The 144,179-nt window shown below is 40.7% G+C and overlaps 1 protein-coding gene across 1 annotated transcript; it reads right to left on the bottom strand.

The window, feature by feature from the left end:
• Positions 1-1,037: 1,037 nt before the first annotated feature.
• tmtops.2 (multiple tissue opsin, gene 2) lies at positions 1,038-73,961 on the bottom strand. Its single transcript, XM_002933372.5, has 4 exons — positions 72,949-73,961; positions 68,398-68,726; positions 37,398-37,631; positions 1,038-2,276 (listed from the first exon to the last, which is right to left on the bottom strand). Exons 1-4 carry the CDS (start codon positions 73,352-73,354, stop codon positions 2,034-2,036), a joined length of 1,212 nt encoding a protein of 403 aa, XP_002933418.2. The 5' UTR covers positions 73,355-73,961; the 3' UTR covers positions 1,038-2,033.
• Positions 73,962-144,179: the final 70,218 nt, after the last annotated feature.

Genomic DNA, 144,179 nt, shown 5'->3' on the forward strand with positions numbered 1-144,179 from the left:
GCAACTCAAAGTCTACGGTCCTGAAATTTAACGTTATTATCTGTATACTGATGCTGTGGCAGCCATTGTGTCATTGTCTGGTCATTTGAATTCCCCTCATCATTCTACTCGTCATGAATGGTGGCACGGTGTTACTCTGTAACCTTGCACTGTAGTTCATGTTTAGTGAGAGCTTTGCTAATGTACAAATATAACAAAGCGATCTTTATACAGAGGCAACCATATACCAGTTGCATGCCCTTATACATTTTGTATTTAACTTGAATATACAATGCTCTGTATAAACACGTGACTGGCTTTGCATGGAAGTGAATATATTGCCTTTGTATTCCACAGATATTTCACAGTCCTCACAGAGCACTCCCAAAAATCAAATTTGTATAAGACATTCACACTGTTCTACTTACAGCTGATGGTAAAGATATGATTGAATCTGAGGATGTCTTGCTCTTTTGCCATTTGTACCCACTAAGGAGGAGCCAGCGCTACACATTAGAACTGCTTTCAGCTAACCTATTGTTTCTCCTACTCCCAAGTAACTGGAGGAGTCCCAAGCCGGACTTGGATTTCTTACTATTGAGTGCTATTCTGATACCTACTGGGAGCTGCTATCTTTCTCCCTTCCCATTGTTCTGCTGATTGGCTGCGGGGGGGGGGTGGATGTTCTTTATGCTTCATGCACCAAATTAATAAAGAAATGTGATTTGATCTAAGTATCTGTGATTCCAGGTGACCGGCCCAGCAGTTCCTATTATGGGGCTGATGTATTATCATAACAAGTGTTAAGACTGCTGAGCTTCACTGATCACTAATACCCTATAGGAAATGAATGCGTCCAACTGTACAACGCAGCTGAACACATTCTGATGAATGGGCACAAATCAGCTTTTATAAAAGTGGTGCTGAGAACTTTCTTAACATTCAGGACCGTCACATAAAAATCCTAGAAATCTGAATCCCCGGTTTGATCTTCCTTTGTTCTGACCCTAATTTTTCTTTTTAATCTTTATAAATATCACTCAGTGTTGCATTAAGCATTCTGTTTAAAACAAATATACATTTATTTCTGATCTTGAAGTCACACTCTCGTCACACAGTTACCCTCTTTTATTATAATTGCATTCATGTCTTACAAAAGCTTTAATAGGATTCTGTCACATTAGCAGGCTCACATTTCATAGATTATTAATTCAACACATCCATTTTCTTTGCCTCAGCTAATCCTCCTTCTGTCTTTCATTGTCATTATTAAATTAGCCCCAGGAATTCCTAGCAGCAGTGCAGTAAATCAGAAAACAGAAAACGGGCAATAAATCCAGCTTTGTCCCATGGGCTTTAATCCTGAGAGCGTATCTAGAATCCCTGCCATAAAGCATGATTGGGCTTGTGATGTTTGCCAGAAAGGAAGCAGCTACAGTCACATGCGTACCAGAAAATGGCTTCCCACATGCAAGTGCAAAAAGCGCTGGTAATGTTTCCAGCTTTTTTATCCAGTGTTTTTCAGCAACAGTAAACATCTTGGGCTCTGATGACAATTTCCCTTAAACTGCATGGATATCAGACTCTGCCCTGTACACACACTTGTACACATTTTAAAAATGCACATAAAAATACAGAAGAATCTCTCTTTCACTGAGAAACAAATACAGATACATATTTAGAACAGTTTGATGATCCTTCTCTCCTCATGTCGCAATAAAAATAACCGTCATGTCCAGACACTTTAGTCCTGACTCCAACTTCAGTTCTGATGCCCAAAGGAGAGCAGGACCTCACTGGAGTTCTTTGCCCACCATAGTGAGCACTGGAGGAGATGTGGGTGGTTCTAACGTTTAACATTTCCTGCAACGGCAATACTTGTCAGGTAAATGCTGCAGAAGTGTCCTGAGAATAGACAGGTCTGTCTGTCCTACAATCTATATTGCACAATTGCAACTGGATGGGTTGGAATATTTCATTAATATCATCATTCAGGGAACAAACCCACCGTCCTCTCCTATTTAGTAGGAATGAGTCACATGACAGCAATTTTATTAGATGACATAATTAGCAACCAGAGTCTTGAAGGGCTTTGTGTCGCCATTGTGAGTTTTACTGTCGGCTTCATATTTCACTACCGAGCTGGAGGGTGGGTTGGAGGCAGCATTGACCGTGAAGTTAGCATCCGGCAGCTTGCGGGCAGTTAACATAATCTTGGTAGTTTTGGATGAGCCTTTGTTGCTGGAGACTTGAGGGTGTTTGTTGCAGTGAATCAAAGCAGTGAAGCATCTGTAGAACTTAAGGAGAGAGAAAACAATATGTAAGAACTGTAGCACAGATATAGGCAGTTCCATGCTTACATTTCCTACTGCAGGGAACTGTGGGTAAGCGCTGATTGTGCTTACACATCCAGGCTGATGGTTTAATGATAGAGATTATACAATTATTACCTGTCACTGCAATTCTTTCCCCATGGAGCTTCACATTTATCTTAATTAACTTTAAGTGTGAAGTAAATATTGATTTTCTAAGACTGTTTGTAACTCTTCCCGATTTTTTTTTCTGTTTTGCAGTTTTCTAACCCTAACTATAAATAGGCTCATTTATGAGTGACATCAATAAGTGCAACATTTACATCAATTTCAGTTCCAGACTGAGGGTCTGTGCAAGAGCAAATAAAGGCCCTACAACCCTGGGATTTAAATTCTAGTAAATTAATACTAAGGGGCACGCTCTTGTGCACCTTAGAGCTCTTGCACTTGCTCCCCCCTGGGGCCTTAAATCATTTTGACCAATTTTAAATGTGTAAAACAGTAAGGGGCCAATTCACTAAAGGTCGTTGACACAACGCATAGTTTAATGTGTTAAAAACTGTTCATTAATTAACGAATCATCAAAATAAATCCGCATGCATTATTAGTCATATTGCATGCGCAAAAATCTAAATGATCGCAAAGCGTTATGTCAATCGCATTGCGATAATTATCTAATAGGAATAATACTAACACATAATTCACAGACATATTTTAAGAGTGATGCATCCTTGAGTTTTCAGGGAACCTGTCATTTTCAGAACGGTAGTTTTCAGAAAGTAACGGTAACGTGCAGAATAGTGTGCGCTAATATTGTGTGCTTTAAAATAATGCATAAATATATCGTATGCTTAAAAATATGTCATCGCCAGATAAATAATGACAATAACATTGCTTCCTAATTCAGACAAGTCCTAGTGAATCAATGGTTAATTCTCAAAATAAGTGATATCAACACCTCATCATCTGTCTTCAAACATTTCATGGTTAGAAAATATTTAAAAATAACAGTGTTTCAGTGTACTCAAGCCACCTTCACCAGGATTCCCTTACATACATGTAGATAATATAGCCTTATACCTGCTGGACTGGCATTACTATTGTACAGTAAATATACTGATAGTACAGAATACTGCCTCTGTGTGTAATATTATATTCTAATGTGGAGCAAATAGATTAGTACATTAGTAGCTTTTATACACTTTCTAGCTGCATTATTTAATATACACACTGCCAAAGTGGCATGGATTACCCCATAAATGTTAATGTGCCTATTGGTTCCATTATGCATATATCAATCAATATTTTTAACCTGGTTGAACCTCTCTGCCATTAATTGGGAACGTGCTGTTATAGTTTTTTGTTTTTGTTTTTAAAGCTTTTAATGACATTTCCCACATATACATTCTCATACTAGTCACCTATCTGTATTCTGTTTCACTTATAGAAAGAAGAGAAAAGAGCAAATCAGAATTCAAGGCTGTCATACAACAGCAATGCTACATCCATCATCTCTTTTTAGGATTTTCAGCATAATGGCTATTGAGAGACCAAAGGGTTCATTTACTGGGAAATTGAAAATAAGATTTTCCACAATTTAGTTCCAAACTCCAGAGGTGTAAAATATGTTTGTTAGTAAATTAGTAAATTAATAAGGGGTTGATCAAGACAAGTGTAAAGCTGGCCATACATTGAAAGATCCGTTTGTTTGGCAAGGTCACCAAACAAGTGGATCCTCCCCTATTATGTCCACCTTGAGGTAGGAGATATTGGACTGATCCGATTGGACTGAAGGGGCTGAATCAGCAGCTAAAAGCTACCCCTGTATATCCACCTTTACTTATTGGATTCCCTTGTGGGCTGCACCTTGTGCTTCATGCACCATAATAGGCATAAAGAGCAAATTTGTTCACAGCACAAGTATAGGAAAATACGCTGTTTATGGCCTTTTGAATGGTACAATTCTGCTGCCGTTTTACCACCTAGCATGGCACACACTGACAGCAATCTGAGCTTTAATGATAGATGATCATTGGTTTTGACTCAAATCTTGTGAGATTCAGGTATTTATTCTGACCATAAAGCAATACAGTACCACTGTTTTGCTGAGGGAAAGGAAATAGCATCATTTATAGGAACTAGAAAACACACTTTCCTATGCAAGCACAAATCCATACTATGATACAGGTATAGGACCTGCTATCCAGAATGCTCAGGACCTGGGGTTTTCCGGATAAGGGATCTTTCTGTCATTTGGGTCTCCATACTTTGTCTACTAAAAATTAATTTGAACATTACTGAAACCCAATAGGATTGTTTTGTCTCCAATAAATATCAAGTTTTATTACTACAGAGAAAAAGGTAATCATTTTTAAAAATTAAAATTATTAGATTAAAATGGAGTTTATGAAAAAATGTCCATTCCATAATTTGGAGCTTCCTAGATAAAGGGTTTAATGGATAACAGGGCCTATACCTGTGTTATGACAAATATAACCTATACTACTTTATACTGCATTATATATTGCTTTTATGTATGTATGTATATTTTTATTTATAAAGCGCTACTTATGTACGCAGCACTGTACAGTAGAATACATTAATACAAACAGGGTATTAATAAGATAATAGATAAATACAAAGTATAACAATAAATACAAATAAATACAAGATACAGTTACAGTTGCAATAAGTTAAGAGTCAAAGACACAAGCGGATGGAGGTCCCTGCCCCGTAGAGCTTACAATCTATATGGGAGGGTAACTTACAGACACAAATAGGCAAATATAAGTGCTGTAGGTCACAGTTGGTGACAGTACAATATAAGTGCTTTTAGGCACAAATTTAGGCAATTGATTTTGATGACATTATCCTGTATAATCAGAAGCAAATATATCTCCAAATATATATGGCTAGAAATGCTATACAGTATTTTACTAAACTTACTGTAGCGCAGACATTCAGCAGCTCTACAACAGTAATAATCCATCCCTTCAATGTTGTTTATAAATAAGCATATACATACATACTGGATCTATCCGTCTTCTGATTCTGTTAGGCCAACTTTTAGTGTCAGTGACACTGCACATGCTCAGTGGGCTCTGGGCAGTTGTTGAGAAGCTGAGCTTAGGGGGTGTCAAAGATCATCAAGAAGAAAATTAGGTTTGCCTGTCATAGCTGCAGCTATGGGGCATCTTTGAAGGCACAGGTGTTCAATGCTAAAGGTCTATGGTCGCCTTGGGCTGGTACAGAAGCCTAAAACAAGTTGGGGCTGATTTATAAACACTGGGCAAATTTGCATGAGGGCAGTAACCCATAGCAACCAATCAGTGATAAGTAATTTTTAGCCAGCTGCAGGTAGAACAATAAAAGCAAACAATGGATTGGTTAATACTGCCCAGGTGCTGATTTGCCCTGTGTTCATAAATAAGCTTGACCGTGTACCTTTTCTGTGCTAATTGCTTATTTTTTTTTATTTTCCTATATACATTTTCTGTACAGAATGTATTATTCAATATTATTTTTATTATTTAGCCCTCATATTCTTATGTTGCATTTTTTTGTCAGAAACAGTTGTGCCTGTGCCAGATTAGCAAGAGAGTATTTGCAAATTGGCTAAGATGGATCAGTGATCCAGTAGTCAAAATTGCTGCTTTCAGAACCAATAGATATGATGAATGGGCTATTGGAACTGGCTTATATGTGTCTGGCTGGTTTGCAAATGAAATGTGACATGGCTAGAGCTAGGGTATGCTATGTGAGCACTGACCATTTAGCTGAGTTATTTGGTTATTGGGAGCTATTGGAAGTTTAAGTGCTTAGCAGTACCAAAGGCTTGGCTGCACAGTAGCTAAAATCTATGCAAGTCCAGTGGAGCCTGGCATCTCTGTTTATATAAATCACTGAGAAGCTTTACAGTCATTGCCCTCCAGGCACCTGTCAATAGATTATATGAAAAGTGCAGGAATAAGTACATATAGTACACCTACAGTATACTGAATAACATGCAGCCATTTCAATTTAACCCATGTAGCAGAATCACCTTAGAACCCAGCCTGCAGTCTTGCACTTACCATCCAAACACATTTGGAACATCGTGTATTGAAAACAGGTAGCTTATTAGAACATACAGTAGAAACCCACTTTTACCAACATGGAAATTACATTTTCCCAGATATGAAGTTGTTCCTTTGCATATATCAGTAGTAGGTCATTGTCAGAATGGGTTAGGCACTCCTTATGGTCCAAGGGGTGTTAGTGCTCAGTGGCAGCAAAGAGCCGTAGCATCCCATTAAAGTAAAGCTATACCTAAAAAAGGAATAGTTACCAAACATTATTTATACCATAATAAGCTACACATATGAATATGTGTCACTAATTAATCACTAAATTATAAAGTCCTTCACATATGAGTTATTTTATGTGATGTATTTTATAGGAACCTGTAATGTTTAGAAGTTTCCCCTCTAAGGAAATTAATAACCGTTGTGGAAAACAATCTGACGGCAAATTAATGCACGGGAAGTGATTCAGAAAAGCTTTTTTTCCAGCTTGTTAAATGAGAGCTGATTGGTATTTTTTACCAATCATTAATCATTGTTAACACTCAATAAATATTAAATCCACCCCCCTGGTTTCTGACTTTAAATCCCCTTTTACTTTGTGTGAAATTGTCATTGTCCCTTGCCTGCAGCCAGCATTATTTTACAGAGAATCCATGTCGATCAATCTGAGATCAGCAAATCTCTGACACTATTTATTCTCTTTCCATTACTGCCAAGCAATCAGAAACATCTAAAATGAATCAGTGGAATCAGAACCATCTCAGTTTCCTTCATGAGTTTCACACACGCAAATAATTCCCTGTATAACTGTTACACTTTTATATCTATATTGCCTTTTTCCAACTGTTCTCAAGCAGAACACAGTTACATTTATGACTTTCTCAGATGAGCCCTGGAAAAGACAGAGCAGAGGATCAGAGGAGCTGGACTGTAATGCCTAGCACACTCTGTATTTAACAGAATGATGGCCACCAGTGGTTCTTGAACCAAAGGGTTTATTAACAGGGAGCAGCAGGTACTTCCCAGTATATTCTATATTTAGGTACAGTGGCATATACACACTGAGTTCTGTGTGGGTTTACTCATACAATGAATGTATTGTCTCCCAATGTCCCAGCTGCCTGAAGGGTGCTCCAAGGGATTACACACAGGATTCCAGGAGACACTACCCACATGGGTACCTACATTTCCTAAGGACTACATGGGGAAACATTAAAAGGGTTATGTAATAAAAGGCACAACGTTTGCCCAGGAGCAGTAAACCATAGCAGCCAATCAGCAGCTATAATTTTCTGGTCACCTGTTTAAAATCACATGTTTATCGGCTATGGGTTTCTGCTCCTGGTCAAACTTAGTGCCTTTTATTACATATAGGGGTAAATCCCCTGCTAAAGTCCTTATCGTGGCTTCCTATTAAACAAAGAATATCTTACAAACTCCTTCTCTTAACCTTCAAAGCCCTCCATTCCTCTGCTCCTCACTACATCTCGTCCCTTGTGTCTCCGTACGTTCCTGGCCGACTCCTTCGTTCCTCGCAGAGCAACCGTTTGGTTGCGCCCCCACTATTACTGCTGTCTCCCCCCTTAAACCTTTCTGCCTTGCTGCCCCTTACATTTGGAATGCCCTCCCTGATTTCCTCCAGAGAGAATCCTCCCTCAGTCTTTTTAAAACTGAACTTAAAGACTACCTTTTGGAGCACTCACCCAGCACCTGATCTGGGAATCAGCACTTATATTGTAGTGTCACCCACTGTGACCTACAGCACTTATATTTGCCTATTTGTGTAAGTTACCCTCCCATATAGATTGTAAGCTCTACGGGGCAGGGACCTCCATCCTCTTGTGTCTTTGACTCTTAACTTATTGCAACTGTATTTATCTTGTATCTATCTGTATTTATTGTTATACTTTGTATTTATCTATTATTATCTTAATAATCCCCTGTTTGTATTAATGTATTCTACTGTACAGCGCTGCGTACATAAGTAGCGCTTTATAAATAAAGATATACATACATTTCTTTGGTGGAGCCCAGCCTGCTCTTTCTAGGGATCCTAGCTATATAACACTCCTGGAGTATTCAGAATTACAGAATATACCATCTACTATCATTACCTTGTTCAGGTAGGAGTTAAAGTTCTTACTAAACAGTTCTTACTGGAGCCCAGCAAGGCACAACAGAGATCATAGGGGTGCACTTTGGTGTCCTCATAAGAAATGCAGTACTTTAGAATGGAAATTGTCCACGCACCTGCCATTAACCCATTTGTTTTTCACTAGGCATGGCCAGTTAAATATTACTGCTGTCCGGTGACCGTTACTGTCCCTTGTTTGGAGCACTACTCCATAAAAACTTGCAATGTCACTGTGTACTAAGTAGTACACTACCCTTTGGTAGCCACTCAATTATAGTTCTTTGCACTAAGTAAATTGAGCAGAACCCCCTTGACCTTGTGCCAATAACTTCCCTCAAAATGTTGGTGGTGACGCATCCTTTCAGGCCTGCCTCCAGAAGACTTGGTATGTTCATTTGGTGTGCTCCTCCATTTATACATGCTAATGGAGGTTATCTGCAAACCGATGTGGTTGTGAAAGTTGAGAGCCACAAAAAAATGGTTAATTATGTAGATCAGTACTGTCCAACTGGCAGCCCGCGACCCCCCTCTGTGTGGCCCCCCACCTGACTGGCTGCTTTGATGGCTTATTCTTGTGTAAGCCTTAAAAGGTATCAGTACTGAGATTAACTGCCCCCCTGCATGGTTCTCACCTCAGATTCAGGCTGTAATCCCTCTGTATTGTTTAAATATGTAATCCCCTGTACTGTTCACACCTTTTAATCTCTGCATTGTTCACCCCCTGCAGTGCTCACACTGCACTTTTTAATTGCAGTACCACTTCAGTATATGTTCTTTTTGTAGTGTGCAGGGATTATTTGTGTCTGAGGTGTGAACAGGGGAACAATGTGGGTGATTACAGCCTGGACCTGGATTTACTGCAATTAAAAAGTTTTTTAATATATAGTTATTGTGCAGACTGTAGGAGCAGTGCCAGCATTGTGTCACTGTATGCTGCCTGTGTGTGCCATACACACAGGCAGCATAGGGCAAGCAGAGTATGGAACACACAGGCAGGGTAGGGCAGGCAGAGTATGGCACACACAGGCAGAGTAGGGAAGGCAGAGTATGGCACACACAGGCAGGGTAGGGCAGGCAGAGTATGGCACACACAGGCAGAGTAGGGAAGGCAGAGTATGGCACACACAGGCAGGGTAGGGCAGGCAGAGTATGGCACACACAGGCAGAGTAGGGAAGGCAGAGTATGGCACACACAGGCAGGGTAGGGAAGGCAGAGTATGGCACACACAGGCAGGGTAGGGAAGGCAGAGTATGGCACACACAGGCAGGGTAGGGAAGGCAGAGTATAGTACCCAAAGGCAGGGTAGGGCAGGCAGAGTATGGCACACACAGGCAGGGTAGGGGAGGCAGAGTATGGCACACACAGGCAGGGTAGGAAAGCCAGAGTATGGCACACACAGGCAGGGTAGGGCAGGCAGAGTATGGCACACACAGACAGAGTAGGGAAGGCAGAGTATGGCACACACAGGCAGGGTAGGGAAGGCAGAGTATGGCACACACAGGCAGGGTAGGGAAGGCAGAGTATGGCACACACAGGCAGGGTAGGGCAGGCAGAGTATAGTACTCAAAGGCAGGGTAGGGCAGGCAGAGTATGGCACACACAGGCAGGGTAGGGAAGGCAGAGTAGGGCACACACAGGCAGGGTAGGAAAGCCAGAGTATGGCACACACAGGCAGGGTAGGGCAGGCAGAGTATGGCAGGTTTTTGCTGTACTACAACCATTAATATGGGTATGGTCGTGTGATAACATGGGTGTGGTTTCAAGTGGGTGTGGTTTCAAAAAGGGGAGTGGTCAAAACTGGCTTCCATTATCGGCCCTCCACCACGTAGGTCAGAAAAATTCTGGCCTTCGGTACCACAGAAGTTGGACAGCACTGATGTAGATTATGCACTCAGAGTACAAAAAAGCAAATTCACACTTTGATTTACTAATCATTTTTGGCTTAATTGGCTTTGGGAAAACATAACACATGCTATGCACACAAATTGCTCTCACGTGCAATTTTGCAGTCAGTGCAAGCATGTAGCCAATATTTCTTACAGTCTACTATCAAGCTTATGTTAGAAGTTGTTGCTATAGCTAACCAATAATAGCTACACTGGCCGGCTGTCTGCCTGAAGAGTGGGTATATTGGGAATAGGTTAATGATAATGGAGTGAAATAAATATTGTCCTTCTATCAACAATCTGCTTAGTTGATCAATGATAGCCATTTGTGGTTGAGATCCTAGGCACATTGGGAATTAACTGTCTTAAGTCTTATTTATTAATATGGTATGAATTCCAAAGTGCAACCAAAGGTGCAAGCTGCCATTTATTTTGTGGACAATGCTACAGTACATCAAGCACCAGTCCAATTTACCACCATTAGTTCTTCTGAAGGGTAGGTATGCTGGGATTTTCTTAATGATAATGGAATGGAATAAATACTGTTCTTTTTAGACTAATCTGTGTTTTTTCCTTAATTAATGACTACCACATTGTGTTGAGAGCCCAGGCATGATAGAATGTGCAGAAAATATGCAAACTGCCATGTATTGTTGTAGACAATGAACAATTATTTCCCCTGCATATGAGAGTAAATGCCCCTACCACCCTCTGGCAATCAGTGGGTTCTGCGTGTACAAATTGAACCTTAACCCGCACACCCTTAGCTCTCCAAAAAAACACTCACCGCTCGGTGCACAATGCCCAGGGGGATCGGCACCCCCTCCACAGACTCCAAACAAATAGCAGTGGCACTCAAGAGCTTCAAGCGGGACTAGCCCTTAAAATTCTTTATTGCGGAAAAACATGCAACGTTTCGAGGCAAAAACCGCCCCTTTGTCAAAGGGGCGGTTTTTGCCTCGAAACGTTGCATGTTTTTCCGCAATAAAGAATTTTAAGGGCTAGTCCCGCTTGAAGCTCTTGAGTGCCACTGCTATTTGTTTGGAATCAGTGGGTTCTGGCCAGCCAGAAGGGCTGCTTAAAGATACCATAGCCACTTACTATTTATTGGGCTGGTGGCTGGCAGTTTGGGCCTCAGTGTGCTGGAAATGTCAGGGCCTATTTTGGGTCTTAGTTCAGACCTGCTCTCTGGGACAAAAAGGATAATGTAATAAAAAGTGCAAAGTTTGCCAAGATCTAATAACCCATAATCACAACTATGATCTTGCATATTTATATTTCACATGACACAGCACTTCAGATTCAGTTCTGCCAGGCACTCAAGATTCCAAATCCTGCAAAAGGTGCTGGGAATAGTCCGAATCCCAAATGAATCTTGCATTTGGTGCATCGTTTAAAAACATCCCTATATGTATTATTAATAAAAGGACATTTTTAGGGTGGGTTACATGAGCAGTTTAGTTTCTGCTGATTACGTCCAAAAGAAACCATAGAGGTCACTGAGTTAGACAGCATGAGAAATGGAATGATCAGGTGTGATTTGAAAACCCATGAGCAGTTTTTATGACATCTGAACAAGTTTATGGTTTTGGCACTTACCATCTATCTTGAAGGCAACAGAGGAGCACTAAATATAGCTGCACAAAAGGGTGCCATTATCATCACAATCATTAGCAGCTAAGGGCATTCCCTTGACGACAAAAGTGTCATTTGATTTGCCCTTTCCAACTAAATCTGCAATGTGGGGACATTGCTGTTTGATTATCCAGCAGACCCTTCCTAAAGATACTTGAGATATAAAATGTTATACACATTCAATACTTGTTCAAGCTTATACTCAATAGCATGTTAGCAGTAAACAAATATTTTCTAATTAATTTCTATTTGTACCTGCCTAATATTTTACTCTGCAATACTGTATTATCTCTATATTATCTTGCTGGAATTTTTGCCATTTTTGATGGTATGATCCAAGGTATCTTAATGACAGCAGTAGTAAATATTAAATGAAAAGACATTATTGATTAAGCGTCACTTCTGCACTATATCAAGCAGTGCTACAATGATAAATATATAAGCGAGCCCCTAGAGCGAGAGAATCACAGTATGAAGGAATATAATTATTTGTGTGTCTTTGCACCTGGATCCTCTTGTTTCCCCCCCGCTGGGCTTTCCTATGACTTTCCATAATGAACAAAGAGTGATGGGGCTGTAATTTAGTAATTTCCCTTTGTACAGCACTCTAACTGCCATTAAATAAAGTGATGCAGAATAAACAGGGCAGAAAGGCTGGATCTATAAAGAAGAGTTATCTGTCACTGAAATTTGTTTTATCTGACAAGGTAATTTTTTTCACTTCACACAGTGTCACTAAGAAAAAAGTGCTTATGAAATGAATTTGCTTTCATTCTTTAACTTGCGCGCTTTTTAGCAATATTGATATGGAAAAATAATTGGCTGGTGAATTCTGGACTGAGCTTTTATAAAACGTGTCACATTTGAACCTAGGGATTATGATAAGACTTAGGACTTAGAGAAATAATTGAAATATATTAAGCAAATTTAACCAGTTGTATGTAGAGGTTTGGGAGGAGTAGAGCAGGTATGTCAGGCACTGAAATGCTTAATGACAGGGGGGGAAGACCAAGGGGGGTATCTCTCTCTACTGAATGTTATCATCCCCTTCACGGTTTGGGGGACATAAACTGAGGTCAACAGGGTAATCACTGAAGTGAAATAACTGGCTAGGTTCCATTGTAGTCCTGAAGAGTGAATAAATTCAGTCTTTCGCAATGGTGGAAATCTTTAGTCATGATCCTCAACAAAAGTAATAACTGGCATGTTTATAGAGCAGTCATTTATTTTACACTAGATTCATTACTCTGCTATTTTACACTGCCTCAGCCCTGGAATGAATAGTGGTATAATGCTCCATAAAAAGCTAAAGCATTGTTCACGTATTTTCACGCTAGAATTTTACTTTTAGCACTACATTTGCATAAATCATTACACAGCTTTATAATGCATTATATATACTGCAGGTGTATAGAGAGCCACAAATGGCATTTGACCCCATCATATTCTAGTGCTATGATTGACCCTGTTGGAACTTGAAAGGCTGCCCCATGGCAACATAGTAGCTCTTGTATATAAACTATGTGAATTTCTGAACCAAACAGACAATTTGTATGAGTGCAGGGCATCCTTGTATTAAATTGTAATGCTCCTACAAACCTTTTGCCACTACAGTTCATAAAATAGAATTATTATTATTTTCACCTAACTGTCCAGCCATTTCTCAATGTGTAGGCAGCGTGGGCAATATCTCTGTTAGAACTGAATATTTCCTTTGCTGATGCCTTTTGGTTTAGCATAAGCTGATCAACTTCACAGTAAGAGAGGCCACATTAGCTTCCCACTTTCCTTGTGTCCTGAGTGCATAGCCTACTGGTGGCCAATCAGACCTGTGCAGTTTGGTTCTGTACGCGAGTGGCAGACTCCTCCGTCAGCCTGCAGTCTATGAGATGTCAAGAATTAGCCAAAATGTCCTGATATGAAAGGTGTGAAATTTCCTGTAGGCCAACAGCAACCAATTAGCTGGTAGTATTAACAAGTATTGTCAACTGCCTCCTGGCTATCTCCTCCTGGATGAACCAACGCCAGCTCAAACTTAACCTAGCTAAAACAGAGCTCATGGTCTTCCCGCCCAAACCTGGCCCTTCTTCTCCTCACCATCACTATTGACAGCATGTCCATTAACCCTGTTAATTCAGCACGCTGCCTTGGGGTTGTCTTTGACCAGTCCCTCTCTTTCTCTAACCATATTACTAACACTGCCAAAACCTGCCGCTTTTTCCTTCACAATATTGCCAAGATACGCCCCTCACAAGTAACAGCTAAAACACTAATCCATGCCCTTATCCTTTCCCGCTTAGATTACTGCAATCTCCTACTAACTGGCCTCCCAGACTCCCACCTCTCTCCCCTGCAATCAATCTTAAACTCTGCTGCCAGGATCCTCCTGCTCTCTCCTAAGAGGGAACCTGTTCAGCCTCACTTAAAGGGAAACGAAAGGCAAATCACTTGGGGGTGCCAAAATGTTAGGCACCCCCAAGTGACTTTAACCGCTTACCTCGTACCCCGGGCTGGTGCCCCTGTTAGGAGAAAACAGCACCAGCCCGGGGCACCTGGAGCGGATCGCTTCCTTCTTCCGGCTTTCGTTGCTGGAATGCCAGCGGTGGGCGCATGCGCAGTAGAGTGAAAAGCCGACTTTAATGTTTAAGTTCGGCTTTTCAATCTACTGCGCATGCGCGCGCAGCGAATCAGGAAGAAGCAAGCGCCGGCTTGCTGGCTGGTGCTGTTCCCTCCTCACAGGGGCACCAGCCCGGGGTAAAAGGTAGGTGGTCAAAGTCACTTGTGGGTGCCTAACATTTTGGCACCTTCCAATTTGTGCCTGCATGTTACCCAACCACTTAGATTGTAAGCTCTATGGGGCAGGGACCTCCTTCCTACTGTGTCTCATACCACATGGCACTTATTCCATGTGCATTTATACTTATTTATTGTATTAATTTTAACACTTGTCCTCCCTGTGTGTAACTGTGTATATTGTAAGATTGTACAGCGCTGCGTACCCTTGTGGCGCTTTATAAATAAAGTTATACATACATACAACAAGTCACCTTTATAAATTATGTGATTGGTTGCTAGACTTGGGCAAATGTTTCTACTTTTAATACATTGCTCCTTGCAGAGAGCTCCCAGAGTTGAAGCTCAGATATGCTAAGGCAGGCCTGTCTAACTGGAGGCCCGTGGGCTGGATTTGGCCCTTCTAAGGATTGTTATGTCTGTGTAAAGGCTCATCTAACATGCTGTATGAGAAATAATAGGCCCACTTGTGTAATAAAATAGGTTTTCGCGCATGCATTTTACTGCCTCATGCAGCACAACATGAATGCAGAAGGTCGTGCACCTGTCAGAAAATTCATTTGACTCTGATGGTAAAACATACGGAGACCTGGAATATTGATCACAATACTTCTAATAACTCCAGTAAAACCTCTTATTTCCTATGGGAGACTAAATGAGTGGAAAAATATCACTGAAGCATTCCCACCTAAGCTATTATAAAAATAATATAAATAGTAATGGGAGATCAGTAACTTTTTATAGTTTCCATTTCATGAAATACATCACTTAATTTCTTTGGATCACATTTAGATGCTTTATGAATGGGTGGTTCTGTTTCCCCAAAAAACTAAAAATCCATCAAAATATCAAGTGCTGGAATAGAATTCCATCCTAAATAGGATACTGGGTGACCTATACCTTAAAATTTATGCCATCAGCTGACATTAATTTATAGTACATGTACCTGTCAGCCATGTATCTACCCGGTACCTGGGTATTAGCTGCACCCTAGCTGTAACTGCGGGCACTGCTGCATGGGTGGCGCTATTGCCTTAGCTATTCATTTGTAGATATTAATAAAATGGGTTATTATTAGTAAAAATGTTAAAGCAAGATTCGAATGTGGGATTTCAAAATCATTAAAACCTTGTTACTGTCCATCGAGATGAAACAGGAACTTTCCCACACTGACTAGAAAAGGTTCAATCAATAGCAAAGCTGTCATATAGCGAGGGTTTTGGAGAAATTCATACTCTTCAGCCAAGGTACAATTTATTTTTATATCGCACATTTGGTAAAATGTACACGAGTGTCAGAATTCCACCGTTTGCACAACTCCGATCATTAGAAATGACCAATGACTAAAATATAATCTTTAACTGGCAGGGCCTTTCCTCTACTTTCTCCTATATCTAAGCAATAACTACAGGGAAGAGTTTTCTTCAGTCTGTACCAGTGGTTGTTGGACATTTTCCCATAGGGCTCAATAGCACTCTGCAGCTCCAACCCGGCCCAAGGAAAGTCTCCCATAGGGCTCAATGGCACTCTGCAGCTCCAACCCGGCCCAAGGAAAGTCTCCCATAGGGCTCAATGGCACTCTGCAGCTCCAACCTGGCCCAAGGAAAGTCTCCCATAGGGCTCAATGGCACTCTGCAGCTCCAACCCGGCCCAAGCAAAGTCTCCCATAGGGCTCAATGGCACTCTGCAGCTCCAACCCGGCCCAAGGAAAGTCTCCCATAGGGCTCAATGGCACTCTGCAGCTCCAACCTGGCCCAAGGAAAATCTCCCATAGGGCTCAAATGGCACTCTGCAGCTCCAACCTGGCCCAAGGAAAGCCTCCCATAGGACTCAATGGCACTCTGCAGCTCCAACCTGGCCCAAGGAAAGTCTCCCATAGGGCTCAATGGCACTCTGCAGCTCCAACCTGGCCCAAGGAAAGTCTCCCATAGGGCTCAATGGCACTCTGCAGCTCCAACCTGGCCCAAGGAAAGCCTCCCATAGGACTCAATGGCACTCTGCAGCTCCAACCTGGCCCAAGGAAAGTCTCCCATAGGGCTCAATGGCACTCTGCAGCTCCAACCCGGTCCAAGGAAAGTCTCCCATAGGGCTCAATGGCACTCTGCAGCTCCAACCCGGCCCAAGGAAAGTCTCCCATAGGGCTCAATGGCACTCTGCAGCTCCAACCTGGCCCAAGGAAAGTCTCCCATAGGGCTCAATGGCACTCTGCAGCTCCAACCCGGCCCAAGGAAAGTCTCCCATAGGGCTCAATGGCACTCTGCAGCTCCTACCTGGCCCAATGAAAGTCTCCCATAAAACTCAATGGCACTCTGCAGCTCCAACCTGGCCCAATGAAAGTCTCCCATAGGGCTCAATGGTACTCTGCAGCTCCAACCTGGCCCAAGGAAAGTCTCCCATAGGGCTCAATGGCACTCTGCAGCTCCAACCTGGCCCAAGGAAAGTCTCCCATAGGGCTCAATGGCACTCTGCAGCTCCAACCTGGCCCAAGGAAAGTCTCCCATAGGGCTCAATGGTACTCTGCAGCTCCAACCCGGCCCAAGGAAAGTCTCCCATAGGGCTCAATGGCACTCTGCAGCTCCAACCCGGCCCAAGGAAAGTCTCCCATAGGGCTCAATGGAACTCTGCAGCTCCAACCCGGCCCAAGGAAAGTCTCCCATAGGGCTCAGTGGCACTCTGCAGCTCCAACCCGTCCCAAGGAAAGTCTCCCATAGGGCTCAATGGCACTCTGCAGATCCAACCTGGCCCAAGGAAAGTCTCCCATAGGGCTCAATGGCACTCTGCAGATCCAACCCGGCCCAAGGAAAGTCTCCCATAGGGCTCAATGGTACTCTGCAGATCCAACCTGGCCCAAGGAAAGTCTCCCATAGGGCTCAATGGCACTCTGCAGATCCAACCCGGCCCAAGGAAAGTCTCCCATAGGGCTCAATGGCACTCTGCAGCTCCAACCTGGCCCAAGGAAAGTCTCCCATAGGGCTCAATGGCACTCTGCAGCTCCAACCTGGCCCAAGGAAAGTCTCCCATAGGGCTCAATGGTACTCTGCAGCTCCAACCCGGCCCAAGGAAAGTCTCCCATAGGGCTCAATGGCACTCTGCAGCTCCAACCCGGCCCAAGGAAAGTCTCCCATAGGGCTCAATGGAACTCTGCAGCTCCAACCCGGCCCAAGGAAAGTCTCCCATAGGGCTCAGTGGCACTCTGCAGCTCCAACCCGTCCCAAGGAAAGTCTCCCATAGGGCTCAATGGTACTCTGCAGATCCAACCCGGCCCAAGGAAAGTCTCCCGTAGGGCTCAATGGCACTCTGCAGATCCAACCCGTCCCAAGGAAAGTCTCCCATAGGGCTCAATGGTACTCTGCAGATCCAACCTGGCCCAAGGAAAGTCTCCCATAGGGCTCAATGGTACTCTGCAGATCCAACCCGGCCCAAGGAAAGTCTCCCATAGGGCTCAATGGCACTCTGCAGCTCCAACCCGTCCCAAGGAAAGTCTCCCATAGGGCTCAATGGTACTCTGCAGATCCAACCTGGCCCAAGGAAAGTCTCCCATAGGGCTCAATGACACTCTGCAGCTCCCACCCAGCCCAAGGAGAGTCTCCCATAGGGCTCAATGGCACTCTGCAGCTCCAACCCGGCCCAAGGAAAGTCTCCCATAGGGCTCAATAGCACTCTGCAGCTCCAACCTGGCCCAAGGAAAGTCTCCCATAGGGCTCAATGGCACTCTGCAGCTCCAACCCGGCCAAAGGAAAGTCTCCCATAGGGCTCAATGGCACTCTGCAGCTCCAACCCGGCCCAAGGAAAGTCTCCCATAGGGCTCAATGGCACTCTGCAGCTCCAACCTGACCCAAGGAAAGTCTCCCATAGGACTCAATGGCACTCTGCAGCTCCAACCCGGCCCAAGGAAAGTCTCCCATAGGGCTCAATGGCACTCTGCAGCTCCAACCCGGCCCAAGGAAAGTCTCCCATAGGGCTCAATGGCACTCTGCAGCTCCAACCTGGCCCAAGGAAAGTCTCCCATAGGGCTCAATGGCACTCTGCAGCTCCAACCTGGCCCAAGGAAAGTCTCCCATAGGACTCAATGGCACTCTGCAGCTCCAACCCGGCCCAAGGAAAGTCTCCCATAGGGCTCAATGGCACTCTGCAGCTCCAACCCGGCCCAAGGAAAGTCTCCCATAGGGCTCAATGGCACTCTGCAGCTCCAACCCGGCCCAAGGAAAGTCTCCCATAGGGCTCAATGGCACTCTGCAGCTCCAACCCGGCCCAAGGAAAGTCTCCCATAGGGCTCAATGGCACTCTGCAGCTCCAACCCGGCCCAAGGAAAGTCACAATACCGAAGCTTGAATGAATCTGAAACTTCCGTACTCGGCGCGACAAATACGATTTTGTCGCACAAATCGTCACAAAGTACGAAAAAGTTGCGCAAATCAACAAAAATATCGCAGAAAATACACACAGTTCATCTTACATTACCTTAGTCTCAGACGGAACATATCCATTCTCCTTTCATGTGAGTGGGCCTAGGAATGTGCGAGTTGCAAACTGGGTTATGTTTCCAGTGAGACAGTGTTAATGTCATGGAATTTCAATAGGTGGAAATGGGGTGCAATTTGAGGCATTTTCCATACACTAATGGAATGTAGAATATTCCAGTAGCATTCTGTGGCTGTAATCTTCCCCTTCTTTATTGAAAGGAAAATCCAAGATAAACAACCACCCAGGCAAATGCTAGTCACCAAATCAGCTGCTGGGGGCACAAAAGATTTAGGATGAAGTAATAGCTGCCCTTTAAATGAGTTGGTCACTTTATGGTGACAACATTGTCTTAATGGAAGCTGCTGTCATTCCAAATGCTTCCAGTACCGTATAGATAAGAAATAACCATCTCAGATACCAAAGTCATATTGACAGATCTGCTGCATGTTAACCTTTTCATTTTTCTTTGGATGAAGGTTTCCCTTCTGACAGGTAAACCTTTTATAAAAGCATTTTCCTATATTAATTGTATATGCTGCTTAAAGAACCTTATTCTCCCGGGATCTAACCAGAGAGGTCAATGGAAATTGAGCAGTTGTGCTTTCCTCAGCAGATATAAAAAGGATCATCGTTTGTGACTGTAATCATGCAACACAATCATGGGAAATGTGCAATAAGTACTGGGCTTTTAAACATAGGCTTAAAGTGAATCTAACGTCTATGCCTTCCTTATCAACCTGCCTTGTGGTGCACAGTGCAAATGGGGTGCAATTAACTGTACCTAAAAAAACAACATTCAGAAACAGTGCCAATAAGCATTTAAAGCCAATGTAGTCCCACCACACAACCAAGCCGTAGCGTAGGGGTACCCAAATGATACAGTGGATTGGAACTACAGGTATGGGATCCGTTATCCGGAAACCCATTATCCAGAAAGTTCTGAATTACGGGAACGCCATCTCCTATAGACTCCATTATAAGCAAATAATTATCATTTTTAAAAATGATTCCCTTTTCTCTGTAATAATAAAACAGTCCCTTGTACTTGATCCAAACTAAGATATAATTAATCCTTATTGGAGGCAATGCACTGGCTACACAATTAGATGATGAGGAGGGAGGGGGAAAGTGAGATGTGCAGTGACATCTACTGTACGTAGTGCTGAACGGAAAGCTAAAATTATTGTCTGCCCCGCCTCTATGCCTAAGGCATAGAGGCGGGGCAAGCAATATATGATTGACAGCTGGGATTTTTAAATGCCTTTATAATGGGTTTGGATGTGTTAATATAAAAATGAATTTGGGTTTCATGTTTAATTTAAAAAGACTTTTATTATACAGATTTTTATGTGTAGGTGACAGGTCCACTTTAAGTTTATTATAGAATGATAAATTCTTAGCAACTTTTCAATTGGTCTTCATTTTTTATTTTGCATAGTTTTTTAATTATTTGTCTTCTTCCTCTTCTTATGACTCTTTGCAGCTTTTAAATGAGGGTCACTAGCCAAAGCCTATTATTTTGTGAGGCTACATTGTTATTGTTACTTTTTAGTACTTATCTGGTTGGGTACTAGGGTAATTAAAGGTGGCCATACATGTTAAGATCCGCTCGCCTGGTGAGGTCGCCAAGCGAGCAGATCTTCTCCCACCTACGGGTGGGCGATATCGGGTGAATACAGGCTAATTTGGTCGTTTGGCCCTGGGGCCAAATGATCAAATCAGAATGCCGGTAATGGGCGCAATCGGTTCGGGGACCGCATCAACGAGCCAATGCGGTTCCATGATCCGACTAAATTTTTTAACCTGCCTGATCGATATCGGTCAGATTTCAGGCCAGATATCAGTTGGGCAGGCCTGTCATTTGTGCCCCTACACGGGCCGATAAGCTGCCGAATCGGTCTTAGGGCCCGATATCGGCAGCTACAATCGTCCCGTGTATGGGCACCTTTAGACCATAGCAACATAGGTTTCAAACTAAAAAGTTTCTGCACCAAAAGCTAAATAAGCTAAAGCTAAACATTTAGACCAACTGCAAATTGTTTTAGAATATCACTCTCTACATCATACTAAAATGACATTTTAAGGTAAACAACCCCTTTAATAAACTTATTGGCAATGGCAGATTCAGATCTAAAGCTTGAAATAGCTGAACATTCTTACTAGGGAATCTTGCAAAATAGTTGCCAAAAAGTAATTTTTGTAGCAATTTACAGTACCTAATAAACAGAGTTGCCCTTGCCTTGTAGCTATATTATTTGTTTTCCAGCCCAGACAGGCACTTATTTTAGTGCAGTGGTATCTCTGCATGTAACCAATCTGCTGCATTGATTATCTGCTGTAAATAGAAATACTGTAGGGAAGAAATCTTACACCTTTTTGTTTTCCTAGAAACAAGTATACGGTATCAACAGTGTATTTTTTGGGAGTGTGGGATGTTACTGTTTGATGCTATGAAAACAAAAATATTTGAAGGGTAAAATTAGTATGGATTAGTTAGGTTAACAGCGTCGGGAAACTACATGTACAGTTGGACTGTAATATAGGGATATCAATCCTAGACTTTTAGGACCAACATGTAAGTGGCACGCACACAGTAAGTATTCAAGTGAAATGCCCAGACGCATGACCTTACATATATCAACATTAAGGGGCCCATTTACTAACCATCAGATTTTTATGTCTCAATTCACATTTTTAGAGCTAAAAGTTGCCAAAATAAGTCGCTATTTTTTTTTAGATTTACTGTGCATCTAGATGGCAACAATTCACCAAGTTCATATAGAACTCAGGGCCAATGTCCCTTTACTGTCCCGGAAGATCCTTCCTTAGTCTCGAAACTTTTGAGTTTTGGAGATTTTTGATACTGGTTTTTGTCTGGTTTCGGTTGAAAAATTCTAGTTTTTTTGCGACTTTTTCTCTCACTGACCTTTCCTATTGGATTTTTTAGTCAGTGTTAGACATTCGAGGATATGAGGAAAATGACAAAAAATGAGAAATTCTAGAGTTTTAGTAAATCTGCCACTTAGCCGCCCAGATTGCCAGTTTGTCAGGAATTGACTGGGCTGCAGACTTTTGTGCCATCTGCCAACACTGATACATTACTTATAATACCCTACCCTAAGTCATCAATGAACAAGTTAAACAAAAGTGAACATAATATAGGATCTTCAATCCCCAACCCTGTAGCCAGTTTCCTATCCATGTGCAAATATCTTTATTAAGACAAACAGCTCATAGGTAAGAAATAGGGATGGGCGAAATGTTTCGCCAGGCATGGATTCGCGGTGAATTTCCGCGGATTGTTTCGCAAAACAAATGAAAAAATTTGCCGCGGAAAAATGCGCCGCACGTCCAAAAATTGTCGCCGGCGTCAAAAAAGAATAGTCGCGGGCGGCAAAAGAATAGCCGCGTGACGAAATAATAGCCGCTGGTGACAAAAGAATAGCCGTGCGACGAAATAATAGCCGCTGGTGACGAAACAATAGCCGCACGACAAAATAATAGCCGCCGTTTCGCGGATCTTTTGAAAGATTCACAAATTTTTCGGCGAAACGGAATAGATTCGCTCATCACTAGTAAGAAAGCATTCATCTGTGGGACACAGTATTAAACACTTTGGGAAAATCCAAATACATCAACTGCGACCCAACTGTCCAACTTCTTACTAACCTCATTATAAAAAGCAATCAAACTGGTCTGACCTAAATGCTGATTACTGCTCATAGTGCCATTATCCAAAACATTATTTTAAAAATTATCCTTTAACAAGCCTTCAAATAACTTGCCCACCATGGATGTCAAATATAAGGCCTATATATATTCCCAGTCTAAGGAAATCAGAAATAGAGACCGACTGACCTGAACTAAGCTCTCTCAGTACCCGAGGGTGTATTCCATCTGGCCGTCACATTCATTTTGAGTAACCCTTTGTGTACCATATCCTGCATCAACCATTGACTTGACTCTACTGTATACTTCTAAGAAAAGAACTGATTAAGCACATTTGCCTTTTCTTTATCTGTTTTAACCATATTATTTCCATTATTAAATGGAGCCACACTGTCAGCCCGCATATTTTTATTATTAATACACTAATAAAAATGCAAACCCAACAATTTGCCAGCTAAAAAGTGCAACTTTTTCACTTCAGACTTTTGAGTAAATGTCCAACATTCATGGAAATGAGTTGTTTGTAAAAATAAAAAAATTAGAAATGTTAGCATTTTAGTAAGTTATGGTGGCATCATGCTGTGGTACTGCTTATTATTAGGGTATCTTTATAAAAGAGAAGGAAGAATGCAGAGTAGTGATGTAGCGAACATCGCCGAAAATGTTCGCGAACCCGTTCCCGGACTTTCGCCAAAACTTGCGAATATTCGCAAACTTTGCGAACCCCATAGACTTCAATGGGAAGGCGAACTTTAAAACCTAGAAAAGCCATTTCTGGCCAGAAAACTGATTTTAAAGTTGTTTAAAGGGTGCCACGACCTGGACAGTGGCATGCAGGAGGGGGATCAAGCAAAAATTTCTCTGAAAAATGCTTTGTAAAAAAACGCAAAAAAATAACGCCAAAAAAACCGCAAAAAAATAACGTCAAAAAAAACCCGCAAGCTATTCCTATGTATATGCATAGGCGATAAAACACGGCGGAAAAACGCGGCGGAAAAACCAAGGCGAAAAAACGCGGCGCCAAAAAAAACCGCAGCGAACCCAAAGTGGTGAACATCGGCAAAAGTCAGCGAATTTGCGCGAACACCCGATGTTCGCGCAAATTAGTTCGCCGGCGAACAGTTCGCTACATCTCTAATGCAGAGTGCAAAAAAAAAAAGGCAAATGCTGCATGGAAGCTTGGGAAAAAAGTCACCTTACTGCAGGATATTGATTCCAAAATGTAATATTGTAGTGGCTCAAGCTCAAAGGTGAGCACCACAGGCCTGATTTCACCCATACTGAGAATCTGTGGTACACAAGCAGCTAAAGCTGTCATTGCTACAGAATGTGACTGACAAAAAGTGTGGGAAATGAGCACATATTTCAAGGTTTCTTTTTTCTAGATTTTTTCATAAAACTGTCATATTAAAAATATCAAATTCCGAATTCCAATTCTGTGGCAAAAAATATAGCAGAGAACATATATTCAGAGTAAGGTTTTATCATTCAGTAAAACTGTGTATTCAGACCCTTGACCCTTCTATGCAGAATGTTTATTTTCCCACAATCTATGCTACATGAACATAATGCGCCCAGAGGCACCCTCCGGAGCTTATTTGTACCTGGGGGAAGCTCAACGTTGAGGTGCAAAGAACTCGGTTTTGTTTGATTAGTAAGTCTATGGGAGCATGCAGAGACTGTAACTTTTCCTGTTTGTGCAGATTTTATTGGCCTAACCAGTATAAATGAAGATGTTTCATAGATAGCCATCCTATAAACCTTTCAATAGTTCCATTTTATTTTAAATAAGAAATTTAGCACTAATGTTTTTTTAATGGCATTCAGGCAGAAGATATCTCTGAAATGTAAGAGCAAGTTAATATGTCATTGCATCCTGGTACAAATTACTATTCCTTATCAGCTTGTTCTGCAAAGGATTGTTTGTTCCAGTTTGGTTAGTTTGCATTACCTTAGAAAGCTATTTGCTTTTATCTTCACTTGTAAATCTGCCAAGTGCCTTAAGGGCACCACAGCCTTTTAGCAGGGAGATCTGTGCCCCCAAAGATGCCCCAGTAGCCCCCCATCTTCTTTTCTGCTGATTCCCTGCACATACTCTGTGCGGCTGTCACTTACCTGAGCTTAGGGACCCACTCACAATATACTGTATATATAGAATAAAAATGTCACAATAGAAGGCTGATTAATTATTAATATATATAATTACTAGACAGCAGGTCCAAACCAATGCAATTAGCATCAGAATTAATTAATCAGCCCTGTAGCATCAGCTTATATGACAGGCCAACCTCAATTTCTGCTTAAAGGACAATGAAAGGTTAATATAAATTAAAAGTAAGTCTAAAGGCATTCTTTTTAAGTACTTACTGCATATCTAAATTCCCAGATCCCTGCTTGCTTCTCTGAGATATGGTGCTGGCAGCCTACAGCAGTGTGAAGCCTACAGTGACATCACTGAAATCTCTCTCCCCTTCCTGTAGGTGCCAGCGGCAGCCTTCCTATTCTCTGAGCATGTGTGTAACTTGATCCTGTCTCCTGTTCTGAGCTACACATGCCCACCAGCCAATCAGAAGCGGATCTGCCGGGAGGGGGAGGGGGGAATGAAACACATGTGCAGTATGAAGCAAGGAGGGAAAGGAAGGGAGAATACCTTTTTAGAGATGGCTGCCTGTTCTAGAAAATGTGAAGTAAGTGTGACTGAGTAAATATTTGATTAGGTGAGCCAAAAGTGTGGCGTTTTTACTAAACAATAGGAGGACTATTGGGCAGAGTATGCTTTTTACATTTTGACTTGCATTCTCCTTTAATAATTTGCTTTTTTGTGTACACACTTTCTTCTGTGTCAGATGTCCTTCTGGGCACATCATAAGTCTGCTCTGTTTGTTCCTCACTTCTCCTTCTCCCCCTCCCATCTCTCCTCTCTCCCCCTCTCATAATCTCTTTCTCCCCCTCCTAACTCTGTGTAATCTGAGCTACCAGCAGCTAGAACTGCAACACAGAAGCTACTGAGACCAAGCTAAAATGGCAGCTGCTATCTTTAACAAACAGAAGGAGCTTCTAGGGTTGTTTACTCAGGTATGGCAAAGCTTTCTTTAGAATAATTATAGCGTTCTACCTTGCACCAAATGCCAAAATGACTTTCCTTCTCATTTAACAGTGTTTAGATGGCTTACTTTTACTTTTGGATTTGTCACAGTTTACGTATTAAAAATAAATGGCAAAAAAAAATTGAGTTTCAGTGCAAAAATTTTTCAACCATTTGTATACTTTTATAAATTTTATTAAATAAAGTCTTAATATCCTATTAGTACATTGACCCAGTGCCTATGCAATACCCTCAACATGATCAGAACCCTTTACTTCCCCAGCTTCTCTTGCCCATACAGTCAGTTGCAGTGCTGCTTTACATATCACAGATCCAGTAGCCCTTGCAGCACAATCCCTTTGGAGTATGGACAGACTGGCCCTTAACTACCCCACAAGACAGAATATTTGTATTAGGCTATTCTCTAACTATCGTATTGGGGTTAAGAGTGGATATCATAGAACAATCTGGGCCAAATTCAATTCAAATTTAGCTTTAACTTGTAACCAAAGGACTGTTGCCTAAAACTTATTGGGCCTATCATACAGAGGGGTGGGAGCAACTGCATGAGAGCAAAAGGCTAACAAATTACTGTCTGTAGACCCCCCATGCACTAAAGAGTTGCTTAGCATTTTTAAGGCTGCTACTGCACTTTTTGCCCTGTGTTTGGTGCTCCCCATTACATAGTTACATAGTTACATAGTTACATAGGGTTGAAAAAAGACCATTGTCCATCAAGTTCAACCCATCCGAGTAAACCCAGCACACAACCTATACTAACCAATCTATACACTCACATACATAAACTATATATATACAACCAGTAATACTAACTGTAGATATTAGTATCACAATAGCCTTGGATATTCTGCTTGTTCAAAAACTCATCCAGGCCCCTCTTAAAGGCATTAACAGAGTCTGCCATTACCACATCACTAGGAAGGGCATTCCACAGCCTCACTGCCCTCACCGTGAAAAACCACCTACGCTGCTTCAAATGGAAGCTCTGTTCCTCTAATCTATAGGGGTGACCTCTGGTGCGCTGATTGTTTTTATGGGAAAAAAGAACATCCCCCAACTGCCTATAATCCCCTCTAATGTACTTGTACAGAGTAATCATGTCCCCTCGCAAGCGCCTCTTTTCCAGAGAAAACAACCCCAACCTCGACAGTCTAACCTCATAGCTTAAATCTTCCATCCCCTTTACCAGTTTAGTTGCACGTCTCTGCACTCTCTCCAGCTCATTAATATCCTTCTTAAGGACTGGAGCCCAAAACTGCACTGCATACTCAAGGTGAGGCCTTACCAGGGACCTATAAAGCGGCAAAAATATGTTCTCATCCCTTGAGTCAATGCCCTTTTTTATACAAGACAGCACTTTATTTGCTGTAGTAGCCACAGAATGACACTGCCTGGAATTAGACAACTTGTGATCTACAAAAACCCCTAGATCCTTCTCCATTAAGGATGCCCCCAACACACTACCATTCAGTAGATAGTTTGCGTTTATATTATTCCTACCAAAGTGCATAACTTTGCACTTGTCAACATTGAACCTCATTTTCCAGTTTGCTGCCCAGTTTTCCAATTTTGTCAAATCGCTCTGCAAAGCGGCAGCATCCTGCATGGAACTTATAGTTTTGCACAATTTAGTGTCATCAGCAAAAATAGAAACAGTACTCTCTATGCCCACCTCCAGGTCATTAATAAACAAGTTAAAAAGCAAAGGACCAAGGACTGACCCCTGCGGTACTCCACTAACCACACTGGCCCAATTAGAAAATGTTCCATTTACCACCACTCTTTGTAATCTATCCTTCAGCCAGTTTTCTATCCAATTACAAATATTATGTTCTAGGCCAATATTCCTCAATTTGATCATTAACCTTCTGTGAGGTACTGTATCAAACGCTTTAGCAAAATCTAAGTAGATGACATCAACTGCCATTCCAGCATCAAGGTTCCTGCTCTCCCCATCTTGCATGATCTACATGATGCCCAAACTAGGGGCAATCTAGAATATTAGTGTACATATGCTGTAGGTTGCATGGAAATTCTACCACTCAGTTGAGTTAATGAAGCTACTCAGATGAGTTGTAAAATGTTTTCAAAATACAGGTATAGGAACTGTTTACCCACCATGCACTGGGGTTTTTCCAGATAAGGAGTCTTTCCATACCTTAAGTCTACTAAAAAATAATTTAAACAAAAAATAAACCCAGTAGGGATGGTTTTGCCACCAATAAGGATTATTTATATCTTAGTTGGGATCAAGTACAGGTACTGTTTTATTATTACAGAGAAAAAGGGAATCATTTTTTAAAAATTGAATTATTTAATTAAAATGGAGTCTATGGGACATGGCCCACCTGCAATTCAGAGCCTTCTGGAAAATGAGTTTCCGGATAATGGATCCCATACCTGTAGTCAAAAAGTCCAGTTGCTTTAGACTTATTCCTACCAGATATTATATATCGTGACCTGGATAGATGAAAATCTTCATAGGCGTAAATAAAATATTTTCCTTTGTTATATGCTGAGCTTTACATTGTACTTTGGCAGCATTTTAAATATTCCAATAAAGGAGCCAGAAGTGAAATGAACTTGGTGACTTTGTCAGTGCTATCACTTAACCAAGCCACTGCTAGTCCTAGTCATGAATACTAGTAAGTAACCAATGAAAGGATCTGTCAAAAGGGAAAGAGCAGGATTTTATGCTTCACTTCCTACGAAAAGGAGAAAATGATCACTGCTAGCGTATGGAAAATTACATGTCAGAAACAGTCAAGAGCCCAAACCAGCTCAGTCCTATGAAACATCCAATCAGTTTATAAAATGAGGTTAGTCTGGGATTTCATGGCTGTTAACCAGACTAAAAGCCACAGAAGAGGGAGCTAGGGAAGATGGGGTGAAAAGTGGTCTTGGAATTCAAAGATTTTCATTAAAAGCTTTAGGACAGAAGGAAAGTGTCGGGGAGATAATAAATGAATAATAGAGCGAGCAGTGGGGTGCAGAGACATATGGTCATAGAACTAAATGTAGGGAAAAATAAACCTGATATCTGTTGCATCAGATTTCCAGGGCCTTATTTGTCTTGGTCATTGGCACATTCACACTGTAAAATTAATGGTAGAGATGAATCAATGTGCATCCTGCTAATGCTGTATCTGAAGCTATTCATCCATGCAATATATATATATATATATATATATATATATATATAGTGAATAATGTACCCTGTATTGTAAAATATAAGGATATTATAAGTCACCAAAGAGTTCCATGACCAGGTCCAAGGCGAAGACCATGTGCTTTTATACAGATCATGGAATTCTAAGGTAATTTCTAATATCCTTAAATTCTTCACAGGGCGGTATTTTATTTATTATAATACACACGTTACAGTGAATCACAGAAATTACATCACTAAGCACCATTTATAAGAATATGTATATATTTGCTTTGAATGTAAAAAGCATGCATTTCACTTAGCGCAATCAGTTGTGGCTATTGATGCAACCTGTAAAGGGAACCGTGCCAATGCAGTGGTAATTCCAGTGGTAATTTCATCAAATGTGTCTCTTAAATAGACCTTATTGGCTTTCATATACTATAAGATACCTCTGAATCCAGGATTCAATGCGGGATTCAGCCAAATCCAAGCACCTTTTTCAAATTTGGGAATCAACCAAGTTTGAAATTTAAACATGATTTCACTTTAAAACAATGGAATCCAAAAATGTTTTGTTCAAAATGGATATTTTTTTGGTGAAGGCAGGACAAATGCAAAATGATAGATTGAGTGCATTCTTATTATACTGCATATTATATGGTATGTCAGACAACCATCCCACTACACTGAAAAAGCTGGGCAGCTCTGGGTTAATTAACCAACAGGTTAATTCCAATGGTGACATTACACATCTCTGTTCCAGAGAATCTTTATCTGTCTTGCCTTCAGCACTCCATGGGAATTCATAGCTTTGTGCCTCGCTGTTAATTGAAGCTTTGCAGGACTCCCGCTCACCTCGGAGCTCTCACACTGTGCTGGGAAAGCTACTGACACTGCAGCATTTCCATTGCAATTGGGCTGCTCTGGGTATTCAGATTGGTGGGAGGTGGAAGTGGACTCTCCTCTACAGAGAACATCGCAGCCGCTGATATGTAATGGAGTATTGTATTGTATAAGGTATTATTAAGATCAATATTTTGTGTATCAGCCTTCTGTTTCGCATTTGGTGATTGCTATATACCTGCCTCATATATATTTTCTCTTTTTGATTATAAATAACATAACAGAGTAGAGATGGAGGTGCTGTAGGTTACATGATACCATTTATTTATATATAGCGTTTAAAAGATGAAGGGGAGTTGTTTATATGGAATTTCACTACACGCCAATGTGCTTTATACATACAAACTTTCGCTAGTTGTATTTTTACCCTAGAGAGCTAATTTATTAACATATAACAGCTCTGTGTTTTTATTTACCCACGGTGCAGAATTGTTTCTCCATATCATTCCAGTTTATCTACTCCATCAAACTAAGGGTTTGGGGCTGGAGAACCTTGGCCACTTTGTCTACATTGGTGAGGGTTTTTTTTGTGACTATATGCTCTGTTTTTAGTGGCATTTATCTTTTTTCTTATTAACAGAATTTTTGTCCCAAAATTCCAGTGTAATTGTAACATCCCCTCTAAGTAGCCATTTCAGTAAAATACAAGTATTGGCACATGTTTATTTGAAAAGATTTAGTTGCACCTGCTCAGGGGTAAGGGAAACAATGAATTGCCTTACAGAGCTGTAGAGGAAACCACATACTCACAAACCCCCTAATAATGACTTCCCTGAGGCTGAATTACATTCCCACATGTCAGATGCCTTCAGCTGTTACCAAATCCTTTCTCAAATCATATCCATAGAACTGGATGCTACACCAATAAAACATACATGATCTCTGCCCAATACGTTCTGTTCTATACCCCCTGGCTGCAAAGGGCAAAGGGCAGCAGATTTGCTGGTAATAGAGGTCCTACATAGTCAGTCAAAAAGGGGCTAAAGTTAATGGGATACAGCCCCTAGATTAAAGGGCATAACTGCAATCCATATCAAAATAGTATCCCAAACTTAATAAACAGTCTTTACTTAGAAAAATTTACATTTTTATTCAAAATATCCATATTAATATACAAACCCCACAGAATGCCACTTTATGTGTTTTGTATCCTTCCAGTACTTAGTCATAGGCAGTTGTATCCCCACAGGTTCCAAAACACTCTTTTAACCACATGGTTACCCCCCCATCAATAAAAAAACATTAAGTAAAGGGAGACACCCCTCCCCTCAATTTGAAACATAGTATTATACAAACACATTACCAGGGTTCAGGGTCGGACTGGGCCACCGGGGCCAACTATAGCCGGAGCCCACCGGGATTTTTCCCGGTGTCCCGGCGGCCCAGTCTGACCCTGCCAGGGTTCTGTTTCATTTAAACAAATTAATGAACTAGCCAGCTAAGGTACTGGCTACTCCCACCCTCCCCTGAAGGTAAGGCAAGTTTTTTTTCCCTTACCCTTCTGATCTGGATTCAGATGGTGATGTCACTTTCAGTTGGGCAGCGGGTGTGGGTAGGGGGGACATAGTGGGTGGCAGGGGGTCTGGGTGGGCATGGAATAGTAGTAAACTTTCATCACACAAATATGAATACGTAGCCTGCCATGCTAGATAGTCCATATCTGTGTAATCCCCTGCCATGTTTTACTATGAAGCTATCCTATGCCTCAAAATCTCTTTGTGAAAGAAGAAAGCACAGTTCCTCCCACCTCCTCACTGCCATAATGAATACAAATCAGCGCTTCGGACACTACTGGCTTAAATCTCCTGGTGAGAGCGTGACTCTAATGTATACGAACTCATTGTATATACATGAAGCTTTCATTACCTTGGTAATTTAAAGGCCTGAAACCTCAAAAATGGAAAAGGGGGAACAGAGCAAGTAAGTACAATCATAGGGGAAAATGAGCAGTAAATTACTTTATAACACCCAAGAAGTCTTCTGTGACACTTGGTACATTCCATGTAACATCTTGTCATGAAGCAACACTTGCTATTATCCTAATATCTAGAGATGAGAGATGGCTCCAAAAGAGCCTGGAAAATAATCTCCATGCCATGAAAAAAATTTAAGGAACAGGAAGTCTTAAAGATGGAGGTTTTGTTGTCTGCTTTAAAAATCTTTTCCATGAAAACAACTACTTCCCATTCTGTGCCCCGTGCTGCACTGTAGTGTTATGAAGTTGCCAGAAAAAGAAAATTGCCTTTACTGATTGATACTGATGGCAAGTGGTTGCAGTGTCGGACTGGCCCACAGGGATACCAGGAATATTCCCGGTGGGCTCAGGTGTCAGTGGGCCCTTCTGCTTCTAGCCATTTGGCCTAATTCATGATCATTACTTATTTTTCCATAGAAACAAAGTGACTAAATATATAGAAGAATAGATTATAGCATGTAAAGATAAAAAAGAAGGAAAATAGAGACTAAGTAAGAAGTGGATGAAAAATAGTTTGGGGAGTGGGCTCATGGTGTAAGGTTTTCTGGTGGGCCCCTGGCTTCCCAGTCCGACACTGAGTGGTTGTTTGTGGAGCACAGCACTTTAATCGCTGAGAGTATAGTGATTGGGATATTCCATGAGAATGTTATTTGAAATAGAGTCAGAAATCTACCCTTTGAGATTAATTTGAGATTTTTTTTGGAACATATTGGGGAACTTACACCTTTTTCCCCGAAACAAATTAAAGGGTGTATATGGTCTGTTATACAATCAGGGTCAGACTGGGGGGGCCCGCACCCCCCAAGGTGCCCCCTTCCCACATCCTCCCCTGAGCGTGCATAAGTGAAACGCGTCAGGGAAGGACACTGGCAGCCGCGGAAGCAGCAACAGGCATCAGGTCTGAGCCACTGGGGCCCACCAGGTGTCCCGGCTGTATACAATTGATTTATTACATAATTCCTTGGTCTTTCAGACTGTGTACTTTAACACAAAAAGCTTCAGTTTCTGAATAAGGATGATTTATTAACAAAGAAATTTGAATTTATGACCAGCAAACCCTGTTTTGTTGTTCTATAACCAACAGAATGGATTCACTACCTCACTGTTTTGCACCATAAAACTCATCTGCATATAAACAAGGAATATCCACAACTGATGAGAGGTTAATATCTCTGGAGGCTTCTGTGTTAATTATATTGTTTGAGGGATCACATTTAGAATTCACTGCCATACAGTCGAAGGTGTTTTCCAGTGTCTATATCATGTAACCAAAGAGAGATCTCCCTTATTCCAATCTAAGGTTTCTGAACCTCATCCATCAGGGAAATTCAGCTCAGAATTACTAATGAGAGAATATGAAAAGTGAGTTAGACCAATCCTCACTCACTGCTGTCATCTTATTGTAAACAAAGAAGATCTTTATTACTGGATCTACCCAGTAGACACTTAAAGCAGTTACTCCAAACAAAGGCTGTAGAATATTTACTTCTGTTGCATCTAAGTGGGCATTATACTCAGGGGCGGACTGGGGGTGCAGGGGCTGCCGGGGGACCGGTAACAGGGATCCCGTCTGGGCCGCTGTGGCTCACCGGATCAATCTGACCCTGATTATACTCTATAGTGAATATATATTTTCCCTATTTATTTAATTAAGAAATATCTGTGTTTTATTTTGTAACATCTTGCGCATAACAGAGTGCTTCTCAGTGGCCTGCTGATTTGTTTTGATTGTGCTCATTTGAACCAGAGAGTATAATGTGAATTTCAGTTGTCCTGTTAATAACAAAAACCAAACATGTTTCATAATTAAAATGAAAAAATATGTTCAGCACAAACCCTATTCATTACACTAGGTGGGGTATACTGCTCCACAGTCTGCAGCCCACAGCTCTGCTTTAATTATTTTCTACACCCAGAATCAATCGCTGGGTACTTTGTCCTGGCCTATTGGGTATAAAAAATTTCTAGTAATAGTGAGGGTCAATGCAAATGCACTGGGAAAAAGAATACATCTTCTTTATTCAAACAGGCCCTATGGTCTTGGGTCCTAATTTACTGTTGGGATGGGAAGATGTTACCCTCTCCTGTGTTAAAGTATTTTCTAGGCAGTTCAGTAACTAGCCAGTAGATAGCACTCGGTACTTTGGATCCCGAAGGGGGTTGATGGTTCTCAGAGCCTGGGTGGAGGTGAGGTAGGCCCAGTAGGTGAAGATGGTGTGAGAATAGTTCTGTAATAGCTCACTCCAGAAGTCAGGATCAGGTTAGCTAATGAGCAGCCTGAGGCTCCGCCAAAGAGAATTAGAAGGATTATAGTCCTGGATGCACCACCAGCAGATGTACAGACTTAAAGGAGAACCATATGCCCGGGCGCAAAAAGCACCCTTGACTATCATTGCCTAGACCCCCCTCACCTCTCCCTTACTGCATAGTTTTTAAGCTTACACTCTGTCCCTATCGGTAACCACTAGCTAAAAATGCAGAGAAGCACAGCCGACATCTTCTTACCAACTGAAGACACTTCAAGTCTCACTGCCGACACCTAACCTGCTTGTGCATGTGCAGTTGAAGCAGATTTCCGTTGGTAAGAAGATGTCGGCCGTCGGGTACGCGTCGGCGCTTCTCTGCATTTTTAGCTAGCGGTTAGCGATATGAAAAGAGTGTAAGCTTAAAAACTATGCCAATAAGGGAGAGGTGAAGGGGGGTCTAGGCAATGATAGTTAAGGGTGCTTTTTGTGCCCGGGGGTATAGTTCTCCTTTAAGATGGCCATACACAGTAAGATCCACTCATTTGGCGAGGTCTTCTCCCAATCAGCCCTAGGGCCAAACAATAGAATTAAAATGTTGGGCATAGGCGCTGTTAGATCGGGGACCACATCAAAGAGCCGGTGCAGTCCCCGATCCAATGGAAAATGAAACCTGACCGATTGAGATCTGCCTAATTTTAGACCGAGGCGTGCCCATACACGAGCAGATAAGTTTCTTGGGGTCTAAAGGAGCCGAAACACCAGCTAAAATCTGCCTGGGTATGGCCATCTTTAGAGATTACTGTAGTTCACCTAGGTCCCACTTGGAGGGTCAGAAATTTGGGATTGGATACTTCCAAGTTGACTCAATTCACACATTGATTATTGACCCCTGATGGGCAAATGTTCCTGGTAAACTTTGTATGTCAGTAACTGCTGAGTATTTCTACGGTATGCTGCCCTTCAAGAGATTTGTGCTACATTTTGTAAATAAAGAGTTTTAATTGGTTGTTTAAGAACCACTGGTGCCAAATTTATTTGCTCAATTTATTTGCAGTTCTGTGATGCCCTTCCTTCAACAATATGCTAGGGCCAAGTACCTAGGTATAAAAAGTCACATGATTTATTGATTTGTGTGATAAACAGATAGGATCAAAGCACCTCCACTTAACACCTAATCACCTTACAACTATATAAAAACTAACTAAGCTATTTGCATCCTAATATAAATGTATGTACTAAATAACACCATTCTTTATAATTTTCCATTATAACAGTGAAAAAATGCATAGTATTTCCCACAATAACACAGAGCAGGATGAAATACTGTATGAAGATCTGGTTTTCACGCAGGTAGTTTGCAACTTTTAGTCCCATTCACTGCTCTTTTGCAGTTGAAGCTAAATCCTTATCTTGTATTAAAGTGCATTACATCCATCAGAAGGTATTTTAGCTGTGCATACTATGATATTAAAGCTGAAAAACTCTACCCATAGGTGAAAAGTGTCTGTAATTCTTATCTAGCTGGCAGATGTTACTCTGTGCTACAGTATATACTTATTGAATCCTGCATTATGTGTGTAAGAGAATAGGGAGTGGTGACACCAACAGTGCTCTGGATTGGAATCGGATGAAAAAACATGCAATAAATAACAGGCTACAGAGAATGGATTTAGTGACTATATATGGAGAAAAATAGGAAAGCAGCAAGGAAGAAACTAAATATGGGGGCAATGTTTCAAAAGTCTTGTTCAGTCTTGCAGACACATGCTATATATGAATTATTAATGTGCACAGGTGAGAGCAATAGCTGGTAGAAAAGTATAGGGACACTGAGAAAATTGGCTTAAGGTTAAAGGCTACAAGGCAATGCATTGCTGTCCTATCATCAGCTTCCCCTAACCTCTTCCTACATCTAGCACTATGAAGAAATAACAGGCCAGGCAATGATATAATCATTTAAAGGAAGATTAAGTGGGCAAGTAATGCTGAAAGGATCTTCGGGTTAATAGCAATTTATGTCCTCCGAACATTCGCAGGACTCTTGGAACTAAACAGTCCTCTAAGAATTCACTGCAGAGCAAACCTTTGTGTAGGAAATGAGAACAGACATTACAGTAAAGGGATTCTGTCATGATTTTTATGATATACTTTTTATTTCCAAATTACACTGTTTACAATGCAAATAAATCACTTTAGCATTTAAAATGTTATTCTTGAACCAACAAATGTATATTTTAGCTGTAATATTGGTGTGTAGGCGCCATCTCAGTGCATTGTGCCTGAGTCTGAGCTTTCAGAAGGAGCCAGCGCTACACATTAGAACTGCTTTCAGGTAACCAATTGTTTCTCCTACTCCCATGTAACTGGAGGAGTCCCAAGCCGGACTTGGATTTCTTACTATTGAGTGCTATTCTGATACCTACTGGGAGCTGCTATCTTCCTCCCTTCCCATTGTTCTGCTGATCGGCTGCTGGGAGGGGGGGATATCACTCCAACTTGCAGCGCAGCAGTAAAGTGTGACTGAAGTATAGCAGAGCACAGGTCACATGGCTGTGGTACCCCGTGAAATGAAGAATATGGCTAGCCCCATGTGAAATTACAAAATTAAATACAATATTGTTTTCCGATGACAGTATTCCTTTAAGGTCATAAGAGTAGCAAAGACTTTTGTTTTTATATGTGTACCTGATAACAGCACAACATGGTCACATTTATTTGAAAATCCTCATAGTGCTTGTATCCTTATTATTATAGTTATTATATAGCACTAGCAATGCATTCCTTCAACTAGAGTCAATACTCTGTGACTTACTCACATGCTGTGTTTATGAGGAATATGCCGACTTACATGACATGATTTCTCTGAAATATATCACAGAGAGGCTAATTTATTAAGCCTAGGTCATTCTAACCTTTAACCTTTCACTTAATTATTCTAAAAAATATTATTTTGGTTTTTCAACTTATCATCTACAGTCCCTTATCATCATAACATCCCCTGATGTTATGATATTCCTATTTTCACTTTTACAGTAGGAAAATTATTTTTGTTATTTACAGTGTGTTGCCAGTGACTTACCTGCTTGTTGAGGAAGATGTAGATAATGGGGTTATACACGGTACTGCTCTTTGCCAGCACGGAGGGGATGATGCTAGCAGAGGGGGAAATGATGCCCGGCTTTCCGAATGTTGCAACCAATGCCATGACCCCATAGGGCAGCCAGCAGAGCAGGAAGCAAACAACCATCACGATGACCATGATAAGTACTCTCTGCTCCCGAGCACGGGAACTGCTTTTACTTACCCCACTGACCTGGGAATTACAGAAGAAAAGTGCATATCAGAGAACTGCATCAATAGCATCATATTATTCCAACTTGAGAGCAAATGCATAAATATGCATAAATATAGATTATTGTGGCATGATGGAAGCATTTCTATTATGTGTTAGACAGACATGCCCGATAATATGTAGTGGGAAGTTTATGTCACTCTAAATATTCTTGTAACTCACTGGGGAACAGACCATGCTTTATAGATGCACCAATACCACGTCTCCATGCTAAGATAGCAGCTATTCATGCTTCTTTCCCAAGAGTGCATGATGGTACACCTACATGTGAAAAAGACTGCCAGCAGATTCCAGTCTGATAATAAAGTTAAATGAACCATGTGGCTAAAACGATGTTGCTCATTGATCAAACATCACTACGGTACCCCATCATGTTGGCTCATCTGCCATATTTTAAAGCACAGATCACCATGCCATGTCCCCAAGTATCCAGGGGAAAAAGTGTTCTCACTATAGCTCACCTTCTCTTCTTTATAGCCATGTCCTGTGTATACTTCTTTTGAATGTCCAAGCATACTACAAGCCACTAAATGATACTAGCTGTACTTCTTATAAAACATTTCCTAAAAACTAGGGATGCACCAAACCCAGTTTTTTGGGTTTGGCCAAACCCCCAAGCCCACCCTGATGGATTCGGCCAAATACCGAACTAAAATCGCCACGTGGCAAAAAATGTTTTTTACTCCTAACATTTAACCCTTCCGAATGCTTATTTGAAAATGCGAATTTATGCTAATTAGGATTCAGATTTGGTTTGGCCAGGACCGTGGATTCGGCCAAAACTGAACCCTGCCCAAAAAGGCCGAATCCTGGACGAATACCGAACCAAATCCTGGATTTGGTGCATCCCTACTAAAAACGATAAAAAGCCAAAGCTGCAGAATTTAGCACATTGTAATAAACGTTAAGCTGGTACTAGACTAGAAGATTCTGGTCACCAAACAAGTGAATTTGTGGACAATTGCAAAGTGCAGTTCTGAACACAATTTGCCACAATGTAGTGTTTTTCCCAGAAATTCCAGCGTAATTGTGAGGAAGTGTAACTGTGCCTGATTTGCCAAAAAGTGCACAACTTTACTGTACATTTTGATGAATCGAATGCAATTGTTCTAAAATAATTGCATCACTTCTGGTGCTTGGCATCAAAGTGACATCTGAGCATGATTCTTTAGGCAACCATGGACCTTGTGTTTTCCTCCAGTGCTTTCAATTGGTAGATCAAAGTCTGGTTTATTTACAAACCAAAGATATTCGGTTGACCAATGAAAATGCACAGCCATTGGATCAGTTTGGTGCATTTTGGCCACTTGCTGTATGTGTGTCACTAAAATACACTACTTCACAGCCACTGATGCTGCAGGATAATTGGCCAGGAATGGTGACAAGCATTACATGTAAATTAATTTAAGGTATTTTCATTGCTGATCTAGTTGTGTGGCCAAGACAGGAAAAGATCTGCTTGGTTAGATGATTTTTTTCTATGGTGTGACTGCACCCAGTAACCAGTGCGATCATCTGCCCATCAAATTGTTTAGCAATTCAAGTACAATGACTCCTGGATGTATTTCATTTTCAGTGCTGTATGGACAATAACAAACTGGCCAACAACACTGGCCATGAATAGCTTGATTGACAAATAATATACATTTATTTAAAAACAATAGAATGACCTTAGATTTAAAGTTCAATCCTACTCTAGACTCTATTTCTACTGATCCACGGGGGAGGAGATAAATAAGTATTCCATATTATATATAGAATAAAGCATTTCTTTGATGAGGTTTCTTTCCACCCCCTTCTGCACTAAACACTGGAATCACTAGGGTTTCCGCAGACCACAGGTTATGGGATGTTCTTTCTGTTATTTAAGTAGCTCAGATATCCAGACCTCTGTCAGTAGGGGTTTTTTCAATTTTCTTGTTATTTAGCGTTCTGCTTAGATACTAGTATTGATAAACTGTCTATAAATACACTGCAGTCAGGGAATCCATTCTGCTTTAAGGGCTGCTTATTGTTGCACCATTGAACTATGCAGTAAAATACTACTAAACATAAAAATACAAACAGATATATATATATATACATGCTACAGATGTAACAAAAATTATCCTTAAGAGAAATCTGTTCCAGAGAGTTATCGCTGCAGTACTGTTGCTAGGCTACATTCTAAGGTGTTATTAGTTAGACATTGATCAGAATAACCTTGGTTCCTTTAGGGTAATAGTGATTACTGTTGTTGATAAAGTGGAAAGCACCAATAAATCGAAATAAATATTTCTGGGAAAATACAGTTCAACACTAAGCCACCTTTATAACTGTATTTTAAAGGAAATGATGGCATTGGGCTGCAGTTTACTTTATGCTGAAGTGAAGGGGTTGATGTGTTAATAGAGGAGTGAGCATGAAAAAGCAATTTCATTAAGTGACTGACAGGGGAAGTTTCTTTAGAAGAAGTTAAAGATCATAATGGAGCTGTAAAAAGCAGGCTGCAAAATGTGATCTGGAAGGGTAAATCTGAAATCCAACAGCATGGCACTCCTGCTGGAAAGGGGAATGTTGATCCTGTTGCTAGCTAAACCCAGTCTAAAGAGGCTTTTGTCATAAACCCTGTGTCTTGTTTAATCGTCACTATCGCTGTAATGATAATACATCCTCTTACTGCTTATACAACAGCTTAGTATTAGAGCTATAAGCACATGTATTTGTGCCTTCTAAGACACAACTGCCTTTTATGGTTTAGATTGTATTACTCAATTAAACTACGTTCATTGCAAATATTTCATTCTACTATTTAAAACTGTTATTCTTGAACCCATAAATGTATTTTTTAGTTGCAATATTGGTGTGTAGGCAATCTTAGTGCATTGTGCCTGAGTTTGAGCTTTCATAAAGAGCCAGCGCTACACATTAGAACTGCTTTCACAGTATTGTTTCTCTTACTCAGTGTAACTGGAGGAGTCATGGGCAGACTTGGGTGTTTTTATTACTGAGCGCTATTGTAATATCTACCACTAGATGGAGCAAGAATGTATATTTAACAATGCAGGTGTCGGTGAGCTGTTGTTACCTTCCTATTGTTCTGCTGATCGGCTGCTGGGGGGAAAAGAGAGGGGGGTGATATCACTTCAACTTGCAGTGCAGCAGTATAGAAAGGCTAAAGTTTAATAAGTACAAGTCACATGGCTATGGGAACCTGGGAAACTAAGATTATGGCTAGCCCTACGTCAAATTTCCAAATTAAATATAAACATATCTCATTGCCTTTATTAACTATTAAATTATGCATTTTGCAAAAAATTTTTCCCATGACAGCATTCTTTAAGGGGGCGGTCTTTATCGCTCCTATCCTGCCATCAGTATCCATTTTAACATAATCTGGCCCACACACACGTAAAGGTCAGTTCATCAGTTTTCCAGTTTAAGTTTCCTGCATCACAGTTATCATCACTTTAAGTCAAAGAGTCACAAACAAAAACCACATTGTCTCATTCATTTTCAATGAGTTAGTAAAGCTCTGTCTGTAAAAATTAAATTGACTGAATGTTGTAAATACATCTGCCAATGACTTCTATAGAAATTGACAGCGTTTATCTGACAAATTAGCTTGAAATAAAAAAACTTTAAGATTGCATTTTTAACATTTTGGGGATGATTCATTAAAACATGAGTTCGGCCAAATGGGAAAAATTCGAATTGGATATGATAATTTCTGAAGATCGCAAATATCACAAAATTCTTACGAAAAAATCATATTAGTCACGATAGTATCGTATTGGCGATCCGAAAGTCACGAAATTTTCATACCAAACGATTGTAAACAGCGGCAGAACCTTTCCAAAATTTCTTAATCTGTTCCGTTTTGCTTCACCGAAAAATTTGCGAATCTTTCAAAAGATCCGCGAAACGGCGAAAATGTCGTGCGACAAAAAAAATTGTCGCCCGCGGCTATTATTTTGTCGCGCGGCTATTGTTTCGTCGCCCGCGGCTATTGTTTCGTCGCGCGGCTATTCTTTTGACGCCCGCGACCATTCTTTTTTGACGCTGGCGACAATTTTTGGATGTGCGGCGAATTTTTTGATCCGTTTCGCCAAACAATCCGGCAATGGCGAAACACGGAAATTCGCCGCGAATCCATGCCTGGCGAAACATTTCGCCCATCACTAATTGGCACAGATTGAGTTATCATAGCAAGATTACATTTTTATTATTAAACGTGATGTTGAATTTTAATAAATTTGCTCTGTATCATGTATCAAATAATACACTGGAAAAATTTTATATTGGGGGCAATGGCACTGGCCTTCTGCAGCAAACTAGTGGCATATAGTGACAAGCTAATTTTTTCGCCAGACAAATCCATGCCTGCCGAAACTTTTCATAGCAGTAACTTTTTGAATAAACTATATGAATAACGATACGGACAAATAAATGCAAAATCAAACATTATCTTCTATTGCATTGTAGTGTATAGGGCCCAAGGTGTAAGGTGTGTTATATTAATAATTGAAATGCACAATAAGGCAGGCTAATATTTCTAATGGTGTGCATCTGTTAATCAGCTCTTCAACCCCGGTTCATATTTTTTAACCTGCTAGCAATGTGACATTGTTCTGCAAATACTTTTAATCAATATAGTTTTATGCAAGTGCATTTCTAATAAAGGAGAAGGAAAGTCATTTTGGCATTTTACTGTCAATAGATTAGCCACAATAAATATATTTATTCTGCAGAAAACTTTATCATACCTGAGTAAACAGCCCTAGAAGCTTTCTCTGATTGAAGCTGCCATTTTAGCTTGGTGTTCATAGCTTCCTGTTTGCAGTCTAGCCATTATAGCTGAGATTACACATTCCTAAGAATAGGTGGAGTGAGTTTTATGAATTCTTAAGGGACGGGAGAGCAGGAGAGAACTGCGCAGACTCTGGCCCCCGGAATGAAGGATATTTCTGAGAGAGGAAGTCAGATACCCTAAGAACATGTTTACAAAGAAGGAGACAGAAAATCCTGTGTTTCTTTTGATAGAGGACCCAGTGCAGCGTTTCTGTGAGTGCTTATGGCTGTATTTACCTTTCTGAGCTTACTTAGTTTTTACCTTTCCTTCTTCTTTATAATGAGGGTGTAATTTGCATCTGCATCATGTGGCCTTTTGTGTATTCACATGCCTCATCCAAAATATCGTACAATTTACTTTTTTGATGGGTACTGCGAGTCTTTTTGTAAACTGTATAGTCTGTCTGGGTCTCTAGGGCAGTCTGGATTTTAAAGTACCTGTGAGAGACTTGGAGACTGCACGCTTGCTCCTTCATCTGGGCTGAAGGACCATCCTCTCTGTCAGTAATAACCACTTCTCTAAGTCACTTCAGACAATGTCTTTCTGTTTACTACTCACTCGATGGGTGTGGATAATGATACATTTCTAGAATTAACACAGTTCTGGAGTTTTATCCTTCCATATTCATTAGAGCATTAGAGTCAGATGTCCCTGTTCTAGATATTCTTTTCTTTCCAATCCAAGCTAAACTTATAGGAAAAGTTAAAGGGATATTGTCATGATTTTTATGGTATACTTTTCATTTCTAAATTACACTGTTTATATAACAAATAATTCACACACACATTAGAACTGCTTTCAGGTAACCTATTGTTTCTCCTACTCCCATGTAACTGGAGGAGTCCCAAGCCGGACTTGGATTTCTTACTATGTTTCTGTATTTTACATTATTTTTTGTGGTCCCACCAATTTATAATGCATTTCAATTAGAGCTTTTCCCTGACTTTTCGTAATGTTTCCCTGCAATAAACATCAAATTTTTATCCTGGTGTTCCCAAAAATGGCAGTTTGTCCTCTGTGAATGTTATTATTAGAAAAATTAAATGGTTTCAAATACTAACCAGGTGCCTATATTGTCAGTCCAGTTAGCCTGCCTCTCATACAGTCATGCACAAATCACTTGTTTCTTTGGGTTGTGCATCTGAAAGGTTCCTTTGTCACAAATAATCCTTCAGAAATACTGTGTGCAAAACAGATATCTTACAAACATAAATGATAAACTTTGTACTTAGATTAAAATAAAATTATATTGACCAATTATGAATTTATCAAGCAATGGCGTTTTATTCTGAGTATAATAAAGGTGCTCAAGTACCGCAACTGAGACATGCTTATTTTTATACTTGTTTTTACATTTAACTCTACATTTTTGGTCACCAGAAGATAATTGTTCCATTAGAGACTTTGGATGAGGTTTCCTTATTATTGCAACCATGACTGCAAATGAATATATGCCAACTGGCAGTTCATAAGGCCCCCTGTGAATCATAACATATTCTCATCAGTTTTAAGCAAATGCACCAAAAGTCATTGAAAACCCAGTTGGCTTATATAGAAAAAGTGCATAATCACTAATTAAACTTACAAAAATACTGATAATAGGTAAGTGAAGAGGTATATTCACTATATATATCTAGAGAGAGAGAGAGAGAGAGAGAGAGAGAGAAGGGATCCTCTTTACTCACCCATTATAAATAAATATAGGACATTAAGGGCATATTAATCAAAATGTAAGTTTAGAGCTTAATACATAAAAGCTCTCCCATATTTTATTCATTCCTTTGGTATTTTTAGAAAATCCCATTGGAATGAATAGAATGTGTTTTTGTCTCTCTGTTTATGCATATATATATATATGTGTGTGTATTCCAATATAGATAGAGAGATAGACAGAGAGATAGAGAGATTTGAAGGTTCATGGACCTTTTCCTCATGAGTTCAATTGAGGTTCAAGTAAAGACAGAATGTCATTTGATTCAATTAAAAGCCATTAAATTACTAATTGTTAAAGTCTTATTCTATGGGTAATTTACGACTGAAATTGCTGTTAAGGTCTTGTTAAATTGGCTGCAGTCCTCTCTTGAAAAAAAATCCTATTTATTAAAGGTACTTTAAAGGTTTCATAGTTACATTGGGTTGAAAAAAGACCAGAGTCCATCAAGTTCAATCCTTCCAAGTAAACCCAGCATACACAAACCTATACTGACCTATCTATTCACTCACATACAGACCCATACTGACCTATCTATCCACTCACATACAGACCCATACTGACCTATCTATCCACTCACATACAGACCCACACTGACCTATCCACTCACATACAGACCCACACTGACCTATCTATACACTCACATACAGACCCATACTGACCTATCTATACACTCACATACAGACCCACACTGACCTATCTATCCACTCACATACAGACCCACACTGACCTATCTATCCACTCACATACAGACCCATATTGACCTATCTATCCACTCACATACAGACCCACACTGACCTATCTATCCACTCACATACAGACCCATACTGACCTATCTATCCACTCACATACAGACCCACACTGACCTATCTATCCACTCACATACAGACCCATACTGACCTATCTATCCACTCACATACAGACCCATACTGACCTATCTATCCACTCACATACAGACCCATACTGACCTATCCACTCACATACAGACCCATACTGACCTATCCACTCACATACAGACCCATACTGACCTATCTATCCACTCACATACAGACCCACACTGACCTATCTATACACTCACATACAGACCCACACTGACCTATCTATCCACTCACATACAGACCCATACTGACCTATCTATCCACTCACATACAGACCCACACTGACCTATCTATCCACTCACATACAGACCCACACTGACCTATCTATCCACTCACATACAGACCCATACTGACCTATCTATCCACTCACATACAGACCCATACTGACCTATCTATCCACTCACATACAGACCCATACTGACCTATCTATCCACTCACATACAGACCCATACTGACCTATCTATACACTCACATACAGACCCATACTGACCTATCTATCCACTCACATACAGACCCATACTGACCTATCTATCCACTCACATACAGACCCACACTGACCTATCTATACACTCACATACAGACCCACACTGACCTATCTATCCACTCACATACAGACCCATACTGACCTATCTATCCACTCACATACAGACCCACACTGACCTATCTATCCACTCACATACAGACCCACACTGACCTATCTATCCACTCACATACAGACCCATACTGACCTATCTATCCACTCACATACAGACCCATACTGACCTATCCACTCACATACAGACCCACACTGACCTATCTATCCACTCACATACAGACCCACACTGACCTATCTATCCACTCACATACAGACCCATACTGACCTATCTATCCACTCACATACAGACCCATACTGACCTATCTATCCACTCACATACAGACCCATACTGACCTATCTATACACTCACATACAGACCCATACTGACCTATCTATCCACTCACATACAGACCCATACTGACCTATCTATCCACTCACATACAGACCCACACTGACCTATCTATCCACTCACATACAGACCCATACTGACCTATCCATCCACTCACATACAGACCCATACTGACCTATCTATCCACTCACATACAGACCCATACTGACCTATCTATACACTCACATACAGACCCATACTGACCTATCTATACACTCACATACAGACCCACACTGACCTATCTATCCACTCACATACACAAACCATATATACCAACATCAATACGAACTGTAGATTTTAGTATCACAATAGCCTTGGATACTATGCTTTTTCAAGAACTCATCCAGGCCCCTCTTATAGGCATTAACAGAATCTGCCATTACAACATCACTAGGAAGAGCATTCCCCAACCTCACTGCCCTCACCGTGAAAACCCCCCTACACTGCTTCAAATGAAAGTTCTGTTACTTTAATATAAAGGGGGGCCTCTGTTTTTTATGGGAAAAAAGAACACCCTTAATCTGCCTATAATCCCCTCTAATGAGTAATCACGTACCCTCCCGAGCCATCTTTTTTCCAGAGAAAACAACCCCAACCCTGACAGTCTAACCTTCCATCCCCTTTACCAGTTTAATTGCAGTCTCTGCACTCTCTCCAACTCATTAAAATCCTTCTTAAGGACTGGAGCCCAAAACTGCACTGCATACTCAAGGTGAGGCCTTACCAGGGACCTATAAAGAGGCAAAATTATGTTTTCATCCCTTAAGTCAATGCCCTTTTTTATACAAGACAGCACTTTATTTGCTTTAGTAGCCACAGAATGACACTGCCTGGAATTAGACAACTTGTTTTCTACAAAGGTGCTCTGTGCACTTCAGTATAGTTGCTCTTGTTGCCGCTTGGTCCATCGCTACTCGGTTCACAGGCAGCAATTGTGTCTGATTCGCATCAAAGTAAATGTGCAAAAGCACTTATCTTAACACTCTGGCCAAACCTGTGTCAGGCTTATTGCCCCTTCGTGACAACAATTTACAGTATACTGAAATTATAGGGGTAAATGATACATTATGGGTAAAAACTATGGCAACTGGCACTTTTTATTGTCCTTTGGACAAATCATGTGTGGGTTGAGAAATCCTTGACCCACACCTGAACCTAACCTGCCCGCTCCCAACCCTAACCTTATCCAACTGGCTTCCTCCCTGTCGGGCGCGTACCTATTAATAAGAGAGCCGGAAGAGGAAGCCGGCAGTGTAAGGTGGCGGACAGAGAGGGTAATCGGAAGAGCTCAACCCGAACCCGCCCGCAACCCCCAATTGATGTGCCGGGGTCGGCCCGTGGGTATTGGGCTGGCCCACAAATCACTACTTTAGACATTAGCTATGAGGTTAGACTGTCGAGGTTGGGGTTGTTTTCTCTGGAAAAGAGGCGCTTGCGAGGGGACATGATTACTCTGTACAAGTACATTAGAGGGGATTATAGGCAGATGGGGGATGTTCTTTTTTCCCATAAAAACGATCAATGCACCAGAGGTCACCCCTTTAGATTAGAGGAACGGAGCTTCCATTTGAAGCAGTGTAGGTGGTTTTTCACGGTGAGGGCAGTGAGGTTATGGAATGCCCTTCCTAGTGATGGGGTAATGGCAGATTCTGTTAATGCCTTTAAGAGGGGCCTGGATGAGTTTTTGAACAAGCAGAATATCCAAGGCTATTGTGATACTAATATCTACAGTTAGTATTACTGGTTGTATATATATAGTTTATGTATGTGAGTGTATAGATTGGTTAGTATAGGTTGTGTGCTGGGTTTACTCGGATGGGTTGAACTTGATGGACAATGGTCTTTTTTCAACCCTATGTAACTATGTAACTATTTGCAGTTGTAAATGACCCCCACTGTCCTGTATTACTCACTTTTATTTTCTTCTAAAATACTTTAAACTACAACTACCTGAAAAGAATATTTGCGCTTGTGCATATTTTGCTGTGAGTCAGAACGCCCCACAGCTTTGATGGTACGAAAATAAATATATTTTAAATCCTTCTGATAATAAGCGCAAAATGATGTCTTTTGCATGACCTCTAGAGCAAGACTAGCAAGCGAGGGAAGGTATCACAGCTCCACATGAAAGAAAGACAGAGATCTGAGGAACGGAGTGAGAATTCTGCAAATAGACAGAAAGTGACTCACTTGGGCGCCAACATGAGGTGACTCATTCCCATAGGAAGGCTGAAGGAGACAACGTATTCATGTCAAAGAACTTTGCACTGCAGAAGGTTTCCTTCTCCTGGAATGGGATTTATATATTATGTACCTTTGTAGTATGATATGCTGTTAACTTATATTGTGTCCTCAAAGAAAAGTTAAAAGCCGTACATTTATCAGTGCATACTGAAACATTCTACTGTGTTTTCCTCATAGAACATCTGAGTTCTCTCTCAAAAGTCAGCAGTGGTGCAACTATAGATGAAGCAGACCCAGCAGCTGATGGTGGCCTGCAGCAGGGGTTCACAGGTGACCCGCCATGTTGCACGCATGCCTTGACACACATGATATGGCAGGTAACCAGTACCAGACCAGCAAAGCTACTCCACTGACATCCAGGTAACAGCAGTTTCACAATTCGGATCAGTAATGTTGCTTAAGATCTTAAAGGAGAACTAAAGCCTAACTGAAGAATTAGGGCAGAAATGTTGTACATTATGTTTTGGTTTCTGTACCAGCCCAAGGCAACCACAGATCTTAGCAGGGAAGATCTGTGCCTCCTAAGGTTCCCCAGTAGCCCCCCATCTTCTTTTCTGCTTATTCCCTGCACATGCTCTGTGCTGCTGTCACTTACCTGAGCTTAGGGACCCACTCACAATATACTGTATAAATAAAAAATATATGCCACACAATAAAAGGCTAATTAGTAATGTATTCAGATTCATATTAAATGGCAGCTCTGAAACCAATGCAATTAAGATCAGAATGTAGTAATCAGCCCCATAACATCAGCTTATATTACATTATATTATATTATGCTGGATAATTTGTGGCAATGTTTAGCCATTTTCCAAGACAGGGAGCTCCTGTGACAAGTTTGAAGTCCTGGATCATTGATGCTATTGAGATGAGATATGAGATATTGCCAGGGTCTAGTACATCAATCAATCAAATGTTTGATTTTTTTTTTTTTTGTATATTCTTTATTTTCAGTTTTGTATATATACAGTACACATCAGAACTGAACCGCTTTTTACCATGGGCATAATAAACACTTCATATATTGAGATGAGACAGATATGCTTAAATTATTTGCAATCATACATGACATTATACCAGTTTACATAATTTTCTGCTTTAACGAGATTATTTACAATAGCTTTTTAGTATTTATTATACTTAGTTAAGCTGTGACGGTGTTGTCTCCTGTTGCTGTCATTATTACCCAGTTGCTGTCTGATATGGTACTGAAGGAAAAAAGAATGGTAAGAAAAGGAGGGGGGGGTAAGAGAGAAAGGGAAATAACTTTTTCCAGAAACCAGAGAATGAAAGGGGAAGAAGAATATCCATAATATGGGAAACAGAACTTGGAAGTGCTCAGTTGCTCAGCCGCTCCGTTGTTAACCTCATATCGTTAGATGTTTGATTTTTAAACAAATCCTTCCTGTTTGTTGGTTGCTATGGGTTACAAGACTTTTTCCAAACTTTACATTACCCCTGTACATTTTGAGGGAAAGACTCCCTTTATCATGTAATACCATATTTATATCAGGTGCACTTATTTACACCCTATGCCTAATTGTCCACCCCACACCCATTAATTAATTAAGTACCTATTTCTTAAAGTGGTGTTACAACATTTAGTATTAGTAGTCCATAGAGTTAGTACATTTTCCTAGTTTGCCATGTATAGTTTATTGCTCATGCTGATTAAAGTCCAGACTTGAGGTTTATTTGTTTTTTCACAAAAAGGAGATTTGTTCAGTTTTATGGAATCAGTAATAAAGCCCTATTATAAAACCTGTAATGCATAAGATTATTCTATCTTAACCTAGAACTGGTGAAATCAATAACAGCACTCGGAAAACCAAAACATCCTAAAATGTGTATAACAATACAAAGAAATGCATATGTCAGATACAATAACTGGATTTATACAGATGACAGATATTGGGTACCTGTCATAAATGCCATTTGTGTCCTACAAGAAAATAAATCTATGTTCTACTTATAGCTTGCTTTATCTGAATCTGCTGGGAGACTGTCATGTTCATTCTTTAATCCAAGTACATGCAACACCCCATGGTCTCCAAACATTGCCAGTAATCATCATAGATAAAACTCACCTTGCCATTTGAATGAATAGGGCTTGTGCTGAACCTATGTTCTGCCTGTTCTTTTAGTTTGGAAATATCTATGGTTTTTGTTATTTCCTGCTCTAATGAGGCCTTCTAAAGAGTCCAATTGTCATCTTGATGTTAGGAAGGAATTTTTTACCCCTCTTAAGAAAGGTTTATTGTCTTCATCTGGATCAGCTAGCAGTTAGGCAGGTTTTATATAGAAGGTTGAACTTGATGGATGTGTCTTTTTTCAAGTTACTAAGTTACTATGTACTCTTCAGTCAGAAACCGAGATGGTGAATTGGGGCAGAAACCCCAACGACAGCCTAAAAATATCACTAAAACAATTTGGGTGTAAAGAGGTAAATATAACATCAACTTGTCTATACTGCAGTCTGTCTAAATCTCATTAGAAAAACTTCAGATTAAATGGTTTATTACTTAGAAAGTGCATGTTAAATAAGGTAATCATTCCTTTAATATTTAAAGGGCAAGGGTTCCTTCTCCAGTGCTTTGGAGGGGTAAGGTACCTGGATATGGGCATATATGTATACTGACTATTCTAATGTAGTATGAGAAAACCAAGCAAATGGATTGCTATGGGTTACAACACAGCCTCTATATAGTATAAAGTTCCTGAACTCTGATCCAGCATAAATCCCAGTACATATAGCAATAATAAAATATACATAGAACGCCTAGAAATAACCATGAACTCATATATTTAAACCCTGATTAGCCTTTACCAGCTCAAAGTATATTAGATATGTGCCGGGGCAAGCACGTAAAACCACATCATTTAGATTAAAATGAAAGGACAGAAGGAGCTGGGATGGAAAAATAGGGGCATTTCAAATAAAAAGCCTTACAAAGCCTTTGACCCAAGGATTATTATTACTTTTACAAAGCACCGACATATTCAGCATATTCACTATACATTATAATTAGGCTTACACCTACAACACAAAACAGCTCTTACCTTATCTCCCCACCGTTATGTTCCCTGCAAAGCCCAAACCCCATTTTTGCTTAGTAATAATCCCCCCTGCTCTCTCATGCCTTGTGGCACTGCATCTAATATTCTTTACAGCTTCGCTTTCAGAGCTGAATACCTCAAGACTCTCAGCTCCTTTAGACCTGTTATTACTTTATTAAAGAAGCAAAGGAGAAAATCAGCAAGTCAAGGGAATAAGCCTCATTTCTATGTCCGCAACCCAGGATTTTTCTTCTTCTTATCTCACTCCTATCCTGTTATTCCACATCCATGATTACTTATCTGCCATTTTTAACTTTGATTTCCCAGGGCAGCCTCTTTTTCATTACCAGCTAGAAGATAAAATACTCATGTCATCTAACTTCTGTTTGATTCTCTTATAATATCATTTTTTTCTATCTTTTGCAACTTTCTCACCATCCCCACATTCATTATGAATGAATCTGCATTTATATTTGTTGGGCTTTGGTAGGTTTTGAACTGGGAGCCTCCTGCACCCAGCAAGTTCTATGCTGATTCTGACTCGGCTGCCTGCCTTTCCTACAACATCCCTGCAGTTTAATTGGTAATTTGAGGCCAGCCTATTATAGCCTGCTGTGCCCTATTTAAGGACTTCTGCACCACATTCCTAGCCTGAGCATTAAATGGGTAGTTCACCTTTAAATTAACTTTTAGTATGTCATAGAATGGTCAGTTCTTCTACAAATGGTTTTCACTTTTGATTTTTTATAGTTTTTGAATTATTTGACTTCTTCTTCTGACTCTTTTTATCTTTGAAATAGGGGTCAGTGAACCCAGAGACAAGCAAGTAATTGCTCTGTGAGGCCACAATTGTATTGTTATTGTTACCTGGCTTATCTTTCTATTCAGACCCTCTCCTATTCATATTTCAATCTCTTATTCAAAACAGCTGACAAAATTCCAAAGTGGAGAGATACTGAACAAAAAGCCAAATAATAAAAAATGAAGACCAATTGCAAATTGTCTTAGAATATTGATCTATGCAACATACAAAAAGTTAATTTAATGGAAAACAACACCTTTAATGTCATTTTGGCTTGAATACTATGGCTTGCCCCTAGCTCTAGTTCTTCCTTGCTCTTAACCTCCCTCACCTTGTCCTGTTCCTTGCTCCAGTCTTTCTTTGGTCCTGTTCTGTTCTGCTCCACTTTGTTCAGTTTGCTCCTAAATAGTTTCTTGCGAAAAAGACCACTATCCAATCCATGCACTGGAGATTTCCCCTTATATCTCTCACAAAATTAAAGGCTCCCATTATGGCATTCATTACTGTACAAACAAATCATTGGTTACACGTGTTAACGAGGTGTAGACAATAGCACCCAACCCTGGATTTAACATGCTCTTCTGAGGTTGCACATTGTTCTTCATTTAATGTGTAGGTTAGCAAACACTGTATGTGAATTGATAGCTCACAGTGGAAGTCAATAACCAGCACTACAGATGCATAATGAAGAGGTCGAAGGAAAGAGTGGAAATGGCTTTTGCGCTGAATCGAACAAAGGCAGTTAAGAAGTGGATTGTGTGGTCATAGTAACAGAAAAAGAAAGCATAATAATAATAATTATGTAAAATGTATATTGACAGGGATAATTATTTCTTCAGCCAAACTGTACAGAAACTAGGGCATGGGCATGGAAGCAGCATTTGTACATACTCATAAATAGAGGTATTTAACACCAAGAGTCACCTGTTTTGACGTGTATCCACAAACTAGGGCAGCCTGAGTATAGAGAGATGCAGTTGGAAAGTGAAGATAGGGTTCTCTTACTAAAGATATTCAATTTTTAAAATTACATATTTTATCATTACCATAGAATACTTTGCTTTGCCTTTCCCTTATAGCAAACATGCTGTTATGTCTAGCCGTAACATTAGACTATTAGACCACAGAGATAAGATACCTGGTCTGACAGATAGAACCTCAGCCAAAAAAAGAGCTGCTTTTTGTGAGTCGAAGATAGGAAACCATCGCTATGCAAGCACGAATATAACCAAGCTCCAGGTTAAAAATGGCTTTCTTGTAAATAGAGTTCATATCTCAAACAGAACTCATCTATAAATAGAGATTATAACTATATTAAAAACCATATATAGGGTTCACAGCTCTAATAAAACCCATCTATAAATAGAGTTCATAACTATAATAGAACCCATCTATAAATAGAGCTCATCCGTATAATAGAACCCATCTATAAATAGAGTTCTTACCTATAATAGAACCCATCTATAAATAGAGCTCATATTATAACAGAACCCATCTATAAATAGAATTCATACCTATAATAAAACCCATCTATAAATTTAGTTCTTACCTATAATAGAACCCATCTATAAAGAGTTCATTCATAGCTAAAATAGACTTGATCTTATTGGTTTTAAGACACATATTGGAATTGACCTAATAATGTACCATACTGGCTGTATAAGCAAGTAAAAGTTAATGAGATCAGAAATAGTTATACAGATAGTAACTATAATCAGAAATGTAAAACATAATTAAATGTGCAGAAATATATTACATTTTGCTCAGAAATATTAATTATTCAAACTATTATATTTAATTATTAAACTTATTAATGATTAAACATATTGTTATAGATTTGTAGTCAACTTTGTGTAAATCTTCCCCTATTCCCTAGTGTGATGCTGTAACACCAGAGCGGTGCAGTTGTCTGCATTAGTTTAGATGTTCTTGGTATGTTTTACTAGCCTGGCAGCTTTACATGCAGCGTATAGTCTGTGATGTCAACCAACTCCATGTGGAGATAATAAGTCCAGGCATATTTGAAACATTATTCCTTAATACAATTTGATTGGATGAGGAATAATATGTGAAAAAAGCACTGGAAATTATCTAGTTGGTGTATATATTATGCAGTGACTCGGTTGTAGGATATTTTATTGTTAACCCAGGCTGCATAAGTTGCTCAACTACAAATACTGATGCAGACATGTTTTTAATAGGTAGTGTCTATATATTCATTAGAAATTGGGTCCTGCTCTCTCTCTCTCCCTCTCACCTTCCTTTTCTTAATATACCATTTCCTCCCCATAACCCTGTGTTTTACTGGTGCCAAACACCAACCTCCCTGCCTTGTGACTGTGCTGCTTGCAGGACTAACAATTTAAACAGTATCTTCAACCTCTTCACAGCCCCCTCAATGTAATGCTATGTTGTGTTGACAGTAAAGAAGCATGGTTCCATTTTAAAAGGATACTGACATATTTATTGTACAACAGGAATGTATGATTTTATAGAACAAGGAAAGCCATAAATATTAGGGGTCCTTAGAAGCAGAGTTTTCTTATGTTTGCTATCACGATTACTGTGCATCCAAGCTTTTGCCTATCTAAGCCCTTTGTGGTCAAATGGTTAAATATAACTAACTAAATGGTTTTTTTAAATAAAAGTATTAATATTTTAGAAATGGTTAAAATTTTTCAAATTGCAGATTTCAAAGTTGCCAAAATGATTTGGCAGTGGGGCAAACTGGGGTAATTTGGCTTCCACATAAGGTTGCCATCTGGCTTATATTTCACTGGCCTAGCTGGTAAAATATCAGCCAAGACCGGTATTACAAATTTACCAGCAATATACCTGATGATAAATTTGTAATGACTACTCAATCTGCCCACGGCCCGCCTCCAATACACCCATTCCCCCCCTCCCTAGCTCCTATACATACGAAAGCCACAGCTAATCCAACCTTCACAATAGGGCTGTGCCCTCTGGATGTCATAACTCCACCCCCTGTCAAAGTTCTGTCCATTGACATCATGACACACACCCTTGTGGACCTTCCCACAGCCTCTGCCAGTAAAATTTTAATAAAAAGTTAACAACCCTACTCCCAGACTAAAGGTGGCCATATACAAGCCTATTTTTTACTTTAAAAAGACCAATTCCAGAACGATCATTAACTTATTGTATAGTTGATGGCGTAGAAACGATTATCGGGTCCCTAATTGGCCCAACATTATCGGCCAAAAAATTGATCAGCTGGGTTTAAAAATTTTGGTTATTCAGCAATAAAATCTGCCATTTGGTGTGAGTGCCAGACATTCGTTGTTCGTGGATACCATATCGTATGGCAAACCAATCGTCAAACGACTGTGTACTGATTAGATCGTTCATCGCAGAACGAGTGAAATCGGCTTGTGTATGGCCACCTTAACAGGCTTATTACAATGGGGGCCTAGATAGATCTGTTGGAAGATGACTGTTACAATGCACCAATGCAGTCCTTTCCCACAGAATATCTTGCCCAATAAATATCTGCTCAATTTTTTTGCCAGATATCAGTAGTGCAGATTGTCAAGAGGCAACTTTTATATACATTTCAAGGACTTGAACATGGAATAGCTTCTGTTTCTATGTTTGCCCTGTTCAAGAAATAACAAACAAACATTATTTTTTATAATACCAAGGGCGCTGCTGCCATAAGGTGAGTTGAGGAACTCACCTTGGGCTGCAGTTCCCTTCATGTTACCAGGGGCACCAAAAACCCACTCCTAGTAACATTAAAAGCTCAAATTCCGATTTTTCATTTGGAATTTCAGCTCTTCTAGCACAGAGAGTGCCAATGTGCTCTCTACACAAGCAGAGCCCCCCAACTTGCTCTGACACAAAAAACTATGTGAGGGGAGGTGGCACTCTGTACTGCATAAAACAATAGCCAAAAAGTACATTTTGCCTGTATGTTAGTAAAAAATAATCTTTTTAATAATAAAGTCAACTAGTTCACTGGATTGAAAAGGATGAGGACCCATAGAGACAACCTTCTACTATAAAAATGAGGGTCAAGGTAAATATAATAAAGTATACATATTTTTTCACAACCCAATATAAATTAAGAATAAAATAATCATATTATGTTTTCTTTCAATCACTATGTGGAGTATAGTCAAGGTAATAATCATTGTCATGCATTCCATCCAAGACAACAGCAGCATAAATATATATTAATCATGTGCAAAAAAATCAATAGAATATTCTCAGAAGGTGGATAGATACCCTCTGAGAAACCTTCTTGCCACTAAGAAATGGCAAGCACAAATCTGCAGCAGTTACGCCCCTCAGAGCATGATACAGTATGAGAAAACAATAATAACAAGCAGCCCTGATTGTGCTACTGCTATGGGATCAATTATCCGGAAAGCTTGGCACCGGGGGGTTTATAAATAAGGAATCTCACTCTAATTTGGTACTCCATTCCTCAAATACCCTGAAAATGAAGAAAGCTTTATTTAATCAGTTCACTTGCCAGTTTGTATATTTCTGGATTTCTGGATATCTTTGGATAATACACCCTGTGAAATGATATGTCACACAATTTACTGTAGATAAATATGCAGAAACCATTTGAGTTTTGTCTGTCTAGAATGCAGAGAAGGGTAAAAGAACAACATAGACAGAAGCTAAAGAGGGGATTAAGGGGATAAAGTGGAGTGAGAAGGTTGTCAAGATAAATGAGAAAAAACAAAGTCACAATGCAAGAGAGGATGCCAGTAATAGGCAAAGAAGTTGTTCCATGGCACTCAGGATATCATTTACAGCAAGTAAATTGCATTTGCAGCAGGGAAACTCAAACAGACAAATAAGTTGGAAAAGCAGAAATATTGCAATTACATTTTGGAAAAGAACAGACTCGAACATGACCCGCCTGATAGAAGAGGGATCTTCTTAATTTGACAAAGAACAAGTAATCACACTTAGAACTGGTAGTCTAATCATCTGCCGCTTGCCCTTTACCAGGAAGAGATCTGTGCAGGGAGATTTGTTCAATGTGCTGCAAGAATGTTGTCATTAGCAAGCTCTATACCCAGCTTTAAAGCACTTACAGCCTCTAGCAGGATAAACAGAAAGCCATCCCATTGTATTTTGTATTTAAGACTTTCTAGTGGAAGATTATCTATGGCCATCTCTTCCATAAATATATAACTCCATTAGAACATTTGTCCTGAACTCATCTGCCCTCTTACTGTTTACCTTAAATGTTGTGAATTACCATAGAAATTATATTTAAACTCAGCTTAATGGAAACACTGACATACAGAACTGTCAAAAGTGTTTATGTTCCTTACACATTGCCTGTGCTGCAAGTTGAGGAAGACAGGAGAGCACAGAACGGCAATATCAGTTCTAGAGGATAAGGGAAGGTGAACTCCCATTTGTCGTCTTCAGTATGATATAAATGAATTGATAATGCTGGATGAACGCAAAATGCCATTGCAGGTGAAAAGGTAGCTCCAGAAGAAGAAATAAGGGAAAGCGAATCAGTTATGGCGAGGGACTTGATTCTATTTGGGGTGGGGTTATGTTAAAGTGGAGCTGGTGAGCTTCCGATGTGGTCACAAGGGGTCTTTTATGAATGTAGCCAAAAGTGTGGCTTGAAATGTTGTGCATATTGACAGTGGAAATACCAAAAAAAAAAAAAAGTTAAATACCAAATAGTAAAATACTAAATGGTAGGCACCCCAAGGGATTATAATTGCTAACCTGAGACCCCGGGTTGGTGTTCATTTTCACTAAAAACTGTGACCTAGTACCAGTGTAGGAGCTTGTTTGATACTATCATCTACGTCTTCTTTCTTCATCTTTCCATCCCCAGTCTTGGTGCCAATAAGCAGTAAAGTGAAAAGCCGAACTTAGAAGCAAAAAGTCTGCTTATCAATCTACTGTGCATGCAAACTGACCTGGGGCCAAAGAGAAGAGTGAAGAAGCACAAGAAGGTTGTGGTTCTCCTACAGAAATAAACAACTAAAATCATTGACGTATACCTAACATTTGGCACCACCCCAGGGATTATACCTTCAGGGGGGCACAGGGGGGACTGTTGTCCCAGGCCCTGACGATTGTTGCTTTAAAGGGGGCCCAGCCATGGTACAGCTTTTAAGCACGGGCCCCCTTTAAAGAATTACGGGCCCTTGGGTCATTGGTGGTCAGCGGGTAATTCAATTGGCTGCGCCCCGTGCGTACATGTGACGTCAGTACGCACGGGGCGCAACCTTATAAAAACTGGATGCAGCGGCGAGCCGGTGGGCATAAGAAGAGGATCCAGCCGCAGGAAGCACACGTAGCAGGCGGGAGCTGGGGGGAGCAGGGAGAGCCACAGGAAGCACGGGGAGCTGGAGGATGGTAGGGGGGGCTGGAGGATGTTGGGGACGACGCTGGGGGAAGCTGGATGATGGTAGGTGGGGCTTGAGGATGCTGGGGAGGACGCTGGGGGAGGATGGTAGGTGGGGCTGGAGGATGCTGGGGAGGGAGCTGGAGGATGTTGGGGAGGATGGTAAGGGGGGCTGGAGGATGCTGGGGGAAGCTGGAGGATACTAGGGGGGAGCTGGAGGATGCTGCAGCAGGGAGCGGCCCACAGTATGAGGACACTGGGGGAGGACCAGCAATGTTTTAGGGGGCCCTGGGCTGGCTAGCAATGTTTTAGGGGTTTCTGCCCTGGCACCAATGCAAAATGTTACCCTGGCTACCAGTGTTTTAGGGGGGCCCTGGCTACCAGTGTTTTAGGGGGCCTCTGTGTCCTTTGTACTGATGGGAGGGGCCATTGGGGAGGGGAGCGTAGGAGCAGGGGGGCCCAGAAAATTCTGTTCTGAGGGGCCCCGTGATTTCTGATGGCGGCCCTGCTTTTCTTTCTCTTTTAAAGGCATTTGTATGCAATTTGTACAAATTCCTCTGTAGCCCAAAGACCCAATGTACTGAGGAAAGCACTTTTTTCAAACTGCCATAACTCTGGGACTACAGCAGCCCAGAATCCTAACCTGGCTCTCCAAGGAGTGTTTTTGGAAGCTGACCTCTTTGATGCATTGTCCTGACTTGGGCCAGCGAGTTCATGTGACTGTAACTCCAAAAATAAATTGAAAAAAATCCATCTCCCACATCTAAATCCAGCAGAAATGTCAAAATAATGTCAGTATCACTTTACGTTACGTTAAAGAAACAGAAGACAGGTTACTACAACATTACATGTGCCACGGTAGGCTCCAGCTCATATATTATTTACCAAAAATGCTTGATACATTCTTGACAGTACAAGGTACTGTTTATTTACTACAGAGAAAAAGGAAATCATTTTTAAAAATTAGAAGTATTTGCTTATAATGGAGTCTATGGGAGATGGCCTTTCCTTAATTCAGAACTTTCTGGATAACTGGTTTCCGGATAAGGGATCCCATACCTGTATGCTAATTTATGCAATATTCTCATTGCACCCTGTCAAAAGGTTTCAAATTTTAGTGGTTAGTACAACTTTCCCTTTTTTGCTACAGTCAGGTGATCCCAATGGTGGCTAATAAAAGGGCAACTATGGGAGTTTTAGCCTTGAAAGCAAGTATGCTATAGTATATACAGGAGCAGTGGCCAGCTCCATGTTGTAGCTCCCATCATTCCCAGCTAGACTCAGGTGATGCCAATGGGCCAATAAAAGGGCAACCATTTAGGGTTTTTAACCTTGAAAGAAAGCAAGTTGCAGGTGAAACTTATGTATAATGAAGCAGTAGAATTATTAAAGAAATCAGATGAAAGTGAGTGTAGGACTAGCCAGACCAGGGATGACTGTGATGTAGTTGGCCAGCTTGAAATATATTGCAATATATGGACAAACAATCCCTGTTTTGATTAAAGGGGAGGCCATTTCCTAGTAGCTTCATGCACAGAATTGATAATGGGTGAGAGCAGAAGACCTTTTGTTGCTGTCTGTGTGAGTTTCGTGGTGATAGCCTGAAGGCACCCCAGCTTAAGAACAACTCTCCCTTTTTTGCTATAGACTTTTGCTGAAGAAGTAGAAGCAAATGCACCAAGTATTTATTTTTAATAGGGATGCATTCATCTCTCATGGTGTGTTTGGACTAAAGATTTACTAATCCAGCAGGAAACTCTGTATTTTGTTCCACACGTCAATAGGTGCAGCGGAATCATACAAAAAAGTAATTATGACTGCAAGCGCTAGAGGGGATGAAATCGTGCAAATACATTCACCTCAATGTATTTGTAATGTAAAACAGTGCCCTAAAGCTGCTGCTCACCAATACCATATTAATTTAGATCCATAAAACGTTAATTATTAATGTTATGCATATGATATCGCCATTCAGGGTAGGCCCCAAACCCATTCCTCTGCCCTGAAGCCTTAAAGGAACAGTAACACCAAAAAATGAAAGAGCTTTAAAGTAATAAATATATAATGTACTGTTGCCCTGCACTGGTAAAACTGGTGTGTTTGCTACAGTAACACTACTATAATTTATATAATAAGCTGCTGAGTAGCCACGGGGGCAGCCATTCAAGCTGGAAAAAAGGCACAGGTTACATAGCAGATAACAGATAAGTTCTATAGAATACAATAGTGTTTTATCTGTTATCTGCTATATGCCTGTGCCTTTTCTCCTTTGAATGGCTGCCTCCATGGCTACATAGCAGCTTATTTATATAAACTATAGTAGACTTTCTGAAGTAAACACACAACTTTTACCAGTGCAGGGCAGCAGCACATTATATTTTAGTTACTTTTATACACTTTCATTTTTTGGTGTTACTGTTCCTTTAAGCCTTGTTCTGCAACTACTTGCAATGGCATCAAACAGTGAATAATTTGCATGAAGTACTTTTTGTTATATTAATGAGCAAGCCAAACTCATAGAAATGGCAGTGCTGAGATCAACTTGTCCATTCCAGGCTATTACGAAAATAAGTGCTTATCGAGCAATAAAATATAAGATGATAAATGCCTGAATTTAAGCTTAGAAAATCACCTACTATGGCTATTTCTATAACAGAAGCAGAGCATATAAGTTTGTCGCTGTGTAATAGAATGCAGAAGATTTATTTAAAAAATATGGCTTTTTCTTCATAATTACTCTTCAATATTGGCACAGTGGATTTGCATACTGATTCCATACCTACAGACTGAGAATCTGGAACATCACTGATATATTCCTGCAATAAATCATCTTGATGAATAGCATGTTCTGAAACATGGACTTGAATCTAAGAGTCCCTTGGAGGGAGCATTATTCAGTCTGAGCTTATCGGGGAAATAAATTCCAACACATTTGTAGCCATGTTCAAACTGTTCGAGACGCGTCTCAGAGGAATACATTCAGTTCTGGATGGCACATACGTGTCACTGTATTCTACATGATAAGGAAAGAGCTGAGCTCTGAGAACTGGGAATATAATTAGTGGGTCTGGGTTCAACTAATCAGATCACCCCCGGAGACCCATTTGGAGAGGGCTGTATCTGATATGGCTGTCACATGTACAGCATTCCTGATTGATAAATGGCTGGCATTCGCTTAAGCACAGATGAAAAGGTCACAGTTTTAACATCACACATTTGCCAATAATCTGCGGGTTTGGTCAGGCGTGGCCAACACTGGCTGAAGAATGGCCTAATTCCTTCATTTCATAAGGCAGAGTGTTTCTAAAAGAAATATTCTATTATGATATATTTCTGTGTCGGAATCTTAGCCAAGTGTCAGTATAAGGTCCCTACAATAATCAAGTGCCTTGAAGTTATAAAGAGTGCTACAGACTTACAAGAACAGTTATTCAGTAAAACTCCTTTTTCCCTTAGTCTTCCCAGTGTATTAAAGTGGTACTGTTATGTTTTTATTTCATTTTATTTATTTGTTTGTTTTTTTTAACAACACTGCTTTAGTAGTTTAATCATTCAGTGTAGGGAAAATACCATGGCCGCTTGCAAGTGTGCCTCTTAGGAAAATGTAGGCCAACATAATACTGCTAACCCTTTGTTATGCATTTGTTAATGTTGAATAAACCATGAGTTCTTAATTTTCTGGTCCACTAGAACAGAACACGTCATTCTGCCTGCACTTTAGGTTTGCTACAAACACTCATGACCTTAAAGCAACTTATATCTCTTCTAAAATTATTCCCTAGGGTATTATTATGTCTTATAATAATAGAATATTACCTCCCAAACAGTGGGGGTCATTTATCAACACTGGGCAAATTTGTCTGTGTGCAGTAACCCATGGCAACCAATGACATTATTGCATTAATTGTGCTACCTGCAAAAAAAAGCTAATCACTGATTGGTTGCTATGGGTTACTGCACACAGGAAAATTTTCCCTGTTGTGATTAATAAGTCCCAGTCAGTCTGAACTCTCTACTTGGAATCAGAATTCTAGGGATATAAGAATAAGCCAGAAGTGAGGGCTAGAACTATAGGGGTGTCTACAAAGTCCCTGGCCGATAAGTTTACCCTAAACTCACGCCGCTGTCACACTTCCTGGCAAGCAGTATTTCCATTCACTCCATTTTTACAGGTTAGAGTTTTCAAAGCTTGTAGTAGCCATGGTTGTAATATGTATGATATATGTTTGTACCAGTACCCATTCTATAACGAAGAGTAGTCTCAAATTTCACCCTAATTGTCTTTTAGGCTGGAACCCCCTTTAGCATTGGATCCTCCGAGCTGGGTCAGCTCAGCTACAACATGCTATAGTAGATAATAAATGCTGTAATATCTGTATGGGTTTGGAATGTATATATAATGTACACATTATATATACATACCAAACCCATAAAGATATTATAGCATTTATTACCTACCATTGCAAGATCTCAGCCTGCTCAATCAGATCACCATATATAAGCAACCCATATATATGGTCATGTCATTTTTTACTATCTATATATATAATAAATCAACTATGTAGAGTTCTGTTAAACTCTTTTATTATTAGAGACATGCTTCCAATACTGATCTCCCTATTACCAGGCAAAACATTTTAACCCTGTTACCAACACATTCTATAATTCTTTACTAGATAGACATCTATATTATCATATGCTATTATTTTGTTCTTTCTTTGCATGTAAAACCTTGACATTTGCGTCTATTCTCACAAAAACAATATTTGTATGTAATAAGCAATAATGTACCTCCTGCTGAATACTATTACTGAAGCTCATCTGTAGTTCTCTGACCTTTATAAAGGTACTCAGCAGATCTATATGGGGACAGAACGCCTCTTTCACTTGTAGTATCCTATTATGTGAGGCTCTACGTGAATAGAAATAGCCGCTCCTGCACACAATCTTCAGTGTGTTATTATATGGTGCTGCGATTCCTTGCATGCCTGAACAATAATAATAGAAACTGCATACACACAAAATGAAACTCAAGATCTATTGTCTATTTATGGGTGCCAGTGGTATGACCTATTCTTTCCTTATGATAAGACTTTCTTCCCCCCTTAAATAATGGGAAGGTTTGTCCCTTTCAAAAATTGCTTACTCAAAGGTCTCATCCAGGGCATGAATAAACAGGAAAAGCTTCTTTAGTTTTTGTGGTTCCTTATATTACTTTGTGTTCATCTAGGCTGCATAATCCTATATAGATATCTGATAAGAACTGGGAGACCTGGAGAAAGCAGGTTATGAAGTGCAAATTGTGAATCAAATGTAAATGCTAATAGAGCCTGCTTCTGTAAGTTAATAGTTGCACACTGTATATAACTGTCAGTGTATTTACGAAATTGACCACTTTAAAACACTGCAGTTATAGTCCCCTAATGCTACAAATTTCTGAAGCCTAAATCAATAATATTGCTTTCCCACTTTGCTGAAGTTAATTGAGTTAGATATAAACACACAAGTGTATATTACTTTTATGCAAGAACTCAGCCCACTGACTTGATCTCTCCCATAAAGATTCTGCTTCTGGTCAATGTCACTATTAACCCTAGGGTAGGAGTTTATGAGTCTTGCAGGTATATCGGTGACAAGTACAACACAGGATATTAATGGTCTATGACTCCCCCGGGCACACATGGCAAGATGGCAGCCCTTAGTGCTCATTCAGGCACCACTCCTGCCCAGGGGATTGGCTGTACTGTGCATGTCATGGCTCCGGAGTGACGTGCACAGTGCAGCATGAGAGGGCACCGGCCCTATGGCCGGCAGGATAGACACGGCCCCATTGTCGTCCCTCCCCAACTTGTGCATTTCAGTGATAGGTAGGAGGAGGGAGATGGGACAGCTACGTGACTCCACTCTCCCACATATTTGAAGTGAGTGCTGCCGAATGCAGACAGTGCCCTATTCAAGGAGGAAGCATCATGTCTCCATTCTCTGAAAATAAAATCAGAGACCTGCAGCAATTCTAAATTAGGATATGCAAAGTGCAAAACATGGGGCATTGCACATTTTACACACTGCCCCAAACACATAAATGACATAAATGACCCCTATATTTACCTTACTACATTTAGTACTCTTCTAATATTATTATTATTATTAAAATTTATTTATAAAGCGCCAACATATTCCGCAGCGCTGTACAATAAGTAGATTTTAGTTAATGTATTCCATGCAATCCACACAGATTTAACATCAAGATAAACATTAAAACACAGTGGGCATCTTTTACTACCGGCTCGGCAGGGTGCATAATGCAAAAAATGGGTGCCGTCCGGCATGTTTTCTGTACCTTGTGCCCTGCAGGTAGAAGAATTGCCTTCACTTTGGAGCACAGAGGCCTGTGTTCTTCCAATGAATACAGCATTGCCTGTGTTTGGCAGCACTGTATTCATGGTGGGGGGTGTGGAGGCATATAAGCATCCCCCCATCCACTTATTGCATGGCAATCAGATATACAACTAAAGGGCTGCAGCAGTGCCCTGTACTTACTCCCAGCCCTATGGCAGATTTTGAGCCTCTTGTACTTGCATTTGGGGTGTCAGTAAATGACCCATAGTGGCTATATTGGGCCAAATACAAACATTTGTAAAAAATTGTCTTTTTAGAGCTCCTTATTTTATGTAGCCACAAACTCCACTTAGATATTTTTGTTTATTACTTGATGAAGTAAAGTTTCACTATTGTTGCTTTTCAATTGCTATATGTTATTTAGTAATTTGAATTATGTTTATGTATGTGAGTGTATAGATTGGTAGGTGTGGGTTGGGTGTGCTGGGTTTACTTGGATGGGTTGAACTTGATGGACACTGGTCTTTTTTCAACCCTATGTAACTATGTAACTATGTAACTATGAATTAATGGGGTTGTAATCCTTCCCTGCAACCCCCCCATCCCTTAAAAGGAAGAAACCCAAGGAGAGGAGAATTCAATAAAGAAAATCATTCCCCCAGTACTGTGTCAGTCACTTTGATGCTATCTACCTTAATGAGATTACCGTGCAATAATTGCTTATTGATATTATAAGGGTGGATCTAGTGTTTTAGGTGCTTGGAGCAGAAATCCTGCAGGGATGTACAAAGAACAAGTACAAAGTACAGGGAGAAGCAGTATTCTCATTGGAGCAAATTATCCACTATACTTTATTTATTCTTGAAATACAGCTATTTTGTAGCACTCTGGAACGTTTTATTTAACTATGCCACTGTAAGGGTTCAGCCCTGGTGTTGCTAGACTACAGTTCCCAGCATGCTTCAGCCTTTGATCATTAGTAGTGATGAGCAAATCTGTCCCGTTTCTGTAACTGTAACTTTTTTGACGCAACTGCAACTTTTTTGACGCAACCATGACTTTCCAACTTTTACCGGTGAATTTTTTTCGGTGCAAATTTGTCCCCCCATTTTGTTAAAAATTTGCCAATGGTGAATTTCAGAATTTTGCAGTAAATCCATGCCTGGCAAAATTTTTACTCATCACTAATCATTAGATGGCATGTGTTGGGAATTATAGTCCAGCATCCATTAGATGGAGAAGGAGAAGGTTTATGTCCCCATTTAATAGCTCTGGGTATAAAACATTCCTTAAAGGATAATAATTTAAGCACAGTCCCCTTGGAAGGCATGGATAGAAATTAGGTTAAATAATATATATTAATTTTTCTATTTTTACTTTTCCCCTTCTGTTCCAACATGTTGAGGGAACCATACTTCTATATTCCCAATGAGATTTTAGTTTTACACTCTATAAGCGTTAAAGACCACGACACATGAGAGTTAATTAATACATAAGGCACACAGACTTATTAGGCATCTGTCATAATGAAAGGGCCATTCGATTCATCTCATTAAGCGGCACATTTTTACAGGAAGATTCTCTTGGGTTTTGTGAGATTAATGCATTACCAACTAAACGCCACCGGTGCCTATGGCTGAATGTGTGTAAGTCATTTTTGTGTATATTAGCTCCCAAGTTAATTCAATACTCAGGAGAGCTTGCAAGGCAAATTATTTGCAATGTCAGGAATCAACTATGGGTTCTTCCAGCAAAAGAATGAATCATCCCCTGGCCTATGGGTACTATATACAGAGCAGTCTGCACAGCCATATTGACTTTAACTGTATAAAACTACACACCGAATAAAACATATGTAAGAACAAAGGACTGAAATGTAATGAAACAGCTGATAAAAACATACATTTTCATGCTTGAAAACGAAATCAATGCAGAATTAAAGCAGTTTATAGTCTGGTTGACTAGAATTTATAAAGGCATGTCCCTCCCCTATAAATCTTCCATGCATGAGTATACATTATTAGATGGGATATCTTCTCTGCTGATTAGGCATTGTCAGTTCTATTTCCAAGACTGATACTTTTCTTGTGATTTATAGAAGTATTTGCAAATGGTTCTTCCAATCACTAATTACTCAGAAATGTAATTCAGTAGCTTTGCTAAGATATGAATTCATGGTTAAAGGAGAAGGAAAGGCAAAGTCACTTGGGGGTGCCAAAATGTTAGGCACCCCCAAGTGACTTTAATCACTTACCTTCTACCCCGGGCTGGTGCCCCTGTCCGGAGAGAACAGCACCAGCCAGGGGTAGCAGCGAGCGCTTCCTGCTTCGGTCACACGCGCATGCACAGTAGAGTGAAAAGCCGAACTTTAACAGAGAAGTCGACTTTTCACTCTACTGCGCATTCGCCGACCGTTGGCATTTTAGGAAAAGAAAGCAGGAAGCGCTGCAGGTACCCCGGGCTGGTGCTGGTGCACCAGCCCGGGGTAGCAGGTAAGTGATTAAAGTCACTTGGGGGTGCCTAACATTTTGGCACCCCCAAGTGACTTTGCCTTTCCTTCTCCTTTAAAGGGCTTCAAACACCCAGTATGAAAATGCATCTTGTAGCATTCAGAATGGTATAGGTAAATATACTCAAACACAGGCAGAAATTGTCTGACCCAGTGTGTAACCTTGCCATGTACTTTAATACAAGGGCTAAAAGCACATGTTGCATTGTTTGGTAATAGAGAAGCTGTGCTGGTTCACGATACAATGCAGTTTACACCCAAATGGTCCATTATGAATAGAAGCAGCTATTGCTACATAACCACAGGGCTTGTCCTATTCTGTGACTTTTCTCGTTATTCACTTGGTTTAAATTACTATTTTCTAGTATTTCCTTACTCGGTGATGCTCTGACTAGAGAAAGCACCACATTGTACCATAAAGCTTCCCGTGACACTTCATACTGAAATGTTCTTTCACACTGGTATCTTGTTCCACCTTTTACCCTGCTACAACCTTTTTTTCCATGCTTGATGGAAGTTAAACATCATACCACCATCTTCCGTTTTGTACATTTTCCAAATAAATGAAAAGTTTGGAATCTCTAAGAGATCTTTAGGGAAACATCATTTCATTCCATATGGTCAGCACTTTGATTGGTCGTCATTCATAGGACAATTACTTAAATACTTCTAATCTATATAAAACCTGTTTGGGGTCTGTGAAAACCTGTTTTGGGTCCCTGTGATGGACCTACAGACCTCAACCTTATAGAGATCTTGTAGGAAAAGCTTCACTGTAAGGTCAGAGAAAGATGCCCTAAATCTAGAAAGATCTACAGAAGCTGGATTCAAAATCCTCCCCTAAACATTTTACACAATTGACAGCCAAAATGCCATATTTCTATTGGAAACATAAACATCTTGGGTGATTCTAAACTTTTGAACACTAGTATATATCATTCACTTGTAGTCAAAAAAGTGAATAATTTTACAAGAGTTTAGTAGGACGCAATGCTTATAACTTATACAGTTCCTTATTAATTTATCTTACCTGTTTAATAGCAAAAAGTAGTCTCCCATAACAGTAAACAATGACAGCGAAAGGCAAGGCCAGGCAAAAGATGAAAAGGCACACAATGTAAGATATGTTATTGGCATCGCGTGAGTGCCAGTTTACAGAGCAGGTTGTGCCAGGCCCTTCTGGTCCATATTTGCTCCATCCAAAAAGTGGAGGAAGCGTCCAGACCAATGAGTATATCCAAGATACCAGTATCCCAAGCCAGGCTTTTTTATAATTTGTCAAATCTGCCTCAGTGCTTCGAAGCATGGTGCAATATCGCTCATAAGACAGGACAGCCAATGACACCAGAGAGACTGTTCCTGGAAACAAAAATTAAGGCACAAGTAAGGAACAAGTAGAAAGACAGTACAGGCACATATTATGGGACCTGAGCATAAACAGTACGAAAAGCAGATTACAACGACAGGAATACCAGCTGTTGGAACCAGTCTGATGGGAAAATCAAACCTGTGCAATCAACATGTGGCTGATTTTTAGCCAGTTGGGTAGGCCTAACGGGGGGCCACATACACGGGCAGATAAGCTGCCGAATTGGTCTGAAGGGCTCCAATCAGCAGCTTAATCTGCCCTTTGATCCTTGATGTAGGGATAATTTGATCCAATTCCTATATCAAATGTTTATGACACATATGGGGTTCTGTAATAAAAGTCACTAACAGTGCCTTTTATTACATATAAGTTATTCCTTTATTCTTTAGGTAATAAGTTTAATCTCAACATGTTATCCAGAAAGCCATCTCCCGTAGACTTCAAGTTATTTCCTTTTTCTCTGTAATAATAGATCAGTACCTTGTACTTGATCCCAATTAAGATAGAATTAATCCTTATTGGGCAAAGCAATGCTATTAGGTTTAATTAATGTTTAAATAATTTTTTTAGAAGACTTAAGCTATGGAGATGCAAATTAGGGAAAGCCCCCTTATCCGGATAACCCCAGGTATTATTATTATTATAATTATTATTAACATTTATTTATAAAGCGCCAACATATTCCGCAGCGCTGTACAATAAGTGGGTTTCATACATTGGACATACAGAGTAACATATAAAGCAACCAATAACCAATACAAGAGGTGAAGAGAGCCCTGCCCAAAAGAGCTTACAATCTACAAGGAGAAAGGGTTGAGACACAAGGTGTGGGAATGGGCAAGATCAGAGTTAAGTAAGGTGAGAGGTGGGGCACAGGGTATTGCTTTTAGCAGCACACTGAGGTTATTTTAAACAAGATTATTAAGTTTCTCTAAATAAATGCATTTTTAGAGATCTCTTGAAGGCAGAGAGATTGGGAGAAAGTCTGACAGTTTGTGGGAGCGAATTCCAGAGAAGGTACTAAGCATTCTGGATAACAGGTCCCATACCTGTATTTCTATTTCATGAGTGAGAAGCAGGAGGCCTTTATAATATTTACTCAAACAACCCTTTCATTCTGAATGATTTTGCCACCTTCTAATGAGTTACACATTACGCATTTAGCAAAACTTTTTCTTCCAGCATATGAATAAAGAAGCAAACATACTCCATAATAAATTACATCCTCCAGTGTGTGTTTAGCCTTTTCTCTCCCTTGACAGTGAGGTTCAGATTTGCTACACTGTGATCACTAAAAAGGTCAAATGATTCTATCTGTTTGAGAAGTTGAAAGGACCAATGTACAATCTGTTTAATACATGCAATGTAACCAACTGCCCTGAGAAAAAAGTGATTGCAAAACATTTTTTTAGGAAGCAGGCATTGACGAACATTCGTCAGAAAATACTTCTGCTGAAACAGATATTTTGATGAAACTAGCAATAATGGTTCATTCATGTCAAGCACACGCTGCTGTAGGGAAAGCAGTGGTTTGTGCCAATGTGACGAGCTTTTAATCAGACAAGTGATTATTATACAAACCATAGTGGTGACTGAGTGTGATAGGCACAGCTGCAGAAGTGGCAAGGGGTAATGCATGGGTAATACATGTGGATGGCTAAATGCCTAAGATGGATATGACATTTTCCCAAGCATAAAAGGAGGGCAATGTCAAGATCTGTCTCTCTTTCTTCCTTTTCACTGACACCCCTTATTCTAGGTGACTTTAGCTGTCACATTAATGATCCTCCTGTAACTTGGGTTCTACCCTTTCCACTTTTGCTTTGATGTCATTCAGTGGGCAAACTCAAGCACTTACACACTACATGGACAACCACCTCTCTGACCTTCTCTTCATTAATATATCTCTAGATCTCTTATAGCCTCCCTCTTTTTTTACTAATGCAAACCTCTCTCCCCAATCTGCCCTCTTCTAATTTTGCCTTGCTCTGATCTTGAGTGTTAGGTCAATATGTCTTGCATGTTATAATTCAGTTCTGTCAGTGCCTCTGGCGTTCCTTTGTCCCCCAGCAAATACTCTGCCTTTATATAAATCCACATTCAAACACCATCTCTTGAAGCTCTAAGTAATAGCTTCCCAGATGGACTGGATCACTTACTGTGTGCTTCATTCTCACCACTGCTTGTCTCTTTGGAACTGCGCTGCTCTCCCTCCTTCTCAGCTTGTGCTTCCTTTTTTGTTCAGTAAAGGCATAGATAAGTGCTCTAGTACATTAGAAGTGAGTCTATAATTGAAACTTACACATGCCTACATAGTACTGTGAAGTTTTCTGCTACATTAGAGCACGAATTTTAGCAAAATAATGTACAGCTTTTTTCTGTAATAACAAAAGAGTGACTTGTACTTGATCCATACTAAGATATAATTGATCTTTATTGGCATCAAAACAATCCTATTGGGTTTATGTTATATTTAATTGTTTTTATTAGATCCAAATTACAGAAGGATCCCTTATGAGGAAAACCCCAGGTCCCGAGCATTCTGGATAACAGGTCCCATACCTGTAATACTGTCAGTACTCAGGTTTTGTTATCATAAGGATGCATACTAGTCACACGTGCTGGGAGTCACAGAAACAAACACAGGCAGCTCTAAGAATGTGCTCCTCGCAGGCTCTTGTCAGACCTTACTTCAGACATTCATGGAATTTGGCATAGTATAACAAATGACAGAGAGCTGATTAGCCTCCTGGTAGACAAACCAATCCCTCTGCTCTTTATAATGTAGAGTTATGTTAGAAGACCAAGTACAGGAATAAAGATAGGAGTGGCACACCTTATTTATATTATGCTTGGTCCTGACTGCCAGGTTGCTACTTGAAACCTGAAGCCATATATATAATAAAGAAATATCACTAGACTCCTACAAAAGTTATAGCTTTGTTGAAACAGCATTTATCCCAATAGTTTTCTACCAGCATAGGTGTCAATAGAGGGACAGATTTTTTAACAGACAATTAAACAAAATAACTGTCCCTATGACAATGACCTAAGTTGGTCAAAATGCGTTGGGGCAAAATGCTGTTTCAGTTAAGCTATAACTCTAGTCTGTTCTGACCAATACATGTGTTATAACATAATATGTATACAGTTAGGCATGGTTACAGGAGTACAGGTAACAATATTTAATCATTTGTTGTTTAAAGGCTGTGTTAGTTTGTGGAACTTGCTGGCAAGTGTGTAAAGTAAACGCTGTGCCTTTGGGTCCCAGAAATAAATGATCCATAATTGGAAGAACTCAAAGCATATGGACCTAATGTGGTGATCTATGTTATCTATGTTGTGATCTATGTTATCTGTGTGTGTGATCTATGTTATCTGTGTGTGTGATCTATGTTATCTGTGTGTGTGATCTATGTTATCTGTGTGTGTGATCTATGTTATCTATGTTGTGATCTATGTTATCTGTGTGTAAACACAATTCTATGCGTGGACATGATTTTCAGGCGTCACAACTTTCTGTGCATTTGCAAAAGTGCAGCTTATTTGTTACCTACCAATAGTGCCAAAGTTTTTGTATACCAAAAAAGTGACCCAGTTGGCTCAGGAAGTAAATAACTAACAGAAAGTCTGACATTATGTACCAACCCACCTGTGTGGCTGTGAGAGTGTTAATACAAGGGAACTGGGGATGGACATAATAAGTTTTATAATGTCCTTTAATGAATGAAATACTGAATGAAAAATGAATGAATACTGTAAAAGTTTAGGTGGTGTCATGTGGTTGTTGTAGTACTTTGCATGGCACATTTTCTATCTGTCTGAGGTTTCTTAAAGTTAAGAAAGAGCTTTTAAAGATCTCTAAACTCTGCACTCAGCTGCAACCATATCCCTTCATGCAGTTTAACATCAAACAAGCCACATAGTGTAGCTGTATAGCTTAGTAATGTCCCCTAGCCTGTAACTCATGCACAAGGCCACTCTCTCCTACTGTGTTTTTGCCTTTATTTGTATTAGTTCCACTACCAAGCACAACGTACACTCAGCACTATGTCCATGACTGCCTACATGCCTGATGAGTTACTGGAAGCTGTTACAGCACTGAATCTTCTGCTCTGCCTCGTGGTCTTGTTCTGTGCATGCCTTGGCTAGCGGTCTCTTGGGAAAGCACATCTTGAATAAGTAATGTTGATTAAAAAGAGTGAAACTTACCAAAAAGCGTGTTGACGAATCCATACCAGATGCAGCCAATTTCTCCTATGAGCCAGTGTCCCTGGGTGCTGGCTGCAAAGCTGAATGGGGTCCCAAGGATGCAGACCATCAGGTCACTCAGAGAGATGTTCATCAGCAGCATGTTAATTGGGGAGCGCAGGACTTTGTACTGGCAGAACAGAATAAGCACCACAAGGTTATTGAAAAAGCCCAAACTTCCAATAACTCCTAGGAAGACTGCTACCAGCAGGTGGCCAGTTGGGGACAAGTTTGGGTGATTTTCTGGCCCGTACTGCTGGATGCTACTCCTGCAGGTAACACTGCTGCTGTCACTGCAGCTTGGACTTGAGCTGTGAAAAGCCATGTGTACAGTGACAGGAGCCTGCTGTGTGATATACACTCTCATGCACACACTAGCATGCTGCTTTATTTATTTACTTCTTCCTGGGATTCTTACAGGACTTCTAGGCTCACAGGGGTTAAAGGCAGCTGAGTGAGCAGAGTAGGCTCCGGTCTATACAAGGTTCCGGCTCCACCATGTGGCCATTTGGCATCTGCTCTGCCTTTTTATGTGCTTGATTTAAAGGGGGTGCGGCATGCACCTCTCTAGGGGGGCACTCATCCAGTACATGGGGGCTGAGCTAAGACCAGGTGGGAATAAGGAAACCTCCTTAATGCTGGGAACAATATATCCAGCTATACACTCCCCTTTATGCCTTGTATCTTGTACTTTCACTACCTTTCATCCCTGGTATCTTGTACTAGCACTGTCTAAAACCTGCAGAATTCTTATTTTTCACACAATTGTAAGTTAAAAAACCTACATTCATTTATAGCTTTTTAGTGTTTGGGATTTATTAATTTAGAAACATTATCACAGTAATGGGCTAATAATGACCAGGGCAGAAAGGGATGCCAGATCCAGTATCTCAGAGATACTTATATCCTACCAATCCCCTACATTACCGCAGGGGAAGCCTGGGGCTTCAAGCTTCACAGGGGTCCCCTGTGGAGTTAAGGTTATTAATAGTTTAGAGGCTAATATTGGGTTGATATATTTAGTATATTTATGAAAAATGTGCAACCTGCAGCCAAAGGAGGGATGCTGGGAGTTGTAGTTAAGCAGCCGCTGAAGGATGGTAGGTTTTTCAAATCAAACTGGGGCCCCAGCTGGCTTGCAATGCCCAAGGTATTGATCTCTAAATGCAGCTCTGCATTCCCAGTAAATATTTCCCCCATAAGCAATAAACAGCTGCACAAGTTAACAAGTTCCATGCCATGTGCAACACTTTCACATTTCTGGCAGTGAAAGAGTTATTCTCTGGCTAACTGCCAGCTGGAGCGCAAGACTGGCCACATAAATACATACTTCAGTTCTTGTGCAGAAATATGAACTGCTGCCTCGGTGCTGCCGGACGGATGATTTATAGCAATGTATCAAATAAGCCTGTAACATCTCCCTCGCACGTATTGAACCACTGGGGTAATAGCTGAAATAAAGTCACTGTGGGAGTCCTTGTAATGCTGGCTAGTTATATTACCCAGAAGGGAAAGGCAGTCTGTGCAGTGCAGGCAGGACTTCTTGGTATTGAGGAGATATTATATTTTTAAACATTCACTATACTTTTTTTTAGTTTGTCGTTGTAATTTTTAATTAATTTAAATACTTTTCTACTGATTTCCCCATCCTTACAGCTAAAGTGAAAGTGTCCCTGTCTCAAACTGTAGTTTTTTGTAACTGACCCTTACCTAAGTCTTTCAGCTTGGCTAGTGTTCAGCCTTCCTTCTTGCTTTCCATAGCCCTGTGTTTGTGTTGTAATGAGAAGAAATAAGGGCTGTGGGTACTTTTCACCGCAGTGAGTTGTGATTACAACCACTTTCATTAAAGGTGCTTGAGTCAAATTGCACGCCTTGCACTTTCTTCTAGTTGCACTCTGCACCGTTCAGTCCTTCCTGCCTTCCATTCTGAATCAGACGCTGCTGCGCCTATTGACGCAGGGGAACCCTAGAGCTAACACCACCTCCTGACCAGGTGGAAGCTCAATGGTTCCCTTCACACAGAAAGTATTTTAAAAGTATATATTTAGCGCAACTGCACCCGGTTTTCAATGAAGCACGCACCCAGTTGTGTCTATAGTTCTATCACTAATTTGGTTGTGCAATGATGCTGGAACTGTGGGGGGAAACAGTGTAAAAAATGGTGATTGTGCTCAAAATTGCACCTTACACAATGTGCCCAAGAGAGTGTGCATAACCCAGCAGTTCAGGGGCTTTATCAGACATCACTGGGGGCAAAGCCAGCCTAATGGGGCTACAAACAGAACTCTCCAACCAGGGACTACCTCCAGTCCTCATAAATGGTACAGTAATATATGCTTCAATCCTTGCAATGAGATTCTTATATTCATATATAATCCCTAATGGTGCAGAATATTTCAGTACCATGGAAATGTTCAGGGGCAGAGCTATTTACTTTCCATAATGTTCTATAAACACATTTGATACAATTATTTGTTTAAAACCCTGATTTGTTTACCAATGAGTTCATTATTGTCTCATTTTCTGTGTGCTTATGTCTAAATGGTGCTGTAATGATGGACATGGACAAGATTTAACAAAAAGAAGCCAGAACAAAGCACTAGAATGTTTCTAGAAGTCCCATTAGAAATGAGGCTTTTTAAATATAAATATGTTTCATGTTAGAAAGCTGCCAATAAATCACACGTTGTTTCCCTTGAAACCTAAAAGAAAAAGAATTGTTGAAATGGTAAAGTGAAAAAACTGTTGAGATCTAAGGCAGAATGGATTTATTGCTGGAATAGATGAAAAGAGGATTTTTGGAGTGAAAAAGTAACATGCTAAGTCAGGGTGATGTGTTGGTGTTAGCCATTGGAGTCTTTAGGGAGGCCCCCTGCTATGTGAGTGATGCTATCATCCAAAATCTCTTTGGCTTTCTTTGCCTTTAATTAGAGCTACAGTATGCTGTGACCCATGGTAGTTATGCAACTATTCTTTCTGTGAAGTCTGAAGGCACCTGGGGAATCTATCAGCCCCCTGAAAAGCCACAAAGGCAACCCAGTATTAATGTCTGGGTAGGAAGTAAGTGCAAGGCTCTGCTGCATGTTGGGGTTGCTGATACCTATTCAAGAGAGGATAAGGTACAGAGCAAGGTGCAAGAGTACAAAGAGTACAAAAAGTGTGGCAGATTGTGCCCTGTATTTAGTAAGTGATCCCTATTGGCACAACCATTACAATTGGTTGCATCAGGTCCACCATCAGAGGGGGTGCAAGAAAGACTGTGGTCCTGGGCTTGGTCAACTTTTGACATGGGAGTCCAGTCCAGTAGAAAAACCTTAAATTATGTCACGTATAAACGTATGTAATTTATGTAACATATATAAAAAATGTAGAAATCTATACAACTATAAAAAAAACTTTAGAAATCTATAGAACTTACATAACATGGCATGGGCAGGTAGGCGGGAAAGGGTTAAACTTAAGGCAAACTCCACTGACCCCCAATGAACTAATTGACTTATTAGCACATTAATAATAGAAATATTTATATGAACTGCTTATTATAGAGTAACACCGACTGTTTATATTGGGATCTATTTGCTGAATTATATGAACTCTCCTGCAGAGAAATGACTGGTTATTGGGCCCCATAGCAACATTATTGGGCTGTTAAACTATGGGAAGAAGACATTTTTCATGAACATACGGTATATTGCTGTCCCACAGAGCCCAATATAGTTCCTGCCTATTACATTGGGGCAACAGAAAAGGTTTTATTGCAGGTTCAACACAGTGCAGACAAGGCAGGCACGAGAAACCTTCGGCTAGTTTCATGGGTATTATTCACAGTCACGCTCTCAGTTTCTCTTCTCATAAGCCTCCAGAACCCCTGTCCCTACAGTGTCCGGGCTTTATCCAGTGTGCCTCTCCATAAGCCTCCAGAACCCGTCTCCTACAGTGTCCGAAGTTTATCCAGTGCGCCTCTCCATAAGCCTCCAGAACCCGTCTCCTACAGTGTCCGAGCTTTATCCAGTGTGACTCTCCATAAGCCTCCAGAACCCGTCTCCTACAGTGTACGAGCTTTATCCAGTGCGCCTCTCCATAAGCCTCCAGAACCCGTGTCCTACAGTGTCCGAGCTTTATCCAGTACACCTCTCCATAAGCCTCCAGAACCCGTCTCCTACAGTGTCCGAGCTCCAGTGTGCCTCTCCATAAGTCTCCAGGGCCCCTGTCTCCTACAGCTGCCTCTCTACAGCTTCACTAACAGGCGCTACCCTAATTCTAAACACTATTAATCCCCATCTGGTGCACTATCACCACGGGGCTCTACCCCAAAAATCTAACTCCTCGTTGGGACTCAAACTGTCCATGCTAAATAGAGTAGCTCTCATTTCTAGAATGAGCTAGTTTAACTCCTACTCTCTCTGTCTACCCTAGCAGGGGTTGGGTGGCCCACCTGATCTTACTCAGTTTTATCTGCTTTCCACTGATTTTCCCAGGCCAGAGAGGAAGTGGGCACTGATGCACTGCCTTAAAGGAACAGTAACACCAAAAAATGAAAGTGTATAAAAGTAACTAAAATATAATGTGCTGCTGCCCTGCACTGGTAAAAGTTGTGTGTTTACTTCAGAAAGTCTACTATAATTTATATAAAAAAGCTGCTGTGTAGCCATGGAGGCAGCCATTCAAAGGAGAAAAGGCACAGACACTTAGCAGATAACAGATAAAACACTATTGTATTCTACAGAACTTATCTGTTATCTGCTATGTAACCTGTGCCTTTTCTCCTTTTTTCCAGCTTGAATGGCTGCCCCCGTGGCTACACAGCAGCTTATTATATAAATTATAGTAGTGTTACTGTAGCAAACACACCAGTTTTACCAGTGCAGGGCAACAGTGCATTATATTTTTATTACTTTAAAGCTCTTTCATTTTTTGGTGTTACTGTTCCTTTAAATAGACTGCCAGTTGGCTTTAGCACCACCTGCTGTCTGGCCCTGCTAATAGTTTTAACTATTTATATTATTGAAGTAAATGTTTTATTTTACCCCTTTACATGCCCCCTGGCAGTTGCAGGGAATGTCTTCTCTATTTCTTTATAGTCACATCACTGCTTTTCAGTAATATTATTTGTAAATTGTATCACATTAGCTGAATGTGAAAGAAATGTGAAAGAAATTCACATTCATCACGTTTAAAACCTCTTGGGAGTCTGAGCAGGGGATGGGACCAAATTTTACCTATTAAAGAAACTTTTCTATTGCAGTTCCAGCCACTTGCTAATATATCTACTGTAATGAAAGCAGTATCTGATGTACCTTGCTATTCTTTGCACTCACTGCTGGTTCTACAAGGAATGCAGCAGGAGTCAGCTCTTCTCCAGGCAAAGCTCTAGTTCACACAATGCCTTTCTTCACAGGTCTGTCAATCAAGTGGCTTTTACTTTTGCTACCTCATTTCAAGCAGTGCAGGGGATAGCAGGGGACAGAAAGATGCCAAGAAGGCTGTAGGCAGACATGTCATCTCCCCCTATATGTGTCAGCAGTCTCTCTGATTACAGCCCCTCTCCCCAGTCTCCCACAGGTCCTTGTCCCACTGCTCCATTGAAATTTATATCTTCATCACCCAAATTAATATCGTCCAAAGCAGTGAAGCAGGGAGCAAGCCAAGGTTACGGAGCAGGGCCAGGGAGGTGACAAACATGGCCAAGATGTCTTTAGATGTATCTGGGTTGGCATCTCTGTGTGGGCTGGACATATACTGGAAATATCTAATAATAAGAAGTTTTTTTATTTCTAATTTTGGGAGAGCAGGGTACATGCCTTTTCTGATTTGAAATAAAATGGCTCCTGGGAAAAAGGGAGCAACCTGATATGATGAAGTTCTTCCAACCCCAAGTAACAGCCCTTTACCGCCTGAAAAGCTATAAAGGCTTTCAGAGTGAGAAGAACAACTATAATAGCCACAGTTATAATAACAGTAACATATGCCCGAGTCACCACTAAACAATGGCATGAAGGAATGTATGAATTTAACCTTATCTCCTCAATATTGCTGGCATAGACATACTGGCAGAATTGTTTTGTACCATTTTCAGTATGTGTATGGTGACCAAATGATCCTGATCCATATATATATATATATATATTTATATTATAGATGTCGAGCAGGTCTGAAAATTTGCCAAGTGTATTGTGGATCGGCATCAGTTGTAACAACAGCTTCTCTTCACTTTCCGCTGTTTCAGTTATTCAGACTGTCGGCCCTGAAGCAGTAGAACAAAATACAGGCTGCTCTATCTATGCCTGGGTTCCATACAGTGCAGGAATGACCTGCATAAGGAAGTCCATTTAACTGTCATTATTGGCATCTAATTTTGCTTGTTTTCTAAAAAGTGATACCCATGCAGTCTTTCAAAACTACACTTTTATGGTAATGGATTGTATTGGCCAAAGTTTCTTATATTGTCCAAGGAACCCTGATACAGAAAAAGCTGAATCCTGATGTCCCCTGATATCTCTTTTCTTTTCTTCATGAGTCAGCTGCGCAACTTTCAAATAAACACCATAATGTGTCCTGCCTGAAGCCTGTTCTACAGCACAGCGCAATGTTTTGGCACTGATAAATTACAATTAATATGAAATAACCGTCCTTGTACTATTCTACTATTTTGTGTTTTATATGAAAATGCTGCCATTACTCAGCACAAAAGGGGAGAAACCGCTGCTCTGCAGCACAATATCCCCCTGAAAGTGAATGCAAGCTAGAAGGACAAGCACCGCGAGGTGAGAACTTTATATAAAAACTAATTTCAATAACCCTCTATTGTGTAAACAAATGGCAAATGTAAATGTTAAAAACCTGGAAAAGCAAAGCCTTCAAAATAGCATGAAAAATAAACCTTTCATAAGTTTCCAACTTCATACATAGGTGTAATAAATCAGGCTTTTAGGCAAATTATTGTCAGAGCTGATTTATTAGCCTTCGAGAACTGGAATAAGTAGTTTGATGTAAAAAAAATGTGACTAATTCTTTAGCTTGTTTGCATTAATTGCTTTTTAGATTAGTCCAGTATACAACCCCCCTCCCTTCCTCTTTTGTTCTGACTGTTTTGTTAGCAGGAATCCATTATGTAGGGGATTATCTAATTATTTACCTTGCAAGGACCAAACATGGAGTTGTCTCCCTGCATGCAGTGTTTAGCTCAGGAAAGAACAAAAATGTTGATTTGGGTAAAACAATAGGCAGAAAGTATGTTCAGCACAAGGGCCCATTTATTGCGCTCATGATGAACAAGGGGTATACTGCCGCTTTAATAAATCCTGCCAAAATTCTTGAATATTTATACATTTGCCCCTCACAGTGAACATTTAGTTGCTGCCCCATACTTTTATGTAAAAATATAATAAGTATATATATATATATATATATATATATATATACTGTATATAGCCTTGATATATGGTAAGGGGGGTCCTAAACAAATGTCAGACCACAAAGGGGTGCTAAACCAAAAGGTCCAAAAAAAACCTTCTATATCAGCTTTCAGCAGTCTTTATGGGTCTGCATGTGTTATGTATATGTATTTATTTATATGTTTATATAGCGGTACTTACAGTATGTACACAGCACTGTACAGCAAAACAATAAATTAACAGGGCAAACAGGGCTCAATACAATGATAAATACAAATAAATACAAAGGACAGTTACATTAAAGATAGGTAAGTGTCAAAGAGACAAAAGGGAGGAGATCCCTGCCCTGTAGAGCTTACAATCTGTGTGCCTGGAAAACACAGAATCCCAGTGACACCAAACAAGACCCAGATGCTTTGAGAAGGAGTGAGGCTTTTTCTGCTAGCTTTAACAGGACCAGAATAGTTCTTTGGCAAGGTTACCTGGGGCTTTCTTGAAGGGACAAAAGCAAAAAAAACTAGCGGTAGATTTTATTGAAGCAGCTATTCCTTTTCTAGATATTGTCAAAGAAGCTGCTTTTAGAAGAAACTCAAATAATAAATGTAATGTTAAATAAAAGACAGCTCTTACAGTTTCATAATCATTAAATGCCTAATTACAGGTTTCTACAAATACATTCTACAAATGGGGTACCTGAGCCCTTTGGAACCCTACCTTAAGGGCTCCTTGGGGTTGTGAATCCCCAACCTTCCCTCCCCCACAGCATCCCTCTGGCCACAACCACTGCTCGGAGCTGCAAACACCCACCCACAGGCAGATCCTGAGTGTGCCGAGAGCCAGGTACATGAATTTCTCCCAGCAGGCCAGTCTGAACCTGCAGATACAGATATCATAAAATAAGTCTTTGAAGCACTTGGTCAAATTGCAGGTCTTTCACATTTTTAGAAAGAACACATCCAGCCCCTTGATTAACAAAGGTTGGCTGAGCTGGTTGTGCCACCCAACAGGCTATAAAACCCTTCAAGTACACATTCAGTCAAGTAAAATAGATATAGAAAACTTCATGTGAAAGACTAGTCTGTACAGATGGGCAACATGTATTATTCAAGCACACTATTAATTACAGGAATCAGTAATACAGAATTCCTAAGCCTTATCTTAGAGACACAAGTTGTGTTCAGCTTGAAAAGAGCACTGACAGGCAACTGACCTAGCTGACAGTCTTCTGACCAAAATAATTAGTTATTTAACCTCTTGTGTACCTGTCCTGAATCTATACAGTTCTATAAGGCAACAGCAATGAAATCAAATTCTTTTGGGTTTTTTTGTAACTTAAATTGTTATTATATTGAGTATTTTCATTTTACAATAAAAGAAGAAGGAAAAAAGAAAGAAAGATAACAATAATAATTATACAATATACAAGTTTCAGTGGAGATCAGAAGCTGAGAGTTCCCAGGGTGTCCATAGTTCTATTGTGTATCTTATTGATACCTGATTCAAATATTTTATTACTCTCTGTCCTGTTTTTTATTTCAATCAAAGTAGGGGAAACCAAATTTCTTTTCAAAAGTCAAAACAATGGCAAATCAGAGCCCTCCAATATAGTTAAAATGCAACTTCCAGCCTTTCCCAAAGAACCCATAGCTGTCAGTGTGATACTGAGAATTGGTATCCAACATTTGAAGGGGGCCATAAGTTGTTTAATATTCATCTAAATGTCCTGCTAGGATCATCAAAAAGATTTCTGTCCACAGATCCTACTATGATGAACAAGTTCAAGAGTATCCTGGTGGTGGAGAAATTCAGAGATCTGATTAAATTCAGAAATATGAGTCTTCTGATACTGAAAATGTTCACTTACTTCACTAGGATATTCGCACCCCCAAATCAAAATTACATTGGCACATACGTAATGGGAGTGCTCCAGTTGTTTATTGTATATGGAGAGCTACTTACATATTTGCTTATATATAAACACTTGTGACCAGACACCGCTGATGCCATTCTTATTCTGTAAACCCCTCTTTGTTAAATTATTGACCTCTGTTTGTTAAAAATAAATGTAAAGTGCTGTGTAAATTGCTGGAATTATATAAATAAATAAAGAAGCTGCAAAGGTCTGGATTGGGATTCAGAATAGGCCCTGGCATTTCAAGTACACAGAGGCCCAATAAATAGTCAGTGTCTATGGCATCTTACAGCAGCCCCTCTGGCATTTGCCAAAATCCACAGAGTTCCTGTCTGGGCCTGTAATGACAAGGGCAGCCTCCTCCAACTAAGGTTGCAAACTTATGGAGGCCATAATTCAGGGTGGGGGAGGCATCACAGGGGCAGACTGATGAGGGTGGAACTATGGTGTGACGAACAGTGATCAGCCAATCAGCTCATCAATTTTGGAGAGTCCTGCCCAGTTTTTCCAAATTGGGAAAACCAGGCAGGCAATTTGACCTGGACAGCCCTTATAAAGTACAGGGTTAAAACCAGACAGGCAGCAACCCTAGCCCCAACTTCTGAGGGGTTGTAGATTGGGTAATTTGAATTCTTTATATATACAATATATTGAATTCTATGTTGCCATAAAACTAGAATATGCCTGTTTCTGTTGAACTGTGTAATGACAGTCCGAAAAAGAATTAACATGGTATAATTGAATCGAGCAGCTTAGTACTTATCCTCTCTAGTGCTAGCATATAGACACCATCATCACTTGACTAGAAATAACCTGAAAGCCACCATATTGATTAGGAACTCGAATTATACATCCCAGCACACTGTGCCACTTCATTGAGCAAAGCTTTAGTCTTTTTGTAAATAATCCACTGTTTCCTGGAATTCTTGGTAATCTTGTAACTCTTGCATCTATAGCACTCTCTGTAAAGGAAGCCCTGAAGCTATAAACGCAGGGGCTGCATGACAAGGGATCCGAATGACCAGCAGCCAGATTACACTGGTTTATGTTTAAAGATTGAAAAATCAAATGCAGCTGTGATTGGGTGAGAAGCAGTATGTTAAGGAGGGGGAAAGCTGGGCTGGGGGTGGAGAAGGATAGGGATATGATGTCACAAAAGAAGGAGTTCACTTCCTATCTTCTGAACAGGTAGAAACATGAGGCAGAGCTCTCTCTGTAATATATTGTTATTAGCTGCAGTATATACACACTAACTCCTCACTATACTGCTGGCTTTGGGGGTAGAACTATTTGGGCAGCTGTTTGTTAGGCTCTTGCTGTTTGTTTGCAGCTTTACAGCAGTTAATCTCACTGTAGCCACTCAGGCAGCATGGAAGTCAGCCTGGGCCCAAAAATGTACCCTCTCTATTAAATAGGAATCCAGGCTGTGACATTGAGCTGCAGCTACTGCAACTCATTACAGTATACAGAGAGCTATAGTTGGAGTATACAGAGAGCTGTAGTTGGAGTATACAGAGAGAGCTATAGTTGGAGTATACAGAGAGCTGTAGTTGGATTATACAGAGAGAGCTATAGTTGGAGTATACAGAGAGCTGTAGTTGGATTATACAGAGAGAGCTATAGTTGGAGTATACAGAGAGAGCTATAGTTGGAGTATACAGAGAGCTGTAGTTGGAGTATACAGAGAGCTATAGTTGAAGTATACAGAGAGCTGTAGTTGGAGTATACAGAGAGCTATAGTTGGAGTATACAGAGAGCTATATTTGGAGTATACAGAGAGCTGTAGTTGGAGTATACAGAGAGCTATAGTTGGAGTATACAGAGAGAGCTATAGTTGGAGTATACAGAGAGCTGTAGTTGGAGTATACAGAGAGCTATAGTTGGAGTATACAGAGAGCTATAGTTGAAGTATACAGAGAGCTGTAGTTGGAGTATACAGAGAGCTATAGTTGGAGTATACAGAGAGAGCTATAGTTGGAGTATACAGAGAGCTGTAGTTGGAGTATACAGAGAGCTATAGTTGAAGTATACAGAGAGCTGTAGTTGGAGTATACAGAGAGCTATAGTTGGAGTATACAGAGAGCTGTAGTTGGAGTATACAGAGAGCTATAGTTGAAGTATACAGAGAGCTGTAGTTGGAGTATACAGAGAGCTATAGTTGGAGTATACAGAGAGCTATATTTGGAGTATACAGAGAGCTGTAGTTGGAGCATACAGAGCTGTAGTTGGAGTATACAGAGAGCTACAGTTGGAGTATACAGAGAGAGCTGTAGTTGGAGGTGGGGCTCAGTTGGTAATAAGGCAAAGCCTGAATTCAGTAACTTTCCTGGGCTTTGTTTTACTAACACTACGTATTATACAGTAGTTCTATAGATATAATCATTTGATTCAGCAGCCTGCTGTCAGAGTTTTACCTCTAAATTTACTGGGCCTTATCCAGTTGCGGATGTCATCTATCTATATATTATTAACCCATGCAGAACCTGCCAGATAGCCATCTAGTTATTTGGACAACATTCCTGTAGAGGCTACACTCAGGCTGTGTACCTAGGGCAGAAGTAGTTCTACTGTGTTTCGGCACACACACACACATATATATATATATATAGAGAGAGAGTGAGGGAGGAGGGGATTACAGTACAATTGCCCCTGTGAGTGTATCATGGACCATGTACAGACCTCTCTCTTTTACATAATGTTATTAGTTGAAGTATATACAAATTTACTCCTCATTATACTACTAGCATTGGGGGTAGAACTATTTGGGCAGGCTGCTCAATAGTCGTTTCCTTGTTGTTGCTACAGCAGTTAATTGCACTGTAGTCACTTGGGCAGCAGGGGAGTCAGAGTCCAAAAAGGCATCCTCTCTATTAAATATAGAAATCCAGGCTGTGACACTGAGCTGCTGCTACTGCAACTCATCAAAGTACACAGAGAGCAGTAGTTTGAGTTTACAGAGAGGAGCTTAGTCAGGAATAGGGCAAAGACTGAATATAGTAATTTTCCCAGGCTTTGGTTTAAGAAGTCTGTACATTGCATGGTATTTCTATAGATATAGTTCTCGATTTAGCAGCCTTTAGTAGGATCCTTACCTCTAATTTATTGAGTCACAGATTTCAGGTCATGCTCAGAGGACAATCCGCTGCTACTGCAGACAGAACCTAAATATAGTATAATCCTCTATTAGTACAACTAGTAGGAGTCCAGATACTGATGGGTAAGTATAAAAAACAGAGCCTGCCTATTGTAGCTTAGCTGGGATGCAGCCGACTGTTAGCGAGGCAGGTGCTTGATGGGCTTGGGTCCCACAGGAGTGTTGACAATTGGCTGCCTGGTTACACTTGCCCACCCAACCCCTAACGGTTGGGTGGCTGGCATGCCAGGTAGTCCATGAAGGCGGATGGTGGTTTATTACTGGCAAGCATTCCCTCTGAAAAAAGGTTTGTATAAGAAAGCCACAGCGCCTGTGAAAATACCATACGCTTAGCACAATGTCGCTTGCAGTTTCAGGGCACTCAGCTTGCAATTGGGGGGTAGATACAATTTCACCATATCTGTGCAATTATATAGAATTAGCAACCCCAAGATTATATGATAGAGGCCTGCTTACTGTAGCTTATATGTGTATATATATATGTATGTATATATATGTATATTTAAGCTGATCACATAGCTCCCTGGCACAATGCTAGCCTTTAATTCATAGAACTTATTTTTAAATTTTCTGGGCAGAAAGCAGTTCCCCACTGTCAGTATATGATTTGATCACCTGGGGGGGAGGGCATACAAGCAGGCAAGAAACTAATAGCCCCCATTCTCGACAAGGTTATTATTTCTTTCTTTCTGTGGCTAGTTGTCACTACAGTGACAATAATATCAAAGCCTAAGAAAAAGTGGTTGGTTGGCCTTTTTCCCTGAGCTGGGCCCTTATGAGCTAGGCTTGCAAGGTTGGATGGAGGTCTCTGCACAAAGGGATGGGCTGTGGCAAAAAGCACAGTAGTCTGTACGGGAGCAGCGACAGGAGCAGTTTGGCCTTACCCTCAAAGCTGGGCATTTACAACGTGGAAGGGCTGCTACGGAAGCAGCATGGTGGAGTGGTTGGTTGGCCTTACCCTCAGAGCTGCGGTAGTGTGTACAGGAACAGCAAGTGTACGGGAGCAGCAACAGGAGCAGTTTGACCTTTTCCTCGAAGCTGGGCATCCACAACGTGGAAGGGCTGCTACGGAAGCAGCATGGTGGAGTGGTTGGTTGGCCTTACCCTCAGAGCTGGGGTCTCTGAGCTGGGTCTCCACATGTGTGGAAGGGCTGCTATGGAAGCAGCATGGTGGAGTGGTGGTTGGCCTTAACCTCAGAGCTGGGGTCTCTGACCTGGGTCTCCACATGTGTGGAAGGGCTGCTATGGAAGCAGCATGGTGGAGTGGTGGTTGGCCTTAACCTCAGAGCTGGGGTCTCTGACCTGGGTCTCCACATGTGTGGAAGGGCTGCTATGGAAGCAGCATGGTGGAGTGGTGGTTGGCCTTACCCTCAGAGCTGGGGTCTCTGAGCTGGGTCTTCACAGTATGGATGGGCAGCTACCGGACCAGTATGGCAAAGTGGTTGGATGACCTTACCCTCTGAGCGAGGCAAGTACAGCCGGAGGGAGGTCTCCACAGAGAGGACAGGCAGCTATGGAGCAGCTTGGTAAGTGGTTGGTTGATCTTACCCTCTGAGCTAGGCGTGTACAGCTGGAGGGCATGGTAAGTGGTTGGTTGACTTGTGCTCCATTGTTATTAATAGAAGTGCAAGTTTGGTATCCAGGATGGAATCAGATTGCCTTTGAAAAGCCGTGTTTGCATCCTAGTCTACCACATGGGCAGAATACATGGTAATTTGCAGCAAAATAATGCTACAAATGTTTAGTCTCTTGGCCAATAGAATGCTCCAGTGGTTTTTTGTGCTCATCAAATCCTCTAGTTGAGAACTATTTGGGCTGATATGCCAGGCATCCTAGTGGGAAGTTTTGCCTTGCTGTAACGTGTCCAAAAAATATACATCCATAACTGGCCATGTTGGTAATTGCACATGGTCATGGATTTAAAGGTATTTCAGTAAAGGAAAGTATTTATTTATGTTTTGCATACATATGATATTTAAAAAAAAAAAAAAAATGATTTGTATTTATACCATAGAGCTAATGGCCAATTTTATTCTATCCTGTGGTACAGTATGTGTGATACAAAAAGAAATGTTTTATAACATAGTTAAAAATTTATGGTGGGGACGAACCCAACTGAAGGTTTTCAGTTGGGCTCGTTGTGGCGGTAGGACCTTGCCAGAATACTGCACAGGAAATTTTAGAAGAGGGAGAAAGGAGCTTCTCTCCTTTGACTGCACGGTGGGTTGATTGATACAGACGCTACTACTGCTTGTGCTAGGTGACAGCCTGCTTGGATTTCCTATCATCGAGGCACTGCAGATTCAGGACCGGCAGCAGGGCTGCTGAACTTCTCTCATGGTGGGAGATGCAGCTCCTGCTGGTAGCAGAGTTTGGGGCCATCCTCTCTGTAGTTAGAGGCAGCCTAATACTCAGTGGTGGATATAATGACATAGTGCTGATCTCAAGTCTTCAGTAAGGAACAGCAGAGCATAGTAGCGATCTCTTATGGAATTCTGGCTTTGAATATTGCCTTGGGGTGAGGCTGGCAAGGTCCTATTTATTTGATAAAATGTAAATAAATGCTGTGGCCTCTTTTTACCCATTTCCGTCTCCTGGTGTTTTATTAATGTATGTAACAATGGGGTTCAGAGGGATGGCTGAAGGCGAAGGGAAATTGAGGAGTCCCCTTGTCAAGGAAGCCCTGAAGCTATAAACGCAGGGGCTGCATGACAAGGGATCCGAATGACCAGCAGCCAGATTACACTGGTTTATGTTTAAAGATTGAAAAATCAAATGCAGCTGTGATTGGGTGAGAAGCAGTATGTTAAGGAGGGGGAAAGCTGGGCTGGGGGTGGAGAAGGATAGGGATATGATGTCACAAAAGAAGGAGTTCACTTCCTATCTTCTGAACAGGTAGAAACATCCCACCCACCCTCCCCTCTTTTTTGCATATTTTGTAAAATGCCAGGATATTTTCTTCTTTATGCTCTCATATTATCTGTTAATAACAGAATGTGAATGTTTTCCTATATGCACTGTTATATTGTGGTTTCGGTAACACTATACAGTATGAATGTGAGAGTCTGCATGGTATTATTTATGTTAAATAAAAGTCAAATCCTTGATCCAGGGAATTTTCCGATCGCCAGGTGGGGTCAGGAAGGAATTTTTTCCCTCTTGAGGCATAATTGGCACAGGCTTCAGGCTGGGTTTTTTGCCTTCCTCTGGATCAAAACAGTGGATATATGTTAATGTATTTTAAGTTGTTTCTGTCACAGCAGCAGTAGGACCTTGCCAGAGTACTGCACAGGAAATTTTAGAAGAGGGAGAAAGGAGCTTCTCTCCTTTGACTGCACGGTGGGTTGATTGATACAGACGCTACTACTGCTTGTGCTAGGTGACAGCCTGCTTGGATTTCCTATCATCGAGGCACTGCAGATTCAGGACCGGCAGCAGGGCTGCTGAACTTCTCTCATGGTGGGAGATGCAGCTCCTGCTGGTAGCAGAGTTTGGGGCCATCCTCTCTGTAGTTAGAGGCAGCCTAATACTCAGTGGTGGATATAATGACATAGTGCTGATCTCAAGTCTTCAGTAAGGAACAGCAGAGCATAGTAGCGATCTCTTATGGAATTCTGGCTTTGAATATTGCCTTGGGGTGAGGCTGGCAAGGTCCTATTTATTTGATAAAATGTAAATAAATGCTGTGGCCTCTTTTTACCCATTTCCGTCTCCTGGTGTTTTATTAATGTATGTAACAATGGGGTTCAGAGGGATGGCTGAAGGCGAAGGGAAATTGAGGAGTCCCCTTGTCAGGCATCATCTCTGCAAAGTTATTCAGTCATATTTAGTTGAGCTTCTTTGTGGCACAAAATAATGAATGAAATGAAGTGCAATGTATTATAAACACTACAAAACTACTTTTGCTTCTTTTTCTAATAAACACATTTTGTGCCGTGTGTGGAAGAACCCTTCCTATGGCTGACATAGGTACAGTATTTAAGCTACTTAAAGGACAAGGAAAGTCAAAATCTATTAAGCACACTATTAAATAGTACTACTATTGCTCCGCCATATTGTCCAGCGTGTCTGTATGGGCTATTGCTGAAAAGCACAACTCCCCCTCTGATCCCAGCACCTGTCGGCTCACAAACCCATGTCCACCACCCCCTGCTGTGATCCCCGCATTTTCCGGCTCACAAACCACCCCTTTTTATCACAGCGCCGGGCCCCGCTCAGAAACCACCACTATCGCTGCCACCTCCCCCCCCCCTTTATCCCAGCACTGGCCGGCTCAACCAGCGCTACTGCAACCACCCCCCCCCAGCTCAGCGTTTTTTTTCCCTGTCTGCTTTCTGATCTTCTGAACTGGTGAAATATGGGGAGACTTAAGGGCACTATTGAGAGAAGTGAAGGTATGCCTGCAGCTTGAGATTAACTCTTTACTAGCCTTTCCTTCTCCTTTAAGCTGTACATTTTCTTTAAGTCCAGTTAAGTTGCCATCATAGAGCACCACTGCTTATGATAACTGCCAATTTCTTTTGATATTGTTTTGCAGACACAGAAATCCAGTCTGATTCAGATTGGAATGGATACTAGAGTACTTCTAATTTGCCCAAACATATAATAAACATCAACTGCACCATTACAGGAAAAATGACCAGCATGAGATGCTACCAGGGCCCTGTACTTACTGCCTTATGGGAGATGTTCCTGCATCACTGCGCCTTGCATTTTGTGCTGGATTAATTGCAATGTGCAAAACACAAAAATCCCTTGCCCCGAGGGCTCTATAATCGAGTACTAAGGGACATAATTATGTACTCCTTAATGCTCTAGCAGCAAGTATTTTGGACATGACCCCTTTTATGTTTAGTCTACAAATCATCCACCAACCTCTTGTGCAGGATTGAATATTGATCAGAAAAGCTGCTAAAAAAATTACAACCTTGAGGTTTTTGTTCTGTTTTTGTTCTGTTACCGTAGGTCTTAATGTTGTTTACCAGTTTTTTTGTGCTTTACACAAGTGTAGGTGATTCTAATACTTCTTCTGCCACATCTTCACATGCTTAATATTATCAGCATCAAGACCTCCCACAATTTATAACATCAAAGGTGTCTGCAAACCTTACTATTAGTTATCATTTCATACTGTCTTCAAAGAAGATGTTACAACTTGAACAATTAGAACAATTTATTGTCATGGGCATTCTGTGTGCAACCCTATCAGGAGCCAATGTACAGGGAGCTGAGGACCTACTTAGGTCCACCTGAGCCTCACAAAGTTCAAAACATAGCTCACAATTAAGACTGCAGGAGATTTTTATCAAAGGTACCTGCAGACCCACCATTAGATATCATTTTATACTGTCTCCAAAGAAGATGTTACAACTAGCTCAGTTAGAAATGATCCATTCACTTGAACTCACATCATGTGCAGAACCCTATTGGTAGCCTCATGAAGCTGAAAGCATGGCTCACAACTGAGCCTACAGGAATTTTACTTTTATGTATCTTCTACTGCAGATTAAATGTATTAGCAGATTTTATGTAATCTCTATTGTCCTGGTTAAAATGTACAGGTGACTTGATTTCAATGACTCTTTCATAGTGCCCCATGCCATCTTAATATCTAGCAATCCTGGAGGTGCAAGTTTAGTATCGGTACACTAGCCTGGAACAAATTGCTCAACCGGGCACAGAAAAACTTGGCAAAGCAGCCTGACTATATGTATATATATATATAGAGCAAGAAGGAACATTTCACAACCTGTTCTTGCTTCTTCGTTCTTATACTTTTCTTTAGTATTGTATTGTTTGAGTGGAAATAACTTGAAAGTGCATCATATTGATTAAGAACATGATTTATCCATTCCAGCAGACTGAGCTACCTCGTTGAGCAAAGTTGTAGCATTCTTAAGAAATCTGCTTTACCAGTTTCCTGGAATTCTTGATAAACTTGCAGACGTTTGCAGGTAAGAGCAATGTGATTATGCATATCCCTGCAAAGCTGTTCAACCATGGTTCCACGGGCATCTGCAGTGCACAAAGCAGCAGCATGACAATGAATATGAAAATGAAAGGCTGTTCAGACTGAAAACATGAGTGAACTGTGTATTTCCAGTCAGCCATAACATTGGCTTCATCAGTTCCAACTGCCATTGCTTTCTTTAATAGAATGTAATCATTAAACAACTGTTTTCTCTCTCATATCTCTCATATAACTAGACCGCACTTTCAGCATTATTAGGGTGAATAACATCAGCTGCCATATGCTTATTTATCATTGATCCCTTAAGTAAGCAGTAAGCAGTGCTCATGGAACAGTCTGATCCTGAAGATTATGAATATGAGCTGTATGGTTACACTCAGTTATACTGATCTGTATCATAATTATGAACTGGTCCTCTGGATAACTACAGGCAGAAAGAAGAGTGGTTGTTCCTGAGCCACTGGTTGGTGATCCCTGCTATAGAACAATGATTCACATTAAAAATGACTAGAAATGCCATGTTTTAGATGCAGAACATACCGCACCAGCATATTTTTAACAGTAATTATTCATGTCTTCAAAGTTGTGCACAGGAGATCACCATCTTGGATTTTTTAAGAGGGCCACTGACATTGCACATGCTCAGTCTACTCTTCTTGGCAGCCACAAAGTAGCTAATCCATTACAAATAATCAAGCAAGAAATGATGTCCTCCTTTTATAGGGCTGTTAAATTGTGATGCTAATTGCACTGGTTTCTGAGCAGACATGTAATGAAAATTTGTAGTAATTAATATTAATACTTTCTGGCCAGCCATCAGGGGGGCACCGGGGTGACAGTTGTCCTGGGCCTGGTTTATTTTCACATTTAAAGGGGGCCCGGCCATGCTGCAGTTGTCTGACTAGCTTGGGCGCCATTTAATCAATTACTGGCCCTATCATTGGTGGTCTGTGGGTAATCTGGTTGGTCGGGCCCTGTGCGTGTGTGTGATGTCAGTACACATGGGGTGCAACCTTATTAAAGGGCCTGTCTCCTTTCACCAATGTCTTAGGGGAGCACTGGCCACCAATGTCTTGGGGGGGGCACTGTTAGGGGGGCATGGGGGAAAGAATTCTTCAGGGCATAATTGGGGGAGGGGAGTCTGGAAGGGGGGCCCAGAAAAGTTTGTTGTGAGGGGCCCTGTGATTTCTGATGGCGGCCCTGACTGAACCCCACCAGTTGTACATTCACATACACGACCCATTATCCTTTTTCAAACAAATTAACCCATTTTGTTGGTCTTTCAGTTTTGGAATTGGCTTAAAATGGGAAATGTGTAAATAAGGGTGAGGTAGTAGATAACAATAGCAATAACATTATTTCCCACCTCAGCCTCCCCACTACCTAACCTTCTAGTGATAATAGAACCTCTCTCTCCTTTTAATGGCTACACCTTATTGATAATGGTCCTAATCCTCTGCCACTATACAGTATATTGCAGCCATAATGGCTGAACAAGCTCCACTCCAGCCTTATATACCGACACTAAGCACTCACACAGGGGAATCTACATAATGGGGCTGCTGGATGATCCTCTAATCCAACCCATTCATTCTTACAACAGGTTCCTTTCTGCCCTAGAAGGCACAACATAGGGAGCCAGCCTCCGTAGCGATGTGATTTTACCACACTACCAGTGTAAGCACAATATCTAACTGTTTAGAGTGGTCAAAAACATTTCAATAGGTGTTTGTATTAGGCACAGCTCAACAAAACCACTAAATACTATTACACATCCAAAACACGTGTCTAGAGAAAGGCAAAGGAGAGAGTTTTCCTTGTTGGAACACCCAAAAATATTGTCCAAATCATTTGTCCAGATATGCAATGTGCATTGTTAAATAGGAAACAATACTTTCAGTTAACTACAATTACCAAACAAAAAAACATACTAAACTATTGATAAATTAGCACTTTTGTTTTTAAAGAGATTTGGTTTCATAGAGTAATTAAAATTAGCCATACACAGAAAGATCTGCTCATTTATCACCAAAGAAGCAGGCCATTGACCACCGAGATGGCTCCTATCTTGGGTCACTGACCAGATCCCAACAGTGGCCTGCGGAGACCTGTCGGGAGAGAGCTACATCTACATTCGGATGCAGACCTTGCTCAGTGGGATTTTCAATAAATATCTGGCAAATCTCTGACCAGTGTCAGTCCAGATCACCTTGTGCAGATATTTGTAGCTAACCTGTTTCTGTTATTGCATTTTTTACTGGTTTGAAATGCTGATTTCTGCTGTTTTACCAAGTAAATAATCATCACAATCTTTGAAGACACCAGGGTGCCGTCATCGGGCAGAAAATATCCAGTTTGTTTTCTCAAACGACATAAAAAGACTTGAGAAAAACCTGTCAATCTTTTGTTCTGTAAATGACAGTTTTGTTAGCAGTGATCTTGAATGAGAGCAGGACCCTACCTCTGGGATCTATCTAGCGTGTCCTGGGATGTCATTTTTGATCCTCGCACAGAACATCTCTGCTATCAATTGGCACACCTTGATGTAGGAAACAGCTATCAAAACTCCCTGCAGGATTAGATTTGCCTGAAGGGATTCTGTTTACTTAGAGGTCACATACCTTCCAAGAAGGATCCCTAAACTCTTTTGATGAACCTCCACAGGAAATTATCCTTATTCTCATTCTACATTGAAGCTAATGCTGCTCATCAATGTCTTCCAGGCCACTCTCTGGGGCCCTTTTCCAAACTTTACTAGAAAATCCTTTTTGCTGCATTTATCCCACCACTATAGGAAGGAAGCAGAGCATATGAAGAAATTGATCCCACTAGGCCACATTCTTTTTATACAACTAGGGGCCCCATAAGGAAAAACAAGAAGCCCTAACATAAAGGGCAGATATCACTCCTGAGACTAACTTAGGGATTCTGTCATGATTTTTATTGTATACTTGTTATTTATAAATTACACAAAGCAAATAACTCACTCTACCATTCAAAATTTTGTCTGAGCTTTCAGAAGGAGCCAGCGCTACACATTAGAACTGCTTTCAGATAACCTATTGTTTCTCCTACTCCCATGTAACTGGATTTGGACTTGGATTTCTTGGATTTGGACTTGATATTCTGCTACCTACTGGGAGCTGCTGTCTTGCTCCCTTCCTGCTGATCGGCTGCTGGGGGGGGGGGGGGGGGTGTGATATCACTCCAGCACGCAGCTCAGCAGTAAAGTGTGACTGAAGTTTATCAGAGCACAGGTCACCTGGCTGTGGCACCCTGGGAAATGAAGAATATGGCTAGCCCCATGTGAAATTTCAAAAGCAATATTAAAAATGTTGTTTTAAAAACATATTTCAATGCAGGATTCTGCTGGAGAAGCTCTATTAACTGATGGGTTTTGAAAAAAAAACATGTCCATGACAGCATTCCCTTAAGTTCTCTTTATTACTATAGGACAGTGTTGTCTATCTCTTTCTACAAAGTGAGCAAATATTTGATGTTTAACAAATGTACAAGGGTCAATGGAAATGGTTTGAGGACCACAACAATCCCTTGGAGAGCCACATCCGACCCATGGGTCAATATCTAGTCTACACTGTCATGAATCTTGTGGGAAGTCTCAATAGTGGAACTTATTTCTAATATACCCCAACACATTACATTAGTTTGTATTTGTAGCCTCTTCTACTCAAGCCGAAAAAATGCTAGTTGTACAGGTATAGGACCCATTATCCGGAATACTCGGGACCAAGGGTATTCTGGATAAGGGGTCTTTCTGTAATTTGGATCTCCATACCTTAAGTCTACTAAAAAATCAATAAACCATTAATTAAACCCAATAGAATTGTTTTGCTTCCAATAAGGATTATTTATATCTTAATTGGGATCAATTACAAGGTACTGTTTTATTACTACAGAGAAAAAGAAAATCAGTTTTAAAATTCAGAATTATTTGAATAAACTGGAGTCTATGGTAGACAGGCTTTCTGTAATTTGGAGCTTTCTGGATAATGGGTTTCCGGATAAGGGATCCCATACCTTTATCTACATTTTGTCTTCTTTCCTCTGGGCTATAAATATTTAGTTCTTTGAGCCTGACTTGATAAGTTAAAGTCCTCAGATCATTCATAAATCCTTTCATTTAACAGCTTATTGTTTCCTGCTGCCCTTAGGAAGGAACCTGAAACTCTTTTTCATTCTCATTTTTTTTTAGTAGTCGTATAATCAAGCACATTTTGCTCAGCCTGACCTGCTGCAAGTTCACCTCATTTCATCAGACAAGTCTCATTTATTAGTCAATGAATGCTCATCTGAAATCTATTACTCACTGGGCATGTGTTTTCAACCATTAAACTATAATTTCGATAGCAGAAGATTTCTAGGTTACCTTGTTATCTACTAATTGTCCCTATGCCTAATCTTTTTCCCTTATTACTATTTCTTTTATCTGCTAAAGCCTGAATTGGCTTTGCTGTATTTAATTTAGCACAAAATAAAGTAATTATTGTGGAATAGTTTGCATTTAGGGCTGTGCTATTTCTGACCTCTGTGTAATCAAAAAGATGCTGCCGTTGTCAGTTCTTATATTCATTGATAAAAAGCATCTGTTATCAATCTTGAACTCCTTTAGCCCATATCTTGCAATTAGGTCTTTTCTCTGCCTGTATATTTGCCTGAACACATGGGGAGATGAGTCAAATTGGGAAGCGAGTCATTCTGGTGCACAGTCATTATTTTGTATTTATAAAATTAAGCAATTAGTTTAGTTGCTATGGAACATCTCTTTTTACTCCTCTCTTATTCACAGTACCCATTGTACCTGAGATACTCTACATGTATTGGAAATGAGTAATTCAGCTGTAGGTTATTTATCTATATTTATTTAATTAAACAGGTCCAGAGCCTTTCTGCCCTTTTCTATATGCCTCACTTTAAGAAAAAAGTAGTCACTGGGGATTACAGGCTCTTATTAATTTCTTGCAGGCCATGAACATACATTTCATAAGCTATGTGTAATTAAACTGTCAGTATTGTATCCACAAAGGAGACCACCGAATAAGAATCTGACTTCTTTATAAAGGCAGGAGACCATAGGTGAAGTAGGAGACAGACATGTAGAAGGGTTCAGGCAATGAAATCCAAGTAAAATGTCCAAGCACAAGTCAATATAAATAAAGACATTTTTGCAAAAATGGTTCATTAGAAGAGGTCGTGAAGGGGCAAGTACTGGTACACACAGGTTCAGTGCTGAATCATGTGCCTGGCACTGCATGTGCAATAATACCCCCTTGTTCAACATGAGCTCAATGAATAGGGATTGTTAATTTTTTCAGATGAGTCTGGACATTGGGGGCTGGGGGGCAGATAATGGTGGGGGATAGGGCTGATGATATCAGGGTAGGAACAATGGCATTTAGGGGCAGCCTGCTAGCATCAATGGCCAAATAAGCAAAAACTGTCACAAAAAGGGGCAAGAGAGAGGGTTTAATTCACTATTAATGGAATTAATGACATTAATGGACATGTTTAGATTGCCAAGTCCTCACTAATTAGTCAGAGCACAACAAATCTCCGTTGTCGTGGGAGACTAATCTCCCCGCAACACCATCCCACCGGCTAGAATGTAAATCGCCAGTGGGATGGCATACGCAGCGCCGCTCTTAAACACATATGCACCCTAAGGTTTCCAAATATAGAAGTAATTTGCTGAAAAAGTTGTGTTTCAGGCTGATTTATTGAAGCACTCCAGTTCTACTTTCTCAGGCTGTGCAGGGGAGCCAGCGGAACTCAGCCCACTGCACTGAAGGATAGGAACCAATCAACAGTTAGGCCGACCTGATAGGGAACTGAAGCCTGCTTTTGCTTGTGTCAATGTGAGGAGCTCCAATAAAGGTGAAAGTTTATGATTAGTGTTAGCCCACAGCAAAATCATACACATATATTATTCATTATTGCCTACAAGACTGGGGGGGGAGTCAGTTATGGAATATTTCTCCTTTAAAAGTACCTAACATAAAAGCCAGTCTATATAGTTCGCCCGGCCCATTATTTTATCTGGCAACATTTGTACATTTAGCAGAAACAATTTTCCATACAAACTTAAACTAATCTGACAGATGAACAACCAGAGCTTCTGAAATGTGAGATAACATTCTCATACAGATCATTTTCTGCACAATTGTGTTGGATTCTCTTCAAAGCACAATTGTACACATTTTGGCTTATAGAATACAGTTGCATCAGGGGCATCTCCTCCTAATCGCTGCAATTATGCTGGAGTTGTGGGGGAAATGCTGAATTGTGGGTAAAAACATGGCAACTTTGCACATTGCACTTGTGCTAATAAATAGGAGTGACAACAGAACGAAAGGTATGACTTGAGTGAACATGAAAACGTTGCTTTTATTGGTGACAAGTAACAATAGCGAGCGTGTTACTCTAAAATGTCATTTCAAGGATGCATGTTTTTATTAAATAAGAAATAGGCTTATGTCTGTGACATTAATTGGAACTCCATGTAAAAGGTATCTAGTCCAGGGAATGTGTTATTGCTGCTTATCTAGATTTTGACAGATTGTATTTGCAATCACATTTGACATTTTTATTAATTTTTCTGACAGCCCCATAGGTACATTTATTTAAAGTTATTTGCTCAATAACTGCTTCTCATAAATGTTACATTTTAATTTATTTTTGATCTACTGTTGGTCATGGTCTCCAACTGGTCTTCCTTTGTGCCACAAATATAATCTATGTGCACTAGATGGGCAACAATATCCACACATATTTGTAGCCAAAACTCTACAGAAACTCCACCTAAAATGACATGTCGCAAGTAAAAAAAAAATAATAGACCAGATTCAATTTCATGAGAAAGCTTGTCTCCTAATTCCCATAGAGCCAGATACAACTGAAAAACTTATATCACATCACATCAGAACTAAAGTCTATGGGAAAAAAACTGGAATTGAATTAGGAGAAAAAGTTTATGCTCACCTATACGTTTCCACTTAATAAACCATAAAATATTGTTATATCATTTTCTCATGAACCTGAATCTGGCCCAATGTCAGCACAAGACCTATCTGAAGGGACCATGGGGTTTTATGGGGAATCAGAGCAAACAAACCAATCATTTTCATGTGCAATGCCAAGTGTGGCTGGAAAAGTGTTAAGATCATTGGACTCTGGATCAGTGGAAAACACTGGGGTTTCTCAGATGCTAGGTGAATACTACTTGCTTGTTACAATCTGACACTAAGGACAAACAAGTAGAAGGGTATGCTGGGTAACCTGGTTTATTACCATAAATAGCAGAACAGAGTCATGAAGCCATGAAAAGGTGAAGGTGAGGTAAATGAAAATAACTTAGGCTGCAAAGCAAACCAGAATGGATGCACAGTATATGACTGAGGTAACCGGCAAACAGAAGCAGAGTCCAATAAACAGGCCAGATGTCAGCACAGGCAGCAAGCAACAAAAGTCCAATACACAGGCTGAGGTCAGACAGGCTGAAATCAGTAGGAATGTCAAAAGAGTAGGTCCAGTACCAGGAAGCAGGCAGGGAACCGGGATTAGGGCACAGGAACTGAATTTTAGGACTAGGAACTAGGAACAAGCAGGGAAACAAGGCAAAGTTTAAATGAGAAAGCTGGCCAGATCTAGCTGGTGACCGGTAACCGGGACTTGCTTGTAACAGGCTTATAAAGGGCCTAAATTACTCAATCAAGTACACTTGGCGTTAACAACATGGGCAGAGGAGAGAGCAGCAGGGAGAGGTAACATATGTCCATCAGGGTAACTGACCCACACCAACTCAAAAACCCACAATGGCTGGGAGAGCAGACACAGCTCTGCACACAGACCAGAGTTTGATTCCAAGTGATTCCTGACACTGCCAAAATGAATAATGCTAATGGTAAAGTTTGGTAGAGGAGGAACAATGATTTGGAACCGATTCCTTTTTTTGGACTAGGATCCTTGGTTCCATTGAAAGTAAACTTAGACTTAAGGATAAGTCTACAAAGAGATTCTTGATAATTCCATGATACATTATAGAAACAGTTAGGGGAGGATGTTTCATTGCAATAATGACCCCCTTGCACATAATGGGTTTGATGAAATGGCAGTGGAAGAACTTGACCTCAGTCTAATTCAGGGGTCCCCAACCTTAGTATCAGTCATGAGCCACAGTCAAATGTAACTAGACTTGGAGAGCATCACAAGCATCATAAAAGTTCATGGAGGTGCCAAATAAGGGCTAAGATTGGCTATTAGGCAGCCTCTATGCACACTATCAGCTTACAGGAGGCTTTATGTGGTAGGAAATCTTGTTTTTATTCAACCAAAACTTGCCCCCAAGTCAGGAATTCAAAAATAACTCCCTGGTTTGGGGGCACTGAGAGCAACACCCAAGGGGTTGGTGAGCAACATGTTGCCCCCGAGCGACTGGTTGGGGATCACTGGTCTAATTAAACACTTGTGGGATGAACTGGAACACTGACTGTGAGCCAGGACTGAACCCCAACATCCATGCCCAACCTTACTAATGCTCTTTTGGCTGAATGGAAGCAAATCCCACAACAAAGTTCCAACATCTAGTGAAAACCTTCCTGTGCTGAGGCAGATTCAGCAGCAAAGGGAGGACCAACTTATTTCATATGAATTTCCTTAAATTGGAAATAAAATGGACAGGCAGGTTCCTGGGTACTTTTGACTCCCCATCACATTTTTGCATGTAGGGCTGGTCCTCAATATTTATTTTTCGTATTGCTGGATAAATAATGCGTTAATAAAACCTTGTCTGTCTGTAGGTTCAATAATTGCCCAGTGCATTAACTTATAAGAACCATTCAGACATTTGCTTTAAATCTTCTAATTGCTGATTAGTTGCACACACACAGCCTTACAGCCGCAGCTTTGCTCATATCTCCATGAATGAGAGTTTTTGTATATACAATGTCTGAAAAGAATTATTCATTATATTAATGAATGGAAACGAAAAAAGGAAACAGAAAAGCCAAGTTAATTGGACAAATACATGTTCTACTACAAAGAGTCACGCCAAATTATTTGGTTTCATTAAATGATCAAAAAAGCGCAATCATATTTTTTAAAAAAAGCTTTGTTGTAATTGGCTGTGAATTTGTGGCACATTTTTTTAATGTTTTTTACTGTAATTTAGTAAACCGCCATTTGCAAAGTATTTCTGTCCCTGCTCCCAAGTGTCATTTCATCTAAAGGCAATCTTTGTGTGTTATTAATAGAGGGACACAGGGTACCTACCTTCCTTGCTGGATTGGATGCATTTATCATCATTTATTAAACAACTGTAACATGGCATGCTGCTTTCTGTAGCAAAGCACAAATCACTGCACTGGTAGAACATTAAATACTGCGACTGACTATGCAACAAATACATCCTTCTGCGCTCATGAACCTTTAGGGGCAGATTTAGGAATATTCAGGCTTTCAACCTTTCTCCTGTGATTTCCTTGGGGAACAAAATGGATTTTTCCTTCAATTTGCTGTTATTTATGATCATTATTTTTTTCCTAGGGGAGAATAAGAGGAAATATGTCCTTGCCACCCCAGAGAAGGGGTATACTTTTACATAAAAAATACCCTGAGGAAATTTAAAAAAAATGCTTTAGTAAATAGTGGCAAAGCATAAATTTGACTTAAAGGACAATGAAAGGTTAATATAAATTAAAAGATCCCTGCTTGCTTCTCTGAGATATGGTGCTGGCAGCCTACAGCAGTGTGAAGCCTACAGTGACATCACTGAAATCTCTCTCCCCTTCCTGTAGGTGCCAGCGGCAGCCTTCCTATTCTCTGAGCATGTATGTAACTTGATCCTTTCTCCTGTTCTGAGCTACACATGCCCACCAGCCAATCAGAAGCGGATCTGGCAGAGGGGAGGGGGGGAGGGAATGAAACACATGTGCAGTATGAAGCAAGGAGGGAGAGGAAGGGAGAATACCTTTTTAGAGATGGCTGCCTGTTCTAGAAAATGTGAAGTAAGTGTGACTGAGTAAATATTTGATTAGGTGAGCCAAAACTGTGGCGTTTTTACTAAACAATAGGAGGACTATTGGGCAGTATGCTTTTAAAATTTTGACTTGCATTCTCCTTTAAATTAGGAAATATAGGAAACATTTTTGAAAAAGTAATTTTTCAACAAAATTCCTGTGGTACTTAAATAGCTAGAATACATTTTCCTCCTATTCCCTAAATTGATGGATTGCACAATCCACCTGTGAAATCCAGCACGTAGGGCAGTGCACTCCTGTACCCAGGGTGCATTATGGACATTTGCGTGGGTGGTAGGGGGCAGAGAAATCACTCCATATGCCTTAGTCTTGGATATAAAGTACATTACAAATATAAGAAAACATTTAATTGAGAATGAATCTATCCCACTTTTTTGGAATCCCCTGCCAGGGCAGCCTAGCAATTTGGAAACCACCAATGATGTAACTTGAGTCACACTGGCCCTGGTGCATGATTTGACCCTTGTTCCCCCATGGAGCTCTTACGCTCTGGACAGGCACCTCCCTCCCCTGGATGGAGGCTCCGCTACTTGCAGACATGCCTCTTCTGTCCTCCATCTGACCTAGTCGCTTTGTCTCTGATAGGGCGTTTGTCTGGGTGCTATCACACCCCCTGCACCCTCACTGGGAACCACTTCTTTAGGCAATGTATCAAAAGAGGTAGACTTGATTAATATAAATGTACAAGTATCATCCAGCAAATACCAGGGATACCAGATAAACTGATGGCAGATTATGTCTTATAGATGTCCTTGAACTAAGAAGCCTTTGTGCTTTTCTCATACTTAGGGCCCGATTCACTAAAGTCCGAAATAAGGAGTGCTATTTATAGCATGCGTTAAAAATCTTATCACTTCTTATTTTTCACTCGATTCACTAAAAGGACACTTGTCATAATTAAGAAGCGATGTTCTTGGCGTTATTTATCTTGCGTCAACATATTTTCAAGCAATATATTACGCAGCGCACAACATATTACGCAGCACGCGATATTTTACGCAGAGCGCAAAATTTTCAGAACGGTAGTCTTCAGAAAGTAATGGTTACGTAGGTAATATATTGCGCTCTGCGTAAAATATCGCACGCTGCGTAATATGTTGTGCGCTGCGTAATATATTGCTTGAAAATATGTCGTTGCAAGATAAATAACGCCAAAAACATCGCTTCTTAATTATGACAAGTGTCCTTTTAGTGAATCGAGCGAAAAATAAGAAGTGATAAGATTTTTAACGCATGCTATAAATAGCACTCCTTATTTCGGACTTTAGTGAATCGGGCCCCTTAGGGTCTTATATAAAAATATTGGTCAGGATGAGCTGCCATATTTTTTGTCATCAAGGCTAAAATATAAAGCTGGATACAAATATTTAGAAGATGTTTCTGATTCTTAACCAGAATTTCTCTTTATTTAGTGAACACTCAGAGCTGTCTTCACAGCAGTCATGACCTATTCCTGGTTTAGATTTCTGCTAGTTTCTTATGTTAATGTTTCCGTCTCTATGCTCTTTCTTAAGGAACATTTCACCCAATATAAGCACTGCCAGAATGGCCACCCTTCCTCTTTCTGTCCTAGATATTATCCCTGATAATAACTTTATTAGTCACACACAACAACACGGTACCCAACACAGTAAACAGAAAAATAAACAATTACTGTATATACCCGAGTATAAGCCTAGTTTTTCAGCACCCAAAATGTGCTGAAAAAGTCACCCTCGACTTATATTCGAGTCGGGTGCCATGGGTTCATCAAGACTAGCACCCTCTGTCCTTTGTGTGCAAATTAGGCCACCCACAACCAGACCCTCCAGTGCCCTGGCCCACTCTCAGTCACAATACTTACTACTTACGTGTCCTCCGGGATTGGGTCTGCTGCCAGTTTGCCAATACGCAATGAGCATGATGATGTCACTCACGTGACGCTGGAGTCGCTGGACACAGAGGTGCTGGCGGGAGGGAGTGGCTGCCTGCCTTCCTTCCTTCTAGTACTCCCTTCTACATCACTGCTTGCTGCAGGCAGGGCAGGGCCTTCTGATCTGAAGTCCGCTGGTGAATCTTCTAGACCAGTCCAGAGAAGTGGATCTTCTTGCTGCTGCTTTGGTGAGCTAACCTAACATGCTACAGCAAACTTTGGGGGTAGGGGGGTTCAGTATTCCATAATGCCCATGGCCCACAGCCACCTTCTTTACCAGGCAGGTTCTTTAATTTTATTTTATTTTTAAACCCCAAAAGTCTGTTTGCCCCTTTAGTTTGCTGTCCCGCATTTTTTAAATCTTTATGCAGGCATAAAGTCTGTCCCCTTCTCTCTATGCTCTACCCACAGGCATCCTTCTATAGACTAAGACATTGCACTTTATATTCTATATAAACTATATATAGTTGATTTTATCTCTGTGTTTTAGCTTGGTTGCTGATTGAGCTAAGGGGGTAATACTCTTAAGGTATCATTGTTGATACCATATTGTTTTTGTTGACCCTCTTCTCCACTTACAGAGCTAGTTTACTGTTTTTCTTTGAAATAAATATTTAAAAACATATACCCCACTGATGCCTCAATTAATGTAATTTTATTCCTATTTATTTTGATTAAATTAGCTGCTGCATTTCCCACCCTAGGCTTATACTTATACCCCAAGTCAATTCCTGTTTTCTTAGGTAAAATTAGGCATCTAGGCTTATATTCGGATAGGATTATACTTGAGTATATACGGTATTACACTCTTAGAAGAGGAGATAATGTCAATACCTCTGAAAGAGGGTTGTTCATTTGGTTATGTTTGGCAGATGTGATGATGATTGCTGAGCTAGTTGGTTAGTCACAAGGAACACTGGTTAATATTGTCATGCAAGACATTAGGGAAAGACACAATGAACTAGGGACATGCTCCATCTGTTTGTGCATTGGTTTAATGTGCAAGGCAAAACAGAAGAGCATTGCTGACTACAGGTATTCATTGGAGCAGGCAGTGCGATCAGCTGAAAATTTTACAGACAAAACCTCTAGGAACAGGTTGCAGTGCACAAAGATCCTGACACCACTTCATTTATTTTGACAATTAGAATTCAATCAAAGATTTGGTATAAAGATCTGTGTAATTAAAGAGGAACTCTGGTTTCCAAACCAAAATTTGTTATTGATCCTTATTGATAGCACGCCTGCAGGGGATTGTGGGATTGGGAGGATGCAGGCGGAAGGCAGACTGAGGCCAGATGACTAAAGTTATATTTTTTTCAAGTCTCAAAGCAGTCAGCCAGATCAGCAGGGGAACAGGGGACGGGGCTTAGGTAACTGTTCCAAACCATATTATTACATTAATTATCATGAAAAGGCTGCATATTTTTTAATTGATGTATATTGTAAAGTTACTTAAAATTCTAATTACTTAAGTTGTGTTTGAGAGATAATATTGGGGTGCAGTTCCCCTTTAACTACATAAAAATATTAGATCATTTGTGCCATTGTGATTCCAGATTGGCTCTGTCAGGCTCACATTAAATTACTTTTTGCCTGGGAAAAAGCCTTTAACCTTATTCTGTTTGCTGTTGTTTATTTGTACAAGGCTAGATGCCTAGATGGGATCACTTAATGTGTTGCCAGACTCTAGTATTTTATGTGGCAGGCTTATGAACAACCTGTTCCGTGGCCATTAGGCACAAGGCTAGAAACAAAAGAAAAGAGAAAAAGCAAAAGTGACAACAGGGAGCCACAAGAGGCAATGCTCTAAGAAGCCTTTAAGAGGCTGCAAATTATTTTCTCTCATTATCGTTCTCATGTTTTCTGTTCGAGTGCAAGTCTCCCCGCATGTCATTTATTAAGCACATTTTCAGTGTGAGAGGGATGAAGTGCCCACAGGTTCCGATGAGAGTGTGTTTGGACACATGCCTCACTAGCATAATGATCAAAGAAAATGCCTAATTCTTTGTATATGTTCCAGCAACCATCTCATAGTGCAAAGCAAAAAACATTCCATGAGTAAAATAAAACAGGAAAACTACTCAATAAGTCAGCTGGGAATTATAGTTCAGCCACAGCGATTGATACAGATATGTTTTACCGATCAACAGCAGTTAATGAACTATCCCCCTACTGTATTTGGTTGCATTTAGTGTTACTATAAGGATAACTAGTGTAACCCTAGCAGATAATAACATGCCTTGCAGGTGGGCATTTCCCCCAAACTATAAGCTACCTCTGAAATGGTCTTATCAAGAATATTACACTACAACATTTTTTAATTATTTCTTTTTAATTTACAGCTCTCATAAATCCCTACTGGGTCATTTACAAACTCTGAGACACTGTACGGTGTTTTGCACTTTGCACACTGGCTTTCAAGGACCTTCCAAGATCTAGCAAACCAGGTTCTAAGGGCAGCCAGGCTAGCACTTACTGCCAAGTGGAAATCAAGAGCCAACCCTACGCTGAGAGTAAACAGCAACAAAGAGTTTGTATCCAGAATAACTCACATTCAAAACAAAACCAGCCCATTCCTATAGATATGGACCATGTGGGAAATGACCAACCTGACTGGAGACCCACCAGCTGATCTGGCTCCTATTTCCCTATACAGTATATGTCTCAACTCTACCGACAAAGGACTAATGGTTAAAAACCACAATCCTGATAACATGTTCATGGACATTAACCCCTGGCATCGTCGATACCTTACCTTTTGGACTGGATCCAATCCAGTATTTACTATCCAACATGTTAATACAGATCTGGGAATCCACAGTCCAGAAAGCTCTGAATTACAGGAAGCCCATCTCCCGTAGAGTCCATTATTAGCAAATAATTCTAATTAAGACTACTAATTACAGAAAGACTCCAAATTACGGAAAGGTCCCAAGCAGTCCAGATAATATATTCTATACCTGTACAATGTTAACGTATTTACAATTTTAGAAATTCTGCAGAATTTTCAGAAACCATGATATTTTGTTTAAAATGTAGTCCCTTTTTGAGATTGATACAACAGACTGGACTTGATTTTTGTTAACAAGAAGATAACTAAATAGCCAATATAATTGCTGGTAAGTTTGTAATACCCTACCCTACCCCCTTTCTCTCTTCCCTGACTGTACTGTACTGTATTTTATACAATCAATATCAGCATATGTTGCAAATGACTAAAAATCCAGAAATGTAATAGTTAACACATGATATTTAATTAATAATCATACAGGTATGGGATCCATTATTCTAAAACCTATTATCCAGAAAACTGTGAATTATGAGAAGGCCATCTCCCATAGAGTCCATTTTAATCAAATAATTTAAGTTTTAAAAATGATTTCCTTTTTCTCTGTAATAAGAAAACAGTACCTTGTACTTAATAGTAACTATGCATGAATCAATATTGGTTGCAAAACCATCCCATTGGGTTGTTGGGTTGGGTTATCTGGAAAACCCCAGGTCCTGAGCTCTCTGGATAATAGATCTCATACTTGTAATAACAATACATGATATTAAAGGACATAGTTACATAGGGTTGAAAAAAATCCAGAGTCCATCAAGTTCAACCCTTCCAAGTAAGGGTACATGGTATCAGAGGATGGGCCACACCACCCTTAGGTGTTCTATACTGCAACTTCTTTAAGATTATAGATATCACTAATACTGTATCTCTGCACACTGCCTGCAGCTCATATTTCATGTATGGTTTTTGCACCAAGAATTTTTTTTTCCTATTTTTATACTTTTTTTACCATTGTGAACAATTTTCAGGTTCCTTTCTCTCCACACTCTCCACTTCTCACTTGTTGTTAAAGGAACAGTAACACTAAAAAATTAAAGCGTATCAAAGTAAGTAATATATAATGTACTGTTGCCCTGCACTGGTAAAAGTTGTGTGTTTGCTACAGTAACCCTACTATAGTTTATATAAATAAGCTGCTGTGTAGCCATGGGGGCAGCCATTTAAGTTGGACAAAAGGCACAGGATACATAGCAGATAACAGATAAGCTGTTTAGGTTCCTACAGAGCTTATCTGTTATCTGCTATGTAACCTGTGCCTTTTCACCTTTTTTCCAGCTTGAATGGCTGCCCCCATGGCTACACAGCAGCTTATTTATATAAACTATAGCAGAATTTCTGAAGGAAATATGAAACTGTTACTAGTGCAGGGCAACAGTATGTTGTATTTGAATTTCTTTAAAACGTTTTGACATTTTGGTGTTACTGTTTCTTTAATCTTTGGAAGACATTTCCAACATGTCCTCAGGTACACATCTTCAATACTGCGCCAAAACTACACATATACCCAGCTCATTATCTGCAAGTCTAATTGCTTTTCAGATCATCGCCATTATCTCCCAGCTAACTACCATCATCTGTCATTATCTAAGTGGTGTAATCTGTCATAGAGAAAAGAAATACACTGCAAGAAAATCCTATTCCAAGAGAGCGCAGTGAATGTAGAGAATGCAATCAGGCATACATGACAGCGTTGGCTGAAGCAGATGAAATCGCTAACTCGGATGCAAGAAGGATAATCTTCATTATTGAAGAAGGACCATGACTTAGAATAGTGTGTTAGAGTTTAACATTTTTTCATTTTCATTTTCCCAACATGTGAAATGGTTTCCCCTGCTTTGCAAAGTACCACAGCCCTCTGTGCTTGTTAAAACTTGTGCAATGTGATATAATTGTGTGAATGGTGTTCTTTGACAGCAGATTTCACTGACATTCACGGAGGTGCTCCCTGGTGCGTACAAAGGCCAGAGAGCACAAGCCCCCGATATCAATGGCGTGCAAAGGTCAAGAGTGGAATTAGAGAGCAAGGAGTTGCTGTCAATGCTGGGATTACATAAATACCTCATATACATATATAGATAGAATTCTGCAGAGCAACTGCAAATAAAATATTTCTTGGAAGCAATAGTCTTATTTCATAGGAAGAACCATGAATGAAATTTGACCCTAGTTTATTAGTACTCAAGTATTGTCCTATTTTCTGCTATGCAATGTAGGTCTTAAAGTCCTTAGGGCTGCCTCCGTTGCAACAAGCAGGTTTGTTTATATATGCAAAAGCAAAGACTTACAGTTTTACAGGAGCTGAGAATCGTACATTAAATTATAACCCCTTTCCATAACATGTGAAGTCTATGCATCAACCAATGCTCTGTGCATAAGTCAATACAATTGAATGCAAACTATCTGACTAGAGGAGCTGGAATTCCAATTAAAAAATCGAAACTCTTACCTCGGGTAGTTTTTGTACCCCTAGTAAGGCTATGCCTGGGGCAAAGATTGAACCCTACTCCAGGGCAGAAAAGACAGTAGTTTCACGCACAGAGAATTGTGATGGGACACATACTGTTCCTGAGAAGGAATTCGAGAAGCTTCCTTCTCTGGAATAAATCAAAACACTCATTAAAATGTGATGGGCCAGTTCTATAGAAAATATATGTGAACATTTCCTGTAGCTCATTCCTGCAGTGAGAGTCACAGAATGATAGCCAGCAGGATCACTGCTACATAAAAAGGCATTGTTATTATCCAACAGCCAATAAAACTGGTTCCAAAAATATAACCATGGCATTATTTTTTTCATCCAATGCTTTATATTATAAGGCTGTAGAATGTTGTGTAATTGGAATGTGTATTGGATGACCGATGGTACTTGGCCCTGTTTCTATCTCAGTTACACATGGGACATAATAGGAAACCTTAAATGAATCTGCTGGAGCAGATTGTATCACCTCTCTGTAGTGCTTTGATAATGAAAGCCTAGCCAAATCCCACTGCCATGTAATTAAATTCAGATCTACCCTGATCAGACAGGGCTCCTGCCAGATAAGCCAACTAATAGCAATTTCTTCAAGTTAAACACCAATTTTGAATTGCCAGAATTAGAAGATTACCCTGGCACTGCTGTGGCTTTATGTATAAAAAATAGCATTGGATTCACTGCAAAGGAAATTTCTTTGGGCAACCATGTTAATTATGGGTTTTGTATGCAGGTTTTTGGAAAGGCTTTAGACTACGTTTGTATATAAATAACCTAGTAAAGTGCATAACGATGATAGAATCTCCCCACCTTTCACAGTTGCCCCCCCCATGACATAAGTATTTACTATAACTATTGAAACATTGGCAATCATGATTCATGGTTACCCACTTGTTTAGAAGTCGACGAGGATGAGGTGCTACTTATGTACGCAGTACTGTACAGCACAGCAAGAAATTAATAGAACAAACAGGGGTCAATGCAATAATAAATACCAATACATACAAAGTATAGTTACATTAAAGATATAGAGGGCCATGTACTAATGCTCAGATGTTATTAATGATTTTTTTAATGCTAAAAGTTGCAGGGAAAAAGTAGCAAATTTTTCAAGATTTACTATGTGACAAAACAGCTAAAAATCCATTACTACAATTCTATACCCAAAATATGCTGAAATCATGTTGAAGTCAATGGCAGATTGGCTTCCCTCCCTGGAGGATCCTTCTTTGCTTCGAAGCTCTAGAGATTTTCGGATTTTTAACACTGGTTTTTGTGTGATTATTTGGGAAAAGTAGAGATTTCAGCGCAACAAGTAGAAAAAGGAACTTCCAGGAAGGGGAAGGGCATTTGCCATCAACTTCTACATTATCTCTGCAAGCTTTAGCTGTCAAATTGTTGGATTTTTAGCCATTTTAGCTCTGCAACTTTCAGAGCTAAAAAACCTGAATCGGACATAAATTATTTCAGCATTAGTAAATGGCCCCCTAGGTGTGAAAGAGACAAGAGGGAGAATGTTCCTGCCCCATGGAGCTTACAATCTGGGTGTGTAACATACAGACAAAAATAGAAGATATTACGTGCTGTAGGTTATTTTGAAGCGGGCGAGCAAACACGGAAATGTGAAATGTGAATCCATGCCTGCCAAAAAATTTGACCCATCACTACAAATGATTTGTTGAGCTCTTCCAAAGAGTGTATACGGAGAATAACAATGGACCACATACAGAGCCGTGTAGCACCCCATTAAAGTGGAACTGGAGAAGAGGTTCTGTTTGCATAAGAGACAGTGAAGGATCAATAAGGAAGGTAAGAAGAGAGTCAGTATGCAGCCTGTCTACTGATACCACGTGAATACAGAATGTGCATAAGGAGGAAGTGATCAACCACATCAAATTCAGATGATAGGTCAGGGAGGATTTGGATAGAGAAGTGACCTTTGGATCTGGCAACCCTGCAATGAGGCTGTGGTCACAAAATACATACAGATTCTCTGCACTCACCCATTATTAAAATAAACAAGGCATTAAAACCACCCCCCCCCCCCCCCCCTTTACAAAACAGGGATTGATTGTCCATATCTTGTGATATATTCAAACTGGCCAACTGTGTCAAAATCATCTCAGCAAGTTGCAGGTAAAACTCTGTCCCTGCGTACAATGTATAATGAAGCAGTAGAATTCTTAACGAATCAGATGAAAGTGAGTGTAGGACTGGCCAGACCAGGATGGCTCTGATGTAGTTGGCCAGCTTGGATATATTGCAATATATGGACGAACAATCCCTCAGATCTTCTGAGTCACACATTTATGTTACATCTGTGAAACAAATCTATTAAAAAGTCAACTTACAAGAAAGAAATTGTTATGCTATGGACAAGCACAGTACATGCGGTACCTGGGTATCTATGGATTCTGTAGAGCTAAGACATCTCCCCATGTGAAGATATTGATTTTCAATTTCCAAGAAAAGAAGCAGGCAACCTTAACATTTACATTTATATACAAATAGCATGTGTTTGTTTTCTCTTACAGTCATGAGTAAGTCACTTTTTATGGTGTATAGACCTCTCATTATTTGAGATAATTGATACCTTTACTTAATGCCATTTATATTCTTTACACAAGCTAATAGGCATGTGTTGTTTTCTGTTACATTACAGCTTCAGTCTTCATTTAGTGATTTGTTATGGAGCCTTATGCCTTCCATTCTAATTGCTAAACTAATAGCTCACCCCAGGCAGCAGAGTAGTACATATAAAGGATAAAGTCTAATGTCACACAGATCTTTAGACTGTCAGTGCTATCAAAAGGAAAGTAGTGGTGGTCAAAATTCCCATCACCACCCATCTCACTTCCCATTCTAATCTATGGGAAATCATGCACGAGACTCACTCACTGGTAGTGCTGAAAGGTGGACCTCTGCTCAGAAGTGATAGCATTGGTATTTAGGAAGGAAACAGAAATAGTTACATGGTTTCCAGTAATCTTGTGATTTTATTTACGCATGAAAAGTACTAAATATGAAATGCTGCTGCAGGTTTTTGAAAGCAACATAGACCTCTTTGGCCTGTGTAACACTCAATGGCTATATTCTGTAGGGCTAGCTAGTGGCCAGTTAGGAGAAGTAGAACACACCTTATAGGCAAGAAACAGCCAGGCTAATAAGCACAGGCAGTCTGAGCCCCAATGAGGAGTTTAGGGGAGGTAGTGACGCCATGGTGTAACCCCAAGTTACTGCATGTAGGTTAATTGGGAAAACCCGAGGAAGTGATGGAAAGTCTGTGTTAATACAATGTGACCAGCAACAGAGGGATCTGCAATTGAAAAGTGGCCCCTTTTCACCACACAGCTATGCCATGGAATGTAAGGTATGTTATTAGGTTTTTTTTTGAGATATAATTCTTAAATGATGTAATGAGACATACACATACCACTCCTTAGGGTAGAGATAAGCTACATAAGTAATATGAGCTCACATTTGATGAGTTCATGCTAAGGAAATCTCTCAGATCATTTTAGAAAGAGCAAAATGCAGGGAATCATCATATGGTGATCCAGCAGAACAGATTGCAAGCGTAGGCCAATGATCTCCCATATGTATTTACAGGAAACACTAGCAGATGGGATTTTCTGCTGATCATGGTGGCTGTGTTTCAGTGAGAGTAATGGACATTGTATCCAATGATATCTCTTAAGGGCACACTCATGAAAACACGAAATGGGATAAATTCAGATTGGATACGATAATTTCTTAAGATTGCAAATATCACGAATATGCTTATGAAAAAAATCGTATTAGTCACGATAATATCGTATTGGCGATCCGAAAGTCACAAAATTTTAGTACCAAACGATCGTAAAATGCAGGAAAACCTTTCCGACTTTGATCCTTCTGTGCATGTATTTGAAGGCCTCCCATAGGGCTCAATGGCACTCTGCAGCTCCAACCCGGCCCAAGGAAAGTCTCCCATAGGGCTCAATGGCACTCTGCAGCTCCAACCTGGCCCAAGGAAAGTCTCCCATAGGGCTCAATTGCACTCTGCAGCTCCAACCTGGCCCAAGGAAAGTCTCCCATAGGGCTCAATGGCACTGTGCAGCTCCAACCCGGCCCAAGGAAAGTCTCCCATAGGGCTCAATGGCACTGTGCAGCTCCAACCCGGCCCAAGGAAAGTCTCCCATAGGGCTCAATGGCACTCTGCAGCTCCAACCTGGCCCAAGGAAAGTCTCCCATAGGGCTCAATGGCACTCTGCAGCTCCAACCTGGCCCAAGGAAAGTCTCCCTTAGGGCTCAATGGCACTCTGCAGCTCCAACCTGGCCCAAGGAAAGTCTCCCATAGGGCTCAATGGCACTCTGCAGCTCCAACCCGGCCCAAGGAAAGTCACCCATAGGGCTCAATGGCACTCTGAAGCTCCAACCCGGCCCAAGGAAAGTCTCCCATAGGGCTCAATGGTACTCTGCAGCTCCAACCTGGCCCAAGGAAAGCCTCATAGGACTCAATGGCACTCTGCAGCTCCAACCCGGCCCAAGGAAAGTCTCCCATAGGGCTCAATGGCACTCTGCAGCTCCAGCCCGGCCCAAGGAAAGTCTCCCATAGGGCTTAATGGCACTCTGCAGCTCCAACCCGGCCCAAGGAAAGTCTCCCATAGGGCTCAATGGCACTCTGCAGCTCCAAGCTGGCCCAAGGAAAGTCTCCCATAGGGCTCAATGGCACTCTGCAGCTCCAACCAGGCCCAAGAAAAGTCTCCCATAGGGCTCAATGGCACTCTGCAGCTCCAACCTGGCCCAAGGAAAGTCTCCCATAGGGCTCAATGGCACTCTGCAGCTCCAACCTGGCCCAAGGAAAGTCTCCCATAGGGCTCAATGGCACTCTGCAGCTCCAACCCGGCCCAAGGAAAGTCTCCCATAGGGCTCAATGGCACTCTGCAGCTCCAACCCGGCCCAAGGAAAGTCTCCCATAGGGCTCAATGGCACTCTGCAGCTCCAACCCGGCCCAAGGAAAGTCTCCCATAGGGCTCAATGGCACTCTGCAGCTCCAACCCGGCCCAAGGAAAGTCTCCCATAGGGCTCAATGGCACTCTGCAGCTCCAACCCGGCCCAAGGAAAGTCTCCCATAGGGCTCAATGGCACTCTGCAGCTCCAACCCGGCCCAAGGAAAGTCTCCCATAGGGCTCAATGGCACTCTGCAGCTCCAACCCGGCCCAAGGAAAGTCTCCCATAGGGCTCAATGGCACTCTGCAGCTCCAACCCGGCCCAAGGAAAGTCTCCCATAGGGCTCAATGGCACTCTGCAGCTCCAACCCGGCCCAAGGAAAGTCTCCCATAGGGCTCAATGGCACTCTGCAGCTCCAACCCGGCCCAAGCAAAGTCTCCCATAGGGCTCAATGGCACTCTGCAGCTCCAACCCGGCCCAAGGAAAGTCTCCCATAGGGCTCAATGGCACTCTGCAGCTCCAACCCGGCCCAAGGAAAGTCTCCCATAGGGCTCAATGGCACTCTGCAGCTCCAACCCGGCCCAAGGAAAGTCTCCCATAGGGCTCAATGGCACTCTGCAGCTCCAACCCGGCCCAAGGAAAGTCTCCCATAGGGCTCAATGGCACTCTGCAGCTCCAACCCGGCCCAAGCAAAGTCTCCCATAGGGCTCAATGGCACTCTGCAGCTCCAACCCGGCCCAAGGAAAGTCTCCCATAGGGCTCAATGGCACTCTGCAGCTCCAACCCGGCCCAAGGAAAGTCTCCCATAGGGCTCAATGGCACTCTGCAGCTCCAACCCGGCCCAAGGAAAGTCTCCCATAGGGCTCAATGGCACTCTGCAGCTCCAACCCGGCCCAAGGAAAGTCTCCCATAGGGCTCAATGGCACTCTGCAGCTCCAACCCGGCCCAAGGAAAGTCTCCCATAGGGCTCAATGGCACTCTGCAGCTCCAACCCGGCCCAAGGAAAGTCTCCCATAGGGCTCAGTGGCACTCTGCAGCTCCAACCCGGCCCAAGGAAAGTCTCCCATAGGGCTCAATGGCACTCTGCAGCTCCAACCCGGCCCAAGGAAAGTCTCCCATAGGGCTCAGTGGCACTCTGCAGCTCCAACCTGGCCCAAGGAAAGTCTCCCATAGGGCTCAGTGGCACTCTGCAGCTCCAACCTGGCCCAAGGAAAGTCTCCCATAGGGCTCAATGGCACTCTGCAGCTCCAACCTGGCCCAAGGAAAGTCTCCCATAGGGCTCAATGGCACTCTGCAGCTCCAACCTGGCCCAAGGAAAGTCTCCCATAGGGCTCAATGGCACTCTGCAGCTCCAACCCGGCCCAAGGAAAGTCTCCCATAGGGCTCAATGGCACTCTGCAGCTCCAACCTGGCCCAAGGAAAGTCACGATAATGAAGCTTTTATGAATTGCACAATTTTTGTCACAAAGTACAAAAAAGTTGCATAAAATACGAAAAAGTCGCCGAAAATACGCTCAGAGCGTTTGTGGATTAGTAAATGTCCCCCTTAGTGTATGGTCAGATCTAACAGCACCATGATCAACCGTATTTTGCTTTTGACAAAATTAATTCAAAGTGAAAGCACAAGCATGCAATAAATACCTATAGAATTTAATTTCAAAGTTGATGGCCATTTTCACCTTGAAAATGTATGTTTTATGCCAGCTCTCCTATGGTGTTAGCAAAATTGCATATACAAGACACTACATACTGGATTTATGTCTGCCTAGGCTCTGTATATGTGATAGGAGATCCTTTATCCATTTTGATCATTGATGACCTCACGTAAAGGTCTCCATGCTATTTTATTATCATATGTGGCAATATGTAATGGAGTTGGCACTTGAGATAAAGCGAAAGTAATAAGCATAAAATGGGTTTCTGATGTAGACACAGTACAGGTATGGGATCCGTTATCCAGAAAGATCCAAATTATGGGTAGACCATCTCCCACAGACTCCATTATAAACAATTTACATTTTTAAAAATGATTTCCTTTTTCTTTGTAATAATAAAATATTACCTTGTACTGGGTCCAAACTAGAATATAATTAATCCTTAATAGAGGCAAAATAATTATATCGAGTTTATTCAACGTTTAAATTAAGTATGAAGAAATAAATTACAGAAAGACCCCTTTATCCAGAGAACCCCAGATCCCAAGTATTCTGGATAATGGGTCTGATACCTGTACAAGCAGATGGTTTTATTTCTTCTTGAATTCCCCCTCTCCAGTCACTTTCCTACCTGAAAGCTGGAGGGGAGTGGGGTACATGAGGGTCCGGGTGGAGGTGGAGGGACTTCTGAAGGTTTTTCGTGGGGGAGCTCACTGCATATAGTCACGCCACTGGAAGAAGATTTATTTCATTTTAATTTACAAATAAAATCCAGGTGACGAGAAAAAAGACAAAACAGCTGTTTTGGGTTCTAAGCCCCCATTATTCTTTACAATTCAGGCAGGGGTTCATAATACACAGCTCATTCCTCCTATTTACATGCAGTGAAAAGCTTTCGTACATAGAAGGTGTTTATTTACCGCAAGCCAACATACTGCATTGCCTTAAACACACACATATAATTCTCACTCAGGGAATTATAGCTGGAGACATACATTTAAGTCAAGGTTAAAGCCTTTCATTTTTAGCTTTAAGGCAGTGCTATTTATGTAAGCATGTGGATATTTTTTTTTTTTTTTTTTTTTTTAAAAGGGTGGTTTACCTTTAAGTTAACTTTGAAACAGTATGAAATAGAATGTCATATTCCTAGCATATTTGCAATTGGTCTCCATTTTTTTTATACATTTTAAATTATTTTCCTTTTCTTCTACATCTTTCCAACTTTCAAATGGGGGGGGGCAGCCAAAAAAAACTATTGCTCTATGAGGTTACCATTTTGTCATTATTGTTACTTTTTATTCCTTAGCTTTCTATGCAGCCCGCTCCTATTGATATGTCAGTACTTCATTTATACCACTGACTGGTTGCAGCCATATAGCAGCCAAAATACCAAACAAAAAGCTAAATAACTGAAAAACCACAAACAATGAAAGCCAATTGCAAATTGTCTCAGAATATTAATGTCTATGTCATTCTAACATTTAAATTAAAGGTGAGCAACCTCTTTAAGACGGCTTCTTTAGCTCATTTTATCCCTTCTCATCATAGCTGTAATGGTTTCACTGCCCTCGTAGTCCTATTGCCTCAGAAGCCATTTTCCAATATCTCGCACAGAGGAGATCCAAGAAGACTGAAACAGGCTAGTTGGCCACAGAGAGAGTTAACAGTATATCTCTGTCTATAATTAAGTCTTTTACTGTATATCTTGCATTGTGATAGGCTCTTTAGCTCATTCTGTGCTGGGTTATTTTCTTCTCTTTACATAAGGGAAAACAACCATGGCTCATATGTCCGTTTCAACTAATAAGAGAATTTGATTCAAGTCATAGACAGAACACATATTCAAATCAAGCCATATTTATACAGTTCATGTAGTTATACAGTTTTGTAGTTATAGGGTTCATAAATAAGTATAAACTGCCCATAAGTATACCTTAGATGAGTCTCTGCTAGAGATATTCCTACTGCTGAACAAGATGAGATCTCATAAAGAAAGGATTGCACTTGTAAAAATTTAGTTTTGCATCTAATAATATTTTGTGCCTTATATTATTACCTAGCAATAGTGTAATTAGCCATTATCTAATTATACAAAATTGGCTGTGGATATAGTCCATAGTTTGGATACAATGGAGAAGCAATAAACATCAGATGATAGAGAAGTGCAATTGTTCCATGTAAAGCCCCAGATATCAGCCATCTTGTGAAGATTGTACTGACTCGGGGGGTCAAGAGTCACTCCTTTGGAGAAGTCATTCTAAAGCCATGCTACATATGGGCTTAGCGCTAGTAGTGATTACTCCATCAAGGGATGTTCATTTAAAATAAAAACTATGTATTTAAGGTTATTCAGTTTATTAAAAGGGAAATAAGCCATTTTCTAAGTAGAGTTTTGGGTTCATTTCAGTTTTTAATACATGTTCTGTAAAACATTTTTGCCCATGGTCCATTATGCACAGGGAGTCTTATTTATTTAAATATATATTCATATATATATATATATTTATATATACATACACATATACACACGTGTGTGTGTGTTTATTTACATCCACAGGATCTGCCATTGCTGTTTGATTGCTGCAACCCCAGTCAATGGTTTGGATTCTGGTGGCCAAATATAAAATATCATTTAAAGAAAGAATTGTTTTCTGAATAATGAAAACATTTTTCCACATGCAGTATCCCACATTTAAAGCAGAAATGAGTGAATAAAAATGATACACTAATCCCTAAAAATCACATTGTTGATGAAGGCACACTATGGGGCAGATTTTATAAAACTTTTCTCGTTTTTTTTCTTTTTAAAAATCAGAATAAACTTATTTCCACAAATATCTGACATTTACTACAAGTCTGAACTAAAGAAAAAAAGTATGCGCAGTGCAAAAGTTGCAGAAAAGTCACAAAACTGCATTTTTTTTTAATTGTTGCACAAAAACCCAGCATAAAAAATCCGAAAAGCTTTGAAGGTTCCTCCTGCTGTTGACTTCTACATTCAAATTTTTAGCGATTTTGTCGCATAATAAATCTCGAAAAATGCAACAGAAAAATCAGAAATGGAAAAAGAATAAAAATCTGAGCGTTAGTAAATGACACTGTAGGGATCCATAGGGTTAACTAGTCCCTATGGCTTTAAACCCTGCAGCTTCCTGGTTTTGTGCTGTTACTGGGCAAAGACCCATGTATCAGTTTTGAGTTCATATGTGTGTTTATTGGGTAACAGGGAGACCACTCCCTTGGCACTCTGATATAGTGTTTAGCAGGGGGTGGGTCTGCCTCTTTGGCTGCCTGTGTTCTCAAGGGAAGGAGCACTGTGCTGGAGGCAAGGAACTAGGCCCCCAGTAAAGCCATGTGCCCCAGAGTGTAGTCAGCCACTCTGGTGAAGTCGGGGACAGGGACCCCGTGAATGAGGACCAGTTAGATAGCAAGTTTTGTGGAGCACTTTCTAGGAAAGTGAGATAGTGAGGGAAGAGAGCACGAGCAGTTTGGCTCAGAGGAAAGTAGCTGTGGGAGTCCCTTCCAGACAGGCCCTGTTGCCTTAGTGTAGGGCCATGGTTTAGACCTTGGAGGCAGGTAGTGTGTAAACCCTGATCCAAAGTTGCCGTGGGGCCTGAGGAGTGTGGTATCCAGCTGACTGTTCCACAGAGTGAGCAACTGAACCGGTGGCACTGATCCTGCCCAGGCTCAAGAGGGAGTTGGGAGGAGAGGGTGTGCACCCTCTCTGTGCTATCCTCAGAGACTGCTATGCTAACTGAGGTGTGAGTATATTGCATAACCCTGCAAGTTGCTTGTTGCTGAAAATAAACCAGTTCTACTGTTAAACTGCAAGAACCTTCTGGCGCCCATTTGTTATTCTGCACTGCACACAGCTACAGTGGGTTGTAGTTGCACTACACCATAGCTCCGTTTGGTTACTTCCACATAGCGAAGGCCCATCCTGAAGGACTGAGTCGCGTGTACCCCATGCTCTAGGCCTATCTAGCCGTGCTGTTGGCTTGTTACAGCCAAGAAAGGGTTACATTTATGGTGCCCAACGTGGGTCCGAGCCATCCTTGAACAGGGCGGAGCATTATCCTGAGGGTGCTGAGCTGGTGTGCATGTACCTTTAAATTTTGCTGACAGGCTGCCAGACTCGATAGGAAAAGGTGCCTGTGGATGCTGATCGTGAATTCTACGTTGTGTTTGGCCGTGGGTTCGGGCTTGAAGGTTCCCCCGAGAGCACCCATTGGCTGTTGAAGCCGTCAATAAATCGCTGTGGAGTTTGGCGCGCTTCTGTGAGATCCCGCAGGAAGTCATGCTTGTTGGCGAGACTTCGCGGAGTGTCGGCCATTTTGTGACAGACCTCGGACCCAGATGCAAGCGCGACACGCTGCCTGAATAGGAGTTGGTAAGCGGCTGCTACCACTGAGGACTGCAACCGGATTAGTTCCAGATAACCGCGGCTGCGGACTGGATTGCTGTGAGAGGGGGGTAAGCAAGCCATTTCCCCCGGGTGTTACTGCGGCGGCGGAACACCCCAACTGTAATAACTTTTCCATAGACCCTGCTTTATCGTCCAAAGAGATGGCGGATAAAGGCCGGGAGGGTGGGAGAAATCTAAGGTGCGAGGTTATGCCCGGATTCCCCACTGGTTGGTCACCCCTATGGACCCCCATGGACAAAGATATTTAGGGGGATGATCATGTTCTGTTACCCATAAGGGTGGGACAGAAGTGGACTTAATAAAGTTGATGTTGGGTGGGGTGTGTTTTTAACAGTTGCATGCACCCACTGACTTTTTCTCCTTTACAGCCAAGCACAAGATGGGGTTGTAAGTGGTTAAGAAATGGTAACATGTTTTTTTCCGCAGGAACCATTGTACCTGGTATGCCTCAGGAGAGGGTACCTGAAGAGGATGTTTGGTACTGTGTGTTGCACTGATTCTTTCACTGTATATTATGCTTGAGATGTGCATGTTTGAACCATTGCCGGGACGGAATGTGTTTTCCCCCGGGTGAATGTAGGGATCCATAGGGTTAACTAGTCCCTATGGCTTTAAACCCTGCAGCTTCCTGGTTTTGTGCTGTTACTGGGCAAAGACCCATGTATCAATTTTGAGTTCATATGTGTGTTTATTGGTTAACAGGGAGACCACTCCCTTGGCACTCTGATATAGTGTTAGCAGGGGGTGGGTCTGTCTCTTTGGCTGCCTGTGTTCTCAAGGGAAGCAGCACTGTGCTGGAGGCAAGGAACTAGGCCCCCAGTAAAGCCATGTGCCCCAGAGTGTGTCAGCCACTCTGGTGAAGTCGGGGACAGGGACCCCGTGAATGAGGACCAGTTAGATAGCAAGTTTTGTGGAGCACTTTCTAGGAAAGTGAGATAGTGAGGGAAGAGAGCACGAGCAGTTTGGCTCAGAGGAAAGTAGCTGTGGGAGTACCCTTCCAGACAGGCACTGTTGCCTTAGTGTAGGGCCATGGTTTAGACCTAGGAGGCAGGTAGTCTGAACCCTGATCCAAAGTTGCCGTGGGGCCTGAGGAGTGTGGTACCCAGCTGACTGTTCCACAGAGTGAGCAACTGAACCAGTGGCACTGATCCTGCCCGGGCTCAAGGGGAGTTGGGAGGAGCGGGTGTGCACCCTCTCTGTGCTGTCCTCAGAGACTGCTATGCTAACTGATGTGTGTGAGTATATTGCATAACCCTGCAAGTTGCTTGTTGCTGAAAATAAACCAGTTCTACTGTTAAACTGCAAGAACCTTCTGGCGCCAATTTGTTATTCTGCACTTGCACACAGCTACAGTGGGTTGTAGTTGCACTACACCATAGCTCCGTTTGGTTACTTCCACATAGCGAAGGCCCATCCTGAAGGACTGAGTCGCGTGTACCCCATGCTCTAGGCCTATCTAGCCGTGCTGTTGGCTTGTTACAGCCAAGAAAGGGTTACAACACCTTACATAATTTTTATGCTGGATTATAAAGTTGATATCCTTAAACTGAAATCGGAAGTTCCCTTTTGAGTTTTCTTCTCAGCAGGGTTGGACTGGGCCACTGGAACATAGGGAAAATACCCAGTGGTCCCTAGCGGGCCAGACCCAGCCCTTTTGCTGCTTCCCCTGCCTGCCGATGTCCTCCCCTGATGTGTTTCACATATGTGCACGGTGGGGACTGACAAATCTCCCTTGTTGCGGGCGACTGATCTCCCCGAAATGCCATCCCACCGGCTAGAATGTAAATCGTAGGTGGGATGGCATGCACGTCACGGTGATTTGCCGAAATCGCTGAAGTTGCCTTGAGGGGAAACTTTGGTGATTTCGGCACCGCGTATGTCATCCCACCGGCGATTCACATGCTAGCATTTCACAGGCAACTAATCTCCCCGTCTGTCACAGCCCTTAATAAACTCTTTAACATGAAGTAGGCTTGGTCCTTTCACAATGGATTTCGAATGCATTTATCTGTAATCTGATTTCTTTATAAGTACTGTATATGTCAACCAGTCTTTTGTATAAGATATAACCAGACAAAGGGATTTCCAAGTGATAAGAGCGTTTCCTAAAATCTTCCACCTGGGATGACAAAAATGATTTTTTTATTACTGAATCATTTATTGCTGGTTTTATATTCTTTATATGTTCCTTATACGTTATGTTATAAAACTTATATGTTACAAGTATTTAAGGGCAGTGCATAATATTATACATTCCTTTACTGTCAAATATTTACTGCTGTCTTTTAGGACTTTATGTTGAAAACTAGAAATATAGCATTCGTACTGTACTAACCAGATGAATGAAAGTCACAGCTACCAAGTGGTCAAACAATTCTGTATAAATTGTATTTGTACAGGAAACCCACTCATTCTGGTCAATATTTGTTTTTTGACTTCAAACACCCACTGGAACATATACTGGAGGCTATCAGAACTCCGCATTACCAGGTAGAAACCGTTACAACCAATGCAAAATCTAAAGACTAGGATTACAAATATCTCTGAAAGCACTTTAAAAGCTTGTGGATACCCAGACTGAGCTATTGTGAAAAGAGCAGACCAACAGAACGGAAAACACAGAATACAAAAGATATAGCCATTCCCATATGAGGCTGTGGAATCAGAAAACAGTATATAATATTCTTGTGTTTTTCAAGTCAAGTGACACGCGGAAGCAGAAGTTAGTGCACCCGATGTCTCACCACAAACCAAACACTGTAGTATATGCTATCCAGTGTAGCATGGAATCCACAGATCTATATATTCGGGAGTCTATATACTGTAACTGCATAGAAAGTGAAGTGAAAGTGTGTATGCAGCTTCTAATTTGCTCTGTATGCTGATAATCATTAGCATTATTATTATACCCATTTATTTTGTCTTCTCAAACAATAAATTGCTAATTGTTTTGTGGTGGTGCAGACGCCCCCTGGATATCTGGCATGGTATCATACCACACCAAATATCAAGGGGGCAATCTGTACATACGTACATATGTGTGCATACCCTGCTACAAGAAAGATCATAACACTACTACCACTATCTAGTTCAGAGTATCCTAAATTGCATGGATCTTTTGGCTGACCAACCATTTCGACCTGTAATTTTAGGCAAAGGGAAAAATCTATTGCAGTGTCAGAGGTCCTATCTGAGGGGTTCTATATTCCAAAAATAAACAAAGGAAATCATATTCAGCTTCCAATTGGTGGCCAAAGTGAGAAATCTGAAAATATATATTTAAAATAAAAAGGACAGAGTACACATTTTAGAAGAAGTTTATCCTAGAGGTTTTCAGTTGAGTTGAGAAGCTGAGAAGGCAGGGGAGGTCAGTCTGGCAAGCAGAGATAGAGTAATATTGGCACATGGGGAGAAGAATAAAAGATTCAAAACAAGAACAATGTGTCTGCAAGTTACAATTTAATGTACAATATCTAATTGATTAACACATCTGTAAACAACAGCAATCAATAATCCAGGAGAAAGGAGATGGAGAACAGTAGACAACAATTCAAAGGAAACAAAAGAAGTTTATTGGAGGAATTGTATTTTCAAAAACAAAGACGCAGTGGGTGTAATATAAAAGGTACTGGAACAATGAAATAACAATGAGTGAATAAAAAAAGAATTACAGTGAAGTGGATGTATCAGAGAGATATCCAGCTACACGGGGAGGTTGAAGAAATAAAATTATCAAATAATCATTCCCTTTCTTAATTATTCCAGTTTCATTTATTGCACAAATCTATATGCTGCTATTATTTTCTGTCACATACAAGATTAAATATGTTTCTGCTGTTTTACTTACTTTGCTTCATTCAGCCTTGCTCATCTCCTCCACTTTTCTGTCTGAATCTATTGCTGCAGGGCTCTCCAGGCTACTGTGTTGTGAGATCTGCTTTTCTGCTGCATAATAGCCCCATTTCTAGGCATTTTGTTTGCTTAAGGGGTAGTTCACCTTTGAATTAACTTTTAATATCATGTAGGGATACGTAATAAAAAGTAACAATAAAATTGTAGCTTTACAGAGCAGTAGTTTTTTGACTGAAAAGAGGCAGAAGAGAAAGGCAATTCAAAAACTATAAAAAATAAATAATGAATACCAATTGCAAATTTGTATATATATATATATATATATATATATATATATATATATATATATATATATATATATGTATTGTATAACATACTAACTTAAAATGTAAACCACCCCTTTAACAGAACATTGTCAGCAGCCAGGATTGATTATGCTGCAACAAAATTGCTACTTGGCCAATGAGATACAATGCAATGCTGTATAACTTCACTACCCTTTAGCTGGGAAGGAATTAGCTGTGTGATAGTCTCAATTAACTATTTAAATAGATACTTCGTTTATTTGAATAAATAATTTTGCACCTCTCTGTAGATACATATAAAATTCTAAGAGTCATTTACATGCACCCTGAGCGAGTGCTTTGGGCTAGTGCGGGCACACGGTGCATATTTTGGCACCAAACATGCAATTATGCATTTCAGAGCTGAAATCCCTCTGTTCACCTGCATTCAGGCACACACAATAGGGCTGATTCACTTAAGGTCGAGTTTTATCGCACTTTTTTTGCATTAAAATTGACACAAAAAAACGCACGATTCGCTAAAGTATTAACGCATGTGTTAAGTCGCATATCACGTGCAGTAAATTTTGCGCTACCGCATGCGTTAATTTTAACATATGCGTTAATTTGCGCGCTGAAATAATACTAAGGCATGATTCACAAACACTTAGACGCGCTAAATATCGCATTTGTCTGTTCGAAAATTAACACCTACTTGAGGCAGGCGGTAATTATAGAAAAGTACAGTTCATGAGCTTTTGGCAACACAATATGGACTTTGCAGTGGGATTTATTCAAGTCTGTGTTGGCCCTAGAGTGATGCAGCCGCCAGTTTGCAGGGAAATGGTCACTTGGTTCACATTAGTGAATCAGCCCTCATGGCTCTAAATGAAGGCACTGGGAAATGCTAATGCCAGCATAGGGGCAGATTCTTGACCTGTGTTTATCCGCAGTCCGACAATCAGCCCCATCTGGCATTAGCTTTACTGTAACCCTGGATATTTTGCCTGACCAATGAGACATCATACATTAATATTCCAAAAGTATGGAAAAAAACTTCTTCAGAGTTGGCATCACTACTGCCCCTCGGAGGTTCAGCCCTACATTTGGCAACCTCCAGTGTAATGGGTCTGGGCATCTTATCCACACCTTTCTAAGAGCGGCCGGGGATGAAAATGAAAGTGCAGGATAGTGGATTTTATTTTAAAAAAAAATAAATCTGAAAAGATTCTATTATTCTTTAGCTTTTATCTAGCGCTTGTCCCATCTGTAACTATCTGTGACTGCTTTCTGGCAATGCTGTGACATGTGTGCTGATTTATGGAAAATAACTTACCAAAACAATTTCTCATGAAAAACAAGGAAAACACAACTCCAATCTGCATTCTGCTGAGGCCATAGTGAATTTGCATTTCTCCAGTTCTGGGCTATTTCACTCTACCCGTGTCTGCGGCACAGTTTCAGGCAGGATCACCACAACATTAGAGACACAAATTCTATCATTACAGTTTGCTTAGAGCAGTTAATGTAGTATGTTTGATAATGAATAACATAATAACATATCAAATACAACTAAAATAATTACTATTTCAGGCACATTCTTAGCTTTTTCTCTAAAGAGACTATCAGACTATCAGGTGTAACTAGGCATTTCTTATCAGATGTCTTAGGCCTTCAAAAAATAAGAAATCAGGTTACCATGTGATCACTTTACAGGGGCGAAGCTGTAGGGGGCATCAGTCATAGGGCAACTCCTTAGCTCAGCTTCTTAAAAATCCAATGTAAAAGTGGTGGTTTTGGAATGTCTGTGGGACAAGGCAACAGTTTAAAGTTACAAGGTTGGGGTGTAGACAGTACGTTTGACAAGTCCGTATCTGGGCTCTGGAGGTAAGGGAATATTCCATTTAAAAAGATGAATTTGTGATGCAGAGCAGGGCAAACACCTATACCCTTTAATAGCTATTCTTATGTAACCTTCCCTGGCTGTACATTTATTAAGAAGGAAATAAGACCCCCAATGACCCCCAAGCTTACTAGGACTAAGGGTCATATTTATTAACTTTGGAGACAAACATCACCAGTGATGCTGCCCATAGAAACCAATCAGCAATTAGATTAAAACAGTCACCTACAAGTTAGAAAACAAAACCAAAGTTCTGATTGGTTTCTATGGGCAACATCACTGGTGATGTTTCCAATACTAGTAAATACACCCCTAAGTGTTGTCTGTTGTCTATGTCATACAGTGGCTGAGGAATCGTTCATTAAAGTGACCCAGCAGAAATGCAGCACAGTTATGGAGCTTGATTTATTTAAACTAGAAGACAATCCATAAGTTAGACAGTTCAGGCATCACACTGTAGAAGGTATTTACTAAGATAGGTGCTAAATAGAAGCATATCAGATGCCAAAAGCAACCAATAAGCAGGCCCGGATTTGTGGAGAGGCCACAAAGGCCCGGGCCTAGGGCGGCAGAAGTTTAGGGGCGGCATGGCGCCCCGCCGCAAGAAAATTTTAAAATTTGGCTCCCATACGGAGCAGTCGGGACCTCTCCCCACTGCTCCATATGGGAGTTTAAAGGAGCGCCCACAGGGGTGGCCTCGGGGCGCCTCAGAGAGAAATCCGGCCCTGCCAATAAGTAATTTGTTTGGATCAGTCTATTAACAGAAAAGAAAGCAAAGCTCTTGGTGTTTGCTATAGGCAACTGCCATGGTGCAAATGAGCACCTAGTCTAGTAAATCTGCCCCTGTAACAATATCCTACCCTGGGGCAAAAATCCTGAACTATTTTGAAGGTATTTAATATAATAATTTAATTATTCTCAGGCTTTCCTGCTGCACATTGAATGGGAGAAAAATGCCTTCACATTCCCCCAGAATCTGCCAAGATGAGTAATATGGCACCAATACTACTGCTAATAATACGTATAATACTAATACTGCTTAAAATAAAACTTCTACTTATAATAATTATATTAATGATAAGCATGTGTAAAGCACCAACATATTCTGCTGCACTGTACAACAGAATAGTCTATACTTCAAAAATACAAAATACACACAAATGCCAGTAAATACAGGAATTAAAGAGGGCCCTGCTCATTAGAGCTTACATCTGCAATAACCCTTACACATTGCTCAGTGTGCAGCCCTCGGGCAAATTCATCACTTTGCACTGTACAAAGTCAGTTCCATATTCTTTATTTTCCTTGATAGTTCCACATCTTATTATGCCTGGTGCTAACTCGCCTACATGCACATGTAAAGTCCGGCTCCTTTCATCGCAGCACTGGAGTCCTTGCTTGCTGTGCAGTGAGCTGAGTCACTGTTCCTTTAATGTAAAACGGCTGGTTTCCCTTGGGGAAGTTCAACTAATCACTCACATCACTGAGCAGTTTAAATGTAATGCACACAGCGCAAGGCAAACTCTTCCACTTCTGCTGCTTGTTAATTTCAGCCTCACACAGAGAACTGCAGAAAACTTGGAAATGTTCTCCACAAGAATTGTGATGGCAGCGACTTCTAATGAGAGAGAGACAGCTGCCCCGGGGGCTGCATATGGCCGGCTATAGAAACAGCACCAATAGCAGCACAATCTACAATTAATATAATAACCAAGAAGTATGAGTATGTAAGATTGGAATGATTTTGTTTAATGAAAGAAAAAATCTCGACCTTTTGTACATCTGTAATGCATTAAATTCCATTTCAATGGGGCGGAAAACGTAAGGGGGAACTCCACCCAAACACAACAACAAGCTTTTTGAAAAGTAAAAAAAAATGCTGTCTGTAAGCTGGAGAAGTTGTTACAATTTGTAACATCTTAGTTTTAGTCCCTCCTCCCCTACAAGAATTTCAAATGATGCAGAAAGAGAAAAACCGTTTTGCAGCTGGATTTCAGCATTTAAAAATTATTGGTATTTATTTATACTTTTTGAGGGAACAGATTACATTGATTAGTCTTTTAGGGGTTTCTGTGTTGTGTGGGATCTGTAACAAATTTTGGTTTGGAAGCTGAAGTTCCCCTTTAACCCAAAGCTACCAATCAGTACTCAACTTTGATTAGTCTACTGCAGATAAAAAAGCAAATGTCTGACTGGTTGCTATGGATTATGGGGCATCAAAAAATAAATGTTTTCCACTAGCTCTTTGGTGAACTCTGGTGCTCAGCAAGTTGCTTAGGGAAAGTGATTTATATCGTGCAGTATAACCATGCCACATACAGAGTCCTGCGTGTTCTACTTGTGCTACCTTGCCCAACTGCATGATACGCAAACCTGCTCCCCCACTGGAATACATTGCCTACTAAAGGTTTAACTATTAAAATCAGAGCTTTTCTGTAGAAGTATTGCCTGATGTGAAGGGCAATTAAATATAAGACTTCTTTAACTGAGTAGTGCTCTGCTTTAAATAGCCCCTATTTTCTTCACCATGGCTGAATCTCCACTCTGGAAGGGAGAAATGAATGTATAAATTCAAATATGCATCCCCTTTCTTAGTATTGTTGTGCCCCACACTGGGTCCCTACTCGGTTACATTTCTGTAGATTAACTCAAAAGTAAGAGTAAAGTTCACACTTGTTGCTTTCTACAGTGTCACCCACTGTGACCTACATTTGCCCATTTGTGTCTGTTAGTTACCCCTCCCATATAGATTGTAAGTAGTGATGGGCGAAAAGTTTCGCCAGGCATGGATTTGCGGCGAATTTCCGCGTTTTGCCATTGGCGGATTGTTTCGCGAAACGGATGAAAAATTTCGCCGCGGAAAAATTCGCCGCACGTCCAAAAATTGTCGCCGGCGTCAAAAAAGAATAGTCGCGGGCGACAAAATAATAGCCGCGGGCGACGAAACAATAGCGCGCGACAAAATAATAGCCGCAGGCGACGAAACAAGAGCCGCGCAACGAAACAAGAGCCGTGCGACAAAACAATAGCCGCGGGCGACGAAACAAGAGCCGCGCGACGAAACAAGAGCCGCGGGCGACGAAACAAGAGCCACGCGCAACGAAATAATAGCCGCGTGACAAAACAATAGCCGCGGGCGACGAAGCAAGAGCCACGCGACGAAACAAGAGGCGCGCGACGAAACAATAGCCTCGGGCGACGAAACAAGAGCCACGCGACGAAACAATAGCCGCGGGAGACGAAACAATAGCCGCGCGACAAAATAATAGCCGCGGGCGACAATTTTTTTTGTCGCACAACATTTTCGCCGTTTCGCGAATTTTTCGCCGTTTCGCGGATCTTTTCAAAGATTCGCAAATTTTTCGGCGAAGCGAAACGGAACAGATTCGCTCATCACTAATTGTAAGCTCTACGGGGCAGGGACCTTGTTCATCTTGTTTCTGACTCTTATTGCAACTGTACCTTGTATTTATTTGTATTTATTGTTGTACTTTGTATTTATCCATTATCGTTAACCCCTTGTTTGTATTAATGTATTCTACTGTACAGCGCTGCGTACATAAGTAGCGCTTTATAAATAAAGATATACATACATACATACATACAACCACTACTTTATTCAATAAAGCACAACATCAATAAATACTTGATCAATAAATGCACCCTTAGGCACCCTTACTTTACCTGTATAGTTGCCAGATACAGTGTGCCGTGTGTTTTTGGAGGTCAGGATTTAAAGAGAAAGATATTCCCAATTCCCTTGCAGTATATTGTTATTTCCTACTCCCCACTCACCTTACATCGTATTTGTTTTCTTATCCAGGGACAAAAGACGCATCTCAGCCTAATGTAAAATGTACATACTAATGGTCTCAGATTGCAGTTTGTGAGAGGGTAACTGGTGATTTTGACTTTTTTCAGTGAATTAATTTGTTCCTTTTTCATAAGCAGATTGGCTGCCAGCAGAAAGAGAACAGAACATGAATGGATCCACACTGGATGTTTGATATCAGTTGAAATAAATTATTCCAATATGTTTAGATATGAAATGTCTTTTTTTAATGTTTAGCAAATTATTTTTTAAAACTGGAGAGAATCATCTCCTAATTAACCATATTATCTCTATATGACTTTTTATAGTGATATTCCCCTAGTTGCTAGTTGTAAGGCTGTATATCAAAGTTATCTTATTTATATATTTTGTTATTGGCTCTTGGAGATTGTGACCACTTTATTATGGTGATTGGAAAGGGATGGTTCTTACTCTTTGGCCTCCATCTTCTGGGTGGATGTATAAACAATAACACAAGAAAAAGGGAAAGTTGTGCTCAACCACTAAATTGTAAACCATTAGGCGGGGGTGCAATGAGGCTGTGACCACAAAATACATATAAACAACCGCAAAAAATCCTCTGCACTCACCCATTATCAATACGTAGAAATAGGACATTGAGACATTTCTGTGCATTCAGATACTAAGAAATGCCTTCCCCCCCCAACCCCAAAAGAGGGATTGTTTGTCCGTACATTGCAATATACTTCAAGCTGGCCAACTACGTCAAAGTCATCCCTTCTGGCCAGTCCTACACTGAGTGACCTATATAAGTAATTTAAGATTAGTACTGAGCAAAGGGACTAAGTTTTACCTGCAACATGCTTGCTTATAAGGTCAGTCAGTGTAGGACTGGCCAGAAGGGATGACTTTGACATAGTTGGCCAGCTTTAAGTATATTGCAATGTACGGACAAACAATCCCTCTTTTGGGGTGGGGGGGGGGGGAAGGCATTTCTTAGTAGCTAAATGCACAGAAATGTCTGGGTGGATGTATGCTTGGGGGCCTGGTGTCAAAAATATCAATCATTTTAATAACTCAATAAAAGAAAAAAAAACTCAAATAGCTTGAAAGCATCAGATATACTTCCCAATGACTTCTATGTAAAAATAACCTAGACATTTTTTTTTATTTTTTTGCAAAAATACAATCTCAAATACTGACAAACTTGCCTCATTGCCCACAGCCCCACATTACACACTGTAAGCCTGTTTTGGGCTTTAAAATAAGACCAAATCTTTAGAGAAATTTACATTATTTTATGCTATTTGTGAAGATTCTCATTCATCCAGGTCATGGTATATCTGTAGTAATAAGTCAAATCAACTGGACTTGCTGTGTTTTTTTTTTCTTGAAGCCGTTTCATCAGTCATCCAACTGGCTTTCTCAGTTCAGAATGACTTGTAAAAAGATCTTCCTGGAATAAATACCTTGGAATGTTGCTCCAATAAGTATAATCTGTATATTATAACCAGCGTGAAATCAGGGATCTCATGAAGGTGAGGTGTTGATTGTATTACCATGATTGGAGCTTTGAGGTGTTATTATACCATCCAGGGAGAGGTGCCAAAACAGCATTTTACATGGCAGACTATAGATCAGGAAACCAACGTACACAGACCAGTACCTGCTGTTTGACCACCATCCACTAGATCACAAACTGGGGGTTATCAGAACCTTACATCACAGAGCAGAAAAGAGTCCCACCAGCACAAAGGCGGAGGTGAAAGAGTTTGAACATCTGAGAGGAGACTTTAAGACGTGTTGATATCCAGATTGGGCCTTTGTTAAAATCAGTAGGAAGAGAAGCAATAACACCAAAACTACTGGTAAAGGAGGAAAACAGGACAGGCGAAAGAACTTGGTCCTCCCATGTGTATCTGGGGTGTGTGAACACTGCATCCCTGTCTGCTTTAAACCCAGCAACACACTGAGGCAGCAACTGGTTCACCCAAAAGACCCAATCCCAAAGCATAAGAAGAGTAACATAATGTATGCAGTGCAATGCAGAGAGGAGTGCTCTGACTTGTATGTGAGAGAAACCAAACAACAGTTCCACCAGTGTATGGTGCAGCAAGGAATAGCCAGCTCCTCTGGTCAGGATGTAGCTGTGTACCTACAGTACTTCTAAAGGAAAAGGGATACACTTGAAGATTGCCAAGTCCACATTCTGGACAGGTAGGAGGACTGGTTCAAAAGAGGTGTTAAAGAAGCCATATATGTTAAAACAGAGAAACCAAGTTTGAATAGAGGTCTGCCACATACAATGCTGTTTTGGCACCTCTCCCTGGAAGTTATAATAACACCTCAAAGGTCCAATGCTCCATGCTAATACAATCAACACCTTCATAAGATCCCTGATCCCATGTTGGTGATGATTAACAGATTATACTGATTGGAGCAACACTGCAGGGTATTTATTTCAGGAAGATCTTTGTCATTCTGAACTGAGAAAGCCAGTTGGATGACTGACGAAATGTCTTCAAGAAAAAAAAACACAGCATCCAGTTGATTTGACTTATTACTACAGATATTATTTTATGCTTATCCTACAACTGCAATCTTAATGAACCAGCCATTTCTGTAGTTGATGAATCACTCAGAGGAAAAAGGAAAAATATAAAATGTGAACAGAGCTGACTTTGATGAATAGATCAAATCTTTATATAAATATATACATCTAGATAGTCAACCCAAAGTTACAAAATTTTAATGATAATTTAAAATGATGGATACCAAGTTAAAATGCTTAGTCAGTCAACCAGCTAACAAAAGTCTTATGGAAGTTGGAGATTCATTACTTAGAGGAATTTAGAGGAATTTATACTGCAGATGATCAATATTATTGGGAAACAGAACCAGCACTAATAAAGCTGTATGGGAAAATAGCAAAAAGAATCAGGAGTATCAGGATACTGATATTTAAACCATGTGCAAAACTGGATGAAGCTGTAGAAACCTGCTTCAAAGTTCATCAAGTTCAACCCCTTACAAATGACCCCAAGGCACATACAGTTTATAAACATACTTATACATACCTATCTATACACTCACATAAATAAACCATATATACCAACATCATTGTAGATTTTAGTATCACAATAGGCTTGGATACTACGCTTGTTCAAAACCTCATCCAAGTCCCTCTTATAGGTATTAATAGAATTTGCCATCACTACATCACCCTGAAGCGCATGACAAGGGGACCCGTCAATTGTCCTTCGCCTTGAGGCACCCCACTGAACCCCCTTGTTACATACCTTAATGAAACACCAGGAGACAGAGGTGGAGAAAATGGTCACAGCATTTATTCACATTTTATCAAATAAATAGGACATTACCAGCCTAACCCAAGGCAATATTCTAAAGCCATAATTCCATAAGAGATTGCTACTATGCTCTGCCGTTACTTGCTGAATACTTGAATGAGTATTAGACTGCCTCTACCTACAGAGAGGATGGCCCCAAACTCTCCAACCAGCAAGAGCTGCATTACCAACCATGAGAGAAGTTCAGCAGACCTGCTGCCGCTCCTGGATCTGCAGTGTCTCGATAACAGGAAATCCAAGCAGGCTGTCACCTAGCACAAGCAGTAGTAGCGTCTGTATCTATCAATCCACCGTGCAGTCACAGGAGAGAACATCCTTTCTCCCTCTGCTAAAATTACCTGTGCAGTATTCTGGCAAGGTCCTACCGCTGCTGTGACAAATAAAATTTTAAATATATATCCACTGTTTTGATCCAGAGGAAGGCAAAAAACCCAACCTGAAGCTAGAGCCAATTATGCTTCAAGAGGGAAAAAAATTCCTTCCTGACCCCCTTGCGATCGGAAACTTTCCCTGGATCAAGCAATCGTAGTTAACATGAATTAAAAACAATGCTGACTCTCATACCGTATAAAGATACAGAAAGCACAATATAACAATGCATTCAAGAAAACATCCACATTCAGTTATTAATAGATAATATGAAAACAAAAAGAAGAGAAAATTCCTGACATTTTGCAAAATATGCAAAAAGGGGGAGGGTGGGTGAGATGTTTCTACCTGCTCAGAAGATAAGGAAATGAGTGCTTCTTTTTCTGACATCACATCCCTCTCTTTCTCTGCCCCCCCAGGCCAGCTTTCTCCTACAATTCCTTTAGCATATGCCCAGTACTGCTGCTTCAGCCATGGAGAGATGTCAGGGGACTGACTTGTAGGTAACAAGACTAACTTGGAGTTTCACTCAGTGTACCCTTGATAGTACATTATGGAAATTTAACTGATATCTGAAAGGGGTCCTTGCTGTTTAGGAGGCTTTTTTGACCAACAAAGGGTTGTTCTATACTCTGTTTTCCAATCAAATGCTTTTGGATTCATAAAAACATAATTTCTAATGGACACTGCTAAATATTCTGCACTTTTTATTTTTTAAAGTAATACTGTCATGTAAAAAAACATGTTTTTTTCAATACACATCAGTTAATATAGCTTTTAAGGGGCACATTTACTAAGCAATTTTGAGGAAAAGTTAAATGTTTTTTTGCACACTCAGGGTGAGGCCTTACCAGGGACCTATAAAGAGGTAAACTTATGTTTTCATCCCTTGAGTCAATGCCCTTTTTTATACAAGACAGCACTTTATTTGCTTTAGTAGCCACAGAATGACACTGCCTGGAATAAGACAACGTGTGATGCACAAAAACCCCCAGATCATTTTCAATTAAGGATCCCCCAACACACTACCATTCAGTAGCTCACTGACCACATTGGCTACCTATACTGTTTCATTCGAAAGGCCTGTGCTTGCTGCAGGCATGGTATGGTGGTATTCAGCCCCAAATCACTTCACTCCTATGCTTTTTGGACCAATGGTAAATACTCCTCATATGTGAATTTGATGCTTTAAGGCAGTCCTCCCCTTTTCCTCTCACTGATAGGTCCCTCATCAACATTTCCAGTAAAAAATGTTAATGATCTTTAATGGTGCTTCTGGTCCCTGCCTCTGACTCCCCTATACCTTTCCTTCTATCTCTATTACTATCAAATCTACCCCTATAATTCCTGTCTATTTCCTTCCAACACCTCTTCTTCAGTCCCTGCCCATACCTTTGCCACATCACTACCAATCTAGTTGTAACTATGGATGAGCCTCATACAGATTCATGGTGAAATTTGCAAATTTGTTTGGTAAAGTAAAATAGGGCACTTTTGCTCATCACTAGTTGTAACGTATACAAAGTTAGACACCATACCTGAACTCAAGTAAAGACATCTGTTGGAATGAACCCTACATTTGCCTTTGCCGGATTTATAAAAGCATAGAAATGTGGGGTTGGGCTTATGTTGCTAAAGGTTAAATGATAAAACTGTACCTGTTTAGCACTAAGGTTGCAGGTGTCACGCTAGAGTCCCAGAGTAAGAGGAGTCTATCTACCACTATGTCTTTTAGAATTTATGTACACTAAACCACACTAAAAACGTGCTGAAAAATACTGTTTAGAAAGAACGACAATTCCGCAACATCTATAGCAGTGTTCCTAGGAAAAGGACTATTCCCTGCACAATTAGAATAGTAAAGATAGCCTTGGGTAAATGTCATTAGAGCAGCCTCGGGAGAACTGATTGAGGACACTAGCTGAAAAATAAATGGATTCCCAGAATAAGGGGTGACTGGATCATTCTTGCTTACATTAGAATGAGAAGTAGGGGGTAGCAGAGGTTAATCCCTTTACATAATAACTACACACAAATAACAGCTCATGCGAGGCTTTATAATATAATGAAGCCCTACATTTCCTTGTGTGTCTAGGGATGGTACACTGGTGGGGAAATAAAAGAAAGCTATGAAATATGGATCCAGTATGTGAAGTGTATTAATAAATTCTGTTAGGGGTGTATAGGAGGCATTTTTCAGAATATCTTGCCCCTGACCCACTTTTTTGGAAAGACCCCTCAGCAAACTCTGTCAGGTGTCAAATAATGTAAAAGTTAAGTTTTCATGTTGGGAGAGCAAAATATCATACAAATCTCTAACCCTACAGCAACCTTATTTGGCAGAATGTTTATACCAGTCCAACATCCCCTTTAGGTCATGGGTCACATCAATATGAGTTCAGCATTCAGCAAGCACAGCTTACAGCTTACAGCTGTGTGTTGTGTGAGCCTTCCATCCCCAAACTGCAACATTTCTGGAAGTGGCTGAATAAGACCCCAGGCAATGTTATATTAAATTAGGCTTTAATGCCAGTTATGTAAAATTCCCTTTTAAGGAAACCTAATCTAGAAGGTATAGCTTAAACTGTTTACAAGACAATCTACTTTTTAGTATGGGAAGCAAAGATTCTTTCTTATAATCTGACCCAAAGCACAGCTCTTTACTGTAGATAATGGTTCAATGATATAGGTACGCTACCAGTAAAGGCTAACTGGCCAATGGTTTTTATTAGGAATGCACAGAATCCTTGATTATTTACATTCTACTTTACACCTTTCACCCCTGCAACAGTAGAGGAAGTTAACAAACTTCTGGTCTGCTCCAACCACACAGCCTGTTCTTTAGACCCCATACATTCTCACTTCCTTTATTTAATTGCTGATAGTGATAGTCCTGCACTTACTCACCTATTAACCTTTCACTTTCTGCTGGTACTTTCCCATCTTCATCTAAACAAGCAGGAGTCACTCCCATCCTCAAAAAACCTTCCCTCGACCCCAGCTTTCCCAACCACCTTTATCCATTCTTGCTACATTTGCATTCAAACTGTTGGATAGGCTTGTTTACAACTGCCTGGTCCAGCATCTCACTCACAACCCCATTCTTGATTCCCTGCAATCTGACTCAACCTACACATCGCTTCAACTTTTCAAAGTAGCACAAAGTTGCCCGCAGGAGGAAACTTTGCATGACTCAGCAGCCCCACGGGAACTCTCTGTCTACGATGTTTAAGTAACTGAGATTGCCCCGGACAAAAAGCCTTCCCTGAAGGGCGAGCCAGTTCAGATCAAAATATTTGGGGGGCACCCTTCTGTCATTGAGCCACAGGAGGCTCTGGGAAAGAATGTCCCCCACACAGTCTTTTAAGGCCAAAGGGATCTCAAGGAGACGGTGCACTCCGGGGAGGCAATAGCTTAGTAAACTCCGCTTCACTCTCAGAAGTGGCCGGACTGTTGGAGGTACTGGATCGGGCTTGGCGCTGCCCGACAGCGGGATGAGAATACGCGGCTTTATAACCAGAACGCATTGATTCAAATCTCTGTTTGTTTTGGTAGATTTCTTTCCAGGGACCGACTGTTTCATACAGCTGATTTATTTGCTGCTCAATGCCGGCCATTTCCTCACACAGACTCTCCTTCTTTTTCTTATTCAGCTCTTTTTGTTTCCCATCAGACAGGTTTATGATGTTTATCAGACACTTTATTGAAATCTGCAATTTTTTCTTTTGATTTTGCAATGTTGCCAGCTCCTTTAAGGCTTCTGCAACTTTTTCTGCAGTGATTGGCTCGCCTTGCCCTTTAATCTTGCCTTTGCATGGAATGGCTCCCTTGCTTTGCTTTCCTACTGCTGATGTCAGTGCTGGCTCCTCCCCCTTCTTTCTCACAGGCTGTTCCCCCTGCACAGTCCCGCCCCTAAAACCCAGGGGCTGTTTGATTCCTGGCTACAAACCTGCCCCGGGAACTCACCCCTCTCCTTCACCCACTTGATCTTCACTGCATTCTTCCTCCTACTGGCAGCACTCTCACCCGCCATAGAGACATTCTGACCAAACAGTCTCTTACCGTCCCAAGCACCTCTCCTCCCTTGTGCCCCTTCACTCTCGGAATTTACAGGGGGATTCCCTGCACCCTCTGTGGCACCACTTTTACCCCCTCTTACTGCAGCATCACATACAGTTTTATCAGTACTCCCAGCAGCCATGTCAGTACTCCCCGCAGCCATGTCAGTACTCCCAGCAGCAATGCCAGTACTCCCAGCAGCAATGCCAATACTCCCTGCAGCCATGCCAGTACTCCCAGCGGCCATATGAGTACTCCCAGTGGCTATGTCAGAACTCCCCGCAGCCGTGTCAGAACTCCCCGCAGCCGTGTCAGTACTCCCCGCAGCCGTGTCAGTACTCATAGCAGCCATGCCAGTCCTCCCAGCAGCCATGCCAGTCCTCCCAGCAGCCATGCCAGTACTCCCTGCAGCCATGCTAGTACTCCCAGCGGCCATATGAGTACTCCCCACAGCCGTGTCAGTACTCCCAGCAGCCATGTCCGTACTCCCAGCAGCCATGTCAGTACTCCCCGCAGCCGTGTCAGTACTCCCAGCAGCCATGCCAGTACTCCCAGCAAATTCAATGAATGAAATTGAATCCACCCCCCCCCCCCCCCGACTGACTTATGTAGAAGCTCACCGGGGTTTAGCTGATAACCTCTGTAATTTTATTTCAAAAACATGAGTTAAGAAAACTGAGATTTGCTACATTTCTTTTCTGGACCCAGGCAACCTTTCTCGTTGTCACTACACAGCCACTTTATGACATGAAATGAAGAAATAATTATTCCATACCATTCCTAAGAACTGATATCATTTATAAATATACCTGAATAAAATTATAATTTTAAAAGGCTGAACCGAGGCTCAGCTGATCATGTATATGAACCGGTTGACGGCACAGACAAAAGCTATAGACAAGCTACTGCAGCTGGTTATTCAATTTAGAATATGTTTTAATATATTTGAAGCTCTGGGATTTAATTTCCATTCGAATTCTAAGGCGTATATAACGTTATTCATATGCAAGGCAATTTCCTAGAATAATGGCTATGTATGTAAAAGCATAACTATTCTACATAAAGGTATGGGAATTCTTCTTTAGCTATTTTCCTCTTCCCTAGGGAGTTTGTGGAATTTGATTCTATGTAAAACATGCTAGAAAATAAGTCACTGAATTATTCCCTAACTGTATTAGGGGTATGGCAGCACCGGAGTCCCAGAGGCACCTAATTAAACATCACCAACAAGTTCTTCCCCCTTACAGATTATGTACAATGGATCTGGGGGACTGGATGAGGTAAGCAGGCATCTTGAGAGGCTACACTTACATTTTCTTGCACGTACATTCACTGTTAGCCATAGTTTCCCAAAGCAGCACCATAAAGGGTTTTGGTGGTGGCGACCCCAAGTCACATTAAGTGAAATAGCATAGAAGCACAAGTTAGTCTGAGAACCTAAGGAGCTGCAGTTGGATCAGCACTGAAGTTGTACAGTGTTGTCCAATGCGCAGTGGAGGTAACAGGGAAATATCACCTCTCTGGAGAGCTGCCCTTTATAGCTCTTGGCAACACCACCATGGGTGACAACCAGCTCAGTCTGGATTTTTGCAGCAACAATTAAAAATGTCGAGTTTGAGTTTTTTACAACTTTTCCTTGCAACTTTTTGAGCAAATATCAGACATTAGGGAAAGTGAATTTAGTCCAATTTGAAAATGAAAAAAATGAGAAATTATGGAGTTTTAGTAAATTTGCCCCATGTGTTTTGATTCACTTTTTTAATTACACAATTGTAATTAAACTCATCTTCATTATGTTTTGCTGAAGCTCAGCCTCATTTGGTTGTTCCATGCCATGATGTAGCGGCCTTCAGCAGAGCCAAGTGGTTTCTCACATGGTTCGGCTGTCTTTATAGCTGATTTAAGAACAAAATACATTTTTTTATCCTGAACACAGAATCTTTGCCTTTTTTAATTCCAAGATAAAAAATATTGGTGTAAAAACATCTAGAAAACTGAAAGCCTGAAAGCAATTTCATGGTGAGCCTACCTTATCTTAAAACACACACACACACATGCACACACGCACGCACACACACACGCACGCACACACACATGCATTCACACACATGCACGCACACATGCACACACATGCATACACACACGCACACACACGCACGCACACACGCACACACACACACACACGCACACACGCATACACGCACACACAAGCACACACACACAAGCACACACACACATGCATACATAATATTTATATATTATATATTTAGGAATGGTTTAATATCACTCATTTTCTAAAAATACTTGGTTCAGCATTTAATCAGAGTTATTCCATAAAGGTATCCATATTTTGTCTGAATATTCTGCCACTATATTTCTTATTCTGCTAATTATAAGACTAAATTGCCCATAAAATCCATTCAGATATAACTGTTTCTTTCTTCCTTTTTGATTTTTTAGATTCTGTGAGTTACCATGAACTCCCTCAGTATTTCTGGGTGAGGTGTGCAAAGCTCTTCCTGATCCACATTACTGCCTGGTACATGCCAACATTTGTTTTCTATGTACATGTACTGTCCAACCTAAAGAGGATTCAGGTTTCTTTGCTGATATCTGTCACATTTGCCTGCACGTGGGCCAATGCAATGGTTTCAGATGCAGGCCTAGAAGAAGGCTGATGCAAGCATAGGAGCTGTTTCCAAGTCTGCATTTTTCTGCAGGACGAGATCAGCCCTATGTAGCATCAGAGTGGGCCCTCACGTAATGTTGGAGAAAGGGTGTTGCAGCCCTATAATTATCGAGCTAATCAAATAAAATGGGTGCCAGTGGTTCTTAAAAACATGATAACTGTTTATTCACAGCATTGTTTATTTACATATTGACCCATTGGGGTCAATAATCAGGGTCCCAAGTAAATGCCCTCCAAGTGGAACTTGGAACTTGTTCAGTTTTGACCTAAAGAGTTTGTTTTTTTGTAGGCCTGTTTAGGTCTCAACTGTCTGTTCAGTTTTCACTGATTGTGAATAGTCTATATTTACTTTTAATAATGTATTAAGTACTGCATATTTAACAAATTGTGGTTATGGCTGTTTATATTTTATTTATCTCTGTATTTATTGTTTGCAGCTGGACCCGGATTGCATTAAATTGGTAGGTGCATGTTAATGTCACACACCCTTAATTTGAAAGAGAAGAAAATATTTCTTGTACATGGACATTGTTTATTAACAGACAAGGGGCCACCGGTCAGGTCAGTTGATGTTGCAGTAATTACCCAGCAGTTTGTTTGAAGGCAAAAGGTCAGGGGGGCACATTGGTTACAGATACCACATTCATCTCTAAGAGGAAGGTAGATATAAGTGCATTAGAGATGCTTTCTTCTGCCAAGGTGTTTGCGGAGTTAGTCCTCCTCTTACTCAAACGCTTGTCAAACAAAACAATAGCTTCTGTGTCTGTCGGCAGCCGCTAAAAGCTTCAGAGCAAAAGCGAGACCTTTAAGAAGAGATTTGCTTCTGATTTTACTGTCTGTGCATTGACTTGTCTAGATAATTAGATTAACAGCGATAAAAGGCCTGTCATGCATTACAATTTGAACATTTCTCTAAAAATGACAGCAAAATGCGATATATTTTTCAGGAGCACAGGGACCAGCATGGCATACAATGTGGAACCTGTCCTGGTTTTATTGAAGGGAAATGTACAACACATGCAGCTTTATAGTAAAATACTTCATATATAGCGTTGCCACCTGTCCGGTTTTGATCCAGAAAGCCCAGTTTTCATAAGGGCTATCCAGGTTAAAACTGCCTGCCCCATTTTCCCAATTTGGAAAATAGCCAATCACCGTCATTGCCCCACCCCTGATATAATTGTTCCGCCCATGTGGTGTTACTGCCCGCCCCCTGACCAGAGGTAGGGATGGTGAAAGGTGGCAATGTTGTTTATATATCCCTCACTTCTTTTCCTAACATGTTACAGTTCAGATGTCCAACAGTAATCCAAAATGTTCCTATCCTCATTTGTTTATGAGAGGGAGGTTATTTGATGAGCTTTTTGCCTAAATGTGTATTTATATATTAATTAGAATAGGTACAGAGGATTAATGTTTGTTTTGCTCGCAGGGGCCAAAGTGCAAGCAGCATGTGTTCCAGAGATGCCATCTGTTTTTGGTATCCTGTAAATACACAATCAATTGTGCAACTGTGTCATTTTGTATTTGTACACCAGTGCTGTATAAATGTTATGTTGTAATGTTAGAAATTCACTAGAACTCTACTTTGCGAAACAGAGGTTGCTAATTTTGGAATTTACAATGTGTTTTATATGTACAACATGCCTTTCTCTGCTGTAGGGCTTTACAAGTATTCTGCAGGAAAAGGTGATGTACTGTGTAAGCCAGTCAAAAATGTTTACAGGGTAACCCTTTTGAAATAAAAAATAACAAAAGTGGTATAAAGGTGATACCTTATTGGCTAACTAAGATAACCATAGCAAGCTTTCAGAACATTTTAGTTCCTTTTTCAAGTATTCTGCAAACTGTTGCGGGGTTTAGATCTCTGCACATCACTTGTGTTTTCATGTACATGTATGGGAGCTCTTTTCCAGAATGCTCAGGACCTGGGGTTTTCCAGAGAAGGGATATATCTGTCATTTATATTTCCATACTATAAGTCTACTAAAAAAAAAACATTTAAAGAAGAAGGAGAGGTACAATCACTGGGGGTGGCTAACATTTGGCACCCCCACTGATTGTACCTTTCTTTTTCCTTTAAAGGGCATGTCAACCCAAGTAAATAAACGAACAAAAGACCTTTTTCACACACCCTCAGCTCTCCAAAAAACTTCACTGCTTGGTGCACACTGCTGCAGGGATCGGCACCCTCCCAAATATTCCAAATAGAAACAACAGCACTGGCACTCAGGAGCTGCATACGGGACTAGCCCTTTAGGTATCTTTATTACGGAAATGCAACGTTTCATGCCAGTGCTGTTGTTTCTATTTGGAACCCAAGTAAATAAAACATCATTCTAAGCTACTTTGCAATATACTGTACACTCCTTACAAATTAGTTATGGTTTTTATGTTATGTGTATGTATAATTGCTATTCAAATCAGTGTCTGCCTGTCCTATTCTATTCTCTGCCCTGCTGGCTCTGACGTTTGAAACAATGTAACACAAGCAGCAGACTGACAGACCTGACTTGCTGGAGGAGACTGACCTTTCCAACATTGTTTAAAAAGAAACATCAAGGAGTTAAGCAAATGTAATTGCTTTTAATAGCAATTACATTTATAAATAACTTTGAAATCACTGAACATTTTCAATATTGAAAAGTTGTTTAGAATTATTTTATTAAGTCGAAAATTAATTTTTGGGTTGGCATGTTCTTTAAACATTAAATGAACCTTGGGTTTCTTCTGTACCCTCATGTACAGAAAAATTGGCACCAAGGCCTAGGGGCTGATTTACTAAGACACGAATTTGAATCCGAATTGGAAAAATTCCGATTGGAAAACGAACATTTTGCGACTTTTTCGTATTTTTTGCGATTTTTTTCGGCGCCTTTACGACTTTTCGTAAATTATCGCGACTTTTTCGTTACCAATACAATTTGCGCGAAAAAACGCGAGTTTTTCGTAGCCATTACGGCTTGCGCGAAAAAACGTGAGTTTTTCGTAGCCATTCCGAAAGTTGCGCAAAATCTGGCGATTTTTTTGTAGCGTTAAAACTTGCGCGAAAAGTCGCGCCTTTTTCGTAGCGTTAAAACTTGCACGAAACGTCGCGCCTTTTAAGTTTTAACGCTACGAAAAAGGCGCGACTTTTCGCGCAAGTTTTAACGCTACGAAAAAATCGCCAGATTTTGCGCAACTTTCGGAATGGCTACGAAAAACTCGCGTATTTTCGCAAAAATTGTATTGGTAACGAAAAAGTCGCGATAATTTCCGAAAAAATCGCAAAATACCGATCATTACGAAAAAAACGCAATCGGACGCATTCGGCCCGTTCGTGGGTTAGTAAATGTGCCCCCTAATGTATAGGGTTTTCTGCTTAGGACTTGATCCTGAGTGGAAAACCTGAAGGAATGCTGAGCAGTAGGGCTCAACTCAGAGTCTGAGAACAAATGTTCTACACCAGTGATCCCCAACCAGTGGTTTGTGAGTGACATGTTGCTCCCCAACCCCTTGGATGTTGCTCCCAGTGGCCTCAAAGCAGATGCTTATTTTTGAATTCCTGGCTTTTGGGCAAGTTTTGGTTACATAAAAACCAGTTATACTGACAAACAGAGACTCATGTAGGCTGCCAGTCCACATAGGGGCTACCTTTTCATGCTTGTGTTGCTCCCCAACTCTTTTTACATTTGAATGTGGCTCATAGGTAAAAAAGGTTGGGGATCCCTGCTCTACCCGGTGTGCTATAATTAATACAGATTGCTTTGTATTAGTTTACTTTGGCTCAAGATTCATCTCGGACAGATACTGAAATGGGGTTACTAATAAAAGACGCACTGCCTACGAGGACCATAAGCACTATATATGTACACTGGCATGCCTTGGGTGGGAGATGCTCGGAACTACACCTGGATAGTTGGAAATGTGACATTTCAGTGCTATAGTACGTCTTAATCCTGGAATATAACTAAGCTTATGATTAATTTTAAACATTCATATAATTATACAATTAGAATTCTTGTGTCTACTTTAAATGTATTAACTTTTGTTTTTACAGCAGGCATCAGTAATACTAACCAGCCTTTAGTTTTGACAAGGAATCCCCTACACCACAGATATGAGAATACTGAGAAATACTGACATATAAGGGCATCCTCATCCTCA

This window comes from Xenopus tropicalis, chromosome 5 (assembly GCF_000004195.4).
Source record: "Xenopus tropicalis strain Nigerian chromosome 5, UCB_Xtro_10.0, whole genome shotgun sequence".
In the NCBI taxonomy this organism is placed as follows: domain Eukaryota; kingdom Metazoa; phylum Chordata; class Amphibia; order Anura; family Pipidae; genus Xenopus; species Xenopus tropicalis.

Bases quoted from the DNA above. Each gene is read 5' to 3' on its own strand.
- tmtops.2 (XM_002933372.5), bottom strand. From the start codon at position 73,354: ATGAGAGTGTATATCACACAGCAGGCTCCTGTCACTGTACACATGGCT. The intron at 37,632-68,397 runs GTAAGATAAATT...TGTAATTCCCAG, and splicing joins TACTTTTTGCTATTAAACAG to GTCAGTGGGGTAAGTAAAAG. The intron at 2,277-37,397 runs GTAAGTCACTGG...TCTCTCCTTAAG, and splicing joins ACATCTTCCTCAACAAGCAG to TTCTACAGATGCTTCACTGC.